Genomic DNA, 144179 nt, shown 5'->3' with positions numbered 1-144179 from the left:
TAATAATTATACTTTTTTATGTTCTTATATTTTTGTACACAATTAGGTATCTTAGGTATAAAATAAATAAGTAACAAAACATAATAATAATAACAATAATGAAAAAAAGATGATTTAACAAAACATTATAGTATAATCCAATGATTATGGACGTTTAGAAAAATGGTCTTATAGTGACTGTTAATGCGTTAAATTTTAATTTTAAAGTCGAGTGTTGATATATTAATAACATCGATGTCTATTTAAAAATTGTTGTGTAGGTACCACAAATATTATGTATTGATTGGAAAGAGAGTGCGAGAAAAGTTTATGAGCCCACCAAATAGGTTTCTGACAAAATAAAAAGTAGAACGGTTTTATACTTTTATTTACGACGATGTAAAAGTCTACGGGAATAATTATTACGTGTGCTAAAAGCTTTCACAGTATGATAAATTGCCCGACAGCCATAATCGGGCGTGTTTTATATAGGTTTAAATAATATATTAAAATGTATATATGGCGACGACGATGCGCCGGTTAGACACGCGCGTCCATAATATTATTGTTAATATTATTGTTAGGTATAATTACGTCGTGCATGCACTACAACAATATAGCAGTGCAGTAGATACTATTTATTTTACACATTAAAGTATAAATAGATAACTATATATACTACCCGGGTATAGTAAAAAATAAAATTGTAGTCACGCGCGTAGTGTAATCCGTTTAAAGCATTTTTTTTCGCATACACACCCATATACACATCATAAACATGTTATTATCGAAAGGAGCTTAACTTAATTTATGGATTTTTTTTTAGGTTTTCAACAAAGAAACGAAAAGCGTTACAACAAAAATGCACGTTAAAGGTATTACATAAGTGGTCATTTTATGTTTTTGTCAAACGCGTGATGTAAAGGAGTATTTAGATATTAGATGAGTTCTATTTCAAGTTTCAAACGTACCGATTGCTCTGGTATATAATAGCCTAGTGAAAAACGATAAGAATTCTGAAAACTTTTAATTTTATTTGAATAAGTAGTCAAGTCTACGATTTTCGTTTCTATAAATGTCAATAAAAACATACTTTCGTTTGATCAAAATATTTGAAAATTGAATGCGAGTAGGTTTCTCTTAAATTTATTTATCAAACAAAAATATCGAAAATACATTGGCGCGTTACATTACATAAAACATATTGATATATTATTTTGTGTTTGACTTAAATAATCCCCCCCCCACCGCTATTATTACTTCCATTACACAGATCGTTTTGTTGGAGTGGACGGTGTACGAAAACGGAAAAGTGACGACGCACTATAGATGACTATTATAGCCACAACGACCAGATATTTACTGATTTGCTTTCATTGATCACTTATCAATTATTTTTCTATTTCTAATGTCGCGTCGTTGTAACAAGTGTGTATGTGCGTTGAAAACGTTGAATGTGACGAGTGATTTTGGTTGTCTATGCAGGCATTTGCCGTTGTTTTGCCATTATAATAATATAAAAATAATGAAAAAAATAACTAAAATAATTTGAAGTATATAATTGAGCATACTTTATTCAATAAAAAACAATAAAAAAAAAGATTGTTTAACAACAACAAAGCGTTTAGACTAAATAAAAATCGAGTTACAAAAACAAATAGGTACTTCTATATGTACAGCTGATATCACATTAAAAACATTTCATAATTAATCAGTTCCAAAATAAATTATGTAGTGGAATGCATTAAGAATAATGACAAAACTTTTAAAATACGTGATTTAATATACAAATTACAAAGTAATGAGAATGTTTTTTTTTATTATTTTTAAAGTTAAGTTAAACACTGTAAATAGAGATATTATTACTGAATTGACAGAATGTGTAGATAAATATACCAATAAACAGTATAATCACGCTAATTAGTGCGATTTAAATGATTATTTTCTTTACTTGCTGCTCAGGTACTTTTTAAGTATTTTTGACATTTCAATGATTAAGAAAGTAATGAGCAATTTTGAAATAATAATCTTCTTAATAAAAACTTTACCAAGTAATGTGTCAGTAATACCGATAAAATACAGATTTAACGTGTTCTTAATAATTAATTCAACCCACCTGCACCTATATTAATTTATTATAATAAGTTACTTTAATCATTTTTAACAGTCTTACTCTTGCTGAAAGTTGGTTTTCCGATCGGTGTTCCAAAATTGATTGACGATTTTTTATTTTTCCTAAAATATAACAAAAAAAAAATTAATTAATTGTTATTTTATTTACTCTAAATACTATAGTACATATTGGGTCTACAAAGAATGATGATTTACAACATTATTATAACAAACACGCGTTATAACATTGGCTGTAGAATACATCAATAATAAAATAATAAAATCCATTAGTAATAAAATAGTACAGAGCTTTTTTGTTAGTGTAGATTAAATATTTTTTCAAATATTAATATGAAATAAATGTATATATTAAAACAATTAGAAATTTAAATTTAAAATTAAATAAACATTAAATCATACAGAATTGAACGGTTTAAATATTTTTGACAATCAATTACAAAGTTTTTAAATCAATTAACATTAATAATGATTTACCAATGATAAAACAGTTTTCCAATCAATTTCGTAAATGGTTCTTCAACTACCAAATACAAGATGATGGAAATCAAATAACACATGAATGCATCGCAGAGCCAAGAGTCAAACTGAAAGACCGTAAAACAAAAAAAAAAATAATAACAAAAAAAAAGACTCTTCCAATCTTCCAAGCAATCATGCGAAATTCAAATTCCCAGTAAACATCTCTAGTTCTAATAATACACAAAACGACGTGACCGACAAACGTTCATATGCTGCCGCAACCAAAAATAAATTGCATGATAAACCATTAAACAATAACACAGATAACGACTTCATGAAAACGCTGTTACCCTTAATTAACACATTAGTTTCTCAATTATTGCAGAAAATAATAGAAAATCTGCCAGCTATCTTTAATAGTGTACATGTAAACTCATATGGATCCTCATAATACCATTCTATTAAACTGGAACGCCAACGGACTAAAAAATAAAAGGAACACTCTACTAGCCTTCCTTACTCATCATAATATTGATATCGCTTGTATAACAGAAACACACTTATCAAGCTCAGACAAAATTAAATTACCTAGTTATATTTTACATCGCGAAGATCGTGTTACACAATCACGGGCTATGGGTGGTGTTGCTATTCTCGTTCGTGCTCAAATTAAACAACAAATAATTCCTAATCTTAACCTGTTGTGCCTAGAAGCCGTAGCAGTGCTAATTAAATTAAATAATAGATATGTTACCATCGTCAGTGCTTATCAACCTCCCAGCCGCCAAATGCACATTTCCGATTACGATAAAATAATGAGTCTAGACAACTCAATTATAATGGCAGGCGATCTAAACGCAAAACACACTAATTGAGGCTGTCGTGTTAGTAATCCGAATGGCACCAAATTACTATCTTTTATAGCCAACATGCCTTATGCAATTAACGCTCCAAATGAGCCTACTTAGACATTTTATTAATAAAATCAATTCCTTTTAATTGCACACAAGAAGCTCTCGCAGAGCTCGACTCAGACCATATCCCAGTTAAAATCACAATTAATTCATCTTCACAATCTTATCAGTCAAACAACTCTCTTATTAAAGGCAAACCAAACTGGAATATATTCTCCAATCAAATTAATACCAACTTAATAATACCTAAAACTATATCTACGATTCAAGCTGCAGAACAAATGTCTGAACACCTAACCGCAGTCATTGCTGACGCCGCACGAGCGTGTTCTAAGCCTACGATACATAAGACTAAAAACACTGGCTATCTACCTCCATATATATCTTCCTTAATTCAGCGTAAGCACCATGCTAGACGCACTTGGCAAAACCAAAGAAATACGGCAAATAAAAAATAACTGAATAAACTCACTAAGGAAGTTAGAACGGCTTTACAAAACAATCGTGTGTCGTCTTATAATAGCTATCTACTAAATATGTACCTGGAGATTCAAATTTATGGAAGGAGACCAAAAGACTACTGAACCAAGAAATAAACATAATCCCCCCTCTTCGTACAGTAAATCAACTAGTTATATCCGACACAGATAAATGTAATGTTTTTTCGGAAATGTTATACAACACATTTTCTACCAACCAAATTACTCATATTAATAATGAACGTCGGGTCCACAAGTTTTTAGACCTGCCTGATTATTCAGTTCAAACATGCATGGATTATGTTACACCTAATGAAATTAAACTAATTGTCAAAAATTTACCCGACAAAAAAGCCCCGGGTCACGACCACATAACCAACCTCATGTTTAAGAAACTTCCTACCAAAGGACTCGTCTTTATGACTTCCTTATTTAATTTTTTATTACGTGTTGGACACTTTCCACTGAGCTGGAAATTAGCAACTGTTATACTAATAAAAAAACCTGGTAAGGATAAATCAAATCCTGATAGCTACAGACCGATAAGTTTACTTACCTCCCTATCAACAATTTTTGAAAAAGTTATTCATACGAGACTACAAAATTATTTGGACTGCGCAGATGTTATTCCAGAATTTCAATTTAGGTTTATATCCAACCACTCGACAGTACAACAGTTTTTTCGCATAACTGAACATATCAATAATTCATTTGAAAAACATTGCCATACTGGTGCCATATTTATAGACGTCTCAAAAGCGTTCGATAAAGTATGGCACAAAGGTCTTTTATACAAACTAAAATCTTTCAATACACCGAAGTACTTATTTAATATTATCAATTCCTTTCTAACAAATAGGCAATTCTCAGTTAAAATTAACGATAATTTCTCTATCCCCCGGACCATATCTGCTGGTGTACTTCAAGGGTCCAAACTGGGACCTATATTGTTCAATATATTCATCTCTGATATACCACAATCACCACGCACAAACATCGCACTATTTGCAGACGACACAACAATCTACAGTCAATCCCGCAACGTTGAAGCGATAACAAACAACTTACAAGATCACCTAAATCAATTAGCAACATGGTGCAATAGCTGGAAAATACACATAAACGCTTCAAAGCTCAGCAGTCATTTTTAGCTTACGTCGATATTCCACTCCACCACCTCTAAGATTCGGCAACGATTCCATACCTTGGCAGTCTTCTGTCAAGTACCTTAGTGTCACGCTAGATAAGAGATTAACCTGAGGGCCTCACATAGCTTCTAAATTACAACAAGCATACCAGCGCCTCTCAATGCTATTCCCTATCCTAAACAAAAAATCAGTTATACAAAAAAAATGCTCAATATTAATTTACAAGCAATTATTACGCTCACTAATTACCTATGTTTGTCCTATATGGGGCGACTGCTCAGCGACACATTTTAGAAAAATGCAAATTTTCCAAAACAAAGTTATAAGAGTAATAACAAACGCACCATGGTTCATACGCAACGAAAATCTACATAAAGACCTCCGAATCATCAAAATTCAAGATCATATAAAAGCTCTTGCTGAAAATATCCATAGTTCACTCCACAAATCAACTGGCTCAATACACTTCAATTTACACATACGTCCACCACCTCAGAGACGTCTAAAACGCGGTCATCCGCACGATCTTATTCGATAATCCTATTAAATAACTTACTGTTGTCACTACTGTAATTATCACTCTTAATTGTAATTGTAATTACTTATATTATCATGTTAAAATTAGTCAAAAAAATTAATGTTATTTATCCATAGATGTAGTTAGCCTTATAGGCTAGGAATGTCTTATTATAATTAAATAAAAAAAAATAAAAAAAATATATATATTTTCTGCGTCTCATTGTAATATATTTTATTGCTAATAGCATATTATCTACAAACTATAAATTACGATAATCAGATAACACATGATGTTAAAATGAAGTTTTTTATTTAATACATATTTTTTCTAATAAATATTTTTTTCTTTTATTCGCTTTGATTTTTTTTTGTTTAGAGTTTAATTGGTACATAATGGTACATAAGTATAATTTTGGGCATAACAAAGGGGGAGGGCGCTAATTTTATACTTTGCCCCGGGTAAAAAATATACTAGATCCGGCACTGCTGTGGTATATAATAGCCTAGTGAAAAACGATAAGAATTCTGAAAACTTTTAATTTGAATAAGTAGTCAAGTTTACGATTTTTGTTTCTATAAATGTCAATAAAAACATACTTTCGTTTGATCAAAATATTTGAAAATTGAATGCGAGTAGGTTTCTCTTAAATTTATTTATCAAACAAAAATATCGAAAATACATTGGCGCGTTACATTACATAAAACATTGACATATTATTTTGTGTTTGACTTAAATAATCCCCCCCCGCTATTATTACTTCCATTACACAGATCGTTTTGTTGGAGTGGACGGTGTACGAAAACGGAAAAGTGACGACGCACTATAGATGACTATTACAGCCACAACGACCAGATATTTACTGATTTGCTTTCATTGATCACTTATCAATTATTTTTCTATTTCTAATGTCGCGTCGTTGTAACAAGTGTGTATGTGCGTTGAAAACCTTGAATATGACGAGTGATTTTGGTTGTCTATGCAGGCATTTGCCGTTGTTTCGCCATTATAATAATATAAAAATAATGAAAAAAATAACTAAAATAATTTGAAGTATAAAATTGAGTATACTTTATTCAATAAAAAAACAATAAAAAAAAAAGATTGTTTAACAACAACAAAGCGTTTAGACTAAATAAAAATCGAGTTACAAAAACAAATAGGTACTTCCATATGTACAGCTGATATCACACTAAAAACATTTCATAATTAATCAGTTCCAAAATAAATTATGTAGTGGAATGCATTAAGAATAATGACAAAACTTTTAAAATACGTGATTTAATATACAAATTACAAAGTAATGAGAATGTTTTTTTTTTATTATTTTTAAAGTTAAGTTAAACACTGTAAATAGAGATATTATTACTGAATTGACAGAATGTGTAGATAAATATACCAATAAATAGTATAATCACGCTAATTAGTGCGATTTAAATGATTATTTTCTTTACTTGCTGCTCAGGTACTTTTTAAGTATTTTTGACATTTCAATTATTAAGAAAGTAATGAGCAATTTTGAAATAATAATCTTCTTAATAAAAACTTTACAAGTAATGTGTCAGTAATACGGATAAAATACAGATTTAACGTGTTCTTAATAATTAATTCAACCCACCTGCACCTATATTAATTTATTATAATAAGTTACTTTAATCATTTTTAACAGTCTTACTCTTGCTGAAAGTTGGTTTTCCGATCGGTGTTCCAAAATTGATTGACGATTTTTTATTTTTCCTAAAATATAACAAAAAAAAAAAAAAAAAATTAATTAATTGTTATTTTATTTACTCTAAATACTATAGTACATATTGGGTCTACAAAGAATGATGATTTACAACATTATTATAACAAACACGCGTTATAACATTGGCTGTAGAATACAGCTAGCCATCTATTAGTAATAAAATAGTACATAGTACAGAGTTGTTTTGTTAGTGTAGATTAAATATTTTTTCAAATATTAATATGAAATAAATATATATATTAAAACAATTAGAAATTTAAATTTAAAATTAAAAATCAAATAACAATAATAATGATTTACCAATGATAAAACAGTTTTCCAATCAATTTCGTAAATGGTTCTTCAACTACCAAATACAAGATGATGGAAATCAAATAACACATGAATGCATCGCAGAGCCAAGAGTCAAACTAAAAGACCGTAAAACAAAAAAAAAAATAATATATAGTTGCATACATAACTAAAATGTAACAGGTATTTATTCTTCAACAGTTTTCAACAAGAAAAATGAAAATTAGTATAAATATATTTAATTTTTTTTATAATGTACATTACATATTATTATATATTATAAGTGACAGTATAATATTATAGTGTTTTACCAAATATTTTGATGTCAGATGAATGGGTAACCTTTGTGAATTCTGAGAAAATATAAAAACAGTCAGGTTCACCAACGAAACGATGTACGATAGTTTACCCATAATCGTAAAAATTCTATTATTAAATACATTATTAAGTATACCTGTGGAAAAATGAAATTTCGATGTATTATTAAAGCCTCAATAGTTTCTATAATTTGAATAATTAATATTTAAATAGAATATTCAAATTAATTATGCTGTGACTTATGACACTTAAATTTACTCACCATATCCAGACGTGAAATAGCTCATGGTTATCCAAATACCCGCTACCGCCCACGTACTATGAGAGATAACCAAGTACAAGGCGTGTTCCAATGGATAATAAGGTCTGTTTCTTTCATAGAATACGGTGCCGTAAAACTGAGCCCAAAAAGTCAATGTGCAAATAGCAATTAATCCGCTGTGTACTACTATCTATACAAGACACACAGATAAAACATCGATATAATTCTATAATATTATGTAGATAAAAGCACTAATAAATGTTTGTAGAATAAACGATATAACACGCTTACTTGTGAAAATTTAACTTTTTTTTCTTTCAGTTTTTCGTTTACAACGCTCGTAGCCAAACCTACAAAGAATGGCGTTGCCCGCATGTAACTTGGTCGGTACGACTTGTTTAACCATATAACATTTCTTGCGTAAATTTGAGAACTGTAAACAATAATCAATATGTTATTATTATATACTATGAACCTATTTTTTACTGTTTTACAGTATTTACAGAAAGATGTTATTACATTTTGAGTTATATAGATTGATATTATATGCTAAAAATATATATTATTAGGTATATAATAATTTAATATAAATAATATAAAGTGCAATATTTTCGAAAAAAATTATATCAATGTCAAATAAAATAAATTTATCGGTTTACAAGAAACCATATCATGAAATATACTTATTTATGTACTAGTAATATTATACTATAGTTTGACAAAACATTTATGCTCAAAATCCTTTGTCGTATTCAAATTTAACACACCCATTATAATAGTGCAGACCCACTTGATACCTAATATTAGGCACATTAGCATTACAGAACCCACTTGGCTACATTTTTTAAAATTTAATTTTCAAAATGTTCAACAATTGAATTTAATTTCAATTTCAAGTCATCACGATTTTTTTGATTGAAATTTAAATGCTCAAAAATAATTTAAAATCACAAAATTTATAAAACATATTATCGTAATTAAAATTTTGTGTTAAGTTTTTGCATCAGTGGGTTTTTATCAACATTTATTTAATTTTATTTAGTTGTTAAAAAGTACTTAGTGTAACTTTAAAGTTAAAAAAAAATCACTATTAATTAAATAATAATTTAAAATATGTTTATAGCTATAATAATGTTACATGCCATGTAGGTACAATAATAATAACAATAATAGCGACATTTAATCATTACAGTAGTTTTATTCGATTATGATTAAAAACTAAAGATCATAGTATGAAAAGAAACTGGTGAATAAAAATTGTGATGTTCAAATGTACAAAGAATTCGGAATGAGTTAATCCAGCATATGTTCAACTACCAAGTTACTCTCAGTTCTTTGAAAGCACTACGTGTGCGTCGAAATCTTAATTAAATGATATAAATACTTAACTTACTCTGTTGAAATTATATCTATTCCTTTTCGTCCTGTCCAAAGCGTGACTATGAACGGCACGAATACTGACAAACCAATTACAGTGCCAAGCAATGCGATTCCTTTTTTGGGGTTTTTTATTAAAAAATAAACGATAATTACTCCGATTATAAAAAACTGCATATCACTTGACAAGTGCCAACTCATAATTAAACACTGAAATAGCAATGGACATAAATTAATTTAAACAGTTGTATTTAAGAGATTTACAGTCAGTAAACAACAAATTAGTATTAATGACATTAATTGATAAACCTTGACTCGAAATGTATTTTGGTAAATTTACAAGCTTGACGATATGGAGAAATACAATTATCATTCACGTCCTTATCTTAGCTGCCTAACTACTGTGCACATATATATTTCCAAGTTTAATTTCAACCCTATTCGTATGGTATACTTACTGTAATGTTACAGTCTACGTGTAACTTAACCTAACCTATTTCATATTCTATGTATTAAGTATTTACGGATTACACTAATTTAAATTATTTTATCAACAAGTTTAAGTACCTACATGTAATTTTATCAGACCCTCCCCCCCCAAAAAAAAAAGATGTAATGGACAATGGTTTACAATCATTTTAAATATAGATTTATTTAAAATTTAATGATATGGTTTAGAATGGATATGTATAAAGTATATACATTTCAATAACGATTCAGACAAAAACATTTTAAAGAAAAAGGTGTATGACTACGTTGCAATATAATTAAAAAGTTCGTAAAATTAAGTTACATCGCTATATCGTTGTCTTTGTATTAACATAATAGTTATTCCAATCGATTATAATTTTATATACAGTGTCAAATATTCACCACATCAGCTATAAAATAAGTATGTTTTTAAATTTTGTCAAGTCTATTTGAGTATATAACGTTTCGAAAAATAGACGGCCTGCAGTATTTTCAGTTAACATCGCGTTTTTATATGGTTTAGAGTATTATAATTTTAATATGTGCTTTTGCATTTAAAGAAATTCAAATTGTCGTATGCGCTGATTAAGAATTAATAACCATTCAAAAAATTCACATCATGAGTTCGCCTATATTTTTTTGTTTATTATATGGCAAACTGTGTAGACTTTAATCGATAACAACATTGACCGCCAGTTTAAACAATATAATACAATAAATATGATGATTCTAGTCTATAAATGAAACATTGTATTATTATTGTAGATTAAAATAAATCACACTACCTGATGTTTGATATGAACAAAATTGTTTATGAACAACAGGTTCGTCCACCAATAATTTTTACATATTTCAGCTTCCTCCCAGGAATTACTTGGCCAAAGAGGGCCTTGTCCAAGGTGGGGTATTATATATGCCGTGATCGCCATCATCGCGCAATAAGTCGGTAAAATTCTAAAATAAAATGAGAATTTTTAGTATACAATATAATGTTATCGATGGCATATTATCCTTGTTAAGTTTATAAAATAAAACATTTAATATGTTGCTTCTTATGGAACATTTATAAATAAAAGTGGAAGTTGAGTTTTGAAGAAAATCATTTATCAAAAATATAAATATAATATTTGTATAATACCTGAGAATTCGCTGGAAGATTGGTAATAGGAGAGTTTTCCAAACCGATTCTTCCTTTGGTTTCCGAAATTCATGAGCAAGATTAATGTACATAAGGTATCCGCTTATGAAGAAAAATGGATCAACGAGGTTAAAACTAGTCAACAATATAGCTGGTCCTTCAAGATATAACTGTAATCGTCAAAATAATTTAGTTAGCTAAAATATACAAAGGATAAAATCGTATTTTTATTTATTGTGATTAAATGTGTACAGAATACTATGAGAATAAAATAATATAAGTAGCACTAAAAGAATTAAGTCAGGATACCCATATAACATTTTTTATTCTTATTAGCTTAATATTTTTCAACTTACACTCTCTATGTACTTGGAGTTTCTTATAGGATGTGACATCAAAATCAATAATTTATGTCCATACATAACAGAGAAGATCGCTATTACTTTTGTGGTATGAAAAAAATTTAATTCATTATGTTTGTCATATTTCAATAATGTTTTAATTGACACAATAAATGAAAATTCATAGAAAAATGAATTAGGAACCTTATCTAAAAATAGATATTAATAATTGTTAAACATTATACAACCGTGTCATTTACTCATTTGTGCACATTAAAAATAATTAATAATAATTAGATTAAAATAAATTGTTTGTATTATTTTATAACATACGTACAAGTACTTATTTATTGCTCACCGTTTTCATTTGTATTTTTGTGGTGTAGTATTCTTACAAAATGATACAACGTGACACAGCAACAAATCAGAATGAGCAGTAAAAATATCCACCTAAAAAATATAATTTTATATTTATAGTTATATAATTTTATGATTATTTTAACAATTAAATTATTGTTTACCTATTCGTGTTTTAAATGAAACTAAATAATATTATACAATTTTCAATTTCTATTTAAGACTACTTTTTTTTTTATTAGTATATTGACTGTGTTTGGTATTATTTAAAAAAAGAACTAGATTAGGAACCTAATTGTTTTTAAAAACTGTACCAAAACTATAAGAAAATAATTCCAATTCTCTAACTCTATAGAATAAAATTCCAAAACGATTATGAATGAATATCATTTGTTTTGCATATGCTATCAAAAACTCTGGATGGGTCTTGAAATTTTATAAATGTTAGATTTCTCAAATATTTAAGTAAGCACCATAGGCTATAGCAATGTGCACCCCTCTGCCCCAAAATTTTGTAATTGGGACCCTAAAATATCCCAGAGCTGAGAGCATAGTGGTTTCCATTTTAACTGATGTTATTAGAATGAAATGTATGTTTTCTAAAATACGTGGTAAAAAAATAAACCATGTTTCGTGATAAAAAAAATAATAAAACGTAAAATATTTTAAATTTGTAGGGAATAACTTATTATGATTGTAACAGACTACAACATTTTAAACAATAAGTATTATCTGAGAAATAGATATTAGATTCAAGGGAGTATAATGTAACGTGTTATAAGTAACTGTATACTACTGATTAACTGTATGTACGTTGTACATGTCTTATTAAGAGAGAGCAAAAAAATATCCTAGTCACCTCTCGAAATTCAGGTTTGCACACCCCTATTATAGGCTATAGTGTAATATTTAACGAAAAAGTAAAAAAAATTTATATTATAGAAGGATTATAATTTCCATTTTATATACACTATTGATAAATGATATTAACCGATAGAAATATAAAAAATGTATCTGTGTACCTATGTCAAATAATGATAGTCAATAAAGAAAAATTATTTTTTGTAGGAAAGTTTAAAATTTGATGTAATGATACCAAAAAATGATCATCTTCAGCTCAGAATGCTTGTAACGATCGTTCGTTATTGATGAAACACTCTGTTCAGTCCAGTTACCTTTAACCTCACGCACGAAAATATAAATTTGACAATATTATATATAAAACATTTTAACTGTGAACTTTATTGGGTTTAAATATAAACTGTATTTTTCGAATTCCAATATTGGAATTTGATTAAATTTATGGTAAGTGATGGCGAATAATATTATAATGGTGGGAGTGCGAATTTTCGGCGACAATGACATAAAATATGCATACAAATTTATTTTTAGTTAAAACTAATTAACATTAAATAAATATGTACATAAGTAAAAAAAATATCTGATAATTATAATAATAATAATATTATAATCAAGTACGTAGGCTAAAAAAATGTATAGTAGTATGCAATATTGTCACTTACTGGACAAATATCTTTTCTTCGACATTTCCAATATTTCAATTAACTATTCGCATTAAATTTATCGAGAATGTACATATATATGTATAACCAACGTGTCTTAAAATTTTGATTCAATCAATACCATTTTTACTGTATGTCGAACAACACAACACACACTGTTATACACTTATCCTAACCTAACCTATTCGACTATAATTTATAATATATATATATATTTACTATATTATACTATTATTCTAGCCATGAATGTCGTTAAACTTGAATTTCATAATTTCAATTATACTAAAAATAATTTTCACTATAAATTTCAGCGCCGAAAAGTCCTAGACCCTAAATGAATAATAATATTATTTACACTGTAACATAATACGGTGTGTCGTAGGGAAACTTATCCTCGCGAACCGTGCACATTATCGGGTCTACTTTGACGATGGTTTTGAATTGTTCGGGGGAAACACCTCATCAAATTCGCTTTGTAGTGATGTCTGTAAGTCTAGTGCCGAACAAGCGTCCGGTATGCATATTCCCAACTTCAAAATGTTTCTGTGCATTTGGTCCTGATAACCAGCCCACTGAAATTCGTAGCATAATAAATAAATTAATACATAATATACAAGTTTAAAATGAAATTACTGGACTAGTGGTCTATAATAATAAATAATTGACAATGGTGAGACTTATCTAGTTAAAAAGTCTAAGCTTAAATTTTTAACTGAACTTGTTAATTGATTTCCTATTTTATTTAATAACTTAACTAGTGAAATAATCCTTTGTACAATTTCAATTTGTAACAATATTTTTATTAACATTTAAATTTAAAATATCTATAAAACAATATTTTGAATTTATTGTAAGAATACTTTTGATTAATTAAAAGATACTAAGACTATTTCATAATTTCATGAACAATTTATAAAGAATCTTGTATTAAATTTACAAGATTTTTGACATAGTATTAAAAAATTGAATAGGTACTTCCAGAAAATAAATAAGACGTCATGAAAAATATTGTATTAAGTTTTTTAATCTGATATAGGAATTAAAATTAAAAATGTAATTTAACTACGATATAATATTAAATTAATGTTCATCATTTTTATGAAATTGGTAGAAATTATAACTTCAACACAAATGTGTTGATTATGTATTTTCAGCGTTGTCAAAAGATTAAATCATTTCTACTCATCATAATTGTTTTTCTTCGTATACCTACAATAATTTGAAAAATTTAATATTATTGAATTGTAATTTAACACGTCCATTATTGCGGCTATACCAATAACCTAATCACTTATCAATGACGAAGGACTTACTTTGATGGTCATACTGACCATACAGTATACATTAGAGCGGTAAATAGCATAATGAAAATTTTTTTTAAATTTAACAGATAAACTATAAAAAAAAAAATTATAAGCATAAAATATTTAAAGATATGCAGAACGGAATAAATGCAAGTAATTGAAAGAGCGCGTATAATTAAGTAATGTGAATTTCAGTTCCTTATAGTATATAATTATACAAGTTTTAATAAAACTAAACGAAATCAAAAAAGTGGATAACATTAAGTTATAACTAATAATTATTAATACTATAGTTCATTTTATATAGACATAAGTTTTGAAACTGCAAATAACATACCCCGAGTATGGTTTTCCAAGCATGATTGTTACCAAAATCGTCTAAATCTTCTGTTCTCTCAAAGCTGTAATTTCTGTCAGCTGGTGGAATTAATTTTATTTCGGACAAACAGTACTGTCCTTTCACTGGATAACGTAAGTCTACACATTCATCGTAGTCACCCATTTGATATATGTTACCCGTGAGTAAGCCGACTGGGTATCGGTTCCAGGATTCTTGCACTAAAATTAAAAACAGATTTGTTTTCATGACTTGACACACTAAAATAAATCTATGAAAAAATATATAGAATCTCAGATAATTGTCATATTTAAAATATTAGTTAATTATATAATCTTCTAATGTTGGACAGTAAATTCATTAATAGGATTTTAAATAAGTTATCATATGATAGGAATAAAAAAAATAAACTTGTTATTAAGAGTTGCTGTATGAATTTATTTAAATAATTAATGTTGATTTGTTTGTTATATAACTGTATATTTTAAAGTTTAAAATATTCATACAATCTTTAACCACCAAAAACAAAGGTACAAAACAAGTTTTTATTTTTTCGAAATTCCATTTCATCGATTCATAATCGTAACAATTACTGTCATATAGAACTTTATTGTTTGGTTAAAATAAATTACAATGGTGTTACCACACTTGATAGTTTTTCTCCTCAATCCGAAAAAATATGGGTTTAATTCATAGCTCTAACGATTGTCGTTGTCGATAAGTAATAGAAACGTTTGTACTTTGTAATTCTAAGTGATGTCATCTGGATTAACATCAAAATCGTAAATGAAAACTATTTTTACCAATATTTCACAGTGTCAAGAACACTCTTTAAATAGTTTACTGATAAATTTAAGTATTTAATAATATAGTTTGTAAGAATACTTAACGTTTTCAAAAATCTAAATGTAAATACAATTTATTATATGACCACTGAAGGACTAAATGGCGCTGGTATGAAGTTTGAATCACTCCGTATATCAGGTTTTTTTCAAATCACAGGATGTGTTTCAGCCCAAAATAATATAGGTTACACTTTACGTGTAATTAAGTCTACAGTTTTTAATTGCAAATATCTATTTAGTAGTCTCTTGGGCTTTAATATTTAAAACCATTTGAGGATGTATAGTTATTGTTATGTAATTTCATAAATATTCAAAATTCAAACGCACATAAAATTTTTCATACTTCGAGTTTTCTCTATAGTTAGGTTAGGTTAGTTATTAGTTATTTGAAGGAAAACTTATGGGAAACTTAGTGTTGAATTTTTCAACCTTAGATATAAACACAACCATTTTTCTGATTTTTCAACTATAATATTACTTGCAAATACTCGCGATTTTGACGTATTTCGTAAAAATTTGAACTATAAACGTTAGCAAAAAAAATTGTGACTAATGGTTTTTGATTTATGTTTTAACTAGAATAAAAATAACTCATAAGGACTCTTGTATTAAATCTTCATATTTTTTCTTTAATTATTTTATCAAAACTTTATAAAAAAAATATATTAGAAAAATCAAAAATTTCTGTTGTCTATAAATAACTCAGAAAAAGCCAAAATATTTTGAAACTTTAACTGTATATAGATAAGTAGATAACACAAATATAAATATTTTTTTGAAAATTTCAAGTATTTACTACTGTAAAAAGTTTTTGAGTTATAACTATATAAAAAAATCAATTTGATCGAAAACTGGTTTTGTGTAAGAGTTTCTACATTTTTCTGTCACTTATTTTGTTTTTCTCGATTTTTTTGAAAGTTTTTGGAAACTTCTTACTTTTGACCTGTATATAATGTACCAATGATATTAACTTTGTCATCGGAAACTACCCTTGAAGTTTAAAATTGAAGCATTATTTTGACAAGTTATGCTGTACACAGACAAAAAAAAAAACATACATAATTGTAAAATCAATACATTTATCACTTCGTTCAGAATCTAAAAATATAAACACTGATACAAAATGTTATAAGTCTGAATTTTAAATTTTTATGAAATCGCGTAACGATAAACGATTTATTCTCAAACGATTTTAAATATTTGTTATTATTAAAACGTCGAAGTCGTAGATACTTGAAAATGTCACCAGTTATTTAGATTAGCATTTTCTTTACATAGTTTAATTGTGGGTTATTAAGGTCATTAAAAAATAAACAACCTCTTTTTCGGTGGAAAATAAATACCTATGTCAACAAATCATTTCGGTACAGAATCGTTTTTCGTATTCAATTATACACATCATTACATTCAAATTTAACACACCCATTTAAGTATAACCTACTCTATTTCTGAAGTCTACTCGATACGTACTGTAAAACAGACCTTCATCCACTTGATCACCCTTTCCAATTTTTTGATTTCTATTTTTTTACCTAAACTATAAGATAGAGCGTGTTGACAAAAGACGCGCGCATTTTAGATAGCAAGTCTTATTTAACACCCTTATCTTGTACTATAGTGTAAAATCACTTTTAAAAAAATTAGTGGGGCTCGAAAGCAGATTTATTTGCGTCATCTGTCTCTGTAAATACGTCATCACTGACTCCAAGAGTATACATAATACGATAAAAATCGACAACGCAAACGCTATAATCGTCTGGGTGAAGTATATATATATATAATAATTTAACATAATACGAGTACGATACACTCACTTCTGACGGCCCAACTGGTGTGATTGCGCAAATCCCTCTCATACACGCCGGTTTGACGACGGCATTCTGTGCCAGCCGCTCGTCGCAACGTGAAATTGGCCAACGCCCGGTAAAACAGATCGGATACCCAAAGATCCGGTATCCGGGTGTCGCGCTGCATGACATGATCGTCGACGTCGGTTCTCGACGTACCGTCGGCCGACCGTAGCAGAACGATCTGCAATGCCAACGCCAAGAAAGCGATCGTCGGCATCGACAGCCGTGACATGATGTTATTGTACAATATTGTTTACTCACGTATAATAATTTTAATACCAATATATTATTATCATTAATTAGTATTCGTCGAAGACTTTTATTTGTTTGTACGGAAAAACAAAACACTCGACGCGACGACGATCTCGGAAAAAAAAAATCTATTTCATATTATAAGTACAATAATATTATGGTTGTGTGCAGTCATCGTGCACGTTTTTTCGAATGTTTTATTGTCATTTCGAGCGTTACGTAAAAAGTCGCTAATGAATAACACTACTTGCAGAATTGAAATGCTAGATATGAGTATAGGTACTACGTATAATATATAATATATATATATATGACATCACAATCGCGATCATCCAGTTGTAAAACAATGTAAATTGTAAGGCCATCAATGGGTTACGAAAGAACCTCGTCAATTCTTTGTATTTTTATTTTTTACAATAGTACTTACGTATACATAATTATGACACTAATTTAAATTTTACAAAACATGATTTGTAGACGCATCTATTATATTATTATTGATGTTATTGTTAGGTTGTATTACGTTGAACATGAATTACAACAATAGCGATGCAATATAGATACTAGGTATTTATTTTACATAATATAGTATAGATAATAATATTATAATATTATTATAGTATAGATCAGAGATGGGCTCAAATGGCGAACCTATGTCACGTATGTCACGGAGTCATCACAGATAGGTTGGATTGCTTAGAAGTTACTACTTATGAGTTAATCATTAAAAATATTTAAAACAATTTATGTTCGATTTTTATTTTTTTTATTTTGCGTTTGAAGTAAATAATCTTCCCCATCACCGCTTGGCGCTTATTTCTTCCATTACACAGGTTTTGTTGTTGGAGTGGACGGTGTACAAAGACTGTAAAGTAATGACGCACTAGATGACTACTACAGCCGCGGTGACAAAGTATTTAGTGATTTGCTTCATTGGTAACAATGTAAAATGAATTATTTTTCTATTTCTAATGTCGCGTCATTGTAACAAGTGCATAAGTGCGTCGAAAAACTTTGAGCGTAACGAGAGTTTTTGGTTATGTTTTGTTGGCGTTTGCCGTTATTTAGCCATTACATATAAAAGTAATGGCTAATATAACAAAAATAATTTTAAATATGAAATTGACATACTTTGTTTAATAAATAACGAAAAAAAAAATTGTTAAACAATAATAATAATAATAAAAAACTATAATAAGTAAGAAGTTAAGTTTAAAGTAAAGATATGTATTTAAACTGCATTAAGTATATAATAACAAACTTTTAAAAAACGTGATATAATATATACAGTAATGTGAATGTTATTTTTATTTTTTAATATTACAAACGCCTAATAATAATAATAACTATAATTACCTTTATTTTTAAAGTTAAACACTGACAATAGGTATATTATTACAGACTTGATGGAAAGTGTAGAAAAATATATCAATAAATAGTATAATAACGCTAAATTGCAATTTATATGATAATTATTTTCTTTCTTTTTCCTCGAGAACTTTTTAACGTTGTTTTTGAAAATTCAATTTTTAAGAAAATTTTTAGCAATCTTAAAATAATAATCTTCTTAATGAAAACTTTACCAAGTAATATGTCAGTAATACAGATAAAATACAGGTTTAACATCTTCTTAAAAATTTATTCAACCCACCTGCGCTTATTAATTAAAATAAGTTACTTTAATCATATTTTTTAACAACCTTACTGCTGCTGATAGTTGGTTTTCTGATCGGTGTTCCAAAATTGATCGACGAGTTTTTATGTGTCCTACAATAAAAAAAAATATTAATAAATTGTCTACAAAAAATGATGATTTATTACATTATTATAACAAACACGTGTTTTAACATTGACTATAGGATACAACTATCTAATATAATATAGAGTAGTGTAGATTTTTAAATATAGATTAGATATTTTTTCAAATCTTATATATAAAAATGAATCGCAAAATTTGGTAAGCGCATAACTCAACAACGCCTGGACCGATTTCGCTCATTCTTTTTTTGTTTGGGTCGTAATTGTCAGGAGAAGGTTCTTACGGACGAAAAATTTGAGAAAGTTATCGGATTAGAGAAATATGACGAGGTGGTGATGAAATTACAGAGGCGCCATCTATCCAGCAAATAGTCAACTAAATTATTTTTGGTAGTCAATGGCAACCATTTAAATAAAATAAATCATTTATTTAAAATGTTTTTAAAAATGCATGCAAATAGACATACAAACCACGCAAATGTTCGCAAATGTTCGTTGAAGTCCAAGGATGGTTTTTACGGCTAGAAAAATTAGAATTATTGCTGGAAAAACCCTAAAAATAGCCCTTTTCTTTTTAAAATAGCCCTTCCTATAATATTATAATATAATACTGATCGTATCCATGGCAACCAACAATCGTGTTTTGTGCAGAGTGTTTAGTTAGTTAGTGTTTGTTTAGTTCGTGATTAGTGAAAAAATAATTTATATTTGATATGCCTCCTATAAGACGAAGCAATTTAGGTAGAAGAACCAGAAATGCTACAAACCAAGCTAATTACCGATCTAATTCACAAACGCGTGAAGCGCGAGCAAGTTTGAATCGAGCTGCTTTTAGTTACGATGTGTCAATTGACTACAGTAACTACCAATGTGTTGTTATTGGTTCTATGAACTCGGTTTGCTCACACTGTAAGGCATTAAAATACAAAAACGAAGCCAATGGATTGTGTTGCGCAAATGGTAAAGTGAAATTGATACCATTGGATCCACCACCAGAACCATTGTACTCATTGGTTTCAGGAATAGGAACAGATTCTATACACTTTTTGACAAATATCCAACAATATAACAATTGCTTTCAAATGACTTCATTTGGGGCAACAAATGTAGTTCGGGAAAATTTTATGCCAACTTTCAAGGTATGTATTATAGCAGTTACTCATAATTATTTTAGCGAACAAAATTTTCTGTCACCAAAGTTAAGATGTGTCACTAATCTTCAATTTCTTAATCATTACGAAATATATCACTTAGTCATCATATTATATGGTGTTTCAGTTTCAGTGACACTTTTATTATATTTTATATTTGATAGATATTAGTTAAAACTAAATATATACTTTTTAAGATCAAATATTATTTAAGTTTGATCACCGACAATCCATTAATTTATACCACACCATAATATATTTTTTTTATTTACAGATACAAGGGCAAATATATCACAGAGCAGGTTCACTGTTACCAGTGTCAGATAGCGACAACAAATTCCTGCAAATTTATTTTATGGGCAATTCACCACAAGAAATTGATCTGCGTTGTGCACATAACAATTTAGTAAAGAGGTCTATTGTAGAACAATTACAAACTTTATTTCATCAGCACAATCAATTGATTATATTGTTTAAAACTGCCCTGGATCTGATGCCATCCGATAATCACAAAATTGTAATCAGAGCTGATAAAACACCTGCAGGTCAACATACAAGACGTTTTAATGCACCAACTATTGATGAAGTTGCTATCGTTGTAGTTGGAGAAAACTTGGAATCCCGTGATATTGTTTTACGTCGTCGGAATGATCAATTACAACGTATAAAGGAAACACACCGCTCATATGATGCACTGCAATATCCCATTATATTTTGGCAAGGTGAAGATGGCTACGATTTCTCAATAAAAATGATAAATCCCATTGCAGGTAACTAAAATATTAGTTTAGCTATGGCGATAATATCTCAGTCATTATATTATGTATTTTAATTTTATATTTGAATGTTATTAAAACAAAATCTATTTACAGGTTCTGAAACCAACAAAAAAGTCAGTTCAATGAACTATTATTCATACCGCCTAATGATTCGGGAAAATGAAGATAATCACATATTGAAATGTTGTTGACATGTATGTTGAAATTGAAACGATCTAGAAAACCCATGTTTCTCACATGGTCAATTGTATGTTGCCTGTTCCCGTGTTGGAAAACCATCAGATTTGTTTATCTATGTCGAGTCATCCGACCGACATTCTGTGCATTTCCATCAGTATTAATCGCATCTCGAAGGTGAATATACTCTTCAGATCGGAGTTTGGTTTGATTCAACCTGATGAATGTTAATCTTTCCGTTTCAATTTTAACATACATGTCAACAACATATTTGTGATATAATCGCCGACATTTCAATATGTGATTATCTTCATTTTCCCGAATCATTAGGCGGTATGAATAATAGTTCATTGAACTGACTTTTTTGTTGGTTTCAGAACCTGTAAATAGATTTTGTTTTAATAACATTCAAATATAAAATTAAAATACATAATATAATGACTGAGATATTATCGCCATAGCTAAACTAATATTTTAGTTACCTGCAATGGGATTTATCATTTTTATTGAGAAATCGTAGCCATCTTCACCTTGCCAAAATATAATGGGATATTGCAGTGCATCATATGAGCGGTGTGTTTCCTTTATACGTTGTAATTGATCATTCCGACGACGTAAAACAATATCACGGGATTCCAAGTTTTCTCCAACTACAACGATAGCAACTTCATCAATAGTTGGTGCATTAAAACGTCTTGTATGTTGACCTGCAGGTGTTTTATCAGCTCTGATTACAATTTTGTGATTATCGGATGGCATCAGATCCAGGGCAGTTTTAAACAATATAATCAATTGATTGTGCTGATGAAATAAAGTTTGTAATTGTTCTACAATAGACCTCTTTACTAAATTGTTATGTGCACAACGCAGATCAATTTCTTGTGGTGAATTGCCCATAAAATAAATTTGCAGGAATTTGTTGTCGCTATCTGACACTGGTAACAGTGAACCTGCTCTGTGATATATTTGCCCTTGTATCTGTAAATAAAAAAAAAGATATTATGGTGTGGTATAAATTAATGGATTGTCGGTGATCAAACTTAAATAATATTTGATCTTAAAAAGTATATATTTAGTTTTAACTAATATCTATCAAATATAAAATATAATAAAAGTGTCACTGAAACTGAAACACCATATAATATGATGACTAAGTGATATATTTCGTAATGATTAAGAAATTGAAGATTAGTGACACATCTTAACTTTGGTGACAGAAAATTTTGTTCGCTAAAATAATTATGAGTAACTGCTATAATACATACCTTGAAAGTTGGCATAAAATTTTCCCGAACTACATTTGTTGCCCCAAATGAAGTCATTTGAAAGCAATTGTTATATTGTTGGATATTTGTCAAAAAGTGTATAGAATCTGTTCCTATTCCTGAAACCAATGAGTACAATGGTTCTGGTGGTGGATCCAATGGTATCAATTTCACTTTACCATTTGCGCAACACAATCCATTGGCTTCGTTTTTGTATTTTAATGCCTTACAGTGTGAGCAAACCGAGTTCATAGAACCAATAACAACACATTGGTAGTTACTGTAGTCAATTGACACATCGTAACTAAAAGCAGCTCGATTCAAACTTGCTCGCGCTTCACGCGTTTGTGAATTAGATCGGTAATTAGCTTGGTTTGTAGCATTTCTGGTTCTTCTACCTAAATTGCTTCGTCTTATAGGAGGCATATCAAATATAAATTATTTTTTCACTAATCACGAACTAAACAAACACTAACTAACTAAACACTCTGCACAAAACACGATTGTTGGTTGCCATGGATACGATCAGTATTATATTATAAATATTATAGGAAGGGCTATTTTAAAAAGAAAAGGGCTATTTTTAGGGTTTTTCCAGCAATAATTCTAATTTTTCTAGCCGTAAAAACCATCCTTGGACTTCAACGAACATTTGCGAACATTTGCGTGGTTTGTATGTCTATTTGCATGCATTTTTAAAAACATTTTAAATAAATGATTTATTTTATTTAAATGGTTGCCATTGACTACCAAAAATAATTTAGTTGACTATTTGCTGGATAGATGGCGCCTCTGTAATTTCATCACCACCTCGTCATATTTCTCTAATCCGATAACTTTCTCAAATTTTTCGTCCGTAAGAACCTTCTCCTGACAATTACGACCCAAACAAAAAAAGAATGAGCGAAATCGGTCCAGGCGTTGTTGAGTTATGCGCTTACCAAATTTTGCGATTCATTTTTATATATAAGATATAAGTAATTACTAATTAATAATCACTAATTTTGTATAATAGACATAGACGATATTACGAATATATTTATGTATCCTATAGTCTTATAATATAATAGTACGAATATTGAGTAGTGAGTACTATGTATTCTTATTAAATAAAAATAAAAGTTCTGTTGGTTTCACCTTGAAAAATTAACATAGGCACCTACTTGGTTGCGTATGAGAATTTGGTATAGGCTATAACACGATTAACACGATTCCGCAAATTTAGCGGAATCGTGTTGATTTTAATAGCCACTGATATACATAGTACATACACGACTCCGCAAATTGTATGTATATAATATACAAGATTCCGCATGATTTAAAATGCAACGTTGCCATACATATATACAATTAATTACTCTTGTTACTATAAATTGTAATTTTTTTAGCAATTAATATTGTCAAAAAAAGTTATAAAAATTATCAGCTATTAACAACTATACAATTTAAAACATTTGTTAATTGTTATTATAAAACATGTAAAAATATTATAGTTATCAATTATACGGGGTGTATAATATAGTAGATAAATTAAAGCTATCGATATAGTCAAAAAAAGTTATACAAATAAAAATTATAATAATATATAAAATATAATATGATGTATGTAAATAACAATTTTAACATGTAAGTTAAAAATAATAATGAGTATAATAATTTTAAAAATATATGTAACGTGACCACTGAGTTAAAATATGTTGAGTGATTCTTGTATCAGTTGTCTTGAGGTTGCTATAGGTTTTACCCGCTGCAATATATTATATTGCAATTATCAGTATATGTAATATGAATTATAATGATTCACCTTGATAAGTATGGTCAGTTAATGATAAATAATATAATAAATGATCTTGGGATTTACAAGATTTATACTTATCATATGCTCTAATAATAGTTTCAATGCGTTCTGTTTCTCTAAGAGTCATTTTCTTTATTTTTCAAATAACGGCAGTTTTATACGTTCTATCGAGATTTTCGTTATTTCATTATACGGGTACGCTAGAGCGATTTTGACGCGCTGTGAGAAAACGTGCGTGTATCGCCCGAGTACCACGCGTCATTTTAACGCGCGTTACCGAGTGCCACCGTCGTAATATGCTTACCGCTCGCCAAAATCACTCAAGTATGGCTCGGCCCTTACAATAATATATTATATTTTGTTCTCGGAATGGCAATGCTGCATTTAAAACTATGCGGAATCGTATATATACGCATAAAAATTGCGGAGTCGTGTATGTATATCAGTGGCTATTAAAATCAACACGATTCCGCAAAATTTGCGGAATCGTTCTCCACCGGGGTAATAACGACTGCGAATGGACCTTTTCCGGTAACACAATTGTGAACGTTTTTACCTGACTTTACCTGACTAATTTTGCGGTTTTGTCAGATTTGGTGTCAATAACCAATTTTTAAATAATAATTTTAAAAATAATCAAATAGTAATAAAATAAGGATTTTTTGCTATTACGCCGCATTTTATACTTAAGAAAAACTGAAAATTCCCATCAAGGAAAATTTTTTAAAAACTATTATTCTGAATGTATTATTATGTATTATTTTAATTTTTATTCAGAACCCAGATCTATGTATGTATGTATTATTACGTAGTCTAAAAAAACGTTTGCAATCGTTCGTTTTTCGGCTAAAAAAACAAATTCTTTGATAAACGCCATTTGTTCGCAATCGTGTTGTACCAGAGAATTTTGCCTATATTGAGTTATGAGTAGGTGATGTTTAAAAAAAAATATTAAATGTTCTAGCAAATCCCACCTAACAATAACCTATAACAATGAGAAATAAATAAAAATAAACAAAAGTTTTTAATTATAACATAATCTTTTCAATCATTTTTTATACTCGTACTGTCACATCTAATTAGTTATTAGTTATTACCTATACATATTTATGATTCAAGTTTAAAAGCAATAGTACCGATGGACACGAAATTAAACATATTTCATATACCTACGTATTTTGCATATTAATAAGTGACAACATTTTTTTTTTTAATATTAAATAGCAATAAATAATTAATATAAATTATAGTTAAATGTTTAAAATTATAAAAAATATTTAAGTTTTATTATTTAACTGACTTGAAATAGGAATTTGACTAAATGTCTAGGTGGATAGTGAAATTGCATACAAATTAAATAATTCTTTGACTATTATGAGTAATAATCCAACCTACCCTAACCTATGCTTAAGAATTTAGTAAAATGCCTGATTTGATTATATAACCACGACACATACATAACTAAAATGTAATAGGTGTTTGTTCTTCAACAGTATTCAACGAGAGAAGTGAAAATTAGAATAAGTATATTTAATTTTTTTTATAATGCACATCACATAGGTATTATATGTTATAAGTGACTGTATAATATTATAGTGTTTTACCAAATATTTTGATGCAAGATGAATGGGTAACCTTTGTGAACTCTGAGATAATAGTAAAACAGTCATGTTCACCAATGAAACAGTGTACGATAGTTTACCCATAATCGTAAAAATTCTATTGTTAAATACATTATTAAGTATACCTGTGGAAAAATGAAATTTCGATGTATTATTAAAGCGTTGATAGTGTCTATAATTTGAATAATTAATATTTAAATAAAATATTCAAATTAATTATGCTGTGACTTATGACACTTAATTTACTCACCATATCCAGACGTGAAATAGCTCATGGTTATCCAAATACCCGCTACCGGCCACGTACTATGAGAGCTATAATGTTACATGCCGTCTAGGTACAATAATAATGATAATTATATTAATAACAATAATCGAATATAGGTTCAACTACCAATCTCAGTTTTTCGAAAGCACTATACGCGTGCGTCGAAATATTTATTAAATTATTTAAATACTTAACGTACTCTGTTGAAATTGTATCTATTCCATCTCGTTCTGTCTAAAGTGTGACTATGAACGGCACGAAAATATTGACAAACAAATTATAATGCCAAGCAATGCGTTTCCTTTTTTTGAGGATTTTATTAAAATGTAAACGACAATAATTACTCTGATTATAAAAAACTGCATATCACTTGACAAGTGCCAACTTATATATAAGCACTGAAATAGCAATTAATATAAATTAATTTTAAAAGTTATATTTAAGAGATATAAAGTCAGTAAACAACAAATTGCATTAATGATATCAATCGGTATCAATTATACCGATTAATCTATACTATTCACTGGTTGTTAAAACCAGTGAATAGTATAGATGGTCCGTTAAGGTATAACTGTAATCGTTAACATAATATAGTTAACTAAAATATACAAATGATAAAATCGTATTTTTATTTATTTTAATTGAATAATGTGTACAAAATACGTTTTTAAGTTCAACTTTTTACGAAATAATATTATGTCAAGATCATGCAAATTTGAAAGCAATTTTGTAATTAAAAATTTATAAAATGTTAAGTATTTATATCTAATGTTCAAAAATTCAACACAAAATTTTCCTCGCTTATTATTACATTCAAATTGTACACCCTAATTTTAGTGACCTACTCTGTGCTTGAGTCTCTGAGATCTACTCGATACCTACTGTGAAGCAGAGGTTTACCCACTTAAACAACCCTTCCTATTTTTTATTTCTATTTTTTTACCTCGACCAAAGTAGCGTGTTCACATAAGACGCGTGCATTTCACATTGTAAGTTTTATTAACACCTTTTATAATCTAATATAATCGTACTATAATGTAATATCACGTGTGGAAAAAAAATGGGGCTCGAAAGCAGATTTATGTCTTCATCTGTCCCTGTAAATACGCCATCACTGACTCCTAGAGTATATACATAATACGATAAAAATCAATAACGCAAACGCTATAATCGTCTGGGTGAAGTATATATATATATAATAATTTAACATAACACGAGTACAATACACTCACTTCTGACGGCCAAACTGGTGTGATTGCCCAAATCCATCCCATACACGGCGGTTTGACGACGGCATTTTGTGCCAGCCGCTTGTCGCAACATGAAGTTGGCCAACGCCCGGTAAAACAGATCGGATACCCAAAGATCCGGTATCCGGGTGTCGCGCTGCATGACATGATCGTCGACGTCGGTTCTCGACGTACCGTCGGCCGACCGTAGCAGAACGATCTGCAATGCCAACGCCAAGAAAGCGATCGTCGGCATCGACAGCCGTGACATGATATTACTGTACAATATTGTTTACTCGCGTATAATAATTTTAATACCAATATATTATTATCATTAATCAGTATTCGTCGAAGACTTTTATTTGTTTGTACGGAAAAACAAAACACTCGACGCGACGACGATCTCGGAAAAAAAAATCTATTTCATATTATTAGGTATACACACAATATTATGATTATGTGCCATCGTGCACGTTTTTCAAACTTTTATCTTTATTGAGAGTGTAACATAAAAAGTGGCCTATGAATAACACCACTCACAGGATTGAAATGCTCGATATGAGTATAGGCAGTGACGTATTTACGGCGAGGGTGATATGGGGGATAGATCCCCCCCTTAGTCTTTTTTTTTACTCGTAAGTTTAATAATGTTGGTAAGTGTACCTTCCCCCCCACCGTCGAGGAAATTATTTTTTCCAACGTATATCCCCCCTCTTGGACAAAATCCTAAATACGCCACTGAGTATAGGTACTAAATATAATATACATTATCACAATTGCGGTCTCCAAGTCATAAAACAATACAAATTGTAAGGCGGAAATATGAATTCGGTTACGTAAGTAGCTTTCAGGTGTCAATTCTTTCTATTGCTATTTTATAATAGCACGTATACATAATTTTGTCAATAATTACAATTCTACAAAGAATGATTTGTATGAGCACATCTATATTAATCTGTGATACCTACTAATTTTAAGTTCAATCGACTTTATTTATTTGATTTGTTTGAGCCGATTTCCGTTTCGCTTAAATAATTTTATAAGTATAACTGCATAACAATATTAAGGTAGTCTAAAACTCAATATATTTTAACTTTTAAGAAATTTGATAAATGTTTACACAGCTTTTAAAATATATTCTACGGAGTACGGACTATGTTTTTACTAAATTTATTAAAATTACTATTTATTGTATTCTTTGATTTACGCTACAATCTATCAATTATTACAATGTTCAGTGCCAAAAATGTATTTTAATCGTTAATTTAAACATTTAAACTTTTCATTTTAAACAATCCATTGTTCTGTTCAGAAAATATGTCTAAAAATATCAAAATGTAATTATAAAATACGCTTTTGGTAAGTGTTATATAATGCAATACTGCCACAACTCTAAATATTGCTGTTTTGTACTCAACATATTATCACACTATAATGAGTTTTTATTCAGTGCAAGAACGCCACAAGTCTAAATAAGGCAGTCTTGAATTTCGACTTGTGATTAAAGTGATTATTGGGATAAATTAAAATAAATAAACTGCCATAAAAGTTAATATAGCTCTTTTGCATTGAAAGTTAATTAAAATTTAAATAATTCAATACTGATACATTCGTCAAACACATTACTTCTTGTTTTTGAGGTGTGAGTATAATATTCACCGGTTAATAACTATTTCTTCTCAAAAATGTTTTGATATGTAGGTACTTGCTTACCAAGTGTTTGGAGTGTTAATTTTGTCTATTTTATCTATTTTGTTCATTTTTCATTTTGTAATGGTTTTACAATTACAAACCAACAAAGAAAATAAATATATATTTTTATAGCTCTTAAACTTACGTAATAATTAAGTATTCGGCCTCGCTAGTAAATATTATTTCTCGATGGTATCGGGGCCTTCAAAATTCCGTTAAACTTCTCGTGAATATTCTCGAACAATCGCAAGTGTGAGCTTAAACTGGTTAAAGTGCTCGGTATGAATAATCATAACATTCTTAAGAATTACAGTAGTCTTAATCTACAAGTTTGCGATAATAATGTTAATAATCACCGATCGACTCGTATTTAATTTAATAAATTTGAACCAATTTTTTGATCGTTCACTCTTTTTAGATTCTGAGCTGAGAGACCATTATATTCATTTTACAATGATGTGTGTATGTTTTTTGTCTATATTCTACATGTACGATAAGTAAATGATAAAATGCATCTATTTTAAGCATCAAGGGTAGATTAAGATAACAGATTATTGGATGTAGTTTATACTTTAGAGGAGTTAAAATTAAACATTTTCCCATTTTTTTTAAATGATTGACCATATTTTATAAGTACCATTTTAGAAAGTCATGACACTAAAAAGGTTAAAATTGTGTTTATCTTCGATACATAGATTTATTATTTAAAAGTGATCAAACAGATTATAGCCACGTAGAAAGTGTAAATTTTATATCTTTTATAAATCGAGAAAAATCATTGATTCATTAATCATGTAGAATATTCTTCAAAAGTTGAAAAAATATTTCCTCACTAAACTTATTAATCAAAGCTTTAAAAACAAGTCTACGCTATTATGTCAAAAAAATAATTCTAATGAAACTTTTAAAAATAAATCGTCACTAAAACAACAAAATTAATATTTTTTAACAACGTATTAAACTGCTAGATGAATGAATAACAAAATAAACTGTCTTACAAATACATTAACAAAAAATAAAAGTAAAAATTTAGAAATTTAAAAATGATGTGGAGAAAATGACTGTACTTAACCCATAAACGCAAAATATGGCCCAAACGAAAAACTAAAGTGCAAAAAATAAATATCCCATAAGGACAGAAAAAAAATACCTTTTTAACGGTTGGTACCGAATTGGTTTCTGTAATCTTGTTTGAAAAAGGTATTTTATTAAGATAATTTGAATTAGTTTCCGTTAGAAAAAAGATGTTTTATTAAAAAAGATAAGCCGTGTTGGTCATTGTTTCATTACGCACATTTTCCTTCTCAAATTATCAATTTTATAGACTATTAGGTCTATCAACTTTAAAGTAAGCTTGATTAAAAATAATAATTAATAAATTAGTTTCCTTTTCACTAAACATAACCTTCATTATAACGAAAATTTAAAACTAAAAAATATAAATTAAAATTTGACTGATGTATAAGCAAAAACAATTTTTTATAGGTATGAGTATAAATGACGATGTGTTATACGAGACTTTACAGTGCTCACTAACATATTACTGTTATACGTACATATAGGTACAATATACCCATACAATGATATAATTTTGGTTTCAAGTCTATTACATGATGCAAAATTCACACAGAGTGTGATGTTGTATGCAGTGAATGTATACATTATACATAGTATATAATATATATATCATAATATACAATATGATAAATTTGTATTATACTAACTATGTATAGTTTGTTTAAGCAAACACACAAATCAACTATAGAAAAATTAAATATATTAAAATAAATTAAATTATACAAACTATACAAATTATACAAATAATTGATTGACCAACTTAAAAATGTTGTAAATACCTATGCAGTTTTTTTTAATAAACTTGTCTGCAGTTGTTATAAATTAAATGTATATTTTTTCTACAAACACTCAGTGCTTATGATAAGATTTTGAATTAGTGCTCCATTTGTAACTGCGATTGTAATTATTCCATCTCTTCTAAATCTATAAAAATGTAGAAATTAAAAATTATTATGTATTTTAATTAAATGTGCAATATAATTTAGATAATGTACTGTAATAAGTTCATTTTATAAAATATAATATTTTAAATATTTCAAATATTCGAACTTTCAAACGTCTTTGAACTTACCTACTAATAACTAATTTATTTAAACAGAATAAAACGATAATATTGTTTATCCTTGTTAAATCCATGGTTTAACTAATTTAGCAAACGGAACTTCAACAACCAAGTATAACACCAAGCCCATCATATAACTCTTTACTGTATCATATATCCAAGCATCAATCTGAAAACGAATAATTTTCATACCATATAGTCAGAAATCAGTATTAAAATAGGATATTATAAAACTACATATAGTTTTAAGATCCATTGTTAAACACAAGACATACGGATTAAATTGAAATTTTAATAAATTTGACGGTACAGACACAAAAATTTCAACTTACCACTGATTTTGCCGAAAGGTAAACGGGCAATCTTTGTGAACTTTGTGACATCATCATCACAGTGAGATTTACCAAAAAAACGGAGTACGAGAGTTTTCCCAAAATCACAGCAAGTTTGTTGTTAAATAACATTGTAAGAGGACCTGTAAAAAACAAATAAATAGTAGGGTTTTATCTTAGAATTTAAACAGTTAGCGGAGTGATGGATATATTGTTTTACAAGAATATGCATTTTTATTTTATTTTTGTATCTAAACAAACATTTTACTGTAAAATGTTCAACTTCAAGAGAGATTTTTGAACTTTTGCTATTAAAATTTAATTGGATCTACCTACAAATTTTGGAACTTTTGTCTCGTTTAGAATTTATGATTACATAAATACACGTATAGGATTATACCAATACAAAATGCCTTAAACAGTTACTTAAAATATTTCATAACCTTTATTTTATTTAGATGGCTTTTTCAAGTTATCATAGATGATGTTAATCATAATAGGGCTACCTATTTTAACATTATTATATCAAATCCAAATTTTCGTTGTGATTTTTCGATATTATGAGGCAAAAATTAAAATTATTTTATGTAATTATATGTTAAATAGAATAATTTATTAGTTTATAAAATGAGATCAATTTAAACCCAGAATTTTTTGAGAATTTTGTAGAGAAAACAAACTATTACGTGTACCGTGTGGTAAAATGGTCACGTTGGTGAAAAACAGAATACCAAATTTTGTCCCAATGCTTCTCAATTTGATCGAATTATTAAAATATGAGCCATATTATTTACCTATCTAAAACTTATTTATTTAATACAATTTTTATTACCATATCCAGACGTAAAGTAGCAAGCGGCAATCCACATACTTGGTATCGCCCACGTGCAATGACTAACAATTGAGTACAAAGCATGTTCCAATGGATAATAAAATACCTCTCGAGAGTAGAATCTGGCACCGTACAGTTGAATACAAATACAAATTATGAAAACCATGAATGTTCCGTAGTATACAGTCATCTATTAACAAAGTTAACGAAATTCGATTTAGTTTAAATAACAATAAATATAAAAATGGGCGTTTGTAAAGTAAGTATAATATAGTCTTACTTGTGAAAATTTAAATTTATTTTTTTTCAATTTTTCCACGATAAATCCCGCGGCTAAACCACAGAAAAAAGGCGTTGCTCGCATGTAACTCAATCTATACGATTCATTTAAAGATATGAAAATCCTTAGGTTTTCCAAAAATCTGAAATAAATTAGTTATTACCTATAATTATAATTAAAACAAAAATACTTCACAACGTCTTGATTTGGAGAATCTTCCTATATAAGAGTAGCAAGTAAAAAGTTACATACTTTAAATACTACATATTATGATGTGCGAGTTTTTTTTTTACCTACACAGCAAAAATAGGTACGAAATGTTAATTTCTGTACAACTTAAGACAGACATAATAGGTACACGTGTCTCAAAAAAATATTCCATATTTTCTTTATTTTATATAGTTATCAAACTGATGATATGAAAATAATAAAATTTAGAAGAATATAATAGTGTGAAAATTAAGTATAATAATATACTTATTACCTAATCACAATCGTTTAAATCGCTAAATATAACACATCTAAAAACAAAATAATTTTTTTTTACAACTTTGTTTGAAAATTAGTTATGACAATAATTCAAAATTTGAATTAATATTAGGTACCTATTTTATATTAGTTAACACAAGTAAATTGGAAAATAAAATAGGTACATAATATTAATAATGTATTTATTGTCATCTAAAAACTAACTTAACAAACGATACATTTAAATTATATTATATATGTTATGTATTGTATTTTATATATTTCCAGAAACATATAAATATTATATTTATTAATCTAAAACAATGGCCAAATCTATTTTTTTAATTCAAATGTTTGGTTAAAAATCATAAATCTCAAACACATGAAAAAAAAAATCCATAATTTATAAATATTTCATGTTTAGAAATTATTTATATGATAATATGTAGATACAATATTAGTATTTAAATGTATGATTTCGTAGATTATATTTTAGAAGATATAGATAGGTACATATATATTATTAATAATTGTAAATTTGACTTACGGAAGCTGCATTTTGTCTATTCCGTCTATTTCTGATAGAATCGTTACTAGAAACGGTATGGATACAGATAAACCCAATACTATACTGAGTAATCCAATCCCGTAATTTTTATTCTTCATGTAAACGTAAACGATTATGACTCCAATTATAAAAAACTGAATATCGCATGAGACGTACCAGCTTACTATGAGGCACTATATAATTATATTCAAGCATATTAATTAGAAATAAAACTCGAGCACATGGCGGTATAATAAATAAAAATATATAGGCGTAATTATTAGTATTCGACCGATTTTGTCAGCACGTATACATAATTGTATTATTATGAAATACGCTGATTCTATAATCTATAATATTATTGTATTAGATTAAAGCAAATAATATAGTCTTGTCTTACTTCATATTTAATATCGATTAAATTGCTTATGAACAACAAATTGGTCCACCAATAATTTTTGCAAATTTCTGCTTCGTTCCATGTTTTCTGTGGCCACAGCGGTCCATCTCCGAGGTGGGGTACGATATGCGCCGTGATTGCCATCATCACACAGTACGCCGGTAACATTCTATAGGATGATTCAAGAATATTAATTTGCTATTTGTCAACTTAGTATTTATATAGGAAGTAATCAAAAGCTTTCGGTCTATAATCTAAATCACATTACTACGTGGTAATTTATACCAACTATTTTCCTACTACATATTGCACTGTGTATACTGTATACTTAGACTACGTATAGTGTATCGCGATAAAAGAATGATAATTTTAATTGTGTGATATGAAAACTAGCGCATGACATTTTGCTCCCATTTAAAAGCGTCGTTGTTACTTACTTGATCACTCGGTGGATAACTTGCGATGCGGTTTTTTTCAAAATCGATCCAGCTTTTATATTTTGATATGACTTATAAAGATTCAGTTGCATTAGTAAACCACTCATGAAAAAAAACGGGTCAACCAGGTTCGTACTAGTCAATATAATATTAGGCCCGTTGAGATATATCTGTAATTTTTAGAACGATCAATTAATTATTCAATATGTTACATACACAATAAATTTACAAATTTTTTATTAAACTATATTTTTATTTGCAATCATATATTTTATAAATTTATTTACGTTTAAAGATAATAAATTTAAAAGTATTTGTTTGGAAAATTATATACCTAGTATAGAATTTAGTGACAGAAATACAAGTTTAATTTATATCGATAAAATATTATTATATTTGAATAATGTTCATATGAAAAATAAAAATATATTAAATTAACACATCAGTTTTTTACTATTTACCTAAGTATTAACTACAAAGTACGTTAATATTAACTTAAAACTTAATAATCCCCGGTTTTCCTGCCCTTAGATCCGGTCCTGTAAATAATATACCATTAATATACCTGTTATATTAAATTTTTATTGCCGATGAACTACATTTAAATCATTTAATTTTTAATCACTGTAAAGTTCGTATTAACACGAATATTACGGCCAAGTAAATATGTTGCAATCTTGTAGTGATGTTATTCACCCCAATATCTCAAACAAATTATTATAAAACATAGGTATTCTTCTATAATAGAATAAAAAAATACAACAATTTTAATGTAATTGTTTAGTACTAATAAATATTGAATGGCAAAAACTAAAATTATAATATAATAAATAATTTTTTTTTAAATTTTTCAAGTCCTAAATGTATGTTATATAATATTACGATAGGTAGTAGGTACCCACCAATATTAAGCATAATATACTATTAAAGAACCGATGTCTTTGATTTAAGCTTAACTCGTATTCATTTCTACGAGTGTAATAATTAAAAACAATTACTTAAATAAATAAGTATAAAGTATACAGATAATGCGTAATTATAAAATCGACTGTGCGCCATTTGAGTCGATCGAATAATGACAACGCGAATTTACGCGATCCCGGGGCAGTCTCGGCTGTGCGCAATTATAAACACTGGTAAATGGGAGGAGCTAAAGGCCGCCGTGCGCCGCCGAAACGGCGAACAGCCTCTTAATATTATTATGGTATATTTTAAGGTATCTATTGTACAATAGCCAACAGCCATGTTATGATAATAATAATAATAATACTGTACAGTTATTAAATTATTACGATTCACGATCATACATAACATGTCAACATGTGAGTTGTTGGCAACTATTTACATTTTAGGAGGACAATGGTATGATAGATGTCATGGCCCATGGGCGTAACTTGGAAAATTTTTATGGGGGAAATACTTTATTTTATGTCGATATACCGTATACTTAAAGATACTTAGAGACTAAATAAACTCAATAAATATATTTTGCAAAATATCAAAAGGGACAGAGTTGCCCCCTCTCGCCCTCCCCCTAGTTTATGCCTATGATAGATGTAATCGTCTTCAAAAATGTTCAAGTAAAAAATGTAAATTTAAGACGGCAGAAAAAAAATGTTAGGTATTCTAAATGTCATTACAATAATAATACTGTTCCAACAAATAATGATAGGTATACCAAAATGATTTTTTTCTTTTATAATCGTGATAAATTGTTGGTAGTGACTAGTGACACCCAACAATTTTGTTTATTAATAATAACAATTTTATTTTCTTAATTTATTATAGTATATTATATAAATTATTATAAGTGATCGAATTTTTTTGAATAGTTCAATTTATTATAAAATAACATTAACAGGTAATGTAACAAAATAACCATATTTTGGATAATTTTTTCTACATTGTCCATTGAAATCGAACAGTACCACATGTCTAGGAAATATGTACATTGCCTGATAGTACACGTCTTTTCCCGTAATATATTAATTATATATCGGACGTTCAAACAAATTATTCCTACTGAATTTTCCAAAGTACTTAGATAAAATAATCCATAAATGTACAAAAATGTTTTGAAAAAATCTATTTCACAATGCAGCTATTAAAATATAAAACTCTTATGTTGGGACTACTATCGCTCATCGGAACTTATACTGACAAGGTAAGTAATTTTAACGAGAACTCGTTGATTTCGAATTTAAACGTATCCCGCAAATTTAATTCTAATATATTTATTTCTAATTAAATTAAATTAAATATTTGTATGACTTACACTTTCGATGAGTTTAGGGTTACTCATAGGATTACCTAATAAGTAAAATAATCTGTGCCCCAATAAAACGGCCAACATCGTTAAAACTTTCAAACCATACATTACATTCAGTTCGTTGTCTTTGTCGAATTTAAACCATGTTCTGGTCGACTCAATAAAAGAAAATATTTTGCAAAATGAATTTAAACCTTCACCTGTTGATAAAATAAATATATTATACAAAGTGGTAAAATAAAAAAATAAAAATAAATTGCTATGAAATGATTATCACTTACTACTCGTAGTTTCTTTTGAATCATTACAGTATAATATTTTTATACAATGATAAAACGTTGTGCCGCAACAAATCAAAAAGATCAGTAAAAGTATAGCGCTGAAACAATAGGTATAATATTATTAATATATTATTAATACATACCAATAGTTTTAACCATATATGTACTTAGTTATTTTATGCGTACAATTAGTGGGAGGGAAAAATAGTGATTAATAAATATTTATAATTATTTTAATTAAATTAAATATTTTTCAAGATGATCGAGTTAAATTTCAAATGTGTTTTTTTCATTCATTGTGGCATTCTACATAATGTAAATCAATTAATATTGTAGGTATAATATTATGATTAATTTACATATCAATATTTACGTTTTATAAGTGCCACGTTTGTTTTTTTTTGCCAAAATCGATTTTAAATTTGTACTCATTGTAGGGTCAAGTGCAACAAAATTGTACAAAAATGATTTGCTCAAGTTATTTATTATTATACAATATCTTCATGCCAGATACCTAGAGCCACTATAACAATAGTGTTATATATTATATGTGTGTGTATCATGAAGACTATTCTAATCTTCATAGTGTGTATATAGCATATATTATATACTAATACTATAGAATACATTGCTTGTTCTTTAGGACGAGATCGAAACCGGAATTAGCAAGTGATTAGCGAAAATGTGAAATACAGCTTTAATAACTTTTTCTCATTTATAAATTATTTTCCTCTGCTTTTAATGGTTTTTGTTTGGATCCTAGTTAGCTTACCTTCATTTCAGTCGTGTGATTTATTAATTCGTACATGCAAAATGCCTTTACAATCACAGTTAAGACACAACCAATTGAAAGTCTGATTATCTATCCGAGTACCCGACAAATTTTAGACGCTTTGTTTATTTATTTTTTTTTTATCAAAAAAACTAAAACCCTTAGATTTCCCAAAATTTAAATCAAATAACGCAAAATGTGATTGCCTCGTTATTCAAAATAATTTGGATATTTTATTAGAAGTGATAATGTATTATAGTTATTAATAGTTATTAGTTATTACTACATAATAATAAACATATTATGTCGGATAGGTAATTAAATTCTAGCATAACCAGATTTTATTATTACGATTAATTATATATATATATATATATATATACACCTATCTATTATTATACACTTTGTTAAAATTGTAATTAATATCAACAATATTATTTAACATATTTTAAGAGAGAAAATTGTTAACTTAAAATAATTCAGATTTCTAGGTATTGTGAATTGTGAATTATATGTAGACATAAAATATTATCATATAATTGATACTTATAAATAACCTGGTCAAGTAGAAAGGTGTGTCGTAGGGATACATGTCTCCTTTGACAGTGCACATTATCGGATCTACTCTTACGATGGCCTTGAAGTTCTTTGGTTTGAATACCGTGTCCAGTGTATTTTGCAACGTCGTTTGTAGATCTGATGCTGAACAAGAATTTGGAATACATATTCCTAAATTCAAAATGTTTCTTTGCACTTGATCAGGATAATTGCCCCACTGAAACAGTAAAATATCCAACAATTAATATAATATCATATACAGAGCATGTTTATTCTTACATGTGGCCTCCGTAAATAATTAATTTTCCAAAATGATAACTATTACGAATATATAAAAGATTCACAATTCAAATTATAGGTAATAAAAATGAAAAATTCAAAATAGTTTAGTTCACCTAAAGTTAATTAAAATTAAAAAATTGTTTTCTTGTTTTCTTGTATCTTAAAAATTTAAATAGTCAAATGTCCAATATTACGGATAATAGACATGTTACGGTAAAAAAAACAAATTGTATTTATAAAACTTAAGTTCTACCGACTACTGCCAATAAAGTCCGATATCGGTTTAATTACCTATATAAAAAAAAACTAAATGCCCTAATCAAATGTTATGAAATAAGTAATTGAAAATTATTTTATTTTATTAATAAATAACACTCTTAATAATTCGGCAAAACGATAAAAAATAATTGACATATGTCCATTAATCCGGTTTTTAATAAAATCTATTTTATTATTTTATTCTTATTAAAAAACAAATAACTATAGATTCTTGACTACTCGCCAAAAGTTTATATTAACATTTTCTACCCATCTATGTATACCTAGGTAGGTATACAAAAATGGATTTCTGTCTGTCTGTTCATCTTTTATGCATTCCTAAGCGACTAGAACGATTGCGACGAAATTTGGTACAGAGATGTTATAGACCTATGTGCAGAAGATAGGCTAAGTTAAGTTAAAAAGTGATAGGCCCAACCCCAGGAGGTATTCAAACAGACATTTTGAGATATACTATGGAAATTTTTGTTTATAGAGATGGTTGCTATTAGTTTCAATAATAATTATTATTATTTGTGTCCATGGTACTAAACATTTTTATTTTAAAATAGATTTCTGCCCATTGTTTGTTGCCATGGAAACAACCATTTCATAGCTACTATTTATAAACAAAAATGTCTGTTTGAGTATCTCCTGGGGTTGGGCCTATCACTTTTTAACTTAGCCTATCTTCTGCTCATAGGTCTAATATATATCTGTACCAAATTTCATGGCAAGCGGTCCAGCCGTTTAGGAATGCATAAAGGACAAACAAATATACAGACAGAAATCCATTTCATAGGTAACGAATATAACACACAGTTTGAAAAACATACACAAGAAGTAGGATTTTAAACTAGTGGTATAATAATTTTTGAAATATTTTATACATTTTGAGCAATTTATAGATAAGACACTAAGTTAGATAAACATTTTAATGATTGTTTGTATTTTTTACCTCCCAATTATTTTAAGAAGTATTGGAGTTTTTCCTTTTTTGTCCTTCTAAAAGTACCTACTATCTAGATCAAATTTTAAGATTTATTTCACTATATTAAACATGTATTACACACACAAAATAATTAAAACTAAAAGAACGCGCATTATTGTAAAGTTATCCAATGCGTAGAATCTAAAAATATGTATAATAATAATATACGTAATCATAAACTGTTGAAAATTGATTGACTGTTGATAGGTGCATGATGTATAGTATTGTATATTTATATGTAGGTATCTTATACTACACTGTTATACAAAATTTAATTTGTTCAAACATCTCTATTGTTGTTTATCAACAATAGTATAAGTTCATGCATATATATATTTTATTAATGCGATTTATTTATTTACGATACGATTATGGTGATGGGTAACGCACAACAAAAATTCACGGATAATATATTATGTTTTACTGCTATAGTGTATGAAACAAATTTTAAAAAAAATCTAATTTTAATTTGGTTGCACGATTTAGACTTTTTTGTTTTTGCAATATTTACCTATATTAAACTTTTGATTTATATATTATTTTAAGTCTTCGTGTTTATAATTTAGTTTAATGCTTATATTATATAACTCACTAATCATGTTCAATAAAATATAAATCGTCAAATCGGTCAGTAATTTATACCGATTTTTGCCATTAAACATTTGAAGGACTCAGTTGTGTACTATATGGTTTGGCTATAGGTTTATAATATATTGGATTGTGCTATTTTATGTATTTTATATTGGCGCTATAAAAATTCTTTAATAGGTAAATAATACTTGATTAGGTGCACATACTCCGAGTACTGTTTTCCACGCATTTTTGTTCCCGAAATCGTCCAGATCTTCCGTTCTGTTGAAATTGTAATCTCTGTCTGTCGGAGGGATTAATTTTATTTCAGATAAGCAATATTGTCCAATTACTGGATAACGTACGTCCACGCATTCGTCGTAAATTCCCATGTGGTATGTGTTGCCTGCTAATATTCCAATCGGATATCGGTCCCAGGATTCTGCCACTGAAAAATAATGGTTCAAACTTCTTACACACGTTTGTATGATAAATTACGAGATACTCATAAGTTGTGATACACGATGTATTAATATAATAATGTTATGCAATTTAACGACTCTTTACCGTACGCCTATAATAAATAGGTTTCTCCAAAATCCTGCTGATTCGTTTATTCATAAGTTGATGCGTAAACCTTAGATTTAAAAGAGAGACTGAAGAATCACTATAAACGCCTATTTCTTCATCAGTCGTATAATATTATTATTTAAGATACTTGAGTATAAAGTTTAACTAAGAAAAACCAAAGAGAGGATATCACGACAACGTTAAAAAATACTCCAGAAACGTCGCTATTTCTTAAATGATAGTATGACCTTACACTTTAGACGATTTAATCTTTCGTACACTTTATTCGCAATTACCATTAACACACTGTAAATCACTGCAGAATCAATGGAGAGAAAGTGATATAAAACGATTCAGGCTTAACAAGGTTAAAATATTAAGAAACAACATAAATTCCAGCTAAGTATTTTTAGATAAAACCTCTTGTTAAAAATAATAATAAATTCAATTAGTATTTAATATCATTCAGGAATCCAATATTTTATAGTTGTGTGAATATCAGTTATAAAAATACACTTTTGTATAATGTGATATTATATTATTTACCTTCAAATTTGCAAAAAAATAAAGTTGAATACAGGTAATAGGTATGGAAGTATAATTATAATTTTAGCGTTCTGTATTAATATTATATTTCTGGATTTAATTTAAATTTTAAAACTTTACATTTTTATTATAAAAATATTGGCCATATTGAAGGCAAAACCACCGGTGCAGCTAGGTTACTGAGATAAAATTCCGAAAATTATAATTTGTACTATAGACTAAAATAAAATGCCACATCTCCAACAATAGTATATTATGCATTAATATTATTTTTTTTATTTCTTCATTTTTTTTTTCAAATACCTATTGATAAGACTTATCTTATCCTAATTATACATAGAGAAGAAGTTTGTGTATATGTTTGTATATTATATACTATAATCATATAATATATAACTATGAACTTATAATGTGATTATAAATAAATAAGTAAAGTAAAAAAACAATTTAAATAATTCAGAAATATTTCGGAGATTTAAAAAAATTCATTATTGAAGAGATAATAAAAGTTATCAAAATGAATTTTTTCATTTTTTTGTATAGCATATTACCTATTGTACAGAAGATTCACCATAATCGTGGAAACCCCGCTATTTCTTCTTTTATAAATTTATTCAATTTTTAATTGTTTTCATTTTTAAGAATTCCCGAGGACCATTTTGTCAATACTTAGATTTTTAAATAGTTAAAGAAGTATTCTATGCAGTACTTATTTCTTTATTTCAAAAGAGAATACCATTTTTCATATAAATTGATAAATTATTATTAATCAGTAGACCTAAAGATGTTTTTGAAATTTGAAATTTATCTTGTATGTATAAATTTGGAGAAGTATAGTGTTGAAGTTATTTAACATTGTGTACTAAGGATAATAGCCAATAGGTCTATAAAAATGTATTAGAAATACCAAAGAAATATGATGATTTGAAAATGTTTCTAACAATTTTTTTTATCTATAATTATTTCATAATTTATAAAAATTATCCTGGTATAAAACAAATACTAAATTCAATATTATGGTTTTTCTATATTCTTATATTCTTATAAAACCACTTTTAAGAAATATTATATACATTTAATATCTGAAATACTAATCGCTAATTTAGATTTCTCAACATTTAAAAAAAATTAATTTACTTAACGATACTATGTAGTTAAAACAGTTGATTATCATTTCCAACTCATTTACTCAGTTAAAAAATGTATGTTTATATCACTACAAGAAACTTATAAAATGATATAAAAAGTCTAAATAGTTGAAAATACGGTGCTTAGTTTATAACTATATAATTAAAAGCTCCAAAAATCAGAATTTGAATGTATTCATTATTTAAGTAAAAATATAAATGAGCATATTAGGTGAATGATCGAGTCTAATTTTATATTATACTTGATTAATATGATTATTCTTATCACAGGTTGGAACCACTATTCAAATTAAGCAGTATAATTTTATTTATTTTATTTTTAAATTTATAAAGTATTTACAGACCAAATTTTAAACATATTAAATATTTTTTATAAAACCAATTCCTATTCTCGGAAAATCGAATGATTAAATGATACCCATGGTGTAAAGAAATAGTCAACGAATTAAGTGGGGAATTTACCAACCTAAAAATTATACACTATCTGGAATCATATGACGATCAGGGCCGTAACTAGAGGTTGGCGACATGGGCGTAATTGAATTGAATAAAAATGTTTTTTTTGTAATTTGCTTTTAAGACTTTATTGTTTAAAAAATATGGCAGTATTTTGATTACAATTTTACAAATTTACAAATTTTTTGTAATTAACCTTATTACGTAATAATGTAATATTATTATACCTATTTATAAAAATTATAGATACTTATGAAATAAAACAAAAAAAAGCGTCAAAATAAAATTTTCCAAGGGCGCCACGAAGGTAGTTACGGCGCTGACGACAATTTATAACAAACTGGTTTTGAAGTGTAAAGAATATACAATTAAATTTGCTTATTGATTGGTATCAGATGAATTATAAAAAAAGTAAAGTGAATAATATTTCTGTAAATTACCAACGACCATAGACCAACACACAATTAAAGTTTAAACGCACACTTAATATTATGTTACGTTAAAATTTTAAAAATGTTCAATAAATACCTATGATTAAATATTAGAATCTTCTACGACAATATTGTTATTTAAATAAAAACGCAATGTTCAATCAGTTACCATGATTTATTTTCTGATAATTAAACCGAAGAATTTTAATGTATTAACACCTAATTATTTATATTATTATATTTATAATATTCATAATATTGGTTATTTTATAACCAGGCTGAGATCGTGAACGTAATATTTTAAGCTTATAGAAAATGATTCAGTAGCCATAAATACATATAGATTATAGGTGATAAATATTATGTTAAATTAGAATTCAATGATAAACCATTTTACTATTTTAGATATACATAAAAAAAACGTGATTTTGAGCGAGTTTTTTATCGGGCGTCAGTCGTGTCCGTCAAAAAACTTGATTTTCGTTTCCGGCAAGTATCGTTTCCGCCAAAACGAAAAGGTTCGATTATCGTTTCCACCAAATCAATTTCTACAAATATGTCTTAATTATAGTTTGAGAACTGTTTAGAGTTACACAGTGTAATTAAATATTGATTATAACAATTATAAATGCCTATAAATAGCATTAAGCGAAATATTTTGAAAGTTTGAAATCATGTAAAGAAAATGCCAATCTAAATAACTGGCGAAATTTTCAAGTCTCTACAACTTACACTGTTTGAATAATAACAAATATTTAAAATCGTTTGAGGATAATTAATAGTTATCGTTACGTGATTTCGTAAAAATTAAAAATTCAAACATTCATAAAATTTTTCCTATAATACTGTTTCGAGTTTTCTCTATAGCTATTTGAAGGAAAACTTATGGAAAAATTAGTATTAAATTTTTTAACCTTAAATATGAACACAAACATTTTTATGATTTTTCAACAACATAATTACTTGCAAATTTTCGAGATTACGACATATTTCATAAATTTTTAATTTATAAAAATTATCCTGGTATAAAACAAATACTAAATTCAATATTATGGTTTTTCTATATTCTTATATTCTTATAAAACCACTTTTAAGAAATATTATATACATTTAATATCTGAAATACTAATCGCTAATTTAGATTTCTCAACATTTAAAAAAAATTAATTTACTTAACGATACTATGTAGTTAAAACAGTTGATTATCATTTCCAACTCATTTACTCAGTTAAAAAATGTATGTTTATATCACTACAAGAAACTTATAAAATGATATAAAAAGTCTAAATAGTTGAAAATACGGTGCTTAGTTTATAACTATATAATTAAAAGCTCCAAAAATCAGAATTTGAATGTATTCATTATTTAAGTAAAAATATAAATGAGCATATTAGGTGAATGATCGAGTCTAATTTTATATTATACTTGATTAATATGATTATTCTTATCACAGGTTGGAACCACTATTCAAATTAAGCAGTATAATTTTATTTATTTTATTTTTAAATTTATAAAGTATTTACAGACCAAATTTTAAACATATTAAATATTTTTTATAAAACCAATTCCTATTCTCGGAAAATCGAATGATTAAATGATACCCATGGTGTAAAGAAATAGTCAACGAATTAAGTGGGGAATTTACCAACCTAAAAATTATACACTATCTGGAATCATATGACGATCAGTGCCGTAACTAGAGATTGGCGACATGGGCGTAATTGAATTGAATAAAAATGTTTTTTTTGTAATTTGCTTTTAAGACTTTATTGTTTAAAAAATATGGCAGTATTTTGATTACAATTTTACAAATTTACAAATTTTTTGTAATTAACCTTATTACGTAATAATGTAATATTATTATACCTATTTATAAAAATTATCCTGGTATAAAACAAATACTAAATTCAATATTATGGTTTTTCTATATTCTTATATTCTTATAAAACCACTTTTAAGAAATATTATATACATTTAATATCTGAAATACTAATCGCTAATTTAGATTTCTCAACATTTAAAAAAAATTAATTTACTTAACGATACTATGTAGTTAAAACAGTTGATTATCATTTCCAACTCATTTACTCAGTTAAAAAATGTATGTTTATATCACTACAAGAAACTTATAAAATGATATAAAAAGTCTAAATAGTTGAAAATACGGTGCTTAGTTTATAACTATATAATTAAAAGCTCCAAAAATCAGAATTTGAATGTATTCATTATTTAAGTAAAAATATAAATGAGCATATTAGGTGAATGATCGAGTCTAATTTTATATTATACTTGATTAATATGATTATTCTTATCACAGGTTGGAACCACTATTCAAATTAAGCAGTATAATTTTATTTATTTTATTTTTAATTTATAAAGTATTTACAGACCAAATTTTAAACATATTAAATATTTTATATTAGTTTTATATGGGTTAATACAAAAAAAAACCGGAATTAAACGAAATTCAAACATTTGAAAATAAAATCCAACGTTCCATCACCAATGACCTATAATATAGATGACGATTTTACCTCGTTATTGAATAAGTCGCTGTAATGGATGTGTTAAATTTGAATTCAAAGATAAATTATTGCATAAGAAAAATGATTCTTAGCGAAGATAGTGAGCCTAGGTATATTAATAAAACGATATAATATATCTTTATTATATATTTATATGGTAATTTATTTTACTATTAGTAATACGATAGGTTAAATTAATTTTCATAGAAAATAATTGCATATTATTAATTATTATAATAATTTATTTTCACGTGTATTTACACGGATCATCGTTATTACATAAACATTGTTAATATTATATAAAAATAAAAACAATCCAAAGTTCCAAATGTCTAAAAATATCTTAAAAAGCTCTAAAATCAGTTGGCCATTTTAAAATGTATAAAATATATATTACTTATATCATAGAACGATATAAAAATGATACTCGATCACCTGATCGATGGTTTACCCAAGTTACGGAAACGTACTGACGCGGAGTTTAAGGCCATAATTTCCTAATTCGGGCAAACCACACAAAGTCGTAGTCTTAATACATACCATTAAATATAATCTGCGAAGTTGTCATACTATTCTTGATGAAACCATTCACGGATGTATTTACTTCACGAAATTAAATAATTCAATGTATTTGGACATCAACAGCAACGAGTTTTAGTAATCGAATATGTTATATGACTTGTATATTATATTGTCCATTTTATTACCGATAGGTACCAAAAAAGTAATAAATACAGAAAATAAATTGCAGTATTTTGAATATTATCCCATATATATATAACATACAATAAGTCCAAAAAATATGAATTACAACAATAGACAAAAAAAAAATAATAATATTATATATAATATGTATATTATTATAGTTAAATACTCTCGGGAGCCGATTTATGATTACCGAATAAATGTATTTGATTGGAGACCGTTACGTATCAATCAAAGGCCGTTTTAAAATTTAAAATGAGATGAGTTATTGGACAAGGTACTAATGGTAACTAATCAAATTTCACATATTGTCCTAAATATCTTCACAATATATCAAATACATAATACTTTTTAATTCGATTCCTGTTATTTTAAAAATAATTAATAAATCATTTTATTTAAAAACATAAATAAAGAAACAAATCTGTAAAATTACATTTTTAAAATTGATTTTAAATATTATCTAAAATTAAGTAACAATTTACTAAGTTAGAGCTGGGTTTTTTTTTAATATCTATAATAATATTAAATGTATTTTTATTAGCAAAAATAATATTTTTGATTTGATACTGACATTTAAAAATAAACTTTTTTTTCAGAATTATAATAGACGTATTACCAACCTGTTTAGTTAATTATTTAATTAATTAATTTAATTAATAATCATAGTTAATACTAATATAACTAGTTTTAAATAGTTCTGAAAACTTAACTATAAAAATATACACACTACAAAATATAACAAGATGATCTTTTGGTGAAGTGTTTTTAAATTTTGCCAACTTAATATTATTATTTTCAAAAATGAAAAACATAGGTTAGTAAATTTTTATTTAATTTTGATATGATTCTTTAAATAAAAAAAACTTAATTACATTATATGTAATTACTATTATTATTAGTGTTTGAAAAAAATAAATTTAAAAAAATGCATTAAAAGTCAAATTGCACAAAAATATTTTTGCCGTAATTAAATATAATTACTTATAATATATACTGATTACACAATTTAAAAAAATAATAATTGGATTGATTTTCCATAGATATATTAGGACATAAAATAGAACAAATCTATACCATTCAATAATTTACTATAGTACAGTTGAATATTACACAATCAGAGCGATTATACTCACTTCTGACCGCCCAACTTGTGTGATTTCGCAAATGTCTATCGTACAAGTTAGATTGGATCCGACAAGCGGAACTTCCGACGTCCCGAACGGTGAAGTTGGCGAGGGCCTGATAAAAAAGCTTGGATATCCACGCTTCTGGCAGATCATCAGCGACAACCACTTCGGGTTGGACTTGCCCATCGGATGATCCGGCGGCCAAAAATATCGCGAGCAATCCGACGGCAATCGCGATCGACATACTGATCTTTACGATATAATATATATATATATATATTTTTTTTTTATATGTTTTGTTCTCTGCACCGCTGAAGATCGTTTCTCTATATTTTACGCTGTTTAGATTATATTATAATATCACCGATGAATTTTCTTACGCCTGGTACAATAACTGTAACTGCGGTAAGAATAAGCACAGATATACGGCGGACAATACTCGGTTATAAATTTAAACACTCGTATAATATTATACCGAAAATCGCATCGACCTATTTATTGTATTGCAAATTATTGACAATTCTAATTTACGACCGCGGCGGGCGTTTAAAAACAAAAAAAATGAACTGTCGAAAATCTACTTAATACTATAAAATGCGTGCGACACTCACAATATTATTATGATTTGTCACACGCGCGGTCGTAATGTGTGTGATGGAATAATCTGTAATGATGCGCTAATAAGTAAATCTATCAATACGAGTTTGTCTACGGCAACAGGTAAGTGGGCGGAGTTTATCACAAAGTCCCGGGATAAATTGCTCGAGGAGTTTATTTTGCCAAGATCACCGAGACATTATGCACAGGAAATACGTACGCAGGAAGTTTCGCGGTAAACCCAATTATTCAGACAATTATATGTTTTAAAAACCTATTAAATAAATGTGGCTATATCTTAAAAATTATAAAAAAAAAATAGCTTTTTAAAAATACAACAATAATTATAAATTCTAATATTTTATTTTAAAACGCGAAATTATACAGATAGATATAATTTAAATTATAAAATAAGTAAAAGTTAATAAAACATATGAAATGAACAATTACCTATATATTTATACATATAGATATATAAATGGTATAGCTTATTTTGGAACAGTAATATTTGAAACCAAACTAAATGTTTGACGTAAGACGTTTTTAATAATGAAAACAGTAAATCGCTTTTCATGTGTAACCTTTGCATCATATATTTTACAAAACTATTACTCCCATCCGAAGAAAATATAATATTTTCACTATAATATCATATAATAATATTGATGTACTTTATTTAGTTTTTAAATAATTACCAATGGTAGCTTATTTACCTCGGCTAATGATTATTAAAATAATATAATTTTATTAATGTTTCATAGCTACAGCTAGAGCACATCTGTGTGATTTCAACTTACAGGAAAACAATACACCACCATAATAATATTATTGTCAAGTAGTCACCTGCGTCAATATAGTATAAGATTCGAATTATAAACATAAAAATGTATGGCATTTTGATTTTTTGCTACAGATATTAAACATTGAGTTAATGCTAATATAGCTTTATATTGAAAAAAAACAAGTTCTCGAACATTTAAACATTATTATAGGTACCTATACATACTAATAAACTATCCATAATATTAGAAAAAAGTAATAACACATTAACAACAATTATTTTTTAATCTCGCACATCATTTATATAATTATTAAAATACATTAAAATAAATCGTAAACCACTTTAATAAATACTATTATTATTTCTGTATGCACAAAACAAATATTATCACTATAATATGGTTACACTCAGGAAATTCCCATCTTATAGGTAATGAAACGATTTATAATTAAGATTTACATTTGGATTACGATGATGAATACATTTAACTAAACATTCAAATAACCGAGGTGTAACAAAATAAAATATTTAAACATACATCGTTGAATTCACTGAAAGTAGCAGGGGTGGATCCAGAAATTTTCTAAGGAGGGGGCGCAATAATAAAATATTTTAATATAATTTGTATTTATGTCATAAAATCATATTTTTTATTTCATTTGGGGAGGAGCGTAGTCCAGGGTCAGACTGGCGTCAAAAGGGCCAGTCTGCAATCTAATCAAGGGGCCCTTAGGTAATACTAAAAATTGTTAGCTGCGCTTTTTACTTGTTAATTTTTATATTTTTCACGAGGACGCTAAACTCACATGTGTTGTCTTTGTCTTACTAACATACATCATAACAAATTTGCATTCAGCAAAACATATTTTGTGTTGTTAGATTTAATATTAGAGAAAATTTATCTATTATCATATTTAAAGGTAAAAATATTATCTAGAAAATGACAAATTCTCAATAAATCTAATATCAATAAAAGATATTATGTCATTTTCATATTTTAGTAAGTAATAGAATCAAACTGTAAAGCGAATTGTTGTAATTTATATACCTATAATTAGTGTATTTCTATATCAATAGTTGTTAGAAGTGAAGTTTTCGTAATGCAATTGCACTATTTGCAGGTACTTAATTTTTTATAGAATTAAAATTTTTTAGTATTTCGTTGCATCCATCACATTAGATTTAAATGGTGATTTTATTTTATAAATATCGATATATTATCTGAGTTAGATGCTAAAATGTTCGTAGGTAACTTTTATATTGTATCTACATAATAGGTAGTCTACGTAATAATAATAGTGTGGGTTAACTGAATATAATATACAATTACGTAATACAATACTTCTTATTGATGTATTAAAATAAATAAAATGAATATTTATTATTTTATACATTATGATACACGATAAAAAATATTAAAATTATCTTTTTTGAGTAGGTTGTACGTATATTTATTTATTTAATTTAATGAACCAAAATTCTATATAGGTAGGTACCTACAATAAAAAAAAAATACAAACATTGACAGTTAAAAATAGCACTTACAATATAAAAATTAAAAGGTCATTGAGATAGTAAATTAATGTAAAATTTAATTAAACAACATTATTTAATATGAGAAAAACATTAGGTAACTATAACTATCACTATTAGAAGTTAAGAAATATAGATAGGTAGATCCTGAGGCTAACATTATTATAGCTTATTGAAGAACACTAGCTGGGGAAGAATATTAATCTTTCAATCACAATTAATTAACAATGATGAGAAATAACAAATATGTACAACTTCATTTCTAGAATAAAATTGGTGAAGTATACAACCACTTGGAAAAACCATATATAGTCATATAGGTATAGTGTATTTGAAATCTGCAGTATTCACATATTATTAGAGTTTATACATTTTTTAATAAAACACCATTTCATTAATTAAACCACAGATACTATAGACTAATTGATTTTTTTTTTTGGAATAGTGGATGGAAACCATAACACTTTAATTACATAACACACAATTTATTTGATAGTTTGTATAAATAATATGGTAAAAATAAAAAAATAATAGCGTAATATATTATGGAATTTTTTTATTTTCAAATCAACTGTTTTAGTATATTCAATTTATGCAAGGTAGATATTTAACATTTCCTACTTTTTTTTTAACTAAAAAAAAACAAATTTTTTCATACAGAATAAAACAGTTATATTTACCCTAGTCTAATCCATCGTTTAATAATTTTATTGAATGGCGCTTCGACTACTAAGTATAATGGTAAGGCAATCAGATAACACTTAAATGTATCCGTTATCCAATTGTCAGTCTAAAAACACATACAATGTACCAATAAGTTCCATGTCACATAAACGTTATCCAATAGAAAAAATGGATTAGGTACTATATATCTTACCAAGGATTTTACCGAAAGGTAAGACGGCAATCTTAGTGAACTCCGAGACACCATAATGACAGTGATGTTTACCATAAAAACTGAATACGAAAGTCTTCCCAAAACCATTACAAGTCTGTTGTTGAGTACATGTCTAAAGGGGCCTGTAAAATAATACAGCGTTAGAATAAATTATACCTATCACTTATTTATAATTACGAATTACGGAAGTACATTATGCAATAGGTATATCTACTTATATTATATGCATCGTATGAATTTAATTCGTTCGTGGTGTATAGTGTATAATAGTTAAGCATTAAATGATTAAATACCTAGTTGAATGTTGTTTTATAAAAAAAGATACGTTTGTAAATGTTTAATGTAAAGTAATACTATTGATTATAAATACTATTATTTATAATCAATGGTAATGCCAACGATGATGATAGTTTGTGACGTCAGCAGATGGCCAAGATAAACTGTACGGGTTAACCCTAATATTTTCGAAGGCCCTATATCGGTATCCTATAATAATAATCACTAAGAATAACAATTTATGAATACAATATTCACTATATTATATTATTATTATTATTATTAAATCATAATAAATAAAGAATGGCTTTCATATTATTATTATGTTTTGTATTAGTATTAACAATTGACCTACGAATAATTTACAAAAGTCGATATCGTTTACTATATTTTAGTGATGTGAGTATTAACCATTTTCGCACATTAGCTCCCTATAATATCAGTAAAACAATTAAGATCTATTTTTATAATCCAATTTATATTACCATAATATCCAAACGTGAAAAAGCAAATGAAACACCACATGCACAATACCGTCAACGTACAATTATTGACGACTTTGTACAGAGCATGTTCCAACGGATAATAATGTCTCTGCCAAGTGTAAAATTTAGTACCATAAAGCTGAGCACTAATACAAATTACGAAAACAATGAAAGTCCCGCCATAGACTGTGATCTATGTACAAAATTGATGATGTTAAATTTTTTAAATATATTAATTTGTGGGTAAATAGTAAAAATAAATACTTACGCGTGAAAGTATTACTTTTTTTTCTTTCAACTTTTCTACGATAATGCTCGTAGCTAAACCACTAAAGAACGGTGTGGCTCGCATATAACTTAATCTGTACGACTTATTTGAAGACATGAAAATTCTAAAGTTTTCTATATAACTGAAGTAAGTTTTACATTTAATAAGTAAGTTATTTTCTATAAACACCTAGTAACTATATAATCTATAATTTTATTAGTCAAATCAGGTTAAAATCATCATGACTCGCTAGTCGCTACAGCGATGGCTTAAACAGATAGGTACCTAGAAATTGTATTATATGTACTAAGTATCTATAGGCTTAAAATCTTCTTATGACACAGTAAACAAGTAATACTATTTAATTTCTAAATATTTTTTATGTTTGAATAATTCACCTAGGTACTGTAGTAGTTGTTCGTGTTTACGATTTCTTAAGAAATTATAAGTACCTTAGTAGTATCTCTTATTAATAATTATAATATTACATTTTACTTACGTAATATATAACATATCTATTCCAAATCTTTTCGTCAAAAACGTTACTAGAAACGGTACGAATAACGACAAACTCAGTATCGAAGCGAGTAATCTGATTCCGTATTTAGTGTTTTTCATGTAAGCGTAAACAATTATGACTCCAATGATGAAAAACTGAACGTCACAAGACACATAATAGTTTACTATGAGACACTGTAATATCAAATTTAGTCATTTAAATTCGACATAAAATATATAAAAATAGTAGGTATAGTTAAATATTCATATACAACCAATTTATAATCTGCAAGTATAATTTATAAAAATGTACCTATGATTATTTTTGTCTATATTATAATATTTAATCTTTAATCTAAACTCTTACATATTCTATAAACACAATAAACACCTTTGACGAAGACACAAAAAGATCAATAAATCCATATTTTATAAAAATCAATTATAGAAAAATAATATTAAGCCACATCTTACTCCATATTTAATATCAATAAAATTGCTTATGAACAACAAATTGGTCCACCAATATTTTTTGCAAATTTCAGATTCTTCCCATATCATCTTTGGCCACAGCGGTCCGTTTCCAAGATGTGGTAAGATATGCGATGTGATTGCCATCATTATGCAATACGCCGGTAACAATCTACAAGATTTAAGACTTTTAAAAATATTAAAAAAAAAAAAACCAGATTCAGTAGGAACTAGGAAGTATTCCCCTCAATACCAAAAAAAAAAAAAAAATGTAAATAATAAGAATCCGTAGAACTGTGTGAATGTATTAAATAAAGGTCACAAACCGAGGTACCTATTTACAAACTGATAAAAATTAAATATTATAATTGATTATGATAATTAATTTTTTCAGATAAATATTGCTTAGTTCGAAAACTTGCTGTGACATTTTATACACATTTAAATTAGCCGTTATAACTTACCTCAACATACGGTTGAAAATGTAATGTATGAATTTTTTTATGAATGATAAATTTTTTAATACCTATTTTTATATTTTAATTTAAATATGTAAAATAGGAATCTAACTATTAATATGTTAACAAAATACTTAATATTTAATTTTTAGGATTGACAAAATTACAAATATTTTTAATATTTTACTATTTCTAACACTCAATCTTTCATATTACACAATACATTTTTGACATATGACCATTCGATTAGCTTACATTCGAACATATGACGTTCGAACAAACCGTATTCGAACTGGTAACCTCCACCCAAAGAAAACACTTAATTTGTTATCTATTAAACAAACCTGTATTAATGTAAAATTAAAAATTAAAAAATTTGAAATGGTGAGTTAAAAGATGTTTTTAAAAATATTAAAAAAAAAAAACAGATTCAGTTGGAACTAGGAAATATCCCACTCGATACCCCCTCCCATATCGAAAAAAATAATAAAAATAATATGAATTCATAGAGCTGTCTGCATATTTTAAATAAAGGTCACAAACCGAGGTGTTAACAAAATGATAAAAATCAAATATTATAATTGACTATGAATATTGATTTTTCAGATAAATATAAGCTTAGTTCGAAAACTTGTGACATTTTATCCACTTTTAAATTAGTCGTTATAACTCACCTCAACATACGGTTGATGATTGCTGAAATAATTTTTTTTAATCCGTTTTCAGATTTTTGAAATGATTTAGACATATTCAGGTACATAAGGAATCCGCTTACAAAAAAAAAACGGATCGACTATATTTCCCAAAATTAATAAACTATCTGGTCCATTTACATATATCTGTAATTGTTGTAGAACTAATTATTAATGATGTTTACTTTTTTAAATTTAATTTTATATAGATTCTGAGCAGAGCTATGATGAATAATATATTGATATTATAATAACAAAAATGATATTTTTAATAACAACATTTTCAACATTTTACGGATATTGTCAAAATTCAAATTCTAAACAATTAAACACTTGTCAAACAAAATTGTAAATTTTTATTTTTAATTAATAAATGTACAATTATTAATTCCAAGTTATGAAAAACTTAGTAATCGATTTTCAACCATTTTACGCATTAAATAATCACTTAACGATATTTAAAAAAAAAATTTTTTAAAAATTGAAAGTTATTAATTTTTATAATAAATAGTTTAAGAAGAGATAGAATATTTTTAAAATTATATTATATTTGGAAAATTATCATATAAACATTATGTATAAAAAGGAACTATCTACAGATATATATATATTTTTTTTGAGTTATCCCAGAGTTTGTTTTGAGAAAACCGAATTTTCATAAAAATTCCTTTTTTATGTGTTTTTACGGGTTATTTGGTAAAATACTAAAAATTTTTAATTTAAGCATCTAAATCTTTAAAATTTCTGATAGTTCTGGTTAGATTCTAAGCTAAATCAAATTTTCTACACGAAACAAACTTCAAAATGAAATATGTAAGTAATCATTTTTTCGAATAGGTACATTTTCGTTTTTACACACTCGGATAAGCATAATATTTTAAACTAATGAATTCATCGGATCCGCTCCGTTTCTAAAAAATAATAATATATGTATTATGTACACTCATAAATCCACTTTAAATATTTAATATCATTTAATATTAGTAAACACAAATTTTAATTTCTAATTAAAAATCTAAACTAAAGCATTTCTGTAGACATACATATTATATAAAGTCTATTATAGATTATGAAGTAATTAACCATTTTTAAGTTAATCAACTTCTGCGTTGAATCGGGTGATTTGTATAACGTAATATATTTTACTTTAAGCTTTAAATTTTAAATACAATGCGCAACTATATCTTATTTCTTATAATAAATTATGTTTAAAATGTTTTTTTCCTTACACTTTCTACAAATTTAGGATTGAATGGATGATTTGAGAATGAATAAAATAAACTGTGACATAATAAAATCATCATCATCATTAATACTTTAAAACCATACAATGAATTCAATTCGTTGTTCTTATCGAATTTTAATAATCCATTGCTTGAATTAATCAATGAAAATGTTTCGCAAAATAAACCAACACTTTCATCTGTAAATAATATAAAATAAATTTTAATATTATACAACAAACAATGCACAGAATTTTGACAAATTTGGTTTAACATATTGTCTGCATAAATTAAAATTATTGTTTCTATTAAATCATATCACTCACTGGGGGTTTCTTTTGGATTTTTATTGTATGATATTCTTATGAAATGATACAATGTTGTTCCACAACAAATCAAAACAAGCATTAACAAAAATATGCTGAAAAAATATAACAACAAACAAATTAACGTGCTTATCTTACACATATACCTAGTAATTGTAGGTTCTATCTTCTATCTTAACACAATCTTATTATTATGTCGATAAATGTGTACTGTTATGCCTGTACCTGTTAATCGTTAGAATTATCTCCGAAACCTTAAACTAGGAAAAAATTGTATGCTTCAGACGTTTATCGACATTGCAAGTATTTTAGATTATGGATATACTAATAATAAAATACAATAATTATTAAACAATAATAATATTGAATGACCTGGTGAAATAGAAGTTTTTATCATAGGGATACATGTCTCCCCCGATTGTGCACATTATTGGATCCACTCTGACAATGGCCTTGATCCCTTCTGGAGAGAACACCCTGTCTAGTTCATTTTGCATTGAAGTCTGTAGGTCTAACGCCGAACATGAATTTGGAATACATATTCCTAAATTCAACCCATTTCGATGCACTTTATCCAAATAATCACCCCACTGAAACGGTAAAATCCTCAGTAAGCAATATTAATTGTACTTCCATAAGTAGTTTGAATAGATAGTAAGTATATTTAAAATAATACAGAATGTGTTTATATTCACCGATCTTATCAACGGTTATATTGGTTATATTTTCTAAAATCATTATGGTTATACATTTATAATACTAAGAGAAATATACAATTTTTATGATCAGAAGTTGGTTTTGTTTACTTAAAAACAAAATAATTATAATTAAGTAGTTCTCACTGTGTTGAGTATATTTAAAATCAGACATAATATTATTATGTATACTGTATAGTGTATATGTTTTATACCTAATATATAATATAATGGTTTGTATTTGTGTTCCTATGTGTTTATTGTAATATAATGTGTATTCAAATTGTGTCATGGACAATTTGAAAGATCAAGATTTAAGATATTATATAGGTGGCCGTAGATACTTTATAATATTATTAATGTACAATTTTTATATTTAAAATAGATTAAATATTTAAAAATGATTAATAGTATTTAGGTAAGTATTTGAATTTACGTACTCCAAGTACAGTTTTCCAGGCATTTTTGTTCCCGAAATCATCTAGATCCAGCGTTCTGTTGAAACTGTAATCTTTGGCTGCCAATGGTTTTAGTTTTATATCAGACAAGCAATACTGTCCTATCACCGGATAACCCACGTCAACACATTCGTCGTAAATTCCCATATCATACCTGTTGCCTGCTAATAAGCCGATCGGATATCGGTTCCAAGATTCCGACACTGAATATTAAGTAAGATTCAACTATATAAGTATAATTTTTATAAGTCAACGGGTTATAATAATATAGTAAGTACATGACCGTTTCTATTAAATCAGAATTTATTTTTATTTTTTATGTTTCTATATAATAATCTATAATAATAAATTTGGTCAATCTAATGTATTATCTGCAGAGTTGAGACTATTAAACTATTATAAAGGCAACAGAAGTGCCAGTTTTAAAGAAATTAAAAATATTAAACAAATCATTCTAAAAGAAAAAAGCCCAAGGGTGAAATCGCCATTTTAATCATCTTTTCTCATTAAACTATATAGGTACTCTGCATCAACATTAAATACGTCATTGTAATGGAAAATTTCGTACTAAATTGATGAGTTTTCTGTCTAAGAAACAACAATTTTAATTTCTATCAATATAAATCGAAAGAAAATAGATAACTCAAAATAAGTATGGAAGCTCAAATAAAAACAAAATATTTTGAAAAAAAAATTAAATATTAATTATATTTATAGATTATTTTATTATTTTATTTTAATTAGGACGATAAAAATCGATTGTGTTGAAATACGGTATTGCATAAGTATTTTCATTTTTCAACTGCAGTTTTTATTTTCATAGGTTTTCGGATTGTTCTCAATAATTATAATAAAGTGCTATGAATTATTTACACTTGCTTATAACATAGTATAGGTATACTATACCGCAGTTGGTCATTATATTATATTATATATAATTGGTACTCACTTCTAACTGCCCAACTGGTATGATTCTGCAAATGTCTGTCGTACATGTCGGATTGAGTCCTGCAAGCAGAGCTGCCGACATGTTTGATTGAGAAATTGAAGAGCGCTCGGTGAAAGAGATCCGATATCCACGGGCCCGGCAGACCGTCGTCCGCGATTCCTACGCCAGGAATACGGTCGATTTGACAGTGCTCAATCTCCACCGAGGAATTTCCATCGATTTTACCATCGGATAGTTGAGTGACCAACAATAGTGTGAGCAATCCGACAACATTCATCGTGACCGACATACGAGTATTAACTTTTTATTATATATAATTTATTTCGACTCCGCACTGTCGTTCTCTCTTCAACGGTCGATAAATGCGTACCCGCCACTAGCTAGGGCACCATTGTAAATTTTCTTTTGCGCACTACAGATTGATAAAAAAAAAAAAAAGTTATCAAACTTGAATGTTTAATATTTTTGTAAAAACATCAAACTTTAATATTTTAAAACGATTTTCATTCAAGCAACTTTTTTTTGAAAAAATACAACTCGATGTACTATAGTAGAATGCGTTAATCGATTGATAGATCATACTCGTACAAATAATTATGTAGTGTTATATTATATGCTTATCGTCCAGTCGTGATTGCCAACATACGTAATTATATGAGTCAGATATTTAAGTTTATCACTGCAGCTGCCTTGCAGTCAGTATAACAGACGGGCAGAGTTCTCCGGAATAGACATTTTGCAATTAAATAACTATTGAATTTATGCTGACGTCGGAAGTTTATAAGATTTTATATTTACTATTATTATACATGTTTACTATCAGGAGAGGTGGCCAGTAGAGTATTTTAAATCGTTATTGCCGAACACATACCGTGGCTTATAATCGAGATAATAACAGCAATCACCGTACAGAACTTATATCTCTTCATGATTCGTTGAAATAGTGAAATTTCATAAAGTAATAGACCTTTGTAAATCACGGTTTTTTAATGTTAACTTTTTGCATTTAAGTGAACAAATTTTAATTTGACACGAAATCAATGACAACAGGTCATCAACCATCGTCATGTCGATATCATATATTTTATATTTGTATCTTATAACTTTTATAACGTTTAAAATACAAGCGGCAAGTGATAATAGTTTTTATTTTTCGTATAACTATAATTATATACAATAAACATAAATAATGCTAAAAAGTGTAAGGTTATTAAACAATTAAAATAAATTATAATAGTGTATTCACTATTCTTTCACCACATTAAAAATATTATGTCTGTACGACTGTACACGTTTACACCATTTTGTGTAAACTGAATCTGACCATGACATTACCTCTAAGAAATGAATATACACACAAAAGTAATATTTAAAATACAAAAAAATATATATATATTTATTATTTATTTTAAAAAAATATTATAAATTCTTCTAACCCGTCTGAACAGATAGCACCACAGATATATTTTCTATTTTACATTTTGCCGTTCAGTTTTCCGGGTGTGATTAATTATTAATGCCGAATTGTATGAATAATCACTAAAAATTTAATGAATAAACATTACCTAACTGTCCTTAAACATGAATTATTTTAGTCACTTGTAATTATTGGTCTATTAAATTTTATTAAATCCTTAAATAAATAATTTTTTCACGCAACCCGGCACTATAATATTATAATATTATATAATACTTTTTAAATAATAATTTTATGCTAATTAGGTATTTGTCCGAACGCAGCAGTTGCAAGGTTGGTCATGCATAAAACTAAGGATAAACAAAATAAGTACTATCTAAAATATATTAGTAGATTATAGAAGTAATAAATATTTCGTAGCTGCGTAACTTCTGTGCGAATTTATTATAAATACATCGCAATATTGTATATAACATACCATCATAGATGGCTAGAAAAATATCAAGTAAAACAGTATTTTCTGCAGAGCTACCCACCCACTACCCACACACCCATTCAAATCGCAAAGCTCTCCGATTGTTTGATAATATCAAAATTTCTTATTGCTACCTATATATTAAATAGATCATTACCTATAAATTATGTTATATACCATAGTGGTATAGTGCTATTGGTTTTATCTACTTCCCAATCACGGTGATCCTTTTAAAAACACAAAGTATTTCTTACACCACCCGCAATTCGATCTTGCAAGTACACCATAGTGTATAATTATAATTTTTAGTGAACCTAAAAATTATGTATTATTAGAAATTCGAATATATAGTAATAAATCAGTAAACATTAATAGGTATTATAGATATTATGCAATAATTGCTATCCTTTCACCTTAAAACAATATAATTAATGATGTTCTCCTAAAAGCATCAAAAATCATTCGTTACACTTATTATAAGAACAAACTATCCTTGTTTTTCTCCTTTCATCACCGTTTTTATGATAATTTTTATTATGAGTACCTATCTAAAGTTTTCTGAACTTTAATTTTTTTTTCACTACCTGTAAAAATAAAATTATTTATAGCTAAAGAATCACTGCTGTGTATATTCCTTAAGTTTTTATGTGATTTTTTTTTGTGTGTGTAAACTTTGTATCACATTTTAAACTTATAATTTCAGATACACTTGATGCTAAGATGTCATGATATAAACGAAAATAAAATACTAACTTAATGAAAATCACAATAATAAATAAGTATAAACACCACAGTATGAAAAGTACAAAACATTATTATTAATGTAATAGAGTCATTAATGACATATATATGTCAGCAATATTGGCCTGAGATTAATGATTTATTTTTAGAAAATGTATGGCTTGGAAATTTCTAAGAGTGTATATTATTTAAAATTTTTAAATATATTTTAATATAGCGATCAAGTATATTGGGTCTGATATTGAATAAAATAGATGTTATGTATCTAAAAATTTGCACACAAATAACTAGAAAAATTTTAAAATATTGGTAAAAAAATTTTTTTTAGTCTTTTTTTTACTTATAAGTCAAGGTTACTTATATTATAGGAATATTCTAGGTACTACTACTATTTTATTCAGCTTATAAAAATAATTTATTTCTTAAACTAAAAAAAAATTTTAAAAAATTAACATAACGATTGTATAATAAATTATCGATCTATAAAGTATATATTATTATGGACAAAAGTGTACTTGAATTCCATAATATATGGGATAGAAGAGTGATAATTTAAGATTAATCAAATAAAATACTATATTTATAGTGAATTATTATTTAAATAAAGGTATACAATTATTTAACCAACAACCTACAAATATTCAATAATTAAATAATATGTTTTAAATTAACGATCCAACAGTGAAAGTATAAAGTATTTTGTTCTATATTGTTCTAGTTAGAACAGTGACAATAACAAATAAAACAATTATTCGAATTCACTCATGCAAAATAAGATTATCGTACTAATAGTATTATAAGAGGAGCTGCACGTACAGCAGTCAATTTGCCAAGCTACAATGAGACGCAGTTATATCGACGTTAATTGAGGCTCAACTTTATTTCTCTTTTCCGCTACAACAAACTTCAGTTTTTATATTCTGATAATTAATCACTTATTATTAAAATGTGTTAAGTTGTTGATAACTATTAATTAGCAAAGATGTTGAAAATAAAAAAATAATTAGTTATAATCAACTATTAATTATTAAACATCTTTAAAAAAAACATTAAATAAATAATCTTCTATTCCATAGGTACAAGGTACATAGAGTATTATATTATAATGTTATTACGAATATAAGTCAAAATTACCTCTGTAAGTTATATTTGTACGAAATCAAATCGAAAATTAATAATTTTGATTTTAAAATCATTTAAAATTTCATTTTATTATAAGCCTTATTATTTTTTATAATTGTTATACGCTATAGATTTTACAAACGTATATTGAAATATTCCTCTCTTTTTGTATTAATAAACTAAACACACGTTTTTTTTGTGACTTTTAAATTTTATAAAATTAAAATTAAGTTTTAAAAAAACACAGTGAAATAATTATTTCACGGTGTTTTTTTGTTTATCAGTGCTTCTTAATTTTCAATAGACGTCAGTTCGCACTTCTTCGATTAACACATTATTTACGAATACCATTATAAAATAGATGATTATATTATATAGATCGATGTTATCTATGTGGTGTATGTATAATATTTTATTTTTTACAATAAGGCGTTACCAAATTATAAAAAATTGAAATTTATGGTGTCAAAAAAATGTAAATATATATTATTATACTGACGGAAAACGGAAAGTTCTATTTTTACGGAAAATGGTGACGCCCTATCAATATTATACGTGTTGATAAAATATATCGTCAAATTAACACTGTGTGTTACGGGTTTACTTTGAAAACATCTTATTTTCTCAAAAAAATTAAATTACAATATACCTATTAATGATCAATAAATATCTTGTGAAAAAAAAAATACTTTGCACACATTTTACATATCGTTCATATATTTGATTAGACTGTATAACATATTTTATGGATGAGATATTTTATTGCCTTATGCAAAAATAACGAATTTACATTACTTTATTTTATTTGCAGCACATTAAATTGTTGAACGGTAATGAGATACTGTAATCGTTTGACAACGTCCAAATTATTAATATAATATTCTAGGAATATGATTATTGTCAGAGGGTTTTATTGTAGGATGTATAATTTAATAGTACATGATTTAAATTTCTAAGTTGATTAAAATATGACTGTATTTATACGAATAATATATTGTTATATAACTAATTTTAAATGCTTATCATTCAAATTTTTATGTACTTTATAAGACTGAATAAACTAAATCGTTTTAAATTTTAATAATGAATACACCCATCATTTTTTTTTTTAATTTGTATTGTGTTATTATTTCATTAGAACATTTAATTGACTAGGTAAAAGAACTAATTGAAAATAAAAACAAAATCGAAAATGTAATGCTGAAACATCTCATATTAACGATTCATCAGATAAATGTATTATTTATTATACATTTATTCGATTACTTATGATTGATTATTGTTTATTATTGTAATGGACGTACTGTTCTTAGGTTTACAACATTTGTATGGGTCGCGGACTTATTTTGCAACCCTTATGTAAAATCTATTGTTTGTGATTTTAAAAATACATTAAGTTTTTAAATTCTCTAACATTTTTTTTTTCATTAAGTATTTGAGTAATTAATTATTTGTTAGTAACTTATTTGTTTTATTATTACTGAATTTGTAAATTTTAAATAAATAAAATAAAATTCTTGCATATTTAATATTTTCATGATTTTACTGCATAGGTATAAAATGGAATATTTTGATACTTTTTATAGTGTATAAAAGTCAGTGCTTTAATTATAAATAATACTCAATGCATTTTCTACTTATAATTATTTTATAAGTTTAATAAATAGTTAAATTAAATAAATTGTGTTGAATTATTCATTGCATTCGATCTTAACCTAACCCAAAGTACCCACGTTTATGTGCCTTTGTCATCGTTAAAAAATCATGACCAAGTGGTGAAAGCACAGACTGGTCACAAAAAACTTTTTGGAGATAAATTATAAAAGCCACTTCTCAGTGATACTTTCTACACGAGTAATGGAGTATAACTAAACTTTGTCGGATTTCCCCACTGTCACGATGTTTTTTAATAGATTTACTTAGATACAGTTTTGGCAATTTAAATAAATATTGATAAAAAAAAAAAAAAAAAAACTATAATAATGATATTTGTAAACTTGTTGTACCTACTAAAAGAGCAACATCAATGTATTTTATTGTATCAATAGTCAATACGCCTTAGGCACCGTACAGTTGTTCAGCCCCGTGGTAACAGGTAGATTTATTATCATAGGTCTGGCCGAATGCTCTTGTGAAAGTGTCCGATGTAAAATTTACATTGAAATCTTCAGTTAGTAGGCATGATAGATTTTAAAGGATGTAGCCTATACGCGCAAAATACGACCCAAACCCAACCCAAAAGCGCAAAAATAAATAACCCATAAGCACAAATCAATTTTATAAAAAAGTGTATTTAATTTAAATCGTAGTTATTATTAATATTAAATTAAGCATTAACAGTGGTATTAAAATTAGTTCAAAAATCAGTAAAAAATAAAAAATATAATTTTGAGTATTATTTCAAATTATTTAAACAAATGCAATAATCGTCGCGTTGCGTTGCTGCAATCTGTCGTGGAACGGGTAAGGCTATACGCGTACGTACATGGAAAGCGTCGAGCGTCGCACGTTAAGCCAGTAAAATATTGTATCAAGTAATACAATTTATTTTTGCGCTTTTATCCCACTATCAAGATACAAAAGCGCAAATTAATTTTGCGCTTTTGAGTTATCGAAAAAAAAGGTTTATTTGCGCTTTCGGGTTTCACCGATTTTAAATTATCGTGTTGTAGAAGTTGTTTACCACCATCAAGAGTGTATTTCAATAACGCACCATGTAAAAATACGATAATATCGTTAATGTATGAATTTAGACTAATGTAGACACCCACAATTATTTTATTAAACATTGTTTGTCCATTTATCGCATGCCACATAAAAATGCAAATGTCACTGATATAAAAAGGAGATAAAAATATAAATAGAACAATGTCAACAATTATTTAAAAATAAATATTGCATAACCTTGGAACTCATGTACTATAGCCTAATACTATGTTTCATTACGGATTGTTGTTCCTCGGACTATAATAGTTGTGTCAAGATTTTGAATAATTACTCTTACGCGTAAAGAAGTTTCACTTCAAAAACTCCCATTATTTTATTTATTTATTCAGAAAATGCGTTTTTTTAGCCTACGATCTACTTGAGGTGATGTTGCATAGCAAATCGAAGGACGTTTTCGTTTTAAATGTCTAAGTGAGCCACAGCGGTCAGCAAGCGATGGATCACTCTGGTCTCTAGGTCCCTTCGAAAACTGTGTTTTAGCAGGGTGAGAAATTTATGTATTCAAAATTCGTACTGGAACTATTTACAAATCTGAATGCTTGGTATTAATTAAATTTTTTTTTATTAGATGTTAGAGTTTGAACTCTCTGAATTTTGGTTATCATTTATAATTCCTTATGGCGGGGATGAACTATACCCATCCCCTACTGAAAGTTGCAACACTGTACTTTTTATATCCGATTACAAAATACCGACTATTGAAACCTTAATCAAGATCTCACTAAAAATCGATTTTAGTAAGATCCCATATGGTGTTTCATTATTCAATAAAAGTATTTTTTTAATATTTCGATTTAGATCTCATAACAAATTTAAGTTATACGGTGAAAATCCCAGTGGCAGTCAACGAGTTAAAGAAAGGGGTTTTTAAAGTCTTAATTATAAAAATGTAGACAAAAAGGATAGATGATATAATAATATAAAATATATAAAATAATATATATTATTATTAATATTATATTTATATAAGTTATTAATAATATATTTTGGATTATTAAATTATGATACTGTAATAATTCTGTAGTTAGACGACTTTTTTTTATTAAAGACAAAAATGGTGTACAACACCAATAAATATTACAATACGTTTGTTTAGTCTAACACCTATTGAACTTTGTAAAAGTGATGGCTTCCTGTTTGTATAGCTGTTGTATGGTAATATTATGATAACTTACAGCTTAGCTATTATAATAATTATAAACAAAAATCAATCACAACAGCCTGATTCGCATCGAATGTTTGCAACCGTATTATGAATACTTATTTATTTTAATCAACTACAGGCTTGGCTCAAAGTAAAGTAGTAGGTATAACGATGTGAATAAATAGGTAATTATAATACATAGATTATTGCTGACATTAGTATTATAAAATAACTATAGATTAGCTCAAGCTCGAAATCTATTGCATCGCCATTACTCTTAATCGATATTTTTACGCTTTATCCGACGTTGTCTTCGGAAACGCGATTTTCGATGAATATGTATTTGGGGATCTTAAAATGGTGATCTGAAAATAAAAACTTTAAGCAGATAGAACCGTCGAGTATTATCTCCGTAGATTCGTCATTTCAAAAACAAGCTGATGCACTAACAAACGTTTCCTTTGCTGTACGCTTTATGTCTGCTTCGGTGACCGAAACCCCTTCTTTGACGACGACGCTGGCACACATTAATTCTTCGCCTATCCTATCGGATACACCGTATACCTGAAATAAACAGAGGTTATAATGTGAGTATATTATATATGTAAATGTATTAGATTATTCGATGATCAGTATCATGATAAAATAATTGTAGTTGTACACTAGTACGCAGTACCATTAAGAAAATAACTATTATACATTAACTTTTGAGTTAATAACAATAACATACCATAAAACATGCAGTATGAATAAGATTGTGACATAAATAGGCAATAGTAAAAAATCATATCTAAACGTTTTGAAAATGTATTATTGTTCATAATTTTTTTTTTTTTTATTATTATTTAAAATACATTATTCACAATCTATAAAAAAAATAAAATATGCTATAATATGAAAATGATTTAAATAAAGTATAAAATTGGTTTGATTGGCTTGATGAAGTTAGCCATTCAACAATAGTACCTTCTAATTTAGATTGGTTCAGGAAAACCATTTTTTTCTAATCTAGGGATGCCTTTTGGCAACTTTTTTTAAAAATTCTCAGTGGGTTACTAGGAATGGCGTTTGATGACAAATGATATATTAGTGAATTTTGGTTTGAATAGAGTTTGGAATCAAAATTTTTGTAGTGAAGGATAGCTAACTGTTAGTATCTGTAAATCTGTATGTAGAGTATTGTTGGTCATGTACCATGGCCCATGGGGTTTCAGTGATTCGTCTACGACATATGAATTGAAAGGCTTGAATTGATCTTATGTTTGACTGTTTAAGGGTTTGGTTTGGTCACAGATTTGAATATCATATGACCAGAAAGTAATTTAACTGTCTTAAATTCTAAAATATTGTTTGTCGGATTCATTGAAGAGAACAATAATAGGAGGAGAAAGTGTATGTGAATGTTAAATTGTTTTCTTTTGTATTTTTACATTAGGCTCAGGTTAGTCTTTTGTCCAAAAAGACCCCTAAATATATGGTTATATTTTAATTGGTATGGGAATGTTATTGATGGATAGTTGAGAGCAGACATTTTTGTTGAGAGCGAAATTTACTTGAACTGATTTATTTTCGTGTAACTTAATTTGAGATTTGGTTTAAGTGATATTAAATAGTGTGGTCAGCTATATTTGAGTCTTTTTTTAATAATAGAATAACTGTATCGTCAACATAAGTTGCTAGAGTTGTGTGACTTTTTCTGAGATTAAATAGATAATAAACTGATAAATCACTTCCTTGTGGTACTTCAACCCTAGAAAACTGAAGCTAATAGAAACGATTTTAATTTAAACATGAATCCAATATCCATCATGCCAGAGACGATTTAGATGATGTCAAGAAATACACCTGGGTAATATTCTTTTAATAATAAAATAAAAAAAATTATAATATTATGCTACAAGTCCCTACAAATAGTATTTTTGAATTATATGATAAAACAATTGAAATTGTTATTCTTCGATTAACCATCAAGTTTCGTCCAAATTTTAACTATAAGTGTCTAATTAAATCATTTGTGTTTATAGATATTTTTAGATGTTTTAATTTCAGTATGAACTACTTATAAAGAACCTTGTATTACATATTTAAACCTTAGTTATAAAAATTAAAAAGAGATGGTTAAAACTCAAACGTAAATAATTCCTTATCCTACTTGTATACTCGTACATAATAAGAGCACAATATTTATAATATTTTGATATTATAATTTTTCATTATCACATCTAACATACTTAAATAATTATATATTATATTTCTATATGTCATTAATATTATAGATTACTAATAATATACCATCATCTGTTTTTTTTTGCTTTATCTTGGAATTTCCATAAAATTATTCATAGTATATTACGTATGGATTATAAGAGTGATTTTTCCAAATCAATACAATTTCAATCAAATATTATATTAAAATAATATGTGCATAAATCGACGTTATACATACATTGTTATATAATTCTAAATTGTTCTAACTATAACCTGTTTCGCTGATGTATTTTGTGTTGCATCTATTAAACCTTAAGGACTTACAAGTAGTTCGTATGTACGACGCCTTCCACTCCAACATGACAATATTAACAATAATTAACAACGAAAAACTGAAGATCACACGACACGTAATAATTTATTACGAGACACTGTAATACCAAATTTAGTCATTTAAATTAAACATAAAATACATAAAAAAATATTATGATAAATATTCATATTCAATCAATTTATTATATGTAGGTCTAAATTATGAAAATTTATGCTTGTTTTACTCTATAATTTATAATCAACATTATACAAACATAATAAACACCTTTGACGTAGACACAAAAAGATCAATAAATCCATAACAAATTATAATAATCGATTATATTAATAAAATATGTATTATTTAACCATGTCTTTCTCTATATTTGACATTAATAAAATTGCTTTTAACAACAAATAAGCCCACCAACATTTTTTGCAAATTTCAGCTTCTACCCATATTATCTTTGGCCACAGTGGTCCGTCTCCAAGATATGGTAAGATATGATCCGTGATCGCCATCATTGTGCAATACGCTGGTAACAATCTATACAAAACAAGTTGATTCAGCAATATATTATAATTTATAAGTCATACTATACAATTAATTGTCTACATAAAATTTAAGTACTCGTCCAATATTTTGCCCTATCACAAATTTGGTGTTAAATATATTATCTAAGAAATTACAGAGTTATCTTTAGCTACCTACTAATATTCATTGTATCAAACATTGTATTATACTTTATTGTTTTAAAATTTAGAATTTCAAAATGAAAAGATGTGTATAAATAAATACTCGATTTATTACCTACTAATCAAACCAATACTTACTATAAAATTAAAAACGAAATAATTTGAAATGGTTAATTAAAAAATGTATTTAAAAGTATTAAAAAAAAAACCAGACTCAGTAGGAAATATCCTACTTGATACCCCCTTCACGTACCAAAAAATAAATAAAAATAATAATAATTCGTAGAACTGTCTGAATATTTTAAATAAAGCCTAGTAAAAACCGAGATGTTTAGAAAAATTTAAAGATCAATAATATTAAACTACTAGTGTACAATCTTCACCGTGTTGTATAGTAAGACGGTGATAATTGATTTATCAGATACATATTGTCCGGTCCGAAAATTTTGGCAATGAAATTGTTTGAATTTTTAAATTACCCGTTACAACTCACCTCTGCAACATCCGTTTAATAATTTGCGAAATATTTTTTTTTAATCCGTCTTTGGGTTTTTGAAAGGACTAAGTCATATTCAGATACACGGGGAATCCGCTTACTAAAAAAAAAGAACGGATCGATTATATTTCCCACAGTCAATAAACCATCAGATGTGCCTTTTTTTTATTTAAATTTATTGGAAATGGTATATCAGCTTCAATTTATAGAGGATGATAGTTAAAATACATGCCAAAGATGGGCAAATAACTTGAGATGAGTTTCAACATTATATAGTCTATATATTTTAAGTTTAATTTTACATAGAAAATAATTGAGTCTATATAAATTTTCAATATTTTTATATTTATATAAATATTATGAGGAATATTGTACTAAATTGAAAAGTTTTTTGTATAAGAAACAAAAATTTCATCAACACAGATCGAAATAAAGTAAAAAACTCGAAATATGTAGGAAAAGCTCAAATAGAAACAAAATATTTTGAAATAAAAAAAAATTATTGGTATCGTGTATAATATAGAAAATATAGTTATGGATAATGTTGGACGAAAATAACGATTATTTCTTTATAAATAATTAGCATTATAAAAATCAATTTGGTCGAAATACGGTATCGCATAAATATTTTAATTTTTCAACTGCAGTTTTTATCATCATAGGTTTTCGGATTGTTCTCATTAATTATAATAAAGTGCTATGAATTATTTACACTTGCTTATAACATAGTATAGGTATACTATACCACAGTTGGTTATTATATAATATCTATGATCGGGACCGGTACTCACTTCTAACTGCCTAACTCAGTGGCGTAGCCAGGGTTTTTCTTCGGGGGAGGCAATCAATTTTTTCACAGCGGCGGTTTAACTAGGTTCTTCCATAAGTGTAACATGCAAATACCGAAGTATTATTAATACATAAAAAATAAAAAAAGCTATGACAATTTAAAAAAATACAATTTAAGACTTTTGTACCTTTTTTCTTAGACCATTAAAATAATTTTTCAATTTTCTTAAAATGTCGGGGAGGGCAGCAACCCCTTCATCACCTCCCCTGGCTACGCCACTGGTCCAACTTGTGTGGTTCTGTAAATGTCTGTCGTACAAGTCAGATTGAGTCCGGAAAGCAGAGTTGCTGACATGTTTGATTGAGAAATACACCCTTTGGCTAACCTTATTGAAGAATATTAGCTTGGGGAGAATATTAATTTCTTAAACACAATAAATTAACAATGATGATAAACGACAAATACAACTTCATTTCTAGAATAAATATGGTGAAGTATCTTAATAAAACCACATGGAAAACCATATATAGCCATAAAAGTATCGTGTTTTTTAAACCTGCTGTGTTCACATACTATAATAATTTATATATTTTTTTTAATAAAACTAAATTTTATTAATTAAACCACAGATACTATAGACTAATTGATTTTTTTTTTTGGAATAGTGGATGGAAACCATAACACTTTAATTACATAACACACAATTTATTTGATAGTTTGTATAAATAATATGGTAAAAATAAAAAAATAATAGCGTAATATATTATGGAATTTTTTTATTTTCAAATCAACTGTTTTAGTATATTCAATTTATGCAAGGTAGATATTTATCATTTCCTACTTTTTTTTTAACTAAAAAAAAACAAATTTTTTCATACAGAACAAAACAATTATATTTACCCTAGTCTAATCCATCGTTTAATAATTTTATTGAATGGCGCTTCGACTACTAAGTATAATGGTAAGGCAATCAGATAACACTTAAATGTATCCGTTATCCAATTATCAGTCTAAAAACACATACAATGTACCAATAAGTTCCATGTCACATAAACGTTATCCAATAGAAAAAATGGATTAGGTACTATATATCTTACCAAGGATTTTACCGAAAGGTAAGACGGCAATCTTAGTGAACTCCGAGACACCATAATGACAGTGATGTTTACCATAAAAACTGAATACGAAAGTCTTCCCAAAACCATTACAAGTCTGTTGTTGAGTACATGTCTAAAGGGGCCTGTAAAATAATACAGCGTTAGAATAAATTATACCTATCACTTATTTATAATTACGAATTACGGAAGTACATTATGCAATAGGTATATCTACTTATATTATATGCATCGTATGAATTTAATTCGTTCGTGGTGTATAGTGTATAATAGTTAAGCATTAAATGATTAAATACCTAGTTGAATGTTGTTTTATAAAAAAAGATACGTTTGTAAATGTTTAATGTAAAGTAATACTATTGATTATAAATACTATTATTTATAATCAATGGTAATACCAACGATGATGATGGTTTGTGACGTCAGCAGATTGCCAAGATAAACTGTACGGGTTAACCCTAATATTTTCGAAGGTCCTATATCGGTATCCTATAATAATAATCACTAAGAATAACAATTTATGAATACAATATTGACTATATTATATTATTATTATTATTATTAAATCATAATAAATAAAGAATGGCTTTCATATTATTATTATGTTTTGTATTAGTATTAACAATTGACCTACGAATAATTTACAAAAGTCGATATCGTTTACTATATTTTAGTGATGTGAGTAATAACCATTTTCGCACATTAGCTCCCTATAATATCAGTAAAACAATTAAGATCTATTTTTATAATCCAATTTATATTACCATAATATCCAAACGTGAAAAAGCAAATGAAACACCACATGCACAATACCGTCAACGTACAATTATTGACGACTTTGTACAGAGCATGTTCCAACGGATAATAATGTCTCTGCCAAGTGTAAAATTTAGTACCATAAAGCTGAGCACTAATACAAATTACGAAAACAATGAAAGTCCCGCCATAGACTGTGATCTATGTACAAAATTGATGATGTTAAATTTTTTAAATATATTAATTTAAAATACGATTGTGGGTAAATAGTAAAAATAAATACTTACGCGTGAAAATATTACTTTTTTTTCTTTCAACTTTTCTACGATAATGCTCGTAGCTAAACCACTAAAGAACGGTGTGGCTCGCATATAACTTAATCTGTACGACTTATTTGAAGACATGAAAATTCTAAAGTTTTCTATATAACTGAAGTAAGTTTTACATTTAATAAGTTAGTTATTTTCTATAAATACCTAGTAACTATATAATCTATAATTTTATTAGTAAAATCAGGTTAAAATCATCAGGACTCGCTAGTCGCTACAGCGATGGCTTAAACAGATAGGTACCTAGAAATTTTATTATATGTACTAAGTATCTATAGGCTTAAAATCTTCTTATGACACAGTAAACAAGTAATACTATTTAATTTCTAAATATTTTTTATATTTGAATAATTCACCTAGGTACTGTAGTAGTTGTTCGTGTTTACGATTTCTTAAGAAATTATAAGTACCTTAGTAGTATCTCTTATTAATAATTATAATATTACATTTTACATTTTACTTACGTAATATATAACATATCTATTCCAAATCTTTTCGTCAAAAACGTTACTAGAAACGGTACGAATAACGACAAACTCAGTATCGAAGCGAGTAACCTGATCCCGTATTTAGTGTTTTTCATGTAAGCGTAAACAATTATGACTCCAACGATGAAAAACTGAACGTCACAAGACACATAATAGTTTACTATGAGACACTGTAATACCAAATTTAGTCATTTAAATTAGACATAAAATATATAAAAATAGTAGGTATAGTTAAATATTCATATACAACCAATTTAGTTAGTATAATTTATAAAAATGTTCCTATGATTATTTTTGTCTATATTATAATATTTAATCTTTAATCTAAACTCTTACATATTCTATAAACACAATAAACACCTTTGACGAAGACACAAAAAGACAATAAATAAATAATAAATTATAATAATCGATTAAATTAATATAATATGTATTATTTAATCAGGTCTTACTCCATATTTGACATCAATAAAATTGCTTATGAACAACAAATTGGTCCACCAATAATTTTTGCAAATTTCTGCTTCTTCCCATATCATCTTGGGCCACAGCGGTCCGTCTCCAAGATGTGGTAAGATATGCGATGTGATCGCCATTATTGTGCAATACGCCGGTAATAACCTACAAGACAAGTCGATTCAACAATGTATTATTATAAATTATATAAATTATAATACAATTAATTGTCAACATACCTACTGATCAAATAATTTGTCTATCACACATATTTTGGTGTTTACTATAGGTAATATTAACTACAAATCTACAGAGTTATCTACAAATATTAATAATTATATTAAATCGTATTATACTTTATTATTATTTTGTAATTAAAAATAGACAATGCTTGTCAGGTGTTAATTATTAAAAATGAAAAGACGTGTAAAATCTCCTGATCTTTCGTATACATAGTACATACAAAACATTTTTAACATATGACCATTCGATTAGCTTACATTCGAACAAACCGTATTCGAACTGGTAACCTCCACCCAAAGAAAACACTTAATTTGTTATCTATTAAACAAACTTGTATTAATATAAAATTAAAAATTAAAAAATTTGAAATGGTGAGTTAAAAGATGTTTTTAAAAATATTAAAAAAAAAACAGATTCAGTTGGAACTAGGAAATATCCCACTCAATACCCCCTCCCATATCGAAAAAATAATAAAAATAATATGAATTCATAGAGCTGTCTGAATATTTTAAATAAAGGTCACAAACCGAGGTGTTAATAAAATGATAAAAATCAAATATTATAATTGACTATGTATATTGATTTTTCAGATAAATATAAGCTTAGTTCGAAAACTTGTGACATTTTATCCACTTTTAAATTAGTTGTTATAACTCACCTCAACATACGGTTGATGATTGCTGAAATAATTTTTTTTAATCCGTTTTCAGCTTTTTGAAATGATTTAGACATATTCAGATACATAAGGAATCCGCTTACAAAAAAAAACGGATCGACTATATTTCCCAAAATTAATAAACTATCTGGTCCATTTACATATATCTGTAATTGTTGTAGAACTAATTATTAATGATGTTTACTTTTTTAAATTTAATTTTATATAGATTCTGAGCAGAGCTATGATGAATAATATATTGATATTATAATAACAAAAATGATATTTTTAATAACAACATTTTCAACATTTTACGGATATTGTCAAAATTCAAATTCTAAACAATTAAACACTTGTCAAACAAAATTGTAAATTTTCATTTTTAATTAATAAATGTGCAATTATTAATTCCAAGTTATGAAAAACTTAGTAATCGATTTTCAACCAATTTACGCATTAAATAATTATAAAAAATGATATTTATAAAAAATATTTTTTAAAAATTGAAAATTATTAATTTTTATAATTAATAGTTTAAGAAGAGATAGAATATTTTTAAAATTATATTATACTTGGAAAATTATCATATAAACATTATGTATAAAAAGGAACTATGTACCGATATTTTTTTTTTTTTTTTTGAGTTATCCCAGAGTTGGTTTTAAGAAAACCGAATTTTCATAAAAATTCCTTTTTTATGTTTTTACGGGTTATTTGGTGAAATACTAAAAATTTTTAATTTAAGCATCTAAACATTCTAAACCTTTAAAATTTCTGATAGTTCTGGTTAGATTCTAAGCTAAATCCAATTTTTTACACGAAACTAACTTCAAAATGAAATATACTCACTCGGATACGCATAATATTTTAAAGCTAATGCATTCATCGGAGCCGTTCAGTTTCTAAGAAATAATATATGTACTCATAAATCCGCTTTAATTATTTAATATAATTTGATATTAGTATACAGACATTTTAATTTCTAATTAAAATTCTAAACTAAAGCATTTCTGTAGACATACATATTATATAAAGTATATTATAGATTATGAAGTAATTAACCATTTTTAAGTTAATCAACTTTTACGTTGAATAGGTTTTTTTGTATATAACATAATAATAATTATATTCGTAATTTCATTTTAGCTTCAAAATTTAAATACAATGCGCAACTATATCTTATTTGTTATGATAAATTATGCTTAATTTTTTTTTCCTTACACTTTCCATGAATTTAGGATTATGTGGATGATTTGAGAATGAATAAAATAAACTATGACATAATAAAACCATCATCATCATTAATACTTTAAAACCATACAATGAATTCAATTCGTTGTCCTTATCGAATTCTAATAATCCATTGCTTGAATTAATCAATGAAAATGTTTCGCAAAATAAACCAACACTTTCATCTGTAAATAATATAAAATAAATTTTAATATTATACAACAAACAATGCACAGAATTTTGACAAATTTGGTTTAACATATTGTCTGCATAAATTAAAATTATTGTTTATATTAAATCATATCACTCACTGGGGGTTTCTTTTGGATTTTTATTGTATGATATTCTTATGAAGTGATACAATGTTGTTCCACAGCAAATCAAAACAAGCATTAACAAAAATATGCTGAAAAAATATAACAACAAACAAATGAACGTGTTTATCTTACACATATACCTAGTAATTGTAGGTTCTATCTTCTATCTTAACACAATCTTATTATTATGTCGATAAATGTGTACTGTTATGCCTGGTACCTGTTAATCGTTAGAATTATCTCCGAAACCTTAAACTAGGAAAAAATTGTATGCTTCAGGCGTTTATCGACAATGCAAGTATTGTAGATTATGGATATACCAATAATAAAATAAAATAATTATTAAACAATAATAATATTGAATGACCTGGTCAAATAGAAGTTTTTATCATAGGGATACATGTCTCCCCCGATTGTGCACATTATTGGATCCACTCTGACAATAGCCTTGATCCCTTCTGGAAAGAACACCCTGTCTAGTTCATTTTGCATTGAAGTCTGTAGGTCTAACGCCGAACATGAATTTGGAATACATATTCCTAAATTCAACCCATTTCGATGCACTTTATCCAAATAATCACCCCACTGAAACGGTACAATCCTCAGTAAGTAATATATAGTACTTACGTAAGTAGTTTGATAGATGTTAAGTTTATTTAACGGTTACATACAGAATGTGTTTATGGTCACCGATCTTATAATAAGGTTCTTATTAACGGTTATAACGGTTTTATTTTCTAAAACAATTATTGTTATAATATTAAGAGAGATCTATAATTTTTAAGATCAGAAGTTAGTTCTGTTTAATTAAAAACAAAATAAAAATATTAAGTAATTCTTAAAGCGTTTAGAATTTAAAATCAAACATATTATTATTATGTATAGTGTATACGTATTAGAGGTATCTACCTATAGTATATATTGTGGTTTATATTAGTGTTCGTATATGCTTATTGTAATATAATGTGTATTAAAATGGTGTCATGTACAATTTGAAAGACCAAGCTATAAGATTTAGGTGGCCGTAGATACTTTATAATATCATTAATTTACAATTTTTATACTTATTACAGTGCTTTATATATTTTTGTTTTTATATATATAAAACAAAAAAAAAGGATTAATAATACCTAGGTATTTGGATTTACGTACCCCGAGTACAGTTTTCCAGGCATTTTTGTTCCCGAAATCATCTAGATCCTCCGTTCTGTTGAAACTGTAATCTTTAGCTACCAATTGTTTTAGTTTTATATCAGACAAACAATACTGTCCTATCACCGGATGACGTACGTCAACACATTCGTCGTAAATTCCCATATCATACCTGTTGCCCGCTAGTAGGCCGATCGGATATCGGTTCCAAGATTCCGACACTGAAAATTAAGTAAGGTTCAACTAGACACATATAGTTCTCATGAGCCCGCACACTTTAATAATATACTCGTAGTAAGTACACGACCGTTTCTGTATTCAGAATTTTGTTTTTTGTTTATTCATAAGTTAAAATTCCAAATTTTAGTCTAGATGTGTATACAAATATTTTTACTCAACAATTATCTCTTGTATACTTATCGACACATTTTACAAACTATGACTGATATCGACAATTACACGTAAAGTGATAATACTCACATAAAAATAAATTTTATAACTAATTGATTAGAGGTTGTGCTGAGTCGCAGTGAGCACTGCTGTGTTAAGCGTTTGAAAATTAACTCAAATAAATGCAGGTACGAGATTTTTTTAATCATGAATAGTATAAAATATAGAAGTAACATTATCATAAATCATTTTAAATACTAAATCAATGTGACTATAATTCAAACCTTCAAACTTTTTTTAGTGTAAAATATAATAAATTTTATACCATTTAAAAATCTGTAAAATCATTGATATTAGTTGAAAATCGTTTAAAATTGAATTTAATTACTTCATAATAATATACATCATATAACGTATTATTATATAACATTACGGCGTTACTTCAATATTAATTATTATTTTAGCAGTCAAATAAATAATATTATATAATAAATCTATAGGGATTATGACCTTTGATCGCTTCATTTGCTAACACCGCTCCCTCAATCTTATACTTCCGAGCCTAGAGCTTATGATTATCCTAATTTAAAAAATCTAAAGAAAATATAATGCAAGTCTTATAAATAATTAACATTAATTAATATATAAACAAAATATATACACATTACTTACTAAAATGTCTTATTAAATCCAATATTCCAATTTTTTTTTCAAATTTATATTAATTTCTCATTTCCCCCGATGTTTACATAAAAAAAAAATACAAAATATGATTGACAGCTTGTCATACATTCTAGTCAACTTTAATCATTACTATTTAGTAATCGTATTCTATTACAAACCATGGAATTTTCATAAATTTCTCAATAAAATCACCATTCAGAACTAACTTAAGATTAAGATAAGCGACTGAAATCCTAAAGGTATTTGGAATGTAATATACTCAGGAATAGAGGATGCATAATCACAAATAATGTGATATATGAATCATAAATAACATATTTTAATTAGGTACATTATTTCATGATATTTATAGTTTAAAAAGCATTAGTAACTTATAGTAATCCTGTTTGCTTATGATAATAATCTATAATAATAAATTTGGTCAATCTAACGTATTATCTGCAGAGTGGAGACTATTAAACTATTATAAAGGCAACAGAAGTGCCAGTTTTAAAGAAATTAAAAATATTAAACAAATTATTTTAAAAGGAAAAAGACCATGGGTGTAATAGCCATTTTAATCATCTTTTCTCATTAAACTATATAGGTACTCTGCATCAACATTAAGTACGTCATTGTAATCGAAAATTTCGTACTAAATTGATGAGTTTTTTGTCTAAGAAACAACAATTTTAATTTCTATCAATATAAATCGAAAGAAAATAGAGAACTCAAAATAAGTATGGAAGTTCAAATAAAAACAAAATATTTTGAAAAAAAAATTAAATATTAATTATATTTACAGATTATTTTATTATTAATAATTAGGACGATAAAAATCGATTATGTTGAAATGCAGTATTGCATAAATATTTTCATTTTTCAACTGTAGTTTTTATTATCATAGGTTTTCGGATTGTTCTCATTAATTATAATAAAGTGCTATGAATTATTTACACTTACTTATAACATAATATAGGTATACTATATCGCAGTTGGTCATTATATAATATATAATTGGTACTCACTTCTAACTGCCCAACTGGTATGATTCTGCAAATGTCTGTCGTACATGTCGGATTGAGTCCGGCAAGCAGAGCTGCCGACATGTTTGATTGAAAAATTGAAGAGTGCTCGGTTAAAGAGATCCGATATCCACGGGCCCGGCAGACCGTCGTCCACGATTCCTATGCCAGGAATACGGTCGACTTGACAGTGCTCGTTTTCAGCTGTGGAAATTCCGTCTACTTGACAGTGCTCGATCGCAACCTCGGAATTTCGATCGATTTGACCATCGGATAGTTGGGTGACCAACAATAGCGCGAGCAATCCGACAACAATCGTGACCGACATATTAACCCTTTGTTGTATAATATAATTTATTTATCCTCCACACCGTCTTTCTCTTTTTTTCGGTCGATAAATTCGTACCCACCACTAGGGCACTGTAAAAATTTTTTTCTTGGCACAACAGGCTAGTTAAAAAAAAGTTGTATTAAATTTGAATGTAAAAACTTCAACGATAGACTCTAATATTATAAAACGATTTTCATCTTTCATCTATACAACTTTTCATGAATAAAATACAAGTCGACAGTGCTTGATTTGGGTGGTGTGATGGACGAAGTCCCCTTCTTTTTAAATTTTTTTTTACGCTCCCCTTCTACTTATTTGAAACGGAACGCTGAGAACGTAACATTTACTACAGTTAATTTTCAGTAAATCATCAGCTTTTCTGATGCAAATATAACTATAACATATAGCCATAATATTAATTGTACATTCGTATCGACTATGAAAAAATTATTGATTGATAAAATTCCTTACCATAAAATATAATGATAAGAAATTGTATTTTGCTCATAGAAACTATTAAAAAAAACAATTAATAAAAAAGTTTTTCTTTCGTTTAAAATATTTTTTTGTACTTAAAAATATTAAATAAATTTAATGATTTACGTGATAGTACATTTTGTGTTGACACTCGATCATCCAACATCCGCCGATGAGTACCGCCTCTTCTAGTTTATTTTCTAAATCAAACACTGCAAGTCGATGTATAGTGGGACAGGTACGTGAATTGATCGATCAATTGTATTCATGTAAATAATATAGTATTATATACTATATCCGGGGTGGCTACTGGCCAGGGACAAGAGCCACCAAATATATTAATAGATATGGAAGAGCTGAAATGTAAAGATTATAAAGGTTATATTATTATATAATACATAAATTCATATTAAAAAAATTTTTTTGTAAAAATGTTACGATAAGATGTGACCCGCGGTTTGGCCACCCCTGTACTATATTATACTCTCATTGTCCAACCGTAAAATAAAATATAAAGTACATAATTACATACGTCAAGTATTTAAGTTTATCACTATTATAGAGTAGCCGGTATAATAATAGATGGGTATTATAGTGTTCCGGGATAGGCAACTTGTAATTAAAAAATTATTATATTTATGCTGATATCGGAAGTTTGTAAAATTTACATAATATTCATATTATACTTGTATAACACTACAGATTACATATTAATTATTATTATCTTAATATTATTGTTTATTACACATTTTACAATCAGGAAAGGTAACCAATCCACACAATAGGGTATTTGACACAGTTGTTGCCGATCACGTACCGTGACTTATAAATTATAATCGAGATCATAACAGCAATTGTTGATCGGAACTTATATCTCGAAATGATTCGTTGTAATAGGTAGTGAAATTATATAATTTTTAATAGACCTTTGGAAGTCACGATTTGTCAGTGTTAACTTTTTACATACACGTGAACTAATTAAAAAAATTATATTGACACGGAATCAATGACAACAGGTCATCGTTGTGTCGAAACCATATACATATTATTTTATATTTTGTGGGCATTACTTAAAATTTACCCAGTCTTATCTACCAATCATAGATGTAGTGCTAGTTTATCATTTTAAAAAAGTTATTATATAACGTAGTTTACTGCTCTACCCTTCTTTCTCAATCTTTCTCAAATAAGTTTTAAAATTCCACCTCGTCCCACTAGATTTACTCCTTCGTTTTTTATTCCATTTTCTTCTTCAAATTATTTTGCTCCCCTATTAATAATCTGTAATTATCTTTAAACACTGGATCTTTGCTAATATTATTTGAAACATTATTTATCTTTAGTTATTATTGGTAAATTTATAATTTTATTATAATTATTACTAGTTATCAATTATTTTTATTATATATTCTACATCTCATTTGTTTTGGGCCCAGACTTGTGCATATTAAAAACACATTAAAATAAAATAATGCTAAAAAATTAAAAGTTATTATAGACATTTTTCAAAGTTTTATTATACTATTAAATAATTAATAATATATAAATAGTATTCTTTCACCACATTAAAAATATTATGTCTGTACGATTGTATAGGTTAGGTTAGGTTATGGCTTAGGTATGTTTACACTATTTTGTGTACACAAAATCTGAACATGACATCACCTAAGAAATGAATACAAACATTAAGTAATGTTTAAAATGCATTAAAAAATATAATATTTGTTATTTATTTCAAAAAAGTATATTAGAATTTTCCCAAATCAACTGAACAGATAGCGCCATGGATATATTTTCTATGTTACCACTCAGTTTTCTGGGTTTGATTAATGATTAATGCCGGATTTCATGAACAATCATTAAACATTTAATGAATAAATAGTGAATTAATGGTCCCTTAAACATGATTTAGTCGTTTGTAATATCAGTCTATTATTACATAATATTACTGATTCATTAAATATTTAAATTAATCATTTTTTCATGCAACCCGTCACTAACATTATAATATATTATACTTTTTTAAATAATATGATAATTAGGTAATTGTCCGAACGCAGGAGTTGCAAGGTCGGTCATATAAAAAAACTAATCACAAAGAAAATAAGTACTGTCTAAAATATATTAGTATGTTAAAGAAGTAATAAAGATTTCGTAGTTGTGTACGAACTTCTGTGCTAATAATTACATCAAAATATCGTATATACAATATAAATTATATACTATCATAGATGGCTTAAAAAATATCAAGTAAAACAGTATTTTCTGCAAAGCTACACACCCATTGTTAACAATTCGAATCGAAAATCCCACCGATTGTACGATAATATTTAGTTACTCACTATAACTTATTATACAGATCATCACCTATAAATTATATTGTATTATACCATAGTGCTATTGGTTTTATTTACCTCCCAATCACGGTAAGCCTTTAAAAGCACAAAGCACTCCTTATACACTTACACCACTAGCAATTCGACGATGCAAGTACATCATGATGTATAGATAGATTTTTTAGTGAACCAAAACATTATGTATTATCTGAAATTTGAATGTGCAATAACAAATCAGTAAAAATTAATTGATATTGTAGAAACAATAATTTTTATCCTTTCACTTTAAAACAATATTGATTTTTAATTTTCAATGATTATTGAAGCAAGTTTTAACAATTTAATATGTTAAATAATCCTTAAACTTTGAATTCCTATAAATAGCAATGTGTTAATACAGTCAGCGGAATAATAAATAAAAAAGTTCGACGGAATCGTTTGCCGGTGAAATCAATATAGATAAATATCAGGCGAAATCGATAGCCGATGAAATTGATATTAAAACGGCTGAATCAATAAAACACCTAATTAATTTATAAATCAATATAACATTATATACCGATGTATCTGTGTATTAATTTAGTTTCATAGTATGTATATTTTTTAATTTTTTTTTAAAAAATAAAAATGTATAAGCAAACTAACTACAATTTAATAAATAAAAATAATAATAATAGGTTTAATAATAATTAAAAAAAAAAAAAAAAAAAATGTAAAGCTTTTTTTTCTTATTTTAATGTTATGGAAGTGGTGAAAGATCTACGAATCTAAAAATATAGATAATTTCAATGTAAAAAAAAAAAAATACGTAACATAAATATTTAAAAACAAATTTAATAAATAAGAGACTAATTATAAGTTCTTGTATTAAAATAATGTGATTGCTAACTGCGGTCGTGTAATTAATAAGTAGTGATCCACTTTTCCGCCAAAATCAACAAAAAAAATTATCCGTTTACCGCCAGATTAGGTAGTATTTGTGCGTTCTATCCAAGTTTTTACATGTTGGCTATGGATGAAATCCACATAAATTGGTTGACACAAATTGGACGTTTTATCCACGTGAACACAAATTACACATTTTATAATTCTTACTTGTGTATAAGGTAATAAAAGATAGAATATGGTAACACACGCGTGCTCACACAACAATAACTCAGAATAGTTAAACAGATGTAAATTGTTTTTTTTCGAATATTTCACACTACGCTCCAACTGTTTGATAGTTCTATTAGTACACTTAGTTTATTTTTTCCTATAGTAAATTTTAATAAAATTGTGTAAAGTTTTACTATATAAAATTCTCGATTCGGGTATTTTGTTTATTTCAATTTATATCCACAAAATGGTAATTAAATAGTAGCATTTTTAGTATTAAACTCATAGACTCACAACCTAGTGGGCAAAGGCGTTGGGTTTAGAATTTGTAAATTTAGGGTATGTAAGTATGTGAATTCTGCACTCAGTATAATAGGAAATTAGGTCATAATGTAATAGTTATAGGTTATATGTACAATTTGTGTCCACAGGGTAAACAAAACCAATTTATGTGGATTTTCTCGCTAGCTACCGTGTAAAAACTTGGATAGAACGCACAAATCCTTCCTACTCACCAGTATAATATTAAGAGGACGCCACTTCACTATTCCAGTAGGTATATTTGTGTCAGTATAATGATTTTGCGATACTTCGATTTTTAGCAAATTACGAGTGTATTATATAACTTGAATTAAAAATGCTCGTAATTCAATTAAAACTGAATAATCTAACCTTACCTTTTAACACGTTAACTGTGACATGGATTGAATTCTATCCTCCCCTCCTATGCAGTGCAATAAAATGTTCGTACATTTTTAAATAAAATAACTAAGAACACTCTGTAATCTGTATAATGTAAAGTACCTACGTATTCAAAATAATAATACAATTAACAAAATGTATAAAGCATGATTGTACAGAAATAATGAAATAATAATAAATAGTTACTACATTATATATTCAACACATGACAATCCAAGAAATACAACATAATAGCATAACTAAATATAACATTATTATTTCATTGCCAATAAATAATCAGTGAGATTCCACGTGAGCCTATCTCGAATAATAATTTTTAATAATAGTATAATAATGCAAGTAATAATGATATATTTATACAATGAGTTTGTTATCTTACCTTTATTACGGAAATCAAGTAGCAATAATATAAAAATAGCCGAAATTTCAAACGACAGCAAATTTAACAAAGTAAAAGGTCTACCCTGTACGGAGGAGTAAGAACAAATTACTTGTTACAGGTTGGTATTATTGGAAGATCTAAGAAAAAAGAAATGATGACAAGTGTTGTACGATGTTTTGACATCCACTGCAGAGAACGAATAAGTTTTGTTTACGGCGTGTCGACATCAATTCAGTACTCAACAGTCAATGTGCTCAGGTAAACAAGCCTAAAATCAATTAATTTATAGATCAATATAAAATCATGACGTATCTATGTGTTATTTTAGTTTCACAATAAGACATAAGTATATTTTTAAAACTTTTTTTTAAAATAAAAATGTATAAACTAATTAACTAACCAAAATTAAATAAAAATAAAATAAAACTAGATTTAATTACAAAAAAAAAAAATGTAAGATAGTTTTTTTTTCTTATTTTAATGGTATGGAAGTGGCAAAAAATACTATTTTGTTTCTACGAATCTACAAAATATATAAATCATCTAATAGTAAAAGTACCTAATTATATTATCAATAATATGCAAGTCATAATTATTGAAAAAGAATAAATATTGTGTATTATATGTTTAAAAAAATGTTTGTTGCTCGTATTACTGTTTTTTTGATTACCCGTTAAAGCTCTAGTTCCGAGACTGGCGACTAATCGAAGTTCTACTGTATTTCTCTTTTGCAAACTTCAGTTTTTAATGTTTTTATATTCTGATAATCACTTATTTATGTATTCAAGTAAAGTTATTGATTATTTTTAATTAACAATGATTTTTAAAATCAAAAAGTAATTACGTAATCGACTATTCATTAAACATATTTAAAAATAAAGCATTAAATAAATACTTTTTTATTGCATACAGTGCCATAGAGTATTATATTATAATATTATTTCAAAAAATTAAGTCGAAATTACTTCTGTACATTTTACAAAATTAAGTCAAAAATTAATAATTTTGATATTAAAATCATTTAAAATATAATTTTTATAGTTGTAAGCTAATGTAAGCTATGAATTTTATAAACATATATCGATATATTTCTCTCCTTTTATATTGATCAATAGAACACACATTTTTTTAGATTCTGAACGGAGTGATGAATGTATTGATTTTACAATGATGTATATGTTTTTTATTTTTTTTTTTGTATCTATGTACAGCATATCTAGTCGAAATAATGCTTCAATTTCAAACTTCAAGGGTGGTTTCCGATGGAAAAGTGAATATCCTTAGTGCATTACAGAGGTGAAAAGTAAACATTTTCCAACAGTTTTCAAAAAAATCGAGAAAAACAAAAAAAAAAATGACGGAAAAACGGGAATTTTTACACAAAACCAGTTTTCGACCGAATCGATTTTTTTATATGGTTGTTACTCAAAAATTAATCACTGTAAATACTTGAAATTTTCACCAAATGTTTATGTTAGTGTTATCTATATACAGTTAAATTTTTGACTTTTTTTGAGTTATTTATAGATCACTGAAATTTTCGATTTTTATGCGAATTTTTTTTTGAAGTGTTTGTACAAAAATTTTGGATGACCAAAAAAACTTGAAAATTTAATACAAGGTTCCTTATGAGTTGTTCTTATTGTAGCTAAAAAAAATTAAAAATCGTAAGTCACAATTTTTTTTTAAAGCGTTTATAGTTCAAATTTTTACAAATCTGTCGAAAACTCGAAAATTTGCCAGTAATTTTGAAGTTGAAAAGTCATAAAATGTTTTGTGTTTATAACAAAGGATTAAAAATACAACACTAAGTTTTCCATAGGTTTTTCTTCAAGTAGCTATAGAGAAAACTCAAAGCATCATTATAGGAAAAATTTTAAGTGCGTTTGAATTTTAAATTTTTACGAAATGCGTAACGATAACGATTTATCCTCAAACGATTTTAAATATTTGTTATTATTCAAAAAGTATAAGTCGTTGATACTTGAAAATCGTACCAGTTATTTAGATTGGCATTTTCTTTACATGATTTAATTTTCAAAATATTTTGAGTTTTTTTGAGCTATTTATAGACAACTGAAATTTTTCTGAATTTTTTTTTTTTGAAGTGTCGATAAAATTTTTTTGGCCCAATCAAAATACTTGAAAATTTTATACAAAGTTCCTCATATGTTATTCTTATAGTGATTAAAAAATTATAAGAATACATAGTCACAATTTTTTTTTATTAACATTTGAAGTTCAAATTTTGACAAAAATTCGTCAAAATCATGAATATTTGCAAATTATTTTGTAGTTCAAAATTCATAAAATTGTTTGTATTTATATCTAACGTTAAATATTTTAGAATGACAAACCATCTCCGTTCAGAATCGTTTTTCGTATACAATGATACCTATCATTGCATTCAAATTTAACCTACGCTAATCCGAGGTCCACCCCACCCCCTAATGTACAGCAGAGCGGTACCCACTTGCTGACTGTTTTTTTTTGCCGCTTTTAAATTTTATTTGACGGTGTTTTTAGTTCATTGATGTGATGATGCTTCTTAATTTGCAATATACGTCAGTTTGTACTTCTCCGATTAAAAATTATTTATCATTATAAAATAGATTATGTCTATAGATAGATAAGATCATCTATGTGATGTATATATAATATTTTAATTATTACAAAAAAGGATAATCAAAATATTAAAACTGAAATCTGTGGTGGCAAAAAAAAAATGGAAATATTTCTATATTATTATGTTTGTGGTAAATGGAAAAGTCAATTTTTGTCGAAAATGATCACGCCCAATAAATATTATACTACGCGTATTGATAGATCATCAAATTAACGCTGCATGGTACGGATTTACCTCAAAGACGACATATTTTCTCGAAAAACTAAACAATACAATATAACTATATTAATGAGTAATGATTAATAAATAATTTGTGAAAATAAAACTTTGCACGCGACTTATATATCGTTCCTATGTTTTAGTCTATATAACAATATAACATAGGATAGGTTATATAATAATATAGTATATTTTGAATATTGAAAATAATGAATATATTTAGGATTATTAAGTTATGATATAGTATAAAACTGTAGTTAAACCTTTTTTTATTAAAATGGAATTGGTGTAAAATGTGTTTTTAACCTTAATATCTGTGGAAAAATACATGTTTTGGGACGGAATTCAGATGGTACTAGAAAAAAAGAATAAAATCTACACTAATATATTATATTAATATTTCATTAATATTATTATAATTTATATCTACTGACCACATACGTAATTATATTTATCCAATAAAATAATCAATATCTTTAATGAATAATATTATAATAATGTTACAATAGCAACTAGCGTTTAATAAATAAAAAATACAATACGTTTGTTTAGCCTATACACCTAATGAGTTTTGTAAAAGTGATAGCACGACTTCCTGTTTATTTCCTGTTTACTATGGTAATATTATGATGAAATACAGCTGAGCTATTATAGTCGCAAAAAAACTTCAATCGCCACAGCCAGACTTGCATCGAATGCATAATCATATGAATACTTATTTATTTATTTTAATTGAATACAAGCTTGGCTCAAAGTAAAGTATAATAGGTATAAAGATGCAAATAAATAATTATTATACATAGATTATCGCTGACATTTGTGTTATAAAATAATTATAGATTAGCTCAAGCTCGAAATCCGTTGCATCGCCATTTCTCTTAACCGAAACTTTTGCACTTTGCCCGACGCTGTCATCGGGAACCCGTCCTTTTCGATGAATATGTATTTGGGGATCTTAAAATGGGCAATCTGAAAAATACAATAAACAAAAGAACCGTTGTGTATTATCTCCACAGATCCATCTTTTGAAAAACAAGCTGATGCACAAACAAACCTTTCCTTTGCAGTACGCTTTTATGTCTGCTTCGGTGACCGAAGCACCTTCCTTGACGATGACGCTTGCACACACTTCTTCGCCCATCCGCTGATCGGGTACACCGTATACCTGTAATAAACAGAGGTTTTAATGTGCGTATTAGAAGATCGTTATTAGAATAAAATAATAGTAATAGTACTCAGTCAAAAAAAGTGTGGTTTTTAGTGTACGAGACTCGTATAATGGGTGACACAAGTACACAATAGTTATGACTTACGACCTTGTGTATCGTAAAGAATAAAAAATCAAAACGTTCAAATTGTATTCCTATACAATAGTAGCGTTGTATTTTGAAAATATTTAGTATAGCTAGTCGAAAATACTGTGATAAATAGATTAGACCTAATCTTGAGAGGGCAATTTACTTGAACTGATTTATTTTAGTTTGTCGTAATTCTTAATTTTCGACTTGTTTGATCAATAATTTGAGATTTAGTTAAGTAGTATAGAATATTAGATATTGTGGGCAACTATATTTAGGTCTTTGTTTAATGATAGAATGTCAACATAAGTTACTAGATTTGTGTTGTAACTTGTTCCGAGGATAAATAGGTAATAAATCACTTATTTTTAATACTTCAACATTGACTTTTTAATAGGTAGATTAAGAGTTATTATGCTTAACAATGAAGATTCGGTCTTCAAGAAATTATTTTAGAATAAGGAAATATGGAGTACTGGAGCAGATAGAAACGGTTTTAATTTAAACATGAATCTATCATGCCAGACATGATCGAATGCTTGGATGATGTTAAGAAATACACCTGGGCGATATTTTTTTGATAATAAAATAAAACTAATAATATTATGGTTCAAGGGCTCAAGGTCCTACACATAGTATTTTTGAATTATGTTAAAACAATTGATCAAGATATTAAATTAAAATTTGTGTATAAATTGATACCCTATTATTGGAAATTTCAGTATAGTATAATATTATAATAATTATTATATAAATATAGACATACAAGTACGTATAATAATAATACATATAACGTAACTAATACTAGTAATACTAGATAATAATTTAAATAATTTATTATTGGAATTTTTTACTAACTATATATTTTGTATACTTAAATATAAAATACTCAAAGTATGTATAATTACTTGAATTTGTGCAATCAATGGATGAGACTCCAAAAAGTATTCTATCTCTTTAGGAAATAAGTTTTCACCACCGCGGATTATCATTTCTTTTAATCTGCCAACGTGATTGCCATATCCGTCTTCGTACAAAACGAATTGGTCTCTAAATATAACAGTGAAACACTATAAACATCGTGCTTTCATAATATAATATTGAGCTAATAACAAAATACAAAACATACAGTTAAATGCATACTTTAAATACAAATTGGTAAAATTATTGTCTTTTTTTTCGTCGCTATATGTAATCTTTACTAATCATTAATGAGTTGGCTTATCCGTGATGTTTACTACAAACCAGCTATAATTATATAACTTTAAATTGTTGTAACTACAACCTTGTTTTCTGGTGTGTTTTGTGTTACATCTATTAAACCTTAAGGAGTACTAACTACTAGGTATGCAACTTACAAGTAGTTATTATGTACGACGCCCTCCGATCCAATTTCACCATGGATAAACGATCAATGAAAACATTTCTAAAAATATTTCATCTTTTACTATTCCTAAGATTTCACAACAGCTAACTAACTATTAATGACATTATGAAAGCTATTACAGAATTAAAAAAAAAATCTAAACTTGATATCTTGTTGTCAAAGCCAACATTTCTAAATCACAAATTTCACAATTTGCTGAGCTCAAGAAGAACTTTTTAAATCTAGAAATCTCAATGTTTTACAAACTAAAAATACCTCTCCCCTTGAATTAATTATCTACCCTTATATATAAAGTATTTTATTTAGAATAAAAAAATCACTAAAGATAAGGCCTCTTCTACATCTAAGATTTTACAATAACTGATTAATTATTGTTTAATAAAATTTAATTTATAAAAAACACAAGTTATTATTATTTATAAGATAACTGTGATGGCTCAAAAGTTCTATGCATATTTTTTTTACGCGTACTCCTTTAACAATTTTTAATAATTTCCATATTTAGAAAAATTTAATTTTAAAAAATTGTCTATAGAAACTGCACCGTACAATTTGTTGAATCGATTTTTTTCAATTTAGGTACTTGGTGTGTTATGAAAAAGTTTTCAATTGAAGGAAGTTTATATGAGAAATTGAGAACAGGTCATAAATAAGTGAATGTTTGTATATTAAAATGGCTTATAAATTAAAATGAATTAAAATAAATACATTATTATTATCAGTTTCATTTACAAATAATACATACATTAAAAATATAATATAATGTTATATTTTAGTTAATCAAGCAATACAGGTGAATACAGTTATAACTCATAATTATTTGTATTGTAATAATTATTCAAAGTATAAAATTTAGGTATTGTCATTTTATAAAATGGAAATTATAGATTCATTAATCGATGAATTCGTTTAAATTCACTAACTGCACATTCAGTTCATGAAAAGATTGATATCAATGTGTCACATAAAAAATAAAATAATAAGTCTTATGGCAATAATTTACCCTGTGTGTAGCCAACCATTCGAATCGATCGTTTCTTTTGTTTTTTCTTCATCGTTAAAGTAACCATTCATTTTCAAGTATCCGCGAATCAACAATTCCCCGGGAGTCCCGAACGGTACCATATCGCCATTGGTATCAACCACTTTCGCCTAAAAATTGACAAAACCCATATTATAACTACCTATATAAGTCATAGATAGCAATATTTTTTTGGTAATATCAACGTTCAAATATACCTAGTTTATAATATCGCGATAAAGTTATTCACTGTAACCATAATTTTACACCTATGTTAGCACGTTGTACGTATAGACCTCGAGTTGAGGTGGAAAGACTGTATTAACTTAAATGTTTAAAAAATATATTCCTTTCTGGACAATGTTCGAGAGTGTAATTAGTTTAAGTTATACCACCTTTCTATCACGCGTTTGTATCATATGGATAAATATTGCTAGGTATCAAGCTTACGACTAACCTCCACGTGATCTTGTATGAAACCCATCGTCGACATTATCCGTTCATTTGAATCGTTTATGAAATTTAGAAACGAACAGGGACTGGTTTCTGTCATCCCGAACAAAGACTAAAATTGTTAAAGAATTCAAAAATTATAATTATAATATTAACCATACCTACTATTTAAGTTATAGATACTAAATTGTCACAACAAATTAAAAATAAAAAAAGTTATTCTAATCAATTTAAAAAAAATATACCAATAATTTAGCGCGTGGGAACATATTCTTAAATTTGTTCATCAAATTTGGAGAACAAGTGGCGCCACCGGTTATAGCGATTTTAAGGTCGTTATCTTGTTGTTCTGGAGGAAGTTTTTCGAAAGCGGACATAGAGTCAAAGTATATCGTCGGCGTACCAAATATAAGTGTACATCTAAAATAATAACACATTTGTAATAAGTATTATATAGTTATTTATACTGATATATTTAATACATTATTTATTCTTTATTTTATTTTTTTCAGATAATGTTTTGTACAAATGTCAAATATCTTCGCATTTATACTTTACACATATATTATAATAATATACATTTAACACTTTATTTTGTTTAGTCTTCTGTATTTTAAATTGGAATCATCATCATAAAAATTATAAACTTTGATATAAATGTATAAACTTACTTGTCTTTTGTAATAACGTCAACCGTCGCTTTCGAATCAAAATGAGCTGACGGTAAATAAACTGTTGATTTGGTAACCATAGGTGCAACGACAGCAATGGATAAAGCAAAAGCATGAAATAATGGCATTGGACAGCAGAATTTATGTAACTTTCCCTAAACGTATAAAATATACGTATAGCATCAAATAGTAAGTAATAACATTATGATCACAACAAAAATCTATGAAAAAATATCTCTAATAATTACTTTGTTGTTATCATCGTAGATCCCTAAACGCTTCATGATAAAGTAAGCGTTGTTAATTAGTCCAAAATGATTCAATAATGCTGCTTTTGGCTTACCAGTGGTGCCCTATAAATAATTGTATAGATACATTTTTAAATGCATTTAATTACACAAACTTTTCACAGACAGTGTTATTTTATAATTTATTACAGTAATATTTGGTTTATGATTTATACCTACCTAAAAATTCAAAATGCACGCTGTAATGCAATGCTAATAAAAACTATTTATAATTAATTATATTAATTATATGTATAATTATGCATGACTATTAAAACTATAAATTGAATTTGATATTTTATAACATTTTAAGACTAATGTCTATTATTAGAATATATTGATGTTAAACTATAACGTGTAGATTGTTAAAAAAAAAACCTTCGCTCATTGCCCTAAAAATTTTCACTTCAAACACAACTGAAAGGAAAGTTTGATTGTAAAAGTCCTAATATTTTCTCGAAATTCGTAAATTAATAAAATCGTTACAAGTTATATTATATACATAAAATCAATATTGTAGTGTAATATAATAAAAACCTATTTTTTTCATTTCTTACTCACTGAAGTAAACTGAATATTACATCCTTCGTCTGGTTGAATTTTAGGTATACTATAATCTGTATTGAAACCCATGTCCAGGAATGTTTGTAAATTATAGGCACCGCTATAATATTAGTTATACTACTATAAATTACTGCAGTTATTGAAAAAAAATATCAAAATAAATGTAGAACAACATAATAATATTATATTATGTAAATACTAACTTAAAACTATTTTCAGAATCAAAAATAACCGATTTCAGCATGGGTAAGGTTTTCGACTTAACTGGCGTATTGGGAGGTCGCTTCCAAATTTCCGGATCGACCTTCTCCAATATTTCAGGATAATTTTGAGTCTTGAACTTTTCTATGATTATCAGACACTTAACTTCAGCCAGCGTTAAACTGTGTTTTAGTTCGTCACTTTGATACGCTGGATTTATGTTTACCTGAAATCATCATAAACAAAATTATGTTAAGTTGTTAACCAGTTAACCATAACTCATAAGTAATAAAATATCATCAACTTTTTATCGAATATAATTACACTGTTATGAGAATTATAATATAATACAGTTTTCAAATGTAATAAAAATAATTATTTAATTATTTATAATAATTAATAATACTAATACACTGTTAATACGATAAGTGAACGACGAGTGTATTAGTGTATAAATAATATTAATTTATTTACATTTTTTTATATATTTAATTAATCAATTTTATTTATTATTAATTAATATTATATAAATCTTTAAAATAGTTTTAAATAATAAATTTAGGTACCTACATAGTACATACAAGTAGAGTTAATACAATTTAATGGAAATTAAAAAAAAAAAAAATAATCATAAATTGGTACTTAAGCCAATAATACCACATAGATTAAACATTTAAACCGACATCATAACTATTGGTATTATATCGTCAGAATGTAAATTGCATGTACATTTATTTATTTGTTTTTAAATAAATAAAGATCTATAACCTCATTACGTTGAATTGTATACATACGATATGCCTGTACGGCTGTACATTAAACTAACAAATACGTATAAATATATCATAGAAAACATCATAGAATAATATTATTGTGTCTACGACTTAGCATAACACGTAAAAATCCTAAACGGTAAACAAAAAAAAATGCATAATTTTTTTTAAATACTATGTTTTTGTGTTGAATGATAACAACAATTAATTTATACGAAATTAAAAATATACAATAATATACATTAAGACATTATAGCAGTACTCGACAGAGAAAAAGTCATCACAAACGTGATGTTTTACCGAAAAACAATTTTCGAATGTTAATAATAATTAATATTACAAATTTTTATTTTTTATTTTGTATAAATACCAAGATCAGTCCCAGGCGGGCTGTAGCGATAATCGCCGTATAGTAAAATGCCCGATTGGGCATCCATATTCCGACTCGGTCCCCGTGCTTAAGGCCAATGGCATTAAAACTCCTGCACAGCTTATCCACCTGGAAAAATAATAATAATAATAATAATGTAAATTAATTAACATGCTCGTTTACAATATATTCGAGTAGGTATACGTATTTTTTTTTGCGTGTTGCGTGTGCTAATTGTACATAATGTACATAACGGGTATATAGATAATAATATATAGGACAAACTGTCGCTTTCGATGAAACGAATCATATACATCTTATTATTAAGGTTTTACTGACCTCGGAGTTTATGGCGGCGAACGTGAATCGTTTGTTTTCGTGGCGGCTAACCAGGAACTCTCGGTCCGGAGTCTGTTGTACGGCGTCATTGAAAACTCCTCCGATTGTATAAGGTTTGAGTGGTTCACTCGAGGCCCCGCACATATAGCTGTACTTCGACCAGTGATTATTTCTCGAAAATATATGATAACTGCAGAAAAGCGCAAACTTGACTAAATTAGGATATATTATTGTACAATGTTATATATCAAGACTATAATATTATATATCATGTATTCAATATACAAGTGGTGTTTATCAAATCTTGTAATATTAGTCGTATGAAGTTTTTGACTCTTTTCTAAAATATATTGCAATAGATTGTACAAATAAACTAAAGTGTAGGCTACTATATAGTGCGTATTCAACATATAAATCATGGAATAGCTGTAGGTACTTTTATAAAGACACTACAGCTCACACCGAACAACGCATATTGGTTAATACTTTACACATAAGTATAACCATGAGAATAATAATAATTATTATTTTTTATCTTATTTGTATGATGTAAATATGGTTGTTGTCGTGTCGTTCCGAATTTTACAAAGTACCTAATATGTGTTATACAACCTAACCTAACTTGATATTGGTGCGGTTTATTTGACCGTTTAAAAATCAAAATTGTTTTCATTCATTATATTATTAGATTATCGCGTGGAATACGTTGTATGCCGTAGGCTAGAAGTTCTGTAGGTCATGACTCACGGCCATTCGTGTGAAAATGACCTAGTTGCGTGGTAAACCCGGCGTAAACATAATATAATATATAATATATATATATGTGTGTGTGTGTGTGTTTGTGTAAGTGTGTAGTTCTTACTTCTTCAGGTTTTTAGCTGAATAAAATGACTAAAGGGCTTGAAAAACCAGAGGGTGAACGCGTGACAAGTGACCTACCCTCTGCAACATGTATTACATTTTACACTGCAGCTTAATATTAGTTTCTGTATAGATTACACGCAATTAAAAAATAAAAACACGATATGGCCGGTTATAATACACTCCTAGCACTTAGTTGTCTATGATGTAATGCGTAAAAAAATCTACTGCTAATTGTCGACTTTTCATGTTAAACCACATTTTTAACTGATATAATGCAATTATTGCATTGTCCGAATTTATATACAACTATAAAAATATAAAAATTGATGTAATTACATAAAACTTATATATTTATTTAGTGTGTAATAACTTAAAATATACATTGCAATAGCTATAATTTATTATCTTGATTTGTAAATAAATATATATATATGTAGGTAATTGCAATAATACTTACATTATATTATGTCCATTAAGAGAACGTAGTCCTTTCAGTTTCGTTATTTTAAACAACAAATTGTTAGTCATTTTATTAGTTCTAGTCACCTAGCTTTGCACATGAACAAAAACTCATTTAAATAGTATATGATTGTAGTTATTTTATAAATTAAAACTTAAAAATGAGGTAATAAGTACATTACTGTTTTTTATATAGGTATATACTAAGCGTTCCGAAGTTGATTAACAACTGTAAGTAATATTTAAGATTTTGAAATTAATATATTGTGTTATTTTTTATCAACGATATTGAAAATAAATATGCACGATAAATATAATATGATTCAACACTATATATACGCTAAGAAAGTACGAATTCGACCGTGGGAGAGGGACGTGTTTGTTAAATGTTTACGATTGGCTATCTGAAAACAAAATAATACTTTATTAAACGAGATACTTTGGTACCTAGAAGTACACTTCAAAATGTTTTTACAATACAATAAAAATAAACATAAACTTAAAACAAATTTATACAGTTCTGACCGAATTTTATTTGTAATGCATTTATCGAAAAGAATTAAAACGCATACTATTGCAACGTAATGCATCTATTATATGTTTTAAGATTTATTTACTAACAGTGGTAAACAAAAGTGGAATTACATCGGACTAATTTAAATCATAATATGATTTTATAGCTTAACTGAATAATTCATTAAGGTTTAATGAATTGTAACTTGTCAATTCTCTTCCTCCCATCAGACTAAATGAAGTATGATATGAATATTTGTATAATAATATGTCATGTGCTGATGTGTGTATAGAGCCAATTCTATTAAATTTTTTTCTGGTTCAAATTAAAAAAAAAAACCAAGTTATCTAAAAGTAAAGAGTTGATATAAGGGATGAGCAGTTTTCGGGGACGTGTTGGATTTCACGGAAATTATACAAAAACTGAGAAATTAATTACAATTAACGCATTACAAGCCTAAATAATGATGTATTTAATTTAAATATTTAAGTTTTTTTTTTTGCTAAATTACAATTTAGTATAAAGCACTCTGCGGGATTGTTTAAAAATATAAAAACATGGTTTCAATCGATATATAATATATATATATACATATTACTTATTGCCTACATAATTATACTGACGAATTTTATTCCATATTAGTGGAATAAATTGGCCAATTAAAATTCTATAATATTTTGTTACATTCATTAAAAATAATAATAATAATAATAAACAATAAATATATATGATGGTAGGTAATAAATTATTATTTAATCAACAAATCGTTTATAATAGTGTTCCTAGTAAATATTAGGAAACATATAAGAAATATAATTGAAAACAATTTTTAAATTAGATAGGCCTTTTTTATATTTATTGTATTATCTAAGAACTTAGAATCTATGTCGAAAAACCAATTAGATAGATATGATAAAAACTGAAGATATCGCGGAAAGGTAATATATGTTATCAAATGACGTAATACGAACTTATAACAATTAATTATATTTCTTGATCTTACCGAAATGTAGATAAAAATTTTCAGGACACCGGAAAGTATGGTCACCTTAAGTCCTTAAATAAAAAAATTTATAAAATATAGTTCACAATTTAAGATACAATGTATCTATAACTACAGATTGGCATTCATGTTGAACCAGTGCACAGATAAAATTGATTGGGAGCTATGCTATAATAGATATACGTCATATGAATATTTTGCAGGCTCGAAACAATGAAAAATAAGCAAAACATTATTTAACTTTTCTTCTTTTTTTCAGTAGTCCAATATTATATAATATAATATAGCCCTTATTATAGATATTAACTACTCTGAACAAAAAACTTTTTTTTCTGCTAATCTATTAATAGCGCTTTTTGACTATCTTATACTTTAGCTGAAAATTATTGTAATTTATAAAAACAAAAAAAAATTATTTTCGTTTTACGGTTTTTAGTATTCTGGGAATCCCCAGGACAGGAATAATTTTATTGTTCCCAGGATTCTTCAAGAGCACCAACCTTGGCTAGTACAGTACAGTTTGATGGAACACTAGAGCGAGTGTGCTGTATTTATGCGCAAATATACCTATATTTGTATATCAAAGTTCAGTTTAAATAATTTTTCCTAGTTATTTCTCATTAGTTAATTAGTGAAATCAGCAGTAGTTTTTCTTTTCGCTGATCATTATTTAAATAAACAGCTACAAAAAACCCAAATTTCATATAGATAAGTAATCTTTAAGTGAATGCGGATATTATATAAAATCATTTGACAATAACTAAGTACTGAATTCACAATAATAAATTAACAATATATCTCTAAATTATATATAACTACAATATAATAATAAAAACGTAAGATGTAAGAATAAATATAATATAATCATTGAAAACTAAACCAATAGAATTAATACATACTTGTTTATTATCTTAACAATATTTCATAAAACTTTATTTTATTTTATTATTTCATGGTATTTACATACTGGGTAATTATTTTAATAAACACTAATTTTATCGAAAAGTAGTAACGTCAATAGGTTATTTTTTTGTACAATTTATATTCATTACGAAGCAACTACAACATTTTTGGAAAAAATTTTACCATTTTTAACAGTAATTGCTTCTTTTTAAAAAATTTCACTTTTTTGAATGAAATGGGTACATATTTTGTACTTTAATTTGTCTAAAAAAAATGTTTTACCAAAGTTTACGGTTAAATCAAATTTCTCAAAAGTAGGTGTAGTAAATTAGATATCAATTATACATTTTAACATACAGTTAGATTATAATTATTCAAAGTTTTAATGAACAGAGCAGCGGTTGTTAAAAGATTACAACCATTACAAAACACATATAAAATTACATTTTGTAAGGACCCATTCATTTATCCATTTATTCATTCATTTATTATAGGCCTCTGCTTCATTTATCTATACTTAAAAGTTGAAATATGTGATGTCCATTCGTTTGAAATTCTATTTTCATATTAAATATACAAAAATTCTTAGAAAAAGTAATCGTCTCAGGAAAATAAAATTAAAGATTTATGTCATTTTTTATAAAAGTAAAAAGCTTAAAAATATGATATTTTTTATTAATCACTTAATCATATAAAAATATTTTTAAAAACTAATACATTTTGAGATAATGAGAGTTTGCTATTGAATATATCATCCCATATATAAATTGAAGAATATGTGACATAGAAATTTAACTTTGAAATTGTTAATTGTTTACAAATATTATTTTATAGCAGCTACACTTGAGTGCCATAGGCGAAAATAGTGGGGGGGTTTTAGGGCTGAGCCCCCCAAAATTACACTTAGCCCCACAAAAAAAAATATATATTACCTTTGGCTTAGTTTAGAGGTGGGGCTATAAACAAGTATAGCCCCCCTGAGATTTAGTGTTAGTTGCGCCACTGCACTTAACTATATTTTACACTAAAGACTAATATTTCTTTTTTGTACAATGTATAATATGTTACCTGGGTAAAATTATTGTGCTTATATGTCTAATTTTTTTTATTTATATTATTACTTTAAAAGACTTCTGAAATGTCTGTAAAGAATCATTATTACTGTTTAACTAAAAACTGTAATTTGATTACCAGTATCAGTATCTTAATTTTATTTAAATAAAAATATAAAATGTTTAATTGTTTTACAGTGTTGGTTTTATTAAATAAGTACATAAAAGTACTTGTAAATTCCATAAAACATTTAACCATCTTCCTACCTATATCAAAAGTGCTATTATTTTTCAGTAATAAACTAATTCGAATATTATTGATTGTTAGGTTTACACCATACTAGAGCTATTTTGAATGAGCCTAAGGTTAAGCCTAAGTACAAGTAAAATTATATTTACATGGTAAAAAATATTCAATAAATTTTAAAATTTTGAATACTCAATAATATGCTTAGCACCAATACCTTATACCTTATATAATGCTTAAGCGATTTCGTTTTCTTTATAACCATGTTGCTGAAAGAAAGGGTATCTACTATCTAGAAAGATAAGATTACTATAGATTACCTCAAATTAAAAATTTTTCATTTGGCTAGAAATTTGTTGTCCAAAATTAGGTTTTCTGATTAGTCAAAACAATAGACAAATATTAAAATGCATTAAGTATAGGTTCCTTGCATATAATTGTTATTGTAGCGGCATTAAATACGAAAATATATGTAAAGGTAGGTGCAAATTGTAAATTTAAATTTAAAAATAACATTTTAACCTTTTAAAGTTTTCATAATTAATAATTCTGCATTTAAGTCAATTAATATCTAATCCAGTTATGTAAGTTATAATTTAAAATATTAATTTAGATTTTTTTTTTTTTATTGATCTAAAATACATCGACAACTAGCCACTAGGTCATTAGTATAAGAATTTTTGTTAGGTTACTTTGTTAATATTTACATTTTTTTTTTTTTTATTTATTATTAAATTTAATTATACAATTCTGTTTTTTTTTTAAGAATAAAATTAAGTTTTTTTCGTCCTGTGGATTTGGTCCAAGTGCTTGACAGATTTGTTCGGATATGTGGAATTGGTTACGATACTGGTTGTATTTGTTACATTCGGTGATGATGTAGGTAGTTGACGGTTAAAAGAACGCTGCATGAGTCACTTAATGGAGGTTCGTCTTTACTCATTAAGTAGCTGTGCGTTAGGTGTGTGTCCAATTCTGAGGCAGTTTATTGTTAATTTAGTTTTTGTATTACTTATTTATGTAAGCAAAGTCGTTTTTAAAATTAATTTAAAGTATTATGTTTTTATTTAATTTATTTTGTTTTATTTGTTGAATATTTTGTACCGTGAACATAAAACTATTTACTATATTTTTTAACCGAACTATTTTTAAAGATTACCCACCATGTTATAAAAATTGAATAATTTACACATAACCCATTATTTATATTTAACAATGAAGTATTCATTATCAATAAATGAAGTAATATAAAGTGATAAAAGTAATTTCGTTAAATACATTTAAATAAAATAACCTATTCAAATGCCTAAATTTGTGTGTAAATACTTCAATTATTGTTTAAAATAAAAATTATTGATTGGAAATGCTTAAAAAGCTATACTTGAAACCTATTCCATTAAATTGGTATACCTATATAAAATATAATTGAATAGATTTAAAAATTGATAGACAGTATCATTTTTAACTATAATTATATAATTATTTTACCTTGATAAATTATTGCAGTTTATATAGGTAGGTATCTAATTAAATTATTTATGTTGGATCTTATACCCCAACACATCCATATTACGATTCACCGGGATCTGCCGAAGATAAAATTACAAAATTGTTGATTAAAAAAAATGTATTATTTTATAAAGAAATTAATCAGTAGGAGTAATTAAAAATATTTAAATGACGTATATTAATAAAAAAAACGTAATTTTTGTACAATAAAATGGTTAGGTTAGATAACCTACTCATTAACTACTCAACTATATAATAATCCAATTAAAATTAAATTAATAATTATGCAATAAAAATATTTTTTTAGATATTTTATGCTAATAAAATCATATAATTATTTCATTTGAAAAACATCATATTTACAATAATGATGTAGCCAAAATAAAAATCTTTATTAAAAAATATTTCGATAAATATTAAACCATTACATCAATAAATAATTTAAATATAACATATTTCACAAATTGAATTCAACGTTTTAATATATACATAAAAAAAAACGTTTTTTTCAATTAGCGACAAACCTATAATATGTCATAGTAATGAAACTCAATTTTATTTATTTTTACAGAATTATTACTCATACAACTGTATTTATCATAATTCCTAACTATTTAATTATAGTTAAAAATAATAATATTGTGTTAATATTTTAGTCAACATTTTAAATAGTGCCTATATATTATGCGGTGAGGGCAGGAAGTGAGCTATTCAGCAGATAGAAAGCCTTCTTACACTAGTCATACATACTATTTTTTGTAATACATTTTATGCCTTTAAAACCACCTCTATTGATACTACTGTGAACCATAATGAAGTGCCCTTGTCGTCCTTGGTTTAGATTCACCAAAATGTTTCATAAAACAGTACACAAGTAACTCTCCAATCATCTAGTATACTGTGTAATATATTATAAATATATTATATACAAAACATATCGATACGTTTATTTATGATTATTTATGTATGATTTTAATAATAACTTTTAAAAGCCTTTGCGGTCTGCTAGATGAAAATGGGTTATTGTCTGATGTTTCAATTGGCATTAAAAATGTAACCTTTTGTGTAGGTGTAATGAAAAATATTAAATTTATCTAACCACTTTCAAAGCGAGGATTTTTTATACATAGAAAATGACTCTCTACATCCACTGAATTGATTGGTGCATATTTCATACAAGAGGTTTTAAATTACAACACTAAACCTTAAATTTTGAAATGGTCGATATCGATGTTCTAGGTATACTGACCGTATAAGTACTGCTTGTTATATTATGTAGATCAATTAAATCTATACGTTATTAATACATTTAATAACCGATAACGAAAACAATAATAATCTAATACCTATAAAGTATTTTGGGTTTTTACGTTTCTTTTTAATTCATTTTTTTATTATTATTATAATAGCATAATAAACATAATATACAAATTATACAGCTGAAATAATTGAAAAAAAAAACAATAAAAAGGTAAAAAAGCATTTACATAAAAAAAAGCCAAAAACAGCAAAAATAAATCGGTTTATTTGGAATCAGAATGATGTAAAACGAATTTGCGAATTTATGTATAAAAATTAGATTTCTATCTTATACATTAATAAAGATAAAAGAAGCATTATATGCTTTAAAATCCGAGCCCTAAAATATATTATAAGTATTAAATACCGAGATATTTTTGGGTAAGTATCTACTATCTATAACTACCACAGACGTGTAATATTTGAAAAAGAAATATAATTATTGATACTAATAAGTAATATTAGATATATAATAATTTATAGCCACACATCGTAATACTGCGGCACTACGTAATATTATTAATCCAATCAAGTAAATCAATTTATTTAATAATAAAGTAACGATATGCATAATTAACTTAAAACAAATAATTAAAATACGATTATTTAGCCTATTAATATAATGAATTTTGTAAAAGAATAACGGTATGATAGCTTCTTGTTTACGTATAATATTTAGCTGCAGTGTGTATATTATATGACAATAAAACACAGCTCAGCAGATACAGTTACAAAAATTAGCGATCACAATAGTAACACAGAAGACGATAGATCCTTTAAGGAAATTATACAGAACTGATTAACGGAGACTTATGTTAAATTATGATCTTAACTAGATTAGGTTAGACTAGAAATACGTTGTATCGCCATTTCTCTTAATATGTGCTTCTGCACTTTGCCCGACGCCGTCAACGGGAACCCGTCCTTTTCGATGAATATGTATTTGGGGATCTTAAAATGGGAGATCTGAAAAATACAATAAGCAGACAGAACCGTTGTGTATTATTCCCCTAGATCCGTTAATTAAAAAAAAAATATGCGTAACAAGCAAACCTTTCCTTTGCTGTACGCTTTGATGTCTGCTTCAGTGACCGTAGCCCCTTTTTTGATGATGACGCTGGCACACACTTCTTCGCCCATCCTCTGATCGGGTATACCATATACCTGTGATAAACAGAAAGTATCGTTATAATATATTATACCTATATTTAACTATATAAGATCATATTGTATAATATTAGAATAATAATATTAGGATAAAATAATAGTAATAAAACGCAGTTATAGACGTGGTTTTTACCGTACAAGTAACAAGTATACGGACGTAGTCCATTATAGGCTCCCGTTTTACAAAAAGGTCAATTTCCAAACGGCTCCGGTTTTTTACAATACAAATTTATTTTCATTTCAGGTTCAGATTTAAAACTGTTTCAAGAGAAGTGTGGTAAAAATCATACATAGGATAATTTTTTTTTATATTATCCATGCGTGTTATTTCACTCAATAAAAATTTAATAATCTTGTTCCTAATGAACCCCTGTTTTTTTTTTTTTTTTAATGTAGATGTATTGACATGAGTGAGATTAGATTTAGTTTTAATTTTTAGTTTTTTTTTCTAAGGGGTTCTAACATTTTATTTATCTTTATTTTTATAGGTACATTATTAAATCATCAAAAGAAAAAAATATTATTTATTATTATGGTAACCAGTTCAATAAATGTATAATATATATTATAATTATTTAAGTTTATAATATATATATATTATAATTATTTATATTTATAATTTATATTTATTATTTATTTATATTTATAATTTTTGCCGATACATGAACCAATAAATTATATAAAGCTATAGGAACTAAAATATATAATAAATTAATAACAGCTAGCTATTAATAGTCTTTGTGTAAATTATGTTTGTCAAATGAAACTACGTGCACGATGATTGATGATTGATGATTGATGATTGATGATTGTACTTGATAATAATATTAAATGTTTTAAACAACTTATAATTGTTAATATTGCAATAAGATACTTGTTTTAATATAACTAAAATAATATTAGGTACCTACCTACATAATTAACATTATATTACGATAGACGTAAACTAGCAATACCAAATTATTGGAATTTTTATGAGCTATGTCTAGTGTCTACATACTACTTAGTATTAATTACATGACATACAAAAAGCATATTTATTCGTAATATGTATATAATTACTTGGACTTGTGAAATCATGGGATGAGACTCCAAAAAGTACTCAATCTCTTTAGGAAATAAGTTTTCACCACCGCGGATAATCATTTCTTTTAATCTGCCAACGTGATTTGCATATCCATCTTCGTACAAAACGAATTGGTCTCTAAACACAATCGCGTAGCAATATAAACTCGCGACATCATGTATCATACCAAGTTAATATAACATAAACATTAAACAAGTATAAATACTTACAATTGAACGCATACAGTGTTGTACAGAATGATAATTTTAACAAGAGTCATGTACGTTGCATATAGGGTATAAATACGATAAAAAAAACTCTGTAATAAAATATGATATATTTACCCCGTGTGTAGCCACCCGTTAGAATCGATCGCTTCTTTTGTCTTTTCTTCGTCGTTAAAATAACCATTCATTAGCAAATATCCGCGAACCAACAATTCCCCGGGAGTTCCAAACGGTACCATATGGCCGTTGGTATCGACTACTTTTGCCTAGAAATTGACAAAACACAAGTAGGTTGTAGATAACAATATTTTTCTCATAATATCAATGATCAATAAATTATAGTTTATGGTAGTACTGTTATGGTAAGTTATCCACTGTAACTATAATTTTGCATCATACGTATAGGCCTGAAGTGGGGATGGGGAGACTGTAGACTACAACCAAGGCTGGGCAAGATACCTCAAACAAAGTATCTACATTCTACGTACAAGATACAAGATACTATAATATTTTTTAAATATACCAGATATAATAAGATATAGACACCTGAAATACATATTAGATACCTACAAAATATTTTAAACATTTATTTATTCATTTACCTTGGATAACATTTTCTTACGTTGAACTGTATTGTAAATTATTTATATCACACTATAACTTATAAAATATTATTATGTAATGTGCATACTGTACCTATGTATTTATCATTTCGATTTTACATTCGAATTCACATTTATTATTTTATCAGAATTTAAAATAAAATAAAATAGTACCATCTAAACATTGTGGAATGTTTACTATTGCATGATTTTGCCTATCCATGTTTTTATAATAGATATTTAAAAATATTAATAGTTAATAATCACAAATATTAAAACAATTCACAAACATCAAGTAGATGCATAATACCCCTGAAATAGACAGAGAATATTGACCGACAGTCGGCAACCGGTGGCCCAAGGAAATCTTATCGCCAAACACTAGTTACTTTGATCTAAGTTAGATTATCTAACATTACAGGTTACTAACTATTGGAAAAACTGCTGTATAAATAAAGCATACTTTTTTAATGTGTCTAATATCTTTAATCATTAAATGATACCAGATGTAAGTCAAATAAGTATTTCAATACAAGATTCAAGATACATTAAAATGATGTATCTTAATTCAAAGTACAAAATACAATTTTATTTCGGGTACACAATATTATCTAATATTTAATAATTCTAATACCAATCTAAGATACTGCCCAGCTCTGATTACATCAATTAACTAAAATGTTAAAAAAATATAATTTTCCCTAAACAATGTTCAAAGGGTGGTAAGTTATAACACCCTTCCTATCAAGCGTTTGTATCATATGAAAAAATATTGCTAAGTATCAAGCAAATAACTGACCTCCACGTGATCATGTATGAAACCCATCGTAGACATTATCTGTTCATCTGAATCGTTTATGAAATTTTGAAACGAACAGGGACTAGTTTCTGTCATCCCGAACAAAGACTAAAATTGTTGAAGAATTTTAAAATTATAATATTATAATATTAACCATACTGTTTCAATTATCAAGAATAATAGTATATTGCCACGACATATTATAATTATAAATAAAAAAAAGTTATTTTAATAAATTTAAGAATACCAATATTTTAGCGCGTGGGAACATCTTCCTAAACTTATTCATCAAATTCGGAGAACAAGTGGCTCCACCGGTTATTGCGATTTTAATGTTGTTATCTTGTTGTTCTGGCGGAAGTTTTTCGAAAACAGACATAGTATCCAAATGTATCGTCGGCGTACCAAACATAAATGTACATCTATAATAATAACGCGATTATTAATATTATTAGTTTTTTTAATGTATATTTAAAAATATAGTGTAACATTTTACTGATACTCCTGGAAATGCTATTGAGTATTGATGTACTAAGAATAAAAATTTTGGCAATAAAACTAATATTATATGAATTATTTAGTACATGATAACACTCATTATTAATAATAAAAATACTAATAACTAATAAGTAATAACTTATTAATAACTTATCTATAGCTTGGTTATATAGGTTACTGCTAATTAGTAATTATTACTAATCAATCACAAATTGTTTATTATTTAATTTTAGTCATTAATATGATTCGTATCTTTTAAATAGTCCGTTAAACGTATAATAAATTAAACAATAAACATATCGGTAATCCCTAAATAAAAATGATTGAGATAAATACATTTTTAAGTTAAAATAAAAAGTAGCTAAATATAAGTAGGCGCCTTTATTAAATTATACTTATTAAACTTAAATTAATATTAATATAATTAAGTAATAAATATATTCTTCTTAGTAAATTAAACTTAATAAAATGTAAGTAAAAATGTAAGAGACTATAAGTATTTTAAATATTGTCTAGATATTTACAGAATATAGGTAATGTCCAAAGCTTTGACATTATTATGTGTTATACCTGTGACTGTGTTTAATGTGTATAAGAGTGTATAAAATCTATTAGGTATGTATTTATATTGCTGGTTAAGTAAATATTATTACAATTTATAATAAACAGTATAGGTAGTATTAGAATTACATTTTTTCATTTAATAATTACAATATTATAATATGTTCTAGCTATTGTAGGAGAATGAATGACAATCGTTATTAAAATATATTGTAGTTATAACTGCCGTCCCATTTTACCAACAATACCACGCACCCTTATGTCTATCAATAGTAACTGTATACTTTGATTAAATGATTATTTCTAATATTATGTTCGCAGATTTTGTTTTTTTTTTTTTTGAACAGTATTAATTTAAATATTGATTTTCGAAAAAATTGATATAAATATAACCTATACCACTAAAATTGATTGATATCGAGTATCACCTCATAATCATATTATAACCATATTATAAAGTATAAAATATAAATCATTAAGTGTATTTATAACAATGAGTACATATTAGTTTTATAAATATATCATAAATAATACTAACTATTGTCTATTATTACTAAACACATTAGACAAATAGACATTTAAAATAGTTATGTTTTTAATAATTAAAATAAAATGAACGCATTTGCTTACTTTTCTTTTGTAAGAACATCGACCGTTGCTTTCGGATCAAAATGGGCTGATGGTAAATAAACTGTTGATTTGGTAATCAAAGGTCCAAGAACACCAATGGATAAACCCGAAGCATGAAATAAAGGCATTGGATTGCAAAATTTATGTAATTTGCCCTGAACATAGGTATATAGTATTCATAGAATTAGATAAATAGGATTGTTATTTGATATCATAACCACATTATTTTTAGAATATTTCTTATAACTATACTTCTCTGATGTCATCTTCAATCCCTACACGCTTCATGATAAAGTGGGCGTTGTTCATTAGAGCAAAGTGGTTCAATAATGCTGCTTTTGGTTTACCAGTGGTACCCTAAAAAATAATTACAATTTAAAAATAAAATAATTTTATTATACATATAGCATTTAAAACATTTAACCTAAGGGTTAGGTATACGACACGATAGGTGCCAATCAGAAAAAAATCCCCTAGGAATGTTATCTTTACAACACTGTAAAATAAATTTATATTTAGGTAAATCAGTCAAATTTGTTAACTTCAAATTTATAGAAAAATATAATACAATTCAAAATGTATATATTTTAAAAGTCTGCAGATAATAAGTATAATATATTATATTATAATTTGTTTGCTGCATCTTATAAATTGATTATCGAGAAACATACTCTAAAATATCATAATTTTAAAGACTACAGTTTTATTTTATTAAAATATAGTACATAATTCTTGATCTATATAGTTTGTAATCAGTAATTTAAATTTCAATACTATAATTATACAATAGTAATAACTACCTATGCATCTCTTAATAGACTTAATATATTCTATACTATTCAATAATTATTATTAAATGTATTAACTGTGGTCTGTGGATGACTATATTATTATGTATTCAATTGAATTTGATATTTTATAATATTATAGTTCATAAAAATATATTATATACATTTTGATGATAAGTATCTGATTTTTATTAAAACAATGATGATACGTAAAAAAAAAATGACGATTGTATATTAACTATTAAGTGAAACGTTATATTAATCGATTGTTTGAACAAAAAATAGCATTTTATCACAATATCATAGCATAATAATAAAATATAAACCTAAACGATTCGCCGTCTTACTTACTGAAGTAAACTGAATAATGCATCCTTCGTCTGGTTGAATTTTAGGAATACTATAGTTTGAATTGCAACCCATATCTAATAACGATTGTAAATTATAAGCACCACTGTAACAAACATTATAATATCAAATGTAAAACTACTAAATGATGATATTATGTTATGAAAACACTAACTTTATACAGTTTTCTGAATCAAAAATAACTGATTCCAGCATGGGTAAAATTTTCGACTTAATCGGCGTATTAGAAGGTCGATTCCAAATGTCCGAATCAATCTTCTCTAATATTTCAGGATAGTTTTGAGTCTTAAACTTCTCTAAGGTTATTAGACACTTCACTTCAGCTAGAATTAAAGTGTGTTTCAGTTCGTCACTCTGATAAGCTGGATTAATGGTTACCTGAAATTATCATATACATAAAGATGCTGACTATCCAATTTAATATCAACAAATTTTTACTGACTGTATAAGACATAATAATATACTGTTGTGAATGTTATGACACCTAATCAATATTTTCAGCAGTTACAAACAACGATTTATACGATACACTATCAATATGAATCTGATATTGTAAATTACCTATATTAAATTATATTCTTAAAATAGGTATAGTATCAAAATTAGAAAAATAGTATTAAATCTCACAATGAAATATTTTCAAAATGGCAAAACTATAATCAAAAATGTGCGTAAAATTGTAAACGATAAGCAGAAAAAAATTGGAATTTTAAAATATTATTTATTATTTATTTTTTATTTTTGGCCTGAATGACAGGAACAACTTATTTAATATGTAAAGTTATAAACATGAAAAATAAATTAAGATATTCCGAAAGCACTCGAAAGGAAAGAAGTTGTCGAAATCCTTTTGTTTTTTCCAAAACGAAATTCGTATACAACAAACTGTAATTTTTATTATTTTTTTTTATAACAAATAATTAAATAATCAACAATAATGAACAAAATAAATACCAAAATTAGTCCCAGGCGAGCTGTCGCCATAATAGCCTTATAGTATAATACGCAATTAGGCATCCATATTCCAACCCGGTCCCCGTGTTTGAGGCCAATGGCATTAAAGCTCCTGCACAGCTTATCCACCTGCAAAAAAAAATATAAATCAATTAACATGCACGTTTAATGTATACCAGTACACATTTTTCTATGTGTTGCGTGTCGTAATTTTATAAAATATTAATCGTAATTGTGCAGTCTTTAAATGAAACCGATAGTAATTAATTTTATTATTTAGTTTTCATCAACCTCAATATCCATGGCGGCGAAAGTGTATCGCTTGTTCTCGTGTCGGCTAACCAGGCACTCTCGGTCCGGATTCTGTTGTACGACATCATTGAAAACCCCTCCGATTGTATAAGGTTTGAGTGGATTACTCGAAGCTCCATATAAATAACTATACTTCGACCAGTGATAATTTTTCGAAAGTCTAAGATAACTACAAAAAAAGTTCTGTATCAAAAATGTATAATGTATATTATGTTAAATTAGTTTTGATATCAACGATAGTCGACACTATTTAAAAACTCCATACACTCCAGCATAAAATCTTCAGACAAATCACTAAATCTCTTGTATTCAATAATATTCTACGCTATACTTAGTATAAATCATATCTAATATCCCCCTCTCGCCAGCAACGTAGGTACCTGAAATATAGTACATTACAGACACCCGCTCTTAAATATAAAGAGGTAGATAATATCTAGTTAAAACATTATATTGTTTTATACCAATTCTCAGTGCATGGTAATTCGTCTCACTCTTACACTATTACGTCATCTAATAATATTGTTAACCATCAATGTTACTAATTTGTAATCGAATTATAGATTGTAAAAATTATGAATATAGAAACAACTGTTTTTAAATTATTAAATACTAGAAGTTTTTTGAAATATTCTTTTAGACATTTTTTAAAAAGTTAACTTTCATTCATTATATTATGTTGCGCGAAAATGTCGTAGACTCGAATCTTTCTAGGTCATGGCCATTCATCCAAAAATGACCCAGTTGCGTGGTAAACATGGTACATTTAACCGAATAAAATATCCAATGGTCTAAAAAAACTAGAGGGTGAACGCGTGACAAGTACCTACCCTCTGTATTCGGTAATATATTTTAATACGAGGTAGCTTGATATTCGTATTTGCACGGTATACAAACAATTAACATAAAAAAAAAAACGACATGCTCAGTTATATGCGCCTATACCGTAATGTGTGAGTATTCTCGTGTAAGCCAGATTTTGAAGAGGTATAGATTATAATATTATTATAATCTTGAACTGTTCAAATATCGATATAGCAATTATAACTTCATTTGTATAATAATTATAATATAATAACTGTTTTGAGATTTTTATAATACGCTAAAACGTATACTGTACTAAATGGTATACAAAATAAATAATAATAATGCACAGTTTATGATATAGGCGTGTATCAGAAAAAAAGTATAACTATTTGTATTAAATACTTACATTTGACGACTATTAATATAACGTAATCCTTTTAGATTCGTTATTTTTAATAACGAAGAGTTGGTCATTTTATTAACAATATTGGCTGGTCACCTAACCCGAAAAAACCGTTTAAAAATATAACATTAATGATTTTGTTTATTAAATGTTAAAAATTAATTCGTATTTACCTCTTATATTTCCATTAAATTTTCTTGACGTCGTTCTGGAATTAATTAACAAATATCTGCAATATATTATTTTCAAATCTGAAAATAATAATATTCTATGATGTTATTAGTCATTAGTTATATTTAAAAAAAAATGTATGTAGGTACAATAATAAATATAAGATGGACCATAATTATAGGTACACGCATAAAAGGACTGAATTAAATTGACCGTTGATTGTGAGTTTAGGTACACTAATAAGATAAAAGTGAAAGTTTTGTAATTGGTTGATTGATAATTTTTATTAGTGGGTTGTATTTTATTAAACTAAGTAAAAAAAAACAAAAACATAAATGAAAAAATATATACAATACTGACCGAATTTTATTTTCTATGCGTTCGTGTCACGATTTTATCAAAAAAAAAAAAAACATATATACGAGTTAATTATAAAATAAAATGTTTTACTTTCAAGATTTATTCATTATCAACAGAAAATGAAAGTAGAATACACTTCATCTATTCAATATTCACAGAAATTTTAAACATAATACCTATTACAAGTTTAAATTAAATAATTCATTAAACTTATTAAAATGTAATTTGTCTCCTTGTGAGGTGTTATGAATATTTATACAATGTATATACTAGATATAGAAGAATTATAGAAGAATTATACCAACTTTTTTTCCAATTTCAATTAAAAAATATGTATAATTATCTTATATGATAAAAAAGCTGATACACTATGAATATAGTTCGTAGAACCACTGGTGCAAATTACCATGTCTATATATTTGTGTTATGATATAAATTTGAAAACTTTAATAAATTGGTGCGTTCAAAATTCTTTTTAGATAAAATAATGATTTCCTACTTATTTTTCATTGATTAAATATTAATAATAAATACTTATTTTAAGTTTCGATAAGAAAAGGTAGGTAGTAGACCAACATTTTACAGAGACCCTTGTTGGTATTCCGCTCGGCGTCAAAGTGCAAATATTAAAAAATTGTATTGTAAAAGATGTATATGTTCCTTAAAAAAGTAAAACACAAAAAACTCTGCAAAAAACGATAATCAAAAAGTACCTATTTAAAAATAACAATGTAATAAAACAAAGTTATTTTTAAAGAACGTTTCTTTAGAATAACTTCAAATTTGCAATAAAAAAATTTAATAAAACATTAAAAATATTCGATTTCATTAGTGTTTACTTAATTTTTTACTTAACATGCTAAATTAAAAACCCTTACCCTTGATCTCCATGTATAACTTGTAGAATATGCAGCTTATAAGTCATAATTAAGTTATAATTAAAACTGTTTGTATACTATAGGTAGGTATTAAATAGGTACTTCTCTATTATATTTCATATTATACAATTTATTTCAGAATATTTACAATCTATAGTCTGTGTAATAGAAGGTATGACATGTATAGTGCTTGCATCGCATATATTGGTAGATGATAACTTTTTATTCTATAAAATGTCTTTAGTTTAAATTTAATATTAAATAATGTAAATTTGATAGATAGAAAGTATTCGGATTTGTTAAACTGGGTTTTATTTCAAAAAACATAAATTGTAAAAGAACCTTATAGTTTATAATTTAAAGATATTTAAAATATGTATATGTGTTCATGCATGCCCTTGCACATTAATCGGTCGTCGACTACATTTCTTAACATTAATAGAGTATAGTTCTAGATTCTTTTTCAGTAGAGAGATGAAAATGTCAGAACTCTTTTTAGGTTACGGAGAGATGTCACTATTAGGTAATCAACATTGTTTGTTACAAGTTTACAACACTTACAACTTTTTATCTGTATGATATTCAATATTGGAAAAGTCAGATGCTGAACTTGAATCGTTAGTCAGGTTTGACGATTTATTGATAGCCAAAGACAAGGCTATTTTCTTAGTTGTACTCGCAGTAGTGTTTAATAAGAGACAATTTGTGGCTTGGGACTATATGGCAACCACACAGGTGTGCGGTAGATAACTATAAATCTTATTTAAACGAACTAAAATTTTTATAAAAGCATACGTTTTGACGTTAACTTTATGTGTAGAATAAAAATGTACTTTTAACTTTTTAGTTTTATTTAATGTGTGTTCGAAAATGTATTAATAAAAAGATTAAGAATATATAAGCGGAAAACCCGTAGTAGAGAAGTCAGCACTACAACAGTAATAACACAACTGCGATGTACCTACTAGGTATTATATAATGAAATAAATTATACACTTGACTATAATAATATAATAAAATATTATAAGCACTTATAAGTTATAATCATAGACTCATAAATTTTTTCTTTTAATTTTCACCGTTTTATAAATCATATCTATTCATGTAAAAACCTATCATTAACACAAAGATAAATATTATGTCTATTTAATTATAACACTGTTTATAACATTGGACATATTTTGTTTAGGTACTTAAGCTACAGTTAATCTAAGAACTATAGAGAGTTGATTAATATTCCGACTAAATTAACCTTTACTCCGTTCATCTTATATCAAAACAAATCCTTGTCGAGAATACAACTAATTAATTAGATAAGAAACCTTAATCATATTATTAAGAATAATACAAATACAGCCATTAATTATAGTTATAATAAATCATAATTCAAAAAGTAAATAATATAATAACGTTTTATCATAAGAAATAGGATATAATACTATGTCATAAGTGTGATTGTAGGATGTCACTCCAAAAAATATTTCGTTCTCAATTCTGGAACCCTTTAAAAAGTATCTATTACTTTGTGACCCACTGCAAGATATGTTTTTCTATTAAGATTCAACAAATACCTTTATTAGGCATTAGAAAAAAAGGTTTTTTTTAATTAAAATTTTTCTTTCATAATTTTTAACAATCTAAATTCATCATCAAATATTTTACTACCATTGCTTATGTTACAATATTATATGTTTATAAATTACAACAGAATATAAATTACATTTTAGTATACCTAATAAATATTATGTTTAAAATCTTCACAGTTTATTTTTACGACTAAACTATCTCTCACCTTTTTGTATAAGTTACATGAATAAATATAAAAACTATTAATTCATGAGAGGTAAATTGTTTTGAGCCAGAAGTTTATTCTGAATTAAAATTGATTTTAATTTATTTAGTTATTACTCTATCACGCGTGTTTAATGGTTTTGAAGTTTTAAATAACATAAATTGTACTATAATATTTACTAAATATGATTGGTATTTAAATTTTATTCAATTGTTTCTAATAATTATGGCCTAATCATTATAGCATTATGTTAGATTGTTCTTAAAATTTGGTTTTATAGTTTAATAGTTAATTTCAACAATTAAAATTAATTTGAACTATAAAAGATTTTTGAGTGTTTTATATGCATGATAAATATTGACAATTATATATTATTATGTGTACACATTTTTATAATTTGTATGCGTATATGTGCTTTTTGTACTTATATTTGAGTCTTCACTCGATATTTTAGTAAGACCAGCAGTAGTTCGTTGTAAGAAACTAAAATATTGAAAAAATTATATAAAATATAAACAGAAATTATAACTGGTCGGTCAAAATAATATCTTTATGTGTCATTTTAAAGTTAAGTCTTGACAACATTCACTTAATTATAAATTAATATAACTTTACTATAAACCTGCATAGTATACGATAAAATGTAATGTTGTTTTGGTATTATTATATCGAAATCGGTAGGTAAGCGGAACAGGTAAAATAATAACCACACTATAAACAATAAACAAAATACATTATACCTGATAATATTCGTGTTTCCTTACATAAAATCCTTCATCGCGCACGTGACGATATTGTACATAATCATATATATTATAATATCTACCTATATAATATAATACAGCCGTTTTTCTACCGGGGTAAAAGTTGATCATTTTAAACAATAAAATAATAACAATGTAAATAGTATGATGGTCGCTCAGAGGTTTGTGGATCAAATAACAATAAAAGTAGTAACTACCCTACAAATAAAAAAACAGCTCTATACCTATAGGCTACTATTGTAGTTATATTGCATTCAGTTTTAACGCATTTAGCTATACATTCCGAACTATACCTATATATACTATTATATATTATAGTGTAAGTACACTATGCATTTCTGTGCTTTTTTCAGTTAATAGTAGAATACAAGGTCGATATAAATATTTATATAGGTATATAGGAATTTGGCTTTGTGAGAAATCAATGCAAAAACAATAAACAATAACAATATGCATAATATTATATCATTATTACAAGGTATTACCACAATGTGTACATAGCTGTGTACATATTATAGCACATAGGTGATACATACAGACAAAAGGTATTGTATTAAACGACAAATAAGAATAATTAGCTTATTGTTATAATCTTAATAATTATATAATATATGATGTAACCTTCTCGAGACATTTTGCTCTATATTGTAGAGACACTCGTGATGGGGAAGGGTTGCACGGTACAATATGCAAACCGAACATATATGATATAAGTACCTAGAGCAAATATTACGCATTATTATATTTTATTTTTTATATTTTATAAAACGTCAAAATTTTTAAGTAACACATTCACATACAATACGATATACCTACATACATATAATAACAGTAAAATATGTAAATATACGATTAGAATCGCGAACGAACCTAGATAATAATATACATATATGTTGTAATAATATACGCACGAATACATAATATTATTATTATTATATAGTCTGATATTCGACGTACCGGCCGGGTAATCGTTTGTTTGAACGCACGAAACGCGAGAGGGTTGTCAAAGTTTAATTTCTTCGGGGGTGCCTTGTGCACATCACGTCGTTTGGGTGCATTCAAAGGGATACGTTGTGATATACATACGTGTGCGTATATATTATAATCCATATATACATATACAAAAATGAGTGTGTGTGTGTGTGTGTGTTGAGAAATACACATATAATAGCTACAAAGACAATATGTACGGAATGATATCAAACTCGGATTATACTTGTAGCTGTCAAACATTGCATGCGTATCGAGGGACGGTTTCCGGTAATTGCATGTTATTAGGCCTTCGAAACAAAAATTATTGACAAAACAACACGTACATTTAAAACACTTTTGTATTTCCGGATGAATTCTCGGGTAATATAATAATATTGTTTTTGTTAAAAAAAGTAATACAAATCTAATACGGCTATACAGTTGCGGATCTCAGAAAGTCTTTTGCGACAGTATTCACCTATATTATATTATATCAATATAATAATATATTGCAGTTTATTATGGATCAGTTAATCAGAGTCAGTGCGTGCTTATAATAACAATGATTTATTTTGGCTAAAGACGTTTGCCTTTTTTTCGGATTTTAGATTTCAAACGGAATAATAAATGTATTGGTTATACATATTTAGTGTGTGTGTGTGTGTGGTATTTTTTCTTAGTGTACGCATTTCATTATAAATAAAATTAATATTTTAATCTTCTATATTTCGAGGGTGGTTTCTGGTAGAATATTTAATCTACTTGGTACTTTTGTAGTTTTGTGAAATAAAAATCAAAATAATTCTCTGTTTTTTTTTTCAAAATAATAGGAATAAGAAAATTAGAGTAAACAGACATTTTCAAGGTAAACCGAAACCGGTTTTTGAAAATATTCAAATTACTCTTATTTTTTAATTCTAGAGAATAAAAATTTAAAAACTTGAATTTTGAGGTCAATGTATTTATTTTAGTAATACCAATAAGACCTATTATATTGAATTACGATATCATTATATCTATAAGAAACGAGAACAACTAGAGTTGTTGTTGATAAACAATTATTTTATTAATAATCATCATCCATCGGAATTTAATATAGGAATATCATTTTAAAGTGTTTATAGTGAATTACAGTAATATATGAATTATTTGGTATCTGCCGAAGAAATCGATTACCGTAAAACAATAATTGTGATTAAATTTTAGGAAACCCTGGCTAAACGATTAGAATTAGCTTATTACTGAGTAACTAATTAATGAATATTTTTTTTTCGGTATGGAAATAATTTATTCAGTTAATATAAAAAGATAAAGGTGAGGTGAAAATAAAATTTTTTTATAAAAACCTGGGAATGTGGATGTGCCATTGAAAACTTTTTCTGAGCACTGAAAAGGTTAAAATATATTAAAAAATAAATATACAATAAAAACAACAAAATGTCCACGAAAAACGATCGACTGGCAGTTATAGATATACTGAAAATAAATAATTTCAAAATAAAAAATGTGTTTAAAGTTGGCGAAAAAATCTTTTTATGAGTACCTATTCGTTGATATAAAAGTATCAACAATGAAATTCTTCTACAGACACATTAAGAATTATAATCCATCTGCAAATATTATTATACGCTATAGTTTTAGTTATGTTTATTTAAACATTTTTTGATTAATTTTTGTAATAACGTCAATTTTTAATTTTTGTCTGTATTGATTGTTTCATGAAAAATCTTTATATTATAATTATATATAAAATATTTTATTTTATTTACGATGTACAATATATTATAGAATATATAGATGTAAATAATTATGTGTATGTACCTATTGATTTCTTGGTGAGATCTACACGACTACACCAAGTGTATTGGATGGCAAACGCCTTGTTTAATCGAAAAAACTAAAATTAATTCGCTGCATCTTCGTTGAATTCAACGCCAGCTAAGTATTATTTAACTTTTACAGTAGGTACCTATCTATGCTAATTCATAAATGCAAGTTGCATTATGCAACGTGATGTCACTATAATTAAGGCGGTGTAGGGTTATTAATTCCATAACTAGACGTAACCCGTCCGGTAGTAAATATTAAAATATATATTAATATTTTTTTATGTATTTATAATATTTATGGAATATTATAACATAATAGCTATACAGTATACATGCATTATACAAAAATAGGTATAGGTTACCTAGGTATTACTTACCTATATAGTTACCTATATCGACCTACAAACTGTACAACATATTTTTGCGTTCTATAAAATCCCGTCGATAGTTTCATAAAACATTATACACTAACTGATATAACTGAAATGCACACACGAAATATTATTGTAATACATTTTTATGTAATCAAGAAACTATTATCAATATAAAAAAAAAAAACTATCTGTTTAACTATCGATCATTCATATTTATACATGAATAGCGTTTTTTTATAGTTGTTTACCTTTCTCGTGATTATATACATATCCAATTTTTATTAACTATACTGATTGGTTTCAATCATGATTTATCGAAACGATACATTTATATCAATTAGTGCACGGATGCACATTGTACATATTTAATCTATGTAATAATATCGATAATAAATAATATAAAATAAAGTAGTTTAATACTGTGTATTGGAAAATAATAAATGTAAGATTAACAATTCACTAACACCAGTCCAAAAGTTTTATAAATTTAATCCGACTACTTATTATAGTTTCATCTTTGAGTAATATGAGTAATTAAAAATAAATACAAATAAACAAAAATATTAAAATTAGTAATACTCTTAAAAATATATATACGATTATATTATATACTTAGGAATATATTTTATCAAAATGTTAATATTGTAGATGTTTATTTATTTATTATTTATTTACTTTATTTAATTTTTACCTAAGCCAAATCCAAGATAGTATGTAGTTAGGTTAAATTACTTTCAATGCTTATGAGTTTTTATTTAAATTTTAAATCATTTTTTAGATAGATGCACACTGCATGTGTTAATTTGTAAAATGAATAATTATTTATTGTTTATAATTATAACAATAATATATACTCTATGCATAGGCGAAACTACGGATCAGACCAGTCAGTCCATGGCCAAACCCAAAACTGGCTGTATATTATAGTATCATACTGATTTAGTAGTTAGTAGAATTTAAAATATAAATTAAAAACTTGGAATTTTTTTTTCATATTCATCACTTAGTCTGTCCTAATAAAATTGTCAAGTTTTGCCTATGACTCTATGTTTAGTTTGTTTCATAATATTGTTTTTGAACATAATTAATATTTATTTGAATTTAATTAAAAATTTTAACAACCACTATTTTTTGTTTAAGTAATGTCTGAATTGATTTAATTATATGTGTATAAAAAAAATAATAATGTAATCATAATTAAGAGTTTTTGAATTTCGATGCTGAAAAAACTTCAAAGATAGTACCTATTTGTATGCTCATTTAAAATTAATAAAAAAGTAACTAATTACATTTAGTCTAGTTTTAAATATACCTGTGTGGCTGTATATTAAACATAGATACGACCTATATTTTTTGACTAGACTATAGTATAATGTTTTGATAATATATTATAATAATAATGATGCAATGATGCAATTTTAACCCATTAACTGCAGTTATGACACGTACGCCGACCATACAGTGTACTTTAATAATTTCACGTGATTCTATTCGATGTATAACTTAACAGGAGATATTATTTTGTAACATAAATTCACGCTAAAAATTTGTTTGTATATTTGTTAATATACTGATAATCAGACTATTCTTTAGCTAAAGATTTGAAAAACTTCCTCAGCTTTATTTGAATATAATTTAACACGTTTTATTGCCAGTCAGACTTTCCAACTAATAATATAATATTCGGTCCATTGTTTACTAGTTACAAACCGGTGGTGGTTTTGTAATTAGCTCATTATACCTACTAAGTTCAAAGTCAAAAATATCTACACATCTTAGCAACAATTATTAATATGCAATTAATTAATTCTTAATCAACATTAATAATGCAAATATTGCATACTCGCGATTAGTGCTAAGATTAATATTTCTACACAAAAAAAAATTACTAGTTATTATTTATTAAGTTCATTCTTTCAGAATTTAATAATTTTTTGATTAGCCCATTTACTTTATACAAAGACATAATCAAGGAATTGCATAAACCAAGTTAAATAGTCCAGTATCTTAACTACCAAGAATATGCGATCACACTATACATTTTACTGTTCTCACTGCTCAACCTTCCAAATGTGTCAAACACTATGCTACTTCAACCTCATACAAGAAACACCCGCTGTCTATATAACATACAAAAATCTCAACAATGTAGGTATATAGTAACACGCAAGTACAATAGGTATCCAAATACTTGTAAATAAAATTTTGGATGATGAAGATTAAAGCTCCAGAGTTAAAATTCTCACTAACCATTGAATGTCCAAGACCATTTTTTCATATCTTCCTCAAAAACACTTCCTTCAATATTACATAATGCAATCCTCAAAACTACTGATTCGAATAGTATTGCTATCTTTATTCCTAACAGGATATTAATCAATAATCAACTCTACAATCTAATCACTTATTCATTCACAATCGTAATTAACAAAATAATTCTAAAAATTACAAGTAACCAAATAAACATTAAATCTCTCAAAATGTTCCAATTAAATTTAAATAGTCTGAAACAAAATGAATCAGTCCCTCAACCTATAATAAAAATAAAAAAATATTGTTCTTAGCCTGGTGAACCATACCCTCCCACCAAAGATGAGGTAACTTAACCTGTCTACCAGCAAATTGTCTTCTTTTCTATACATTACTGCTTAATATGAAATTATTCTAAAATACATTTAAAAAAAAAAGTAATAGCCTAATGAAAAATTCCAATTTACCAACTTACTGCAAACAATTTATTTTACAAATCTAAATCATGAGTAATGATTACATGTCATAATCATGATATATTATATTTATGGATTTTTTATTAAAGCTTATAAACACAAGTACCTAGTGTTAGTGTATAATAATATGACAAATACTTTTTAAAGTCACAAAACATAATATATAACACATTTTATGATAATAAATTATGGTGTATTAATATGTATTAATTTGTATATGTCTCTATGGAAATCGTCTATCCTCACGAGCCGTAACAGTAATAATAGGGATTCAACAAAAAGACAATATTATATGCCATAATATAGTGTTATATATATGATTATATAATAGATAAACGCTTATTATTGCTTGTATAATGTATATTATTATAATAACGTTTTGCCAAAATCAGCTGGCGACTACCGTTAAAATTATTCGAGTCGACTATTAAACGGGTCGAATTACGCGCATACTGGGAGAAAAAACTACAAAACACAATATATGATGTATATAGGTGTATAAAGTTAAAAAAAAAAGAGTGTACATTCACTCCTAACCCAAATTAAGTAGAGTTATTTGCCACAGACGGAAGAAAGGCCGCGTGGATAGCACGCGGGTATGTTAGGTATGTATATATAAATATATATACCTACATAATATATATATATTTTTATATATAGGTAGGTATGGATCGTGCGGCGACGGTGACGGCGAAAGAGCGATCGCGTGGGGAGCGGGTCGAGACCGAGGGCGGTGCTGATGGTTGATCGGTCCTGGCGGGCGGGCGGGGTGTCGTATAAAGGAGCACGTAAGCATGCGAACTTTCGTAGGTATAGTAGGTACGCGCCACCACCTTCCGTCCGGGCAAGTTCGCTTTCATTGGTCTGCTGCGAGAGACATGCAAATCCCGAGAACACACGCCGCGTAGCGCCCTGCCACACGTACACCCATAACAATTCGTAGTATTGTACTGCACGAGCACCGTGTTGTTTATAATCGTCCGGAGTGCCAGTTACGGAGCCAACTCGACAGTCGAATAACCGTAATAATATATTATTATTAGAAGGCATATCGAACGGGCAAAGTCCGCGAACTCCAAAAATTGTACACCGTCTTCTATAGCTGGACATATATTTTACTCGGTGCACGGACGATGATCGTCGTCATGTCCGCCCGACCGATCTGTCGTTCCACCGCCGCCGGTGCGCGCGTGTTCGTCAAGAAATTCCGCGTCGACTTCTCGCGTACGGCCGTCGTCTGTTGAGATGTAGACTCGACAGCACATCGTCGTCGTTGTTGTATCGCCAACAAAAAACATGATCGGCGGGTCCGGCAAGAGGGGTTCGGCGGCGGGCAACAGCAAGCCTCCGTCGTCCACGGCCACCGCCGCGGCGGCCGACGACAAGGCGGCTACCTCGGCTGGTGGGTCGTCGAAGACCGACGATAAAAAAGACGAGACCAAAGGTGAGTGGTTTTCATGGAGCCTCCCAACACCCCGACATTCCGGGATTTGAATTCGAGAAATAATATTAATATGCTGAATTTATGAATTGCGATAAAAACTCAAAGGGTTCGAGAAAAATATGTCATTTACAAATAAGTACCAAGAGTTTCACAAACTATGGCTGATCTGTTAGTAGTAATAATAATAGCATACTAAAAGTTGTTGCGTAAGAAGTCAAATCAGAATATAATGTAATATGAATATGGCTGTATTGTTGGTATATGTATGTACAAGTTATGAGACGATAGAAATTCAGTGATCGTTTTTTTATTTTAATTCCGTGATATATAATAATAGAGGTATTATCAGACAGATAAATCCTTTATGTTTATCTTTTTTTTTACGAAATCCATGAAATCAAAATCTATTTGAATCGTTTTCTACTTTTTTTTATTAAATTACACATTTTAATTTTCTAAATTTTAGAGTTAAAGATTCAGGGCAATGCGCATAATTGATTACCTTATTACAGCGATTATTTAGTAGGCTTACTTACATTATGTTATTATATCTTTCGATAAATAATGTTGAGACAATTTATGTTAGTCAAATTATTGTTGTTTAAGTTAAATATGATTCATAAAACAATCAACACTGTAGTATATATTTTTAATACAGATAAAAACGCTCTTTATGGTCGATATACGTGCTTATAAGTTATAACTTATAAGTATCAATAAAGTATTATGATTTAATTAAAATTTAGCTATATATCATATTTTCTACTAATTTATATTTTAATACAAATAAGTTACAAGATTAGTTGATAAGTATTAAACAGATACTTTAAATTACACTAATATCTGAACTTTGTAGTATGTATCTCAATATTTCTCATATAAGGTGCTGTAAAACTTTTAAAATCTCCAAAATGTAATATAGTTTATAAATTTATGAAATACCGTACTCCGCCCACTGTTTAAAGTTAAGTAAAACAGTAATTATACCGATTAATCTACTTTAATAGGCCATTTAAAACAATAGCGTAACCCATGACGTGCAGGGAATAATGTCTGCAATCATTCAATACCTAATTGAACAAATATAGTTAACGTTACGCGGAATTGAATCCTACTCAATAATTTCAACAATAAAAATTATTTCTATATGTATATATTATAATATAGTACTATTATTGTAGATATACCTTAATTTTCTTAATGTAAACAAATGTAAAAGATTTTAATATTTTCATGAAATTAGTATAAAAATATAGGTATATGGGTAAATCCAAAGTTTTATAATATACAATGATTCTAATTCAATAAATTGTGTAACAGTCCATATCAATAACAATTTATTATTATTATTATATTATAATAATACTAGTATTCTACAGTTATATTTGTTTATTATTTGATTTGTGTTAATTTATTTTTTTCGAGTACCAATACTTTGTATAATATAATATAATTTCAGCTAATTAATATCTATTTAAAGTTTGAATAATAAATAAAAAACTATACTTATCATTTTAAAATGAAAATGTAAGAATATTTTTAATTCCAATGAATTGAAACTTAGAAAAACCTTTAAAAACAATAAATTAAATTAAAACGATTAATATACCTATTTGGACAAAATAACAAAATTATGCTTAAAAATAAATAATAATCATTAGCTTTTAGTGCCTATTTCCAGCGGAGAGTCCCGGAGATAGATGGTGAGTATTGCCGATTTAAAGGAAAAAAAGCTTTTAGTGTCTAAATCAATTATGTACTATATTATATTGCAGCCTATGTATATTATATGACATGATTATTTTAGTATGGAAATTTATGTTGAGTTTAACAAGTTAAAAAGTTACTATACATATAATTCAAATTAAATAGTTATTTTTTTTTACTTAAATAAGTTTATTTAAGTAACTACTAATAAATTATTTTTAAGACTATACAATGTCTTAATTTTGTTTTAAAAATTAATTAAATGGTAAGTCTTTGTAAAATAAACAAAATATGACATTCATCTTAAATATTAAAGATGTATTAATGATAAATATTTTTAAATCAGTTATAAAGAAATATTACAAAAATAACTGCTGTTTAATTTGGTTACCCACAGAGACTTAAGGTATACAGCATAAATGTCATAACTCTTAAAGTCTTAACGAATCACAGTGTAATGAAAAAAAATAATAATACAGGAATCCGAATAGTACTAAAAACGCACATTTGACTTTAAATTGTCCAATAATTGAAAATTATTAATAATTTAGACTATACGTATATTATGTATTATTATTTATTCAATGTTTGATTTTTTTGTAGACGGAGTATTACCAACGACTCTACCTAGTCCAGGTTCATCCATTAGAGATGGAGCCCAGCGAATTTTACAACTATGCCAAAAGTCAGAATGGCCACCATTAGATCAGGCCCTAAAGGTGGTGGAAAAACTAGTGGCCGCAGGCGGAGAGGATGTGACGTCAACACCATTAGCTGGTGTTGTAGATCAGGTATAGTTATTGGCTTACTGGTTTTATTTTATGCTTTATTGGAGTATAAAGTTTTAATTGTACCCACGATGCGCAAATATATTTTTTATGGTTAAAAAAAAAACAGGGGTTGATGTCCATTCCAAAATACGCGTGGACGTTGGAAAACTAGCACAACCGGAAAAGCGTCATGGTCCGTCGACACGCGATTTACCCTAAAGGCCACAACTTGAACTTAACACATACATTACATGATTAAAGTAAATTGTCTAAATTGGGCTAAAAAAGTTAACAAGGAAAATTTATTTGACCTCAGCGTCCTAAACGCGACGAAATTCTTACAATTACAATACATTATATCTAATACATTATTGTATGTAAAGTAAATTATAGACAATTATTAATATTCGTATACATATTTAGGCATTTAACGAATTCAACCGCCTATACATTTTTCAATAAATCGATAGAAAAATAATTATAATAGTCATATTAATCGTTTTTAAGATTTCAAGACAAATAATAACCAAATTCATTGAAAATAAAACTAAATATACCTATATAGTTATACTATAAGCTAAACCACAAAATATATCCTATTGAGTTGATTATGGCATTAAAGATATTATGTCATTATTTATAAATGTATAATACAACGTTGGTTCACAAAAACGCATTAAAATAATAATAATTTACCGACCTATTTTATCATTTGACCATGTTACGTAGAAATCAACAATATCATATTGTAAGTCTAGAGACTTTGTTTTAATATTATATTATAAAGTATAGTGTGCACCGTACAGTGAAATCTTAAGTAAATCTTGGTTAAAAATTAATCATTTAGACGAAATAATTAAAATAATTCTTACTAAATTAAACCATTTTATATAATATAATGTTACGTATGTACAGAGCAATGGAATGACGCCTTTAATGTACGCAGTCAAAGAAAGCAAGACCACGTTCCTAGAACGTTTAATAGACCTCGGAACTGATGTTACAATTAGAAATATGGTAAGCATTGGCCATATTATATTATTATTTAGCCATTATTGGTTAACGCATTTATTACCATAGTTTGAAAACTATTTTTATGTACGATTTACTAAAACCTAATGGATGACTCATGAAAAAGAATTATTACCTTAAGCACAAAACTTATCATCAGGTTGCAAATTTATTAAGACTGTTGTATAGAATCGTAGATAGTATTTTTTATAAATATATTCCGGTCACGCGAAAATACTCGATCGTTCGTCTTCCATAAATTTAATATGACTTGCGTTAATATACATATAGGAAACTACGCCCCTATTTGGAGAGTATTCTATACTATTATTTGAATAACAGTGCATGTGTATACAATTTTCAGGAAAATTTTAATGCGTTGCATTTGGCTGCAACATATTCCAGAGAAGACGTAATAAAAGTATTACTGCCCAAAAAAGGCGTGGACGTTTACTGTCCAGGAGGTGTATGTTATTTGATTTTGCATTACATTAAAATATTATATTGGTTGAAAACATTAACTCATTGAACATTTGATTTTAAAGCCAAAACAACAAACGGCCGTACATATGGTGGCAAGTAGGCAGACGGGTACGGCGACGAGCATACTTCGAGTCCTTCTGGGGTCATGTGGAAAAGACATTCGTACCATTGCCGACGGGGTATTTTTTATATAATTTATTGTTATTTGAGCTATTATTAGAATCACAATTAATATTTTAATAATCGATAACAATTTTTTTGCGCGTTTATATAGGACGGTAAAATTCCGCTACTATTGGCTGTGGAAACCGGTAACCAGTCAATGTGCCGGGAACTACTGTCGACCCAAGCGGTGGAACAGCTTAAGTATAAGACCAAGTCCGGTGACATGGCCATTCATTTAGCGGCCAAACGAAAAGATATCGACATGATAAAAATACTAATTGACTACGGTGCTAGCGTAGACAGTCAAAACGTAGGTATCATTGAACATTTCGTTTGTTGTTTAACTGTTTTTTAATATACACGCATGCAGATATTATAATAAATATGTACTTACAACTTTGATCCTTGAACAATATAGGGCCAAGGGCAGACAGCTCTTCATATAGCTTCAGCCGACGGAGACGAAAGTTTGGTCAAATATTTTTACGGCGTACGAGCTAGTGCTTCTATAACGGATAATCAAGGTAAGCAGTATACTTGGTATGTTGTAATAATAATATTATAGGTATCTCTAATACACATACTATAGTTATTCCAATAAATAGATTGGACGTATTACCGGTGAATCGTTTTAATATATTGATTTTGATTTGCTGTCATTTAGACCGGACCCCGATGCATCTGGCTGCTGAAAATGGCCATGCAAATATCATCGAGTTGTTAGTCGACAAGTTCAAGGCTTCCATATACGAAAGGACAAAGGACGGTAGTACTCTCATGCACATAGCGTCATTAAACGGTCACGCAGACTGCGCAATGATGTTATTTAAAAAGGGGGTGTATCTTCACATGCCGAACAAAAGCGGCGCCCGGAGTATACACACTGCAGCTAGGTACGGGCACGTCGGGATCATCAACACGTTGTTGCAGAAAGGAGAAAAAGTCGACGTCACGACGAACGTACGCGATTTATGCGGCAGCATAAGCCGACTATAAACAATAATGTTTTACTAATATCGTCCGAGCTAACACATCTATAGTATTATGTTTGATTTTCAGGACAACTATACTCCTTTACATATAGCCGTTGAATCCGTTAAACCGGCAGTGATTGAAACGTTATTGGGATACGGAGCCGATGTTCACGTAAGAGGTTAGTTATCATTATTATAATATGTAAATATTACTATGATAAAAATAGACGGATATCGTCTATCGTATCCACCGTGATACTGCACATACACATTGACATATTGCACCGTTGTTAAACGTTTCAATAGGTGGGAAATTGCGGGAAACTCCCTTACACATAGCCGCTAGAGTCAAAGACGGCGACCGCTGTGCTCTTATGCTGCTCAAGTCCGGAGCCGGTCCCAATCTGGCCATGGACGATGGACAAACGCCCGTACATGTAGCCGCCCAGTACGGAAATCTCATAACACTTCAGCTATTACTAGACGACGGCGGCGATCCTCTTTTCAAGAACAAAGTGCGTTATAATATATATACTCGCAGGCCATAGTCATTTTATTTCTCTAATCCCATGTGTATAATCAACGGAATGTAGGTGGGAGAAACCCCGTTGCATTTGGCTTGTAGAAGTTGTCAAGCCGATATCGTCGGACAACTCATCGATTTTGTCAAGTCGAAACAAGGAGATGAAGTAGCCAATTCTTATGTAAATAGTGTGAACGAAGACGGCGCGTCAGCGCTGCACTATGCCGCTAATATAAAACAAACCGAAGTTAATCCGTCTAAACCAAACAACGACGCTAAAGTTATAAAATTACTTTTTGAAGCGGGAGCCGACATCAATTTACGGACAAAACAAGTGAGTTTCGATGTAAAGTGTTTAATATACTTGAATACATATATTTTGTTCGTATGAAATTAAAAAGAGTGTTACCTAGTAATTTAAATAATGATTCAATTTAATTCAGTAATATGATACTTAAGCTATTTATATAAATGGTTAAATGGTAACTACTTTTTGCTAAATGATATTATACTAACTATAGTAAGTACCTATCACGTAATACTTAAAGTTAAGTTATAAACGATAAACTGCTAAACATTTGTAACATAATATTAAATTGTTAACTTTACTTTTATATTAGATTTTTTATTTAGCTAATCATTTGATATTAAATGAATAACAAATCGTAATATTATCAAGATACTACTTGAAATCAAACACACTTAATAATAATATTGCTTAATTAGTCATCACGTGGATTATAAATTATAAAATATTATAATTTAAATATATGTACTACCCATATAGGTATTTACTTCTATTATTTATCTTTCTTCAAATAGGTGCGTGCAATAAAGATAAAAAAAATTTATCTGCAATATTATATTATTTTGTGTCTTTATGATTACCTATAATGAAATAAAACTATTAATTTGTAAAGAATCCAGATAGATATGTTAAAATTACTTACGATACTATTAAAAGAATAGAACAAGCTACAGTCTACAAAATAGGTAGTTGTTATCTATAAGTAGGAAAAATTGGTTATTATTTTATTATAAATATTTATTTAATGGTGTAGGTAACTGGTAAGCGTGAAAAATTCGTTTCAAAATTATTTCATAATAACGCTGTACAATCAATAATAGCACTGACACGAGGCCAAATGTAAATTACTTTGTGAATGTATTCTAAATGCTAAATTGTTATTTTTCATAAAAATTATGTAAATTGTCTATTCAAAATCGTGTGTACCGTTCCATTAAGCCTTTAACCAATAATCAAAATATATACATATGTTTTTACAGAATATTTAATCAATACCTTAACGATTTGCGGACATATACTTATTTTACAACTATAATAATAAATAATAATCAATCCTGTTAGAAAATCAAAAGAAAATCGTAGAATTTTTGTTAGAAATTATTTTAAGTTTAATTAAAAATTAAAATATATATTGCAATAACATAGATTATGTATTATTTTAGCACCACGAAACTGCTTTACACTTTTGTGCCGTAGCTGGTAATAACGAAGTACTTACAGCAATGCTGAATGGTATGTCACCAACCGAGATACAACAGTCGATGAACCGTCAATCCAGCGTTGGTTGGACCCCTTTGTTGATTGCTTGTCATAGGGGTCATATGAGCTTGGTAAATACCATGTTAAACAACCATGCAAGAGTAGACGTATTCGACAACGAAGGACGATCTGCACTTCATCTAGCTGCCGAAAGAGGATACTTGAAAGTATGAAAATTAACAACATCAAATATACCTATACCTATACCTATACATATATTATTGGCAATAAAAATATTCATAATATAGGTATGTGATGCTCTACTAACACATAAAGCGTTCATAAACAGCAAGTCAAGGGTTGGCTGGACAGCGTTACATTTAGCGGCTATGAACGGCTTTGCAGATCTTTGCAGGTTAACTTTTGATTTTATTTTTTTACATTAAACATAACTTACCTCTTATAGTTGAAATTGATTTTTTTTACTAAAGGTTTTTAATTCACGATCACAACGCTGTAATCGATATTCTCACTCTGAGAAAACAAACTCCTCTACATTTAGCTGCATCGGCAGGTCAACTAGAAGTCTGTCGTTTGCTGTTAGATTTGGGAGCGAATATAGATGCTACAGACGACCAAGGACAAAAACCCATTCATATTGCAGCACAGAACAATTTTCCAGAAGTTGTCCATCTATTTTTGCAACAACACCCACAATTAGTTTTGGCTAGCACTAAAGTAAATATTATATTATATATAATATTTATATTGTAAACTGTTCTTATTACGGCCCTATTTAAAATGAAGTTGCAAATTCAATTAGCATTGAAGGGTTAAATTTACAATACATATACTTTTTATTTTTTGTTAGAATGGAAATACATGCGCTCACATAGCAGCAATGCAAGGATCAGTTACTGTGATTATTGAACTAATGAAATTCGACAAAAATGGTGTGATCTCGGCTAGAAATCGTATCACGGAAGCTACACCACTTCAACTAGCAGCCGAAGGTGGTCATGCACAAGTGGTTAAGGTTTTAGTCAGGGCAGGAGCGTCGTGTTCGGATGAAAATAAGGTGCGATACTTACAAATCAGACGCTTTTTTTTTTTAAATTAATTACGTTTTATAAAATTTGACAATTCAATGTTCCAGGCAGGATTTACAGCTGTCCACTTAGCTGCACAAAATGGTCATTTGCCCGTACTAGAAGTATTACGTTCATCCCAATCGCTAAAAATTTCAAGCAAGAGACTTGGTATGACGGCGCTTCATATGGCTGCATACTGTGGTCAAACAGGTACACTATAAAAGAACAAATAATAAATGTTAATAAAACGTTTCAATCGTTATATTATGTTAATACTAATTTTAGATACGGTTCGAGAATTACTATCTCATATACCAGCAACAGTCAAGTCTGATCCTCCATCTGGAGTCAGTGTATTAGGTGTGCTGGGTAACGAATCTGGAATGACACCGTTACATTTTGCTGCTTACAGCGGTAACGAAAACGTTGTCCGATTATTGCTCAATTCGGCCGGTGTTCAAGTCGACGCATCTACAGTTGAATCTGTACGTTTTATTAAATTACTATACCTTATTGTTATCATGTTTAATGTTTATATGTGTACGGGCTCAAAATAAATAGTAAATTATTAAGCTATACCTTTATTTGTAGGGTTACAATGCACTGCACTTGGCATGTTTTGGCGGTCATGTGACTGTAGTCGGACTTTTGTTATCAAGAGCAGCAGACTTATTGCACAGTTCTGATCTCAACGGTAAAACATGTCTGCACATTGCCGCCTCTTATGGCCATTACGCCATGGTTGAAGTTTTACTAGGACAGGGAGCAGAAATTAACGCCACAGATAAAGTTCGTGTTTTTTTTTTTAAATATACTGTATTCCGATTTTTTGTGTGTACATTACGAATAAAATAAAATTAACAGAATGGGTGGACGGCCATGCACTGCGCTGCTCGTGCTGGATATTTAGACGTGGTAAAACTTTTAGTCGAATCCGGTGCCTCTCCAAAATCTGAAACCAACTATGGAGCTTCGCCGATATGGTTTGCAGCTCAAGAGGGGCATAATGATGTATTAGAATATTTGATGACAAAAGAACACGACACTTACAGTTTAATGGATGATAGAAGGGTACAACCGAAATCTAAATTATCTACTTAAAAACAAGCCAATAAAAATCGAACATTTTTTTTTTCATTTCAGTTTGTCTACAATCTAATGATTTGCAGCAAAAATCATAATAACAAACCAATTGAAGAATTTATTTTAGTATCGCCTGCACCAGTAGACACTGCAGCAAAACTTTCCAGTATATATATAAATTTATCAAATAAGGTATATTTACTTATTTACACAATACAGATTTTATTCTTTGATTCGTGTACCTACATACGAATAATTTACAATATAAATCACTTAAACTTAAGATTAGATTAAACCAGTAAACATATTGATACTTATAAAATTAAACAATACTTCTAACATTTATAAATTTATTAAATAAAATAACTAAATAATTAGGTGCACTTAAACTACGAACTTTTTTGTACAAAAAAGTTAGAAGAACGAAATTGTTAAATAGGTATATTTAATATTATGACTGGTTCGATTTACGTATAATATGATATTATATCAGTATTAAAAAAAATCAAACAAACCGTGGGCATTTAATCGTATAGGGATACAATTAAATTATACATTAATAGAATTTATAATCAAATATTTATACCATTAAAACAAATAAATAAGAAAAAGTTGGAGTAATTGACAATCAAATTAAAAATGAAATAACCATACAAAACCCATTTTAACCATGCAGTGTGTACAACTTAAGCTCACAAAATATGATGAAATATTGGCAATATAAAATATAATCGTATTAGGTATTTATAATAAATACTTAATGTTTTTATAAATGTCTTATTAACTTTTAACTTTTAAATAATGTTCATTTTATTTTTTATACATTTACACAAATAATAGTATAAACATAATATTAAAACTGGCATTTACAAAGGCATAAGGAACTCTTATAATATCAGTGTTTCCCTAACACATTTTAAGATATAAAGAATATAAATTACCAAAAAGGAAAATTTTAGATACCTAGCTATTATAACTAAACTCAGGATATAACAATTGTAATCAAAATTTTAGATTTGTATTTGAGTGTGAACAGCTTAATGTTCATTTCACCGGAGTGTTTTTTTTATCCATGATCTAAAAATACTAATCGTTGAGAAGTAAAAAATATTTATTCAAAGATAATAATAATGTATAAGTACCTATCGTGAGAAAAATAAAATAACTTTTAGAACCGCTTGTGTTTTATATATTATACATAATGAAAATTACTTGGTTATCAGTTTTAACCTGCCCTAAAGTAAATTTTTTTAGAAGTTATAGGTCATATTTAAAGTATATTATAATATAATGTTCAGTTTTCATTAATATTGTATGCCAACTAGGAAAAAGAGAGAGCAAAAGACTTAATAGCCGCGGGAAAACAATGCGAAACCATGGCAACTGAACTTTTAGCATTAGCTGCTGGTCAAGATTCAGCAGGTCGCATCCTAACAGCTTCGGATAGACGAAACACTGAATTTTTAGATGTACTTATTGAAAATGAGCAAAAAGAAGTAATCGCTCATACTGTTGTTCAAAGGTATCTACAGGTTAGTCATTAATAGTTATAATATATTATATGTATTAGTTAACAATTTAACATGTATTTAAATTTAATATAAGTTTAAATTTAGGAACTTTGGCAAGGAAGACTGAATTGGGCTGGATGGAAAACACTACTAATGTTCTTAGGATTTATTGCTTGTCCTCCATTATGGATAGTGTTTACGTTACCCCTTTGGCACAATTATAGTAAAGTTCCAATCATAAAGTTTATGTCGTACTTGACGTCTCACGTTTATTTGATGCTTCTATTACAAATGGTTGCTATCACGCCATATTATAGAGCAGCGCGGCAAAATTTATTTCCATACTGGTATGAGTGGTTGCTTTTGGTAAGTCATCAATAACAAAGTAATTTCATTTGCAACCATTTTTTTGACTTGCCTATTAATTTATTAGGTTTGGTTAAGTGGTTTGCTACTGTTTGAACTGACTAATCCAAGCGATAAAAGTGGACTGGGCTGGGTGAAGTTGGCTGTTCTCTTATGGAGTGTGATAGGAGTAGCATTTCATTTAGTTGGATTTTGTGGCCTCGTTTCCAACCCATATCTTCCTACAGTCATGTATCTTCGGAATCAAATGTTCGCCATATCATTTTTAATGGCGTGCGTTCAGATTCTGGACTTCTTATCATTCCATCATTTGTTTGGACCCTGGGCTATAATAATTGGCGATTTGATGAAAGACTTAGCAAGGTTCCTCGTAGTACTGAGCATTTTCGTGTTTGGGTTTTCTATGCAAATTGTAGCGATGAACCATCCTATCGCTAAGAAATTAGAAAGAAAACAAACGGATATTTTCGGAGAAGGTAATATCAATACACAAACAATACAAATTAAAAAAAAAAAAAATTCTACCATCCAACGTAGTTAATTGATTTATTTTTATTTTATATATAGTCCTTATGAGCCCAATAGATGCATTTGAATTACTTTTTTTTGCTGTGTTTGGTATGGCAACACATACCGAGTTGAGACAAGCTTCTAACACCGACCAACCTCCGTGGACAGTTTACTTATTTAAAGCTGTTTTTGGTATCTATATGTTAGTTTCGGTTGTCGTACTAATTAACTTGCTCATTGCTATGATGAGTGATACTTATCAAAGAATTCAGGTAAATTCAACATGATTAACGTAGTTCAAACGTAAAAAAGGGGATTTATTTATATAAATTACCTGTTGAAGGTATTAGGTGCATAATGATATAATATATGTCTCATATTAAATAATTATAGGCACAATCAGATATTGAATGGAAGTTTGGATTGGCGAAATTGATTAGAAATATGCATAGAACGACTACAACACCCTCGCCTTTGAATTTAATTACGACTTGGTTCATGTATTTACTAGAGATATGCAAGAAAAGAGGTAAAAATACGCGAAAGAAACATATTCAGGAAACACTTACGAATTTTTCTAAACTGTTCAATTCAGTTAAGCAAAAAAAGCGCCCAAGTTTATCACAGATGGTCGACATGAAAACAAAAGGACGAGTAAGTGCCAGGACTCGAATGGGCAATAAATGGCTATCAAAGGTGAAAAAGGCGCAAGTAGTTCCAAGAGGTAAGATAAAACGATTTTAAATCATTAAACTAAACGGTAGGACTTATTAAAATATTATAATATTGATATAACGTGCTGTGTAGAATCGATATCGGTTAGTGTCGTACATTTGAGTCCGTACGGATCGCAAATAAGCTTTGCGAGCTTGTCCAATCGTATCGAGACCGTCACAGACTGGGATTCTATTGCAAAAAAATATCGAGCACTGCAAGGGGCTAGCGAAAATGATGAGAGAGAAGACACCAAGGCTTCGAACGCATCAATGGAACGATTAACCAGGAGCAACAGTGAAGCCCAACCAGATCCACAACCGGTATTGGCAAACAACATAAAGAATATACCGTAAAGAGAAATTAATCATGTAAACGTGTAAATAATTTCATAACCATAATTTTTTACATTAATAAAGGTAAATGTGTAATTATATGTAAAAATTATTAAATGTACATTGTACATATAGTATGAAATATTTTAATTATTATTGATGAATGTGTGATGAATATAATATATTTTAATACATATTATACCAACTAAACATAAACTAATGTACATAATAAAATAAAATATGCTAAAAATAAATACATTTATATTATTTTACAAAATATGTTTTGGATTTTTTTTATAAATCAAACAAAATTGTTGAGTAGGTAACAATATTATAATATTACAGTATCTATTACCTAGGTACCTAGAGTACTTACAAATTACAATCTATTACTTCTAATAGGTAGGTATGTAATATTATATATTGTACATAGTTGCATAGGCATCACTAAAGGGTATCAAGAGGTACTTTACTACATTAACTCTTTTGGGGTAATAAGGATATACCATTATGCTACACCTAAAAAATACTTGAATTTTGAAAATGTATGGGTAATTATAATAATTATTCTTCTAATTATAACAATTACAGTGATTCATATCTATAATAATTGTGACATGTAGTATACTAATAAGTAGTATTAAGTAAAAGTATTATAGTTGAAACAATATTTGATTGTTGATGTTAGTTTGTAAATATTACGTGATAATATTAGTTATTTTTTCCTATGAGTCGTTTTTATAACATTTCTTAAACTATTATTAACACAACACATTTTTTATGTAGGCAATTTTTTTTTTGCAGAACTTTAATTCTAGTGACACCCAATTATTATTACATAAATTGTTTTAAATAATAATTTTATACGAAATACGATATATATAACAAATTGTTTTAATGGCAATTGTAATAAAGAGGTGATAGATAAATTCAATTCTATAAATATTTCTATATACCTTTAGGTAAAATCAATTTGACAAATTTGTCGAATTTTATAATTTTATTTAAGTTTGGTTATAATTTATAAGATTCTGATAATACAGCTAGCCTCAGGAAAAGGGGTATTTTAAACACGTTTTAACTGTGTTATCGGTAAATGTTAGTTTATGAGGTGACTCTTTAGTTAAGTCATTTGGGTTTCATATATTTTAACTGGTTAATCTGCACAAATAGCCATATAGAAGTGAAAGGAACTCATTTCATGTTTTTCAGCGGTATTGACAAACTTTTTTGAACATGATCTATCTGGATAACCTATATAGGATAATATATGAGCGTAATTCACATTCAGCTAAGAGTTTGTAATCGGAACACTTGTCCAATGAGTACTCTTCACCACACTTGACACTATAGCAAGGTTAAAACAACAATAATATATTATTTTGTATATTCGTAAGCTAGGTAAATGACAATAATTTTGGTATTCATTTTTCCAAAGTATTTATTCTAAAAAATGTAATATAGGTTTTATTTTAATTACATAATAATTTATTATATTTTTATCATACTAGGTTGTTAAAAAAACAAAACAAGAATTATAAAACTTTTTTTTTCTGTATTTAACACACAGATTTCTTTTGTTATTATTTTTATGTATATAAACAAGAAAAGTTTGTAATGAAAAAAAAAAATGAATACACAAATTGACAAAACAAAAAACAAAAAGAATTGAAAAGTATTGCAATACTTACTAGGAGAATCAATTGCTAGAAAAAATAGTTGATATTACTGATAAAATCTGGAAAAGAAATAATTTATATTATATTTTTAAAAAACCAATCAAAAAATTAAAGAAATTCTACATTTATTAATAATATTAAAAATTTGTAGTTATAATTTATAAGTTTAAAAGACTGAATATCTAACAATATTTTATAAAATTTCAAATTTGATATATAATTTGTTTACTCTTATGTTGAGATCATAAATAATTGTAATTGGTATTAAATAAAAACATTGAAAAATAGATGCTTAACATTAAGTTACAACTATTTTTGACTAACCTAATGTATTACTACTGTCTACTACAACAAATATTATTTGTTATTACGTTTTATCTAGATATTATAATATTTAGTACTAGTATTGATTATAGCATATCTATTCTATTATAAATGGCACTAGTCTCGTTATTTTTAAAAATAAATAATGGTAGAGTAGAAATATTAAATTTATAATAAAATGTAAGCATAAATAACTTACTTTAGTTAAAGTATTAAATGTTACATTAACATTTTTTTGATTAATTGTGTATGGTAAACAAATATCCAACTCATATTTTGTTTGTTTGTTCGTAGTTAACAGTAGACAATCTTCACCACATTTTAAATCAATTTCTTGTGAACTGAGCTATTGAGAATAATAAACAAAAAATAATTCAAAGCCATAATGTAAAATGTTAGTTTTTATAAAATTACCACATCTGGCATCCAAACATCTAAAATTATATTTTTTGGATTATCTTCTGGTTGTACATAAATTCTATACTCGGGTTTGACATGTATGTCTAACTGAGACAGTGATGCTTTTGAGTTTAATTCTTGAATCAAAGGTTTTTTTTTAAATTTTGATGGTCTAGGAGGTCGTTGTTGAATTCTGTGTTGCTGCAAAGATCCAATGCACTTTCTATTCTTTAACAAAATTGGATCTAAGACATAACACAATAAAAACGAAATTAATAACATAATATTTAAATTAGACAAGTTTAAGATTGTTGCTTTTAGGAATTTTATTCCTCTACTTCGCTATTTCTATATTTGAAACATCACAATAAAAGACCGATTGTACATTACTTTTAAATTTATTTATTTATACCATAAAATAATATTAAAAATTAGTAAAATAAGAAATACAGAAGACTATCATGAGTATTAACTTCTTAAAATAAATGATTATGCGTTTTTCCAGTACTCTACAGAGATTTAAGAATTCAAATAGCGAAAAGAGGGCTGTCTCTAAAAGGGTACACATAAGATAGTAAACGCTAATAAATACTTTCTGAGCTTATATCTATTTTGAATTTTTCAGCAACTCCCTCAATAGTAGCACAAACAATAAATGTTTGAAACAAGTCATCATTTTGACATTTATTGAAAAATTCTGAATTTACTGCTACATCATAAACAGGAACTTGTACATCAGCTATAACATAAAAATAAAATAAAAACTATTATTATTCATTACATTCAAAATAAAACACTTCTAACTTTGGTCAAAATATGTAATTAATTTATGACTGTGTTATAACTAATATTTTTGAGATTAAATTTACTTATACCTATTATAATTTTGTTTTAACCAGAATATATAATACTAAAACATTTAGGATAACAATAATTTTTTTCATTGAATTAACAAATTCAGACACAAATACAACTGAAGAACAATGATTGTGCTATTATTAATTATTAATAAGATTAATAAATAAAAAAAATTAATACAAATTTATTTATACATCTTTTATTTTTTATTGCACAATTGTAGTAATATTCAAATAAAAGACACAAATTGGCATTAAATTTTTGAATTGAAAACATTATCTTTACAAGTAAGTTGTACTTCTTACATTTAGTTAAAAAAAAAATAAATAAAATTTTAGACTTACATTTATCAGTTTCTAAGTGTTCTATACCAATACTTAACGGGATACAGAATTTTTCAGGATCTTTAGAATCTAAAACTTCTACAAGTTCTTCTCTTGTAATATCATCAGGAGGTGGAATCTCTGCATGGTGGCAGAGATTTATAAATACTTTTGACTTATCGGTTTTAAATAATTTTATACAAAGTCCTATAATTTAAAAAGATTTAGTCAAATTTTTAAATAAATTTAAGTAATTTTTAATAATGAAGTGGAAAAAGATTATTAAAGTCATACCTGGAGCTGGTTTGACCAATTTGCCTGATTCAGGATTGAGGAAACCACTTACAAACTGTTCGAATTCTTGTTCCTCGTTGCTCTGGAAATAATAATTAATAAGTTACTCGTTTAGAATCATTTGAAATATGTAAGTCAGTGTTCAAATATATTATAATTTATAAATACTTGAATTAAAAGGTTTTTTTCGATAATCGACTCGTCGACGTCTAAAAAGTTTTTGGACGACATAATATTACTTAATGTGATGTGTTTGAAAAAGTATAACAACTAACAAAATACGAATAGGATATCGATAAAGCACAAATTAACCAACAGAAAAAAATGATTAAACTAAATGACAAATTAGTGAATATTATGAATCATTGAATCAGTTTTAAACTCTTTCAAAACAGACATTAAATATTTAAATAATAAATATCCATATTCCATGAACTTCGAGACGTGAAGATAGAAATTAGAAGCCCCATGGATTTATACTTTGTACTTATCATTTCTTGATAAGGCGGAAATCACATTTTAGTATACTTAGTTGCCTATATATTACTTATAAGGAGTTATTTGAACACGTCTTGCAAAACCATACAATTATTATAATTGTTCAATATTATTATTGTACTGAACTGAAGTTGTCTTGTTAGCTCAATGCTTACAATAATTGTATACTATTGTATACTATCTTTTTAACATTAATTCAAGATATCATAAATAAAAATGTGTTTCGATTGATAAATTTATCTCCACTCTTCATTATTTCAAAATGTCCAACATTGGTGTTAAACAAAGGTGCCCTGGAGTAAATTTTACGAATCTAAAACATTCGACACCTACATTCAATAATAGGACAATAATTGAAAACCGCTAGTATTTTAGTACTGAAAAATCAGCGTATAAGATTGTAATATAATAATATTCAAAAGTCTATTCTAATAAAATGTTAAGATCTTGTGAATATTAATTAATATAACTATAATAGTCTAAATAGGTACCTACCTACCTAATAAAAATAAACATATTTAAATTTTATGTTTGATTACAATTAACGATACTTTTTTTTTAAAAAAAAAAAACTAATAATTTCAGTATTTGTTTTGTAATTTTATATTGAGAAGTTTTACACATACTTATGTTTAAGCCTTTTTTTATTTGTTTAATTTTACAATTTATTTGAATATCTGTGTTTAATTTTAAAATCTCCATTGAGGTCTTGGAGTTCATCATCTGCAAAGCTTTAATAAATATATATAAATGCGGATGTCTAAATCTAATTTAATGTTGAAACTTTTTATTCCAACCTTCTGATTTCTAATAAATTATTAGCCTTACTTTATCCTAATTTAGTTACATTGTGCACATTCTACATATATGGAGCAAACATAGATGGTCTCCTTTTGAAGTACATAATTTGTATATTGTTAATTAACTTGTTTGACCAATCAACATAATTAACATAGTAATTCTGTGTTACATCAAAATATGTTAAAATATTATCTATATTATAATCATATGAAAAAATATCATGTAGGTTAAAGCTTATTCCTATAAAAATAAATATTTAAATTAAAAAATATATGTATTAATTTAGGTACTTTTTTTAATAGTGTTAAGTGGTAAAAAGCCAATACACACTGATCATTTGTACTGTTCTAAAAATTTTGAGTGCAGAAAGTTCAATATTTACAAAACCATCGGGTGTCAGTTATCTAAGTACTAAACTTTACAACGCACATTTTAACTTCAGAAACAATATTTTTTAGTTGTATTACAAACGTGAAACAATAGATGCATAGGTAACTAAAAATATTGGGAAAATTGTCTTTTTAATTCTTACTTTTTCAGAGGGTTTTTTTCTATTACTTATTTAGGTAGTTTTATTAGTCTATACTTTAGGTGAATATATATATTGTATTTCACTTTACGAACATAAAAATAAACTATTCTGACCGATATTATGATATAATATATGAACATAATTTTTCTATTTGGGGATTATTTAAATCATAATACAATATATTAAAACAAATTATATATATATTAAAATAATTGTATACATAAATAATAAAATATGCAAGATATATAACATTTTTACTATATACACACATTTAAGGGATAACATTATTTATACGGTTAATGTACTATATTAAAAGTATTTATAACGAAATATATAATAAAATATAAAACACCAGTAAGGCAGTAACACATTGGAGGACTATATCTTTTCAATTTCTATTCATTATTATGTCTACGAATATTAAACATACATTTTTAGTATTATATATTTTAACATTTATAAAATTATAAAATAATAAAAGTTTCATAAAATGAATTATTATTTGCTTTAAAAAATAGTACATGAATAATAATATCTTATAAGTGTATTAATTACATTGAACATAATTTTTATATTGAAAAATCATTTTGTTGCTACAAACAGGTTCGCCAATAAGACCTTTTTCAATATATGATTCATAAAGAGTTATATTTGAAGGACTAACTTCTGGCACAGGTATGTTAAACGAGCTATTGTATTTAGATTGACTATTTTGTGATACTACTAAAACACTTGCTGGATTAATTGCCATTAGAATATACCTGTAAAGTTGTAATAATAAATTATAGTTATGTAATCAAATTTATACAATCTATAAGTATAGGTGTTTATTTTATATGAATTGATATAATAAGTTTAGATTTTTTTCTTAAGTAGAAACTGAGTAGTTAGTATAACATTTTTTTTTTTTTTTTAAGAATTTTGTAATTAGATAATTGTTCTGTTAAATAAGATAATTCTAAAATATGTTTCAACATATTCTCATAAAAAATGCTAAACCACTATTCAAAATAAAATAAATTATAAAATATTAACTCATACAGTACTAATGCTGATATGTTGTTTAAATATCATCATTAATCATATAATAATAATAAAATTACTTTTTATAAATAGCAATTTCTGCTGGTTTTGTAACTGCTAGATTAATTCCATAGATACTCTGTTCAGTCTGTAGAGGATCAAATGTGATAGAATTATCTTTTGACGCGATACTCATTGAATCAATACGTTTTGAAAAAGAAATATCTTCATCACTTTCACCACTACCACAACTGAAGACAGACATAATTTAAAGAAAATATAAATACTAATTCTGAAGTTATAATGTAACAATAAAACTAAATTAAATTTGTTATATTATTATATTTTTAATAATTTATATAGAAGGTACCTGCTACTTGAGTTGATTGAATTTGTAGAACTATGACCTGTCATAGAAGGATTTCTAGTTTTATCAGAGATTTGTTCACGTTTTTTACCAGGTCTAATACGCATAGAAAATGGACTAAAATCTGTTACACAGTTTGGCATAAAATCTCTAAAAAAAAAAAAAATAATTGTTATTTATAAATTACAT

At 27.2% G+C, this 144179-nt stretch overlaps 12 protein-coding genes across 18 annotated transcripts in view; 2 read left to right on the top strand and 10 right to left on the bottom strand.

Annotated features, from left to right (window-relative positions):
• Window positions 1-6676: 6676 nt before the first annotated feature.
• On the bottom strand, window positions 6677-19287 carry LOC114128738 (nose resistant to fluoxetine protein 6-like). The gene is given in 14 exon segments (XM_027993314.2): window positions 6677-7366; window positions 7677-7786; window positions 7979-8121; window positions 8248-8437; window positions 8539-8680; window positions 9641-9834; window positions 10881-11049; window positions 11234-11403; window positions 11590-11783; window positions 11933-12024; window positions 13810-13903; window positions 13906-14026; window positions 15096-15316; window positions 17755-19287. Coding segments are annotated over 14 exon segments (2193 nt in total). The 5' UTR covers window positions 18023-19287; the 3' UTR covers window positions 6677-7281.
• Window positions 19288-20403: 1116 nt separating this feature from the next.
• Window positions 20404-21936, top strand: LOC126548891 (uncharacterized). The gene is made up of 3 exons (XM_050196955.1): window positions 20404-20939; window positions 21226-21721; window positions 21824-21936. Exons 1-3 carry the CDS (start codon window positions 20514-20516, stop codon window positions 21919-21921), a joined length of 1020 nt encoding a protein of 339 aa, XP_050052912.1. The 5' UTR covers window positions 20404-20513; the 3' UTR covers window positions 21922-21936.
• A 67-nt stretch (window positions 21937-22003) lies between these two features.
• LOC126548890 (uncharacterized) lies at window positions 22004-24137 on the bottom strand. The gene is made up of 3 exons (XM_050196954.1): window positions 23173-24137; window positions 22390-22885; window positions 22004-22287 (listed from the first exon to the last, which is right to left on the bottom strand). Exons 1-3 carry the CDS (start codon window positions 23596-23598, stop codon window positions 22019-22021), a joined length of 1191 nt encoding a protein of 396 aa, XP_050052911.1. The 5' UTR covers window positions 23599-24137; the 3' UTR covers window positions 22004-22018.
• Window positions 24138-27271: 3134 nt separating this feature from the next.
• Window positions 27272-28668, bottom strand: LOC114128739 (uncharacterized). The gene is made up of 2 exons (XM_027993317.2): window positions 28093-28668; window positions 27272-27981 (listed from the first exon to the last, which is right to left on the bottom strand). The coding sequence occupies exons 1-2, from the start codon at window positions 28358-28360 to the stop codon at window positions 27860-27862; spliced, it is 390 nt and encodes a 129-aa protein (XP_027849118.2). The 5' UTR covers window positions 28361-28668; the 3' UTR covers window positions 27272-27859.
• A 2868-nt stretch (window positions 28669-31536) lies between these two features.
• On the bottom strand, window positions 31537-52410 carry LOC114128737 (O-acyltransferase like protein-like). The gene is made up of 14 exons (XM_027993313.2): window positions 52301-52410; window positions 48716-48961; window positions 41426-41646; window positions 39097-39314; window positions 37768-37865; window positions 37493-37686; window positions 35218-35387; window positions 34781-34949; window positions 34381-34574; window positions 33366-33507; window positions 33086-33275; window positions 32254-32396; window positions 31931-32090; window positions 31537-31782 (listed from the first exon to the last, which is right to left on the bottom strand). Exons 2-13 carry the CDS (start codon window positions 48951-48953, stop codon window positions 31986-31988), a joined length of 2082 nt encoding a protein of 693 aa, XP_027849114.2. The 5' UTR covers window positions 48954-48961; window positions 52301-52410; the 3' UTR covers window positions 31537-31782; window positions 31931-31985.
• LOC114128740 (uncharacterized) lies at window positions 52297-59985 on the bottom strand. Its single transcript, XM_027993318.2, is given in 13 exon segments — window positions 52297-52410; window positions 52498-52640; window positions 53280-53472; window positions 53548-53689; window positions 54047-54240; window positions 54520-54688; window positions 55649-55758; window positions 55760-55813; window positions 56896-57089; window positions 57216-57310; window positions 57588-57805; window positions 58351-58571; window positions 59318-59985. Coding segments are annotated over 13 exon segments (2136 nt in total). The 5' UTR covers window positions 59607-59985.
• Window positions 59986-69821: 9836 nt separating this feature from the next.
• Window positions 69822-85884, bottom strand: LOC126548887 (nose resistant to fluoxetine protein 6-like). Of its 5 annotated transcripts, XM_050196949.1 has the most exons (20): window positions 85588-85884; window positions 83487-83616; window positions 81209-81428; window positions 81067-81108; window positions 80268-80989; window positions 78187-78407; window positions 77402-77619; window positions 77029-77123; window positions 76709-76902; window positions 75491-75654; window positions 74586-74754; window positions 74110-74303; window positions 73604-73745; window positions 73325-73517; window positions 72543-72685; window positions 72346-72455; window positions 71633-71868; window positions 71447-71532; window positions 70653-70755; window positions 69822-70010 (listed from the first exon to the last, which is right to left on the bottom strand). In XM_050196949.1, the coding sequence occupies exons 5-17, from the start codon at window positions 80590-80592 to the stop codon at window positions 71862-71864; spliced, it is 2175 nt and encodes a 724-aa protein (XP_050052906.1). In that variant the 5' UTR covers window positions 80593-80989; window positions 81067-81108; window positions 81209-81428; window positions 83487-83616; window positions 85588-85884; the 3' UTR covers window positions 69822-70010; window positions 70653-70755; window positions 71447-71532; window positions 71633-71861. The 5 variants fall into 5 exon arrangements, with proteins under 5 accessions (XP_050052906.1, XP_050052905.1, XP_050052902.1 ...); XM_050196948.1 differs by lacking the exons at window positions 71447-71532; window positions 71633-71868; XM_050196945.1 differs by lacking the exons at window positions 69822-70010; window positions 70653-70755; window positions 71447-71532; window positions 71633-71868; window positions 81067-81108 and having other exon boundaries at window positions 72342-72455; window positions 80268-80714.
• Window positions 85885-89138: 3254 nt separating this feature from the next.
• On the bottom strand, window positions 89139-97428 carry LOC114130064 (medium-chain acyl-CoA ligase ACSF2, mitochondrial-like). The gene is made up of 13 exons (XM_027994954.2): window positions 97121-97428; window positions 95800-95989; window positions 95461-95589; window positions 94320-94543; window positions 94114-94216; window positions 93514-93618; window positions 93266-93420; window positions 92840-93014; window positions 92599-92706; window positions 92124-92272; window positions 90642-90783; window positions 89490-89600; window positions 89139-89404 (listed from the first exon to the last, which is right to left on the bottom strand). The coding sequence occupies exons 1-13, from the start codon at window positions 97189-97191 to the stop codon at window positions 89276-89278; spliced, it is 1791 nt and encodes a 596-aa protein (XP_027850755.2). The 5' UTR covers window positions 97192-97428; the 3' UTR covers window positions 89139-89275.
• A 6749-nt stretch (window positions 97429-104177) lies between these two features.
• LOC114130065 (medium-chain acyl-CoA ligase ACSF2, mitochondrial-like) lies at window positions 104178-120130 on the bottom strand. 2 transcript variants are annotated; one of them, XM_027994955.2, is made up of 15 exons: window positions 119976-120130; window positions 113006-113083; window positions 112836-112928; window positions 111602-111791; window positions 111311-111439; window positions 110511-110734; window positions 110339-110441; window positions 109452-109556; window positions 109200-109354; window positions 107758-107932; window positions 107511-107618; window positions 106227-106375; window positions 105879-106020; window positions 104703-104813; window positions 104178-104615 (listed from the first exon to the last, which is right to left on the bottom strand). In XM_027994955.2, exons 3-15 carry the CDS (start codon window positions 112901-112903, stop codon window positions 104487-104489), a joined length of 1788 nt encoding a protein of 595 aa, XP_027850756.2. In that variant the 5' UTR covers window positions 112904-112928; window positions 113006-113083; window positions 119976-120130; the 3' UTR covers window positions 104178-104486. The 2 variants fall into 2 exon arrangements, with proteins under 2 accessions (XP_027850756.2, XP_050052910.1); XM_050196953.1 differs by lacking the exon at window positions 107511-107618.
• Window positions 120131-123476: 3346 nt separating this feature from the next.
• LOC114130063 (serine/threonine-protein phosphatase 6 regulatory ankyrin repeat subunit A) lies at window positions 123477-137092 on the top strand. 2 transcript variants are annotated; one of them, XM_027994953.2, is made up of 27 exons: window positions 123479-124142; window positions 126453-126640; window positions 127535-127636; window positions 127995-128096; window positions 128176-128292; window positions 128388-128588; window positions 128697-128802; window positions 128943-129238; window positions 129338-129431; window positions 129559-129767; window positions 129846-130109; window positions 131246-131509; window positions 131591-131697; window positions 131774-132020; window positions 132154-132360; window positions 132439-132583; window positions 132659-132858; window positions 132965-133162; window positions 133238-133444; window positions 133517-133648; window positions 134782-134988; window positions 135073-135333; window positions 135401-135809; window positions 135901-136115; window positions 136237-136372; window positions 136439-136567; window positions 136651-137092. In XM_027994953.2, the coding sequence occupies exons 1-27, from the start codon at window positions 123995-123997 to the stop codon at window positions 136911-136913; spliced, it is 5154 nt and encodes a 1717-aa protein (XP_027850754.2). In that variant the 5' UTR covers window positions 123479-123994; the 3' UTR covers window positions 136914-137092. The 2 variants fall into 2 exon arrangements, with proteins under 2 accessions (XP_027850753.2, XP_027850754.2); XM_027994952.2 differs by having other exon boundaries at window positions 123477-124142; window positions 136237-136567.
• Window positions 137093-137368: 276 nt separating this feature from the next.
• LOC114130062 (PIH1 domain-containing protein 1-like) lies at window positions 137369-141231 on the bottom strand. Its single transcript, XM_027994949.2, has 8 exons — window positions 140938-141231; window positions 140770-140851; window positions 140497-140682; window positions 139887-140033; window positions 139310-139539; window positions 139095-139241; window positions 138584-138630; window positions 137369-138239 (listed from the first exon to the last, which is right to left on the bottom strand). Exons 1-7 carry the CDS (start codon window positions 140998-141000, stop codon window positions 138592-138594), a joined length of 894 nt encoding a protein of 297 aa, XP_027850750.2. The 5' UTR covers window positions 141001-141231; the 3' UTR covers window positions 137369-138239; window positions 138584-138591.
• A 1551-nt stretch (window positions 141232-142782) lies between these two features.
• Window positions 142783-144179, bottom strand: part of LOC114124812 (polyphosphoinositide phosphatase) — a 6590-nt gene continuing 5193 nt past the window's right edge. The window contains exons 12-14 of the mRNA XM_050196944.1: window positions 143994-144140; window positions 143704-143874; window positions 142783-143361 (exon numbers count right to left, since the gene is read on the bottom strand). Of these exons, the coding sequence (XP_050052901.1) occupies window positions 143148-143361; window positions 143704-143874; window positions 143994-144140 (532 nt within the window). The 3' untranslated portion in view covers window positions 142783-143147. The remainder of the gene's footprint in view (window positions 143362-143703; window positions 143875-143993; window positions 144141-144179) is intronic.

The sequence above is a fragment of the Aphis gossypii genome, chromosome 1 (assembly GCF_020184175.1).
Source record: "Aphis gossypii isolate Hap1 chromosome 1, ASM2018417v2, whole genome shotgun sequence".
Classification (NCBI taxonomy): Eukaryota; Metazoa; Arthropoda; class Insecta; order Hemiptera; family Aphididae; genus Aphis; species Aphis gossypii.
The sequence above is the reverse complement of the archived record's forward strand: the minus strand, read 5'-3'. Positions and strand labels throughout refer to the sequence as shown.

Coding starts and splice junctions, on each gene's coding strand:
- LOC126548891 (XM_050196955.1), top strand. CDS start 20,514: ATGCCTCCTATAAGACGAAGCAATTTAGGTAGAAGAACCAGAAATGCT. Junction 20,940..21,225: donor ATTTTATGCCAACTTTCAAG/GTATGTATTATA, acceptor TTTTATTTACAG/ATACAAGGGCAAATATATCA. Junction 21,722..21,823: donor AATGATAAATCCCATTGCAG/GTAACTAAAATA, acceptor ATCTATTTACAG/GTTCTGAAACCAACAAAAAA.
- LOC126548890 (XM_050196954.1), bottom strand. CDS start 23,598: ATGCCTCCTATAAGACGAAGCAATTTAGGTAGAAGAACCAGAAATGCT. Junction 22,886..23,172: donor ATTTTATGCCAACTTTCAAG/GTATGTATTATA, acceptor TTTTATTTACAG/ATACAAGGGCAAATATATCA. Junction 22,288..22,389: donor AATGATAAATCCCATTGCAG/GTAACTAAAATA, acceptor ATCTATTTACAG/GTTCTGAAACCAACAAAAAA.
- LOC114128739 (XM_027993317.2), bottom strand. CDS start 28,360: ATGTCACGGCTGTCGATGCCGACGATCGCTTTCTTGGCGTTGGCATTG. Junction 27,982..28,092: donor CACCAGTTTGGCCGTCAGAA/GTGAGTGTATTG, acceptor TATATACTCTAG/GAGTCAGTGATGGCGTATTT.
- LOC114128737 (XM_027993313.2), bottom strand. CDS start 48,953: ATGTCGATCGCGATTGCCGTCGGATTGCTCGCGATATTTTTGGCCGCC. Junction 34,950..35,217: donor GTTATCCACCGAGTGATCAA/GTAAGTAACAAC, acceptor ATCATCCTATAG/AATGTTACCGGCGTACTGTG. Junction 33,508..34,380: donor ATAGACAAAATGCAGCTTCC/GTAAGTCAAATT, acceptor AATTTATTTCAG/ATTTTTGGAAAACCTAAGGA.
- LOC126548887 (XM_050196948.1), bottom strand. CDS start 80,592: ATGTCGGTCACGATTGTTGTCGGATTGCTCGCGCTATTGTTGGTCACC. Junction 75,655..76,708: donor ATCCTAAATTCATGGAAAGT/GTAAGGAAAAAA, acceptor CAACAATTACAG/ATATATGTAAATGGACCAGA. Junction 72,686..73,324: donor TTTCACGTTTGGATATTATG/GTAATATAAATT, acceptor ATTATTTTACAG/GCCCCTTTAGACATGTACTC.
- LOC114130064 (XM_027994954.2), bottom strand. CDS start 97,191: ATGACTAACAATTTGTTGTTTAAAATAACGAAACTGAAAGGACTACGT. Junction 94,544..95,460: donor CCCGCCTGGGACTGATCTTG/GTATTTATACAA, acceptor TGATGATTTCAG/GTAAACATAAATCCAGCGTA. Junction 89,601..90,641: donor CATTGATTGCACAAATTCAA/GTAATTATACAT, acceptor TGTTTATTACAG/GTATACGGTGTACCCGATCA.
- LOC114130065 (XM_027994955.2), bottom strand. CDS start 112,903: ATGACCAACTCTTCGTTATTAAAAATAACGAATCTAAAAGGATTACGT. Junction 106,021..106,226: donor AACGGGTGGCTACACACGGG/GTAAATATATCA, acceptor GATTGTGTTTAG/AGACCAATTCGTTTTGTACG. Junction 104,814..105,878: donor CCATGATTTCACAAGTCCAA/GTAATTATATAC, acceptor TGTTTATCACAG/GTATATGGTATACCCGATCA.
- LOC114130063 (XM_027994952.2), top strand. CDS start 123,995: ATGATCGGCGGGTCCGGCAAGAGGGGTTCGGCGGCGGGCAACAGCAAG. Junction 128,293..128,387: donor TTCGTACCATTGCCGACGGG/GTATTTTTTATA, acceptor GCGTTTATATAG/GACGGTAAAATTCCGCTACT. Junction 135,334..135,400: donor GGTATGAGTGGTTGCTTTTG/GTAAGTCATCAA, acceptor TTAATTTATTAG/GTTTGGTTAAGTGGTTTGCT.
- LOC114130062 (XM_027994949.2), bottom strand. CDS start 141,000: ATGTCGTCCAAAAACTTTTTAGACGTCGACGAGTCGATTATCGAAAAA. Junction 140,852..140,937: donor AAAAAAACCTTTTAATTCAA/GTATTTATAAAT, acceptor TATTATTTCCAG/AGCAACGAGGAACAAGAATT. Junction 140,034..140,496: donor ACACTTAGAAACTGATAAAT/GTAAGTCTAAAA, acceptor TTTATGTTATAG/CTGATGTACAAGTTCCTGTT.